Raw genomic sequence first — 124,606 nt, forward strand, 5'->3', positions numbered from 1 at the left:
TGCTAATATAAAATGTGTTCGTAACTCCAACTTCGCCTTTATATCTTCTTGCACGATACATCTGAAGAATCACGATCACTGGCTCATCACCAATTGTATTTAGAAATGACATCATTTCGTCCACGAAATTTCCCCACAAAGTGCATGGCAATTTGTTGTGCCTGAAAATGCATTAATAGACATGGAAGATATTATAATTAAACTTCATAATCTCCACAAAAATAAAATATGAAAATAACAATTTTTTACTCTAAATCTTCAATGGCAAAATCAATTAGCTTTGTAGGACGGCCATTGATTTCTTTAGCTTTCGGGTTATCTCTTGAAATCATTGTCCCAATCACATCTAGAAAAAAAAAGGATAAATTAACAAATTAAAATATAATAAAAAATTCTAAGATAATTAAAATACATTTCAATATTAGGAGACACTTTGCACAATCCCGTTCTATCTTGTTTCTAAGAGTTCTGATCTCTCTTGTTTCTCTTCATAAAAGAGTTTCTTTAAAGCACTTTGTGTTCGAAGTTCTTTGGGTTTGCAGTGCTGCTACTCAAAGTTGTAAAGCGTTCTATCTTAGGAGACACTTTGCACAATCCCGTTAGCACCTAGGCGGGGCAAATTTTGTCTTAAAGAAAAAGAGTTAAACTCTTGGCTCGCTGTTTTGATCGTGTGGTTGCAAGTGGTGAAATTTGTCGCTACAAGTTTAAGACAAAATTTTCGTTTCATGGCTACTGATCCATCTTCCAGTGATACGCCCCCACCACCGCCCCCTGTTACGCCACCACCACATGTTACGCCGCCGCCACCTACGGCTCCTGCTTCTACTGCCCATGCCGAGAAACCTGAGAAGTTCTCCGGTACTGACTTCAAAACATGTCAGCAGAAGATGTTGTTTTACCTCACAACACTTCATCTTGCGAGGTTTCTGAAGGAAGTCGTTGTTGTTCCGGCACCGGATGCTGACACACAAACAAGGTCTGCTTTCGATGCATGGTGTCACAGCGACTTCTTGTGCCGAAACTACATACTGAATGGGTTGGACAATACACTGTATAGTGTATATTCTGCAACCAAGACTGCTAAGGAACTATGGGAATCCTTGGAGAAAAAGTATAAGACCGAGGATGCTGGCACAAAGAAATTTGTAGTCGGAAAGTTTCTTGAGTTCAAAATGGTTGATACCAAGACGGTGATTAGCCAAGTGCAAGAGTTTCAAATCATCATCCATGATATAATGGCCGAAGGGATGATGATCAGTGAGTCTGAAACATCCTAGAACTTCTAGTGAATTTTTTAATGAAACATCCTAGAACTTCTAGTGAATTTTTTTTTTTAGACACTCTAAATATAAAATAATGAATATAAATATATATATCCCCATACATATATATATCGTACTAAAAAAAATACTTTACTTAATTTAAAATACATATACACAATACATACAATAAAAGTACACACATTCAATTAAATACTTAAAAATAACTTTTCTTAATTTAATATATATACACACATTAAACATAAATAATAACAAAAGTACAATGCATGCAAATAAATACCTAACATTAAATACTAAATAATAATTTATAAGAATTCCATAATAAAACTCCTAAATAATATTTCTTTCACAAAAATTCATGAAAACTTAGAAAATAAATACTTAAATCTAAAATCCATGCATATACTAAATATATATAATAATAAAACCTATGCGGAAATAAATATTCTAGTCTCAACATAAAATTCATAATTGAGCGATGGTCACGGGTACTAGCCGCCTGGATACTCATACGCCCTCGCCGCCAGTCGGGAACACATTAACTTCATTAATATTCTGCTCACCTGCACCATTTAAATCTAGTGAGCCTAGAGGCTCAACACGTTCTATCCTTATATAACAAAATAAAATCACACACAAGCACACATCATATAAAATACGTGGATAATAATTATACGTGCATGATCTTAAAATTATATGCATATAGACATGAATAAATAATTATAATGCTAAATCATCATGCTATAACATAATTAATCATACTTTATAAATCTCATAAAATAACTTATCATAATTTCTTAGTTCTCAACAGGTCGTATCCATGCCGGTGGCATCATACTGAGCGATTGATCAATCTTAAACCAACGTACGCGGCGGTGGGATTTCCACCTCTGTGCTGCCACTTCACCAGCCCTCTCAGCTGGATCCATAAGTTCATCATACTTATACATCATTAGGAAGGTCACCGGGCCCAGGTATCCCGGCCTCCAACCACATCACTTTCCACCTTCACTTCAACTTTCATAAAAATATATTTTTCATAACATACATTTAAACTTATCATAAAAATTTTTACATGATGCATGAACTTGAAAATTCTCACATATTTCTTTATTTCATGAAAATTTGCCCGTAAATATATATTTAATTTATTTTCTTAAAAATCACACTTATATATCTAATAAAAATGCATGCATGAATTAAATATATATTTACGGACATTTATTTTTCCAAGGACTTGTTCGAGCTGCTGACCACTAGACTTAAACTCAAAAATTCCTAGACTGGCTCAAAAACCCAAAAGCCTAACCTGACCTGGCCCATTAAGCTTCATGGGCCTCCAGGCCCATGAGAAACTAATGGGCTCACTAACAACATAATTTAGGCCCATTAACTAATTAACTTAAAATTAAATTAATAAAATTATTAACTAACCATTAACTTATAAATTAAACGATAAAATTATTAAACCCGACACAACCTGGCCCAATAATTCTCATGGATCACACGGCCCATGACAAATTAGTGGGCTCACTTCATTAATTATTTAATCCCAATAACCTAGTCCAATTAATTAATTAATCAAGTCCAAACCCATTAATTGTTAATTAATCTCTTATTTAATTAAAATAAAAACACCCGAGCCTAAATAATAAAAATCTAGACCCGGACTAAAATTATTTGACCCATCATTTTAGACCCGAACCGGACCCGGATCCAAGGACCCAAGCCCGGCCCAAGAACACCCCAGCCCGGCCCACCAATGAATTCCCAACAGTACGTACAACCTGCACACACACATCCATCTTCCTTACCTCTCGGCCGTGAGCAGTTCCTTCCTCCTTCCTACTGCCCAGCTCCAGCCACCCATGGCCGGAGAGCCGTCGGCAGGACCTCCCCAGGGTCCTGCCGAACCGACCAGACCAACCCCTGGTCCAGCCAGCTCCCTAACTAAGCCACCCGATCCCCTCCTTCCCTGTTTTGATGCGCAGACTGCGCATCCCACCACCCTTCCCTTTTCTGACCAGCTCCGGCACCACCGGCCGGAACTCCGATATCTGGACCACCCCAGGGTCCAATTGCATCCCCAAGACCAGGCCTGACTCGAGCCAAGCCCATGCATGGCTCGGCCAAGCCCCCTAAACCCAACAGATGCCACTGCTCGCGCGTAGCTGCTGTCATGGCCGACTCCAGGATGGCTCCAGCCCTTCCAGCCATGAACCACCTAGCCAAAACCGACCCTAAGGACCCTAGCTCGAACCTTAAACCGATGGTTAGCTCCTCGAACAGCCCATGGATCAAAATCATGCATAAATAATCCAACATGTAAATAAAACGTGAATGCTTGGCATGAACATGAAGATTTTTATTCTAAAACCACATACACATGCAACATCCAATATTTTATGCATAAATCAGTGTATAATGATTTAAATGGTGTTCAAGAATGGATTCGAAACGTGCCTTGTTGAAGATTTGAACAAAACGTTGATATCGACGCGTATCGGGCTCGCCGGGACGACGGGACGACGAAGAACACCATAACCTTGAAGAGATCGGCTAAGAGCTAGTGTTTTCTGTCAAAAGTCTTGAGAATGGTGATGAGGAAGAAGGGGTGTCGGCTGAGTGGGGAGAGACGTAGGGTAGGGAGAAATTTGGGGTTTAATATTGGGTAGATTAGGTAGAAAATAGGATAATAACTAATATAAATTAATTAGGTAGATAATATAACATAAATATAAGATTTTTAACTTTTAAAAATATCTACTAATCTGATATATAATATTAAATCACGAAATATAAAATTAAAGGATTTTTAAATATCAATAAAAGTCATTAAAATGACTTATTTTGGCTAAAAATAAATCCTTAAATAAATATATTATTAAATACTAAAATTTTCTTGACAAAATACCTTAAAATAATATTTTAAAGCTCCTAAAAATTCATAAAAGAATTTGGGTGAAAATAACATCTCGTCCGTCCACGGCCCCGCCTACGCGATCATAAAATAAACTTTCTCAAATAAATTCATAAATCACATCATACCGATTTAAATGCCGAACCAATATTTAAAACATGCCAATAAATCACATAATTCACATAATAACATATAAAATTAATTTAACACATTTTCACATTATTTTAAAATTATTAAATCCCCTAGTTATGCATGCGGATTTACGTGCCGAATTTCTGGGCGTTACAGAGTCCTTCCAAGTTGCTGCTATAATCGAGAAGCTTCCTCCTTTATGGAAAGACTTCAAGAATTATTTAAAGCATAAACACAAGGAAATGGGGCTCGAGGACTTGATAGTAAGGCTGCGAATTGAGGAAGACAATCGCAAGTCGGAGAACAAAGCTGGTAAGATACCGATGGAAGCGAAGGCAAATTTGGGGGAGCCAAACGCTATGAAGAAAAGAAAGAATTTTGGAAAAGATGTGAAGCAAGGGAAGAACAAGAAATGGAAAGGAACATGTTGGAACTGTGGGAAGACGAACCACAAGGCCAAGGATTGTCGCTTACCGAAGAAGGACAATCAATACCGGGCAAATGTGGTCCAACACAAATCTATGCCTATTGATTTGTCTGAGATAGATCTGTCAGTAGTGATCTTTGAGGCTAACATGGTTGATCATCCCAAAGAATGGTTTATCGACACTGGAGCTACGCGAAATGTCTGTGCTGACAAGGATCTATTCTCGAAGTATACTCCTATAAGTGGACGAGAGCTCTATATGGGTAACAATGCGACTTCTAAGATCGTTGGATTAGGCAAAGTGGTGATCAAGATGACTTCGGGAAAAGAGCTTACTCTCATCGATGTCCTCCATGTTCCGGACATAAGAAAGAATCTTGTATCAGGGTCTAGACTGGTCAAGGCCGGATTTAGAATAGTGTTTGAAGTCGGCAAAGTTGTAATCATGAAAATTGGACAGTTCCTAGGAAAAGGATATATAGAAAAGGGATTGTTCAAAATGAATGTAATTACTGTACTCCGTGATCTTGAAAGTAATAAAGTTAATGCTTTGAATTACTTGGTTGAATGTTCTAATTTATGGCATACTAGATTAGGACATGTTAACTTCAACACTTTGAGAAAACTTGGGAAATTAAATCTTATTCCAAGAACTAAGATTGATTCAAACTACAAATGTGAAATATGTGTTGAAGCTAAATTAACTAAAGTACCTTTTCACACAGTGGAAAGAAGTACAATACCTCTAGAACTAGTTCACACCGATGTTTGTGATTTAAAGTTTGTTCAAACTAGAGGTGGGAAAAAGTACTTTATTACATTCATAGATGATTGCACAAGATTCTGCTATGTGCTTCTTTTAAGAAGCAAAGATGAAGCTCTTGAAGCATTTAAGACCTATAAGAATGAAGTCGAAAATCAATTAGGCAAAAGAATCAAGAAAATTCGTAGTGATAGAGGAGGTGAATATGTTGCTCCATTTGAAAAATTTTGCAATGAATCTGGCATTATTCATCAAACAACTGCTCCTTATTCACCACAATCTAATGGTGTTGCGGAAAGAAAAAACCGTACTCTGAAAGAAATGATGAATGCCATGCTAATAAGTTCTGGACTTCCCCAAAACTTGTGGGGGGAAGCAATACTTTCGGCAAATCATATTCTTAACAAAATTCCACATAAAAAGAAAAATGAAACTCCTTACGAATTGTGGAAAGGACATAAGCCCTCATACAAATACTTGAAAGTGTGGGGGTGTTTGGCGAAAGTAGAAATACCAAAGCCAAAACAAGTGAAGATTGGACCTAAGACTGTAGATTGCATCTTCATTGGATATGCAAACAACAGTAGTGCATATAGATTCCTAGTGAAAAAGTCAGTGATTCCTGATATACATGAAAATACCATTATTGAATCAAGGAATGCTGCATTTTTTGAGAACGTCTTTCCTTGTAACGAAGGAAAAGAAAAGAGATCTTCGAAAAGAGTTCATGAATCCAATAATGAGGAAACTCATGAAAACGAAGAACCAAGGCGTAGTAAGAGAGCTAAAATAGCTAAAACTTTTGGTCCTGATTTTCTTAGTTATGCTATAGAAAATGATCCAAGGACCTTAAGCGAAGCGTTATCTAGTCCTGACGCTCCGCTTTGGAAAGAGGCCATAAAAAGCGAAATAGATTCCATCATGCAAAATCATACTTGGGAGTTAGTAGATCTCCCACCGGGAAGCAAACCTTTAGGATGCAAATGGATCCTAAAAAGAAAATACAAAGCTAATGGATCTGTTGAAAAATACAAAGCAAGGTTAGTGGCCAAAGGATTTAGACAAAAAGAAGGGTTGGATTTCTTCGACACTTATTCACCTGTTACAAGAATAACGTCTATTCGAGTACTTATAGCAATTTCTGCTTTAAATAATCTCAAAATTCATCAAATGGATGTTAAAACGGCCTTTTTAAATGGTGAGTTAGAGGAAGAAATATATATGGCACAACCTGAAGGATTCATTGCTCCCGGCCAAGAAAAGAAAGTGTGTCGACTCATTAAATCATTGTATGGGCTCAAACAAGCTCCTAAACAATGGCACGAAAAGTTTGACAAAACAATGATGTCAAATGGATTCAAAATTAATGAGTGTGATAAATGTGTTTATATAAAAGGCACACATGACTCATATGTAATTGTTTGTCTATATGTAGACGACATGCTCATAATGGGTAGTAATCATGATATCATCATGAAAACTAAGAAAATGTTGACAAAACATTTTGATATGAAAGATATGGGAGAAGCTGACGTTATCTTAGGAATTAAGATTGTAAAAGCGCCTGAAGGAATTATCCTAACACAATCTCATTACATTGAGAAAGTACTTAGGAAATTCAACGCATATGACATCACACCGTTAAAATCACCCGTGGATTTAAGTTTACATTTATCCAAAAATCGAGGTGAACCCGTATCTCAACAGCAATATGCAAGGATAATTGGGAGTCTAATGTATATTACAAATTGTACTCGTCCTGATATTGCATACTCAATAAATAAATTGAGTAGATTTACAAGTAATCCTAGTAATGATCATTGGAAAGCGTTGGAAAGAGTATTTATGTAGCGACCCTACCCGGATCCACTACCTAATTAGAGTTAGGAGCATAATTAAACATGCTTTAAATAAATCGCTACGGAAGACTTAAATAAAAACAGACCGGCAGAATACAACCGGTTAAACAAATTCGATTTATACAACCAAATCGAATAAATAGCCTAAAGGAAAAACCTACAGCTAATCCTGCTGTCTTCACTGGTTGCTGGCTACTCCAAGCTCCTCGTGCTCAAACCTGCACCTACACCTGCCCCGTCGAATGGGGTGTCCAGATACACAGAAAATACTGGACGTGAGCTCTAAGCTCAATACGAAAGCACTGGGTAAAACATACAAATATGATGCATGCAAATGATAGGGTATCCATATCTGGGATAACTGTATACAAATGCTCTGTAATGGCGCCTAGGACATGAGTGGTACAACCAGGGGAGCAAACCCCGTGTACACTGCTCATTCCTACAGGACGTGGACCGTGTCCCCCAGATGCTAATCACCCATGACCCGTCAGTCACTGGGCCCTAGACATCACCCGTCCTAACAGGGCTGAGCAGCCCTACATGACTCATCTCAAAAGATGGATAGGCACAATATGATATGCACATGCTGCATAATAATATGACACACAAATGCAACATATAAGCATGCAAACCCGCTGGCTATCTCAGTCTGTACTTACGTACCTTTCTACAGGCAGTTCCTAGCAGTCCCACTCTAGGCCTACATCAGCTCTACAATGCAAATATCCATGCATCAATAATTAAGCTCTAAAAGCCTTAACTAAGCTATTGCATACTCCTAAATAATTTAAGGAGACCATAGCTATACCTGCGTCCGTCGTCAGCCCGTTGATGGCGACTACCTTGCAACTAGGGGAACACCCCTGCTGCAGCTCCACAGCCTCGAGCACTGCTCCGCTACATGAGCACTGCTCCGCTACTATGTCAGACACTGCCTGACTATACTAAAATATGTTCCTTACTCCAACTCTAAAATAAGAGTACCCAAAGCCCTAAAAATAGAGCCACAAGGCGAAGGAGAGGAATTCGGTGCGCTTTGAAATGAAGCCCTCGTGCCTATATTTATAGACAACGATCGGAAGTTCCGTTTCCGATTCGAAAGCTCCGAACGTGCAGATCGGAAGCTCCATTCCTCCGATCGGAAGCTCCGATTCCACGTGTCAATCTCAACCACATGCAACCACACACCTGTCACCGACAGCCGATCGGAAGCTCCGATTGCTGATCGGAAATTCCGATCTCCATGCTTCCGAAGTGGTTCCGATTAGGTTCCGATGTCACCAAGATCGGAAGCTCCGATCCTGGATCGGTGGTTCCGATCCCACTCGAGTCTTGGGCCTTCTAAGCCATTTTCGAGTGTCCTGGATCCATTTCTGAACTCCGTTAATTCTTTTGAAATTTTCTTAATCATGTTTTACTTAATCCAACATGATTACATGATTAATATACTCATTAATCTCTAATTACGGATACGGGTCACTACATTCTCCCCCCCTTAAAAGATTTCGTCCTCGAAATCTAGGGTAAAACCTCGAGAACGTATTAGAGACCCTTGTCGAATTCTCTGCAAGCTCCATTAATGCTGAACCGCATTAACATTTTCCCAGCTGAAAACCATTGTTTTACTGGTCGACAATCGAACTCCTCTAGTACTAGCATATCACAACACTGATACGCCTTCCTTCCTGACCGCGATCTCCCTGATCACGAAGGATACAAACACTCGTTTGATCGAGATCATCATCCCAAGGAAAAGTCTTAGATTGAAGAAGACCAAGTCATAACCTGACTGGTTTAAGACATTCGTCGAATCACTAATTGCGTCTAAACCACCTAATGGTTTCAAAAGCTCTCGGTGCTCACACCTCTAGTCAGGAAGAACACTGATCCCAACACTGTGTTGACTCTACAAAACCCAAATTTCTTCTTAAGAGGATCTAGTTGATACAAAGCTATACTCCCAACGTAACAGCTCACAACTATCCCTAGACTGGTTACTCCCCCATGCTCCCTGAAGCACAACCGACTTCCCAAGCAATACTGGGAACTTAAACCATCATGTCTAGTACGTTCTACAGTCCATGTTTCCTAGTATGATTCAGCACTATGTCTCGATGAGAACTATCATCGCTTGCCAATAATGACGCTAAGTCATATCCTAGCCATTGGCCTGCGATGCTACGCGTAATCCAATGGAAATCATCATACCTCTGATGATCTACACCATATCGATCATAGGTTATTCACCTCATGAATCCCAATCGTTGGACATCCTCCTGATAGTTATACACACTCGCAACCACTGTACACACATCAAGACTAAGGCAAGTTTCCACCAATATGCTCGATTGGGACATTCCACAGTACACAGACATATGGAAACGCTTCCTTTTCCGTCTCGAAACTCGACAGTTATATGCGTCTGGTATAATTCAACTCGGAGTCTCTGATAATACCATCAGCTCATACCAATTTTCCAAGGTTTGAACATAAAGATCTTGGAACTAAATCCCAACGGATTCTCGATAGTCAAATCGCTTTCTTGCTGAACGCAGCAGCCTCAACACTGAACGAACTAATTCATCGGATAACTGATGTCAATACAAGTGCACATTTCTCGTTGGATCTCAACCCAACGGTATACTAAGACATCATCACAGAAGCACTATCCTGTGAGTTACAAATTCCTTTGCTTGTTTCTCCTGTCAAGTTAATACCTAACTTGACCATACAAGTCCAATTGTAATCGTTCCTGATTACAGAAATCTCCAATTATTCGTCTCTGTCAATCCTAGAGACTTTAAATCAGTACCTGCTCCGAGAATGTACCAAGTACTCATCTCCTAAGCACTTAAGCAACAAATTACTATCCCAAGTATTTCTCAATTGCTATATCCAAGTCATCACCGATTGTCTTAACCAATCAAAATCATCGATCTACTGATGCTCGCACACATCCGATCAGACAACCACTGATCATTTAAGCCTACGTGGCTCAATCAATAACCATGACTCAGCTGCCACGAAGAACTATTTCCAAACACTTGGAATACCCAAAATCGCTCTAGTTCAATATACCCACACTTTAGTAATCAGACACTAGTTATAAGTAGTCTATCGACACAATCCCGTGCCTTACTACTGACGATTGTCTCCTATATTGAACTTAATCAACCTAATCCGACAGAGTTTAGCCAAAAGCCACTGGTAGTCATCAGCACCGATCCCATGCCACCTTAGCACTACCAATCGTTGTCTTGTTCACCCAAGGCAAACACCAAGACAAACTAAACCCAAGAATGCTCGTAACCTATCCACTTAGATCATTTCCATCCCATGGAAAACTTCTACGCTCAACTTCTGAAAATATCAGACATACCTAGCGCAAACACTGGACTCCCTATCATTGCCTCGTTCATTCAGAATGAACACCACGGCTCGTCAAGTCCAAGAATAATAACTAACGAATCCCCAAAGATTTTCACAATCTTCGAACACTCTCCTGATCATATCCCTTGTTAAGATTGTGCAACAATTTAAGACTAAGGTAGCTTACCTCAATAACCACCTGGACAACCACCAAGGTTTCACGGTTATAGGCCACGCTTCCCTCACATCTCAAATAGTCATGTACAATCCCTAACACTTGATATAATCCATCGCAGATGAAGTCATTCATCATGGAGTAGTCCTTGCATTCGAGTCGAAGTCTTAAAACAACATTCCATCCAAGTTCTTGGGTAATTCCTATCACAGGAAAACTCTAACCACAATTCTGATGACAACCCCTAGTCATCGCTGGTAGAAATTTGTCCTCCTACTAGATCCACACATCTAGCAATAATTTAAAGGTTGAAACCTAACTGCTCAAAGTACACACTCATCAAGGAAATCCCTCCCAGACTGGTTCCCACAGCAGAACATAAACAATATCTCTGGCACGCCAGAAGATATCGAACCATCGATATCAAACCTGATATCTAATCCAAGATCATACCTTATCGTGACTGCCACCAAATCCCTAGACTAAGTAGCCTTCCCACCGCCATCTCCTGAAGCACAAAGGCTCCCAGGTAATGCTGGCATAGGGTCGCGCCCCCTCACATCTAGTCATGGTCATAGTCCACAACTCTCGGCATATACTGGACCTGGTATCTCGACGAAACCCGACATCACAAGTCTCAATCTAACGAAGGTCAGACAGCCTACTGTTCTAAGGAAACAACCTAGAACAAAGCCCCAAATGTCCTAAATCGAACAATAATCTTATGCCTCTAGATGAGTCCACTCATCGCTGGCACATCCTTAGTCCACTGACTAACTAGGTCAATCCTAGGAAAACGCCTAGACTAACTACAAGTCAAACTATCGCAGTTGGCTCACTCGAATCCCATGAGTTACCACAGTTGAACATAAATCAACTAAAACAATGCCAATCTTAGCAAAAATCATTCGCAATCATTCACGAATTGCTGGATAACTAAAACATGTATCATTGTTTCCATTTATGTACAATTTTTCAATTACAATCTCATGTAATACATACAGTATTCAAAATACAATGAAATGTACAATTAAACTTGAAATAATACAATCATAGTATGATGATTCCTTACAACTGAAATACTGTTTACAACTACAACGATACAGTATTTCAAATCATCGTACAAATCTTGTTCCTTGAGCATGAAGCTTCTCATCGACACACGCATCTATGCAAGCATACTCCCGTCCAAGTCTCTCTATATGTCCTCCTACGAAGAACTCCGGAGAAATGGCATGTGATAGCTAACCAGCTATGCTCTGCGTCAGTGCATGTCAGTCGAACTCTCCTTCTCGCGATCTAACATCAGCCTTCTTCTTGTAACTACATCATGCTTTTGAACATGAAGTTTCCCGTGCGTGTACCAAAAGCATCGATACAAGCATACCGGCAAAACTATGTTCTACATGAGGTTAAAGACCTCACGCTCGAAACCTGTCATGCTTTAGGCACTCGAGACATTTCTTAGTGAAGGTCTATATGACAATCTCTCCAACTACGAATGGAGAATCTTCAGAGTAGTGTCATCATGGTAATGACTATACAGATGCAAGCATCAAGTAAGTCCCCACCAATCCTCTGCCACTGCCTCTGGTATCCGGTACTCGATCCAAAGCTAGGACCCATATGAGTAGAAGTCTTGAAAACTCCGGCACGATCCATCTCTCATGTGCGCGCTTGCTGGAATCCCATAAGCCATATCTTCAGAAATCTTGCCGATTACGATAGTCTTGGGGTAATCCAACCGCCTCATCAATTTACGCTCTGTAGTCAGCATATTCATGCTACTACTGGTGTTCTTATCACTGTCGCTTTCCTTATAGTAAGAACTTCTGTCGCAGACCTTGGTAATGAAGAATCAAATAATCCTTAGGTCTCACCAATCCTACAAGGATAATCCAAAGTCTCAGTACTATATCCCAAGTCTCTTGCATGCATATGCTTTGATACCAATAAATATAGCGACCCTACCCGGATCCACTAACTAATCAGAGTTAGGAGCATAATTAAACATGCTTTAAATAAATCACTACGGAAGACTTAAATAAAAATAGACCGGCAGAATACAACCGGTTAAACGAATTCGATTTATACAACCAAATCGAATAAATAGCCTAAAGGCAAAACCTACAGCTAATCCTGCTGTCTTCACTGGTTGCTGGCTACTCCAAGCTCCTCGTGCTCAAACCTTCACCTACACCTGCCCCGTCGAATGGGGTGTCCAGATACACAGAAAAGACTGGACGTGAGCTCTAAGCTCAATACGAAAGCACTGGGTAAAACATACAAATATGATGCATGCAAATGATAGGGTATTCATATCTGGGATAACTGTATACAAATGCTCAGTAATGGCGCCTAGGACATGAGTGGTACAACCAGGGGAGCAAACCCCGTGTACACTGCTCATTCCTACAGGACGTGGACCGTGTCCCCCAAATGCTAATCACCCATGACCCGTCAGTCACTGGGCCCTAAACATCACCCGTCCTAACAGGGCTGAGCGGCCCTACATGACTCATCTCAAAAGATGGATAGGCACAATATGATATGCACATGCTGCATAATAATATGACACACAAATGCAACATATAAGCATGCAAACCCGCTGGCTATCTCAGTCTGTACTTACGTACCTTTCTACAGGCAGTTCCTAGCAGTCCCACTCTAGGTTCCAAGCCTACATCAGCTTTACAATGAAAATATCCATGCATCAATAATTAAGCTCTAAAAGCCTTAACTAAGTTATTGCATACTCCTAAATAATTTAAGGAGACCATAGCTATACCTGCGTCCGTCGTCAGCCCGTTGATAGCGACTACCTTGCAACTAGGGGAACACCCCTGCTGCAGCTCCACAGCCTCGAGCACTGCTCCGCTACACGAGCACTGCTCCGCTACTATGTCAGACACTGCCTGACTATACTAAAATATGTTCCTTACTCCAACTCTAAAATAAGAGTACCCAAAGCCCTAAAATAGAGCCACAAGGCAAAGGAGAGGAATTTGGTGCGCTTTGAAATGAAGCCCTCGCGCCTATATTTATAGACAACGATCGGAAGTTCCGTTCCCGGTTCGGAAGCTCCGAACGTGCAGATCGGAAGCTTCGTCCTCCGATCGGAAGCTCCGATGCCACGTGTCAATCTCAACCACATGCAACCACACATCTGTCACCGACAGCCGATCGGAAGCTCCGATTGCTGATCGGAAATTCCGATCTCCATGCTTCCGAAGTGGTTCCGATTAGGTTCCGATGTCACCAAGATCGGAAGCTCCGATCCTGGATCGATGGTTCCGATCCCACTCGAGTCTTGGGCCTTCTAAGCCATTTCCGAGTGTCCTGGATCCATTTCTGAACTCCGTTAATTCTTTTGAAATTTCCTTAATCATGTTTTACTTAATCCAACATGATTACATGATTAATATACTCATTAATCGCTAATTACGGATACGTGTCACTACAATTTAAATACTTAAAGTATTCAATGGACTATGGATTACATTATGCAACATATCCTTCCGTACTAGAAGGATACTGTGATGCAAATTGGATATCCGACACAAAAGACTCTAAATCCACAAGTGGATATGTGTTCACAATCGGTGGAGGAGCTTTGTCGTGGAAATCTTCAAAACAAACGTGTATAGCTCGTTCCACAATGGAATCGAAATTCATAGCTTTAGACAAAGCGGGAGAAGAAGCGGAATGGCTTCGTAATTTTCTAGAACATATTCCGTGTTGGACGAAACCAATGACAGCAATAATGATACATTGCGATAGTCAGTCGGCTATAGGTAGGGCACAAAGTAGTATGTATAATGGTAAGTCAAGACACATACGTCGAAAACATAATACCATTAGGCAGTTGATCTCAAATGGAGTTATCGCAGTTGATTGTGTAAAATCAAAAGATAACTTAGCGGATCCGTTGACAAAAGGATTAGGGAGAGATCAAGTAAACTGCTTATCAAGAGGAATGAGATTAAAACCTACAAAATTAAAGAATATTCATAGCGGAAACCCAACCTTGTAGATTGGAGATCCCAAGATCTTGATTCAATGGGAAAATCAAGTTATGAATGTTCGTGTGCACTTAGAACTTCGTTCTCTTCTCATTCCTAGGATAAAAGTGCAACCTGTGCAAGTAGTGAGGTTAAGTTTTAAAACTTTTAATGATTCCTATATTTCTTTAAGAAATAGGGTATGGCAAGATACTCATATAATAGGAGGTCACCTATTTAAGTGTGAAGACGGGCCGCTTCAACGAAACACTTAAGAATCCAAGATTTTGTTCAGGGCCAAAACGGACAAAACCATGAGAACAAATAAAGTGTGAGAAAAACTATTGTGTGAATACTGTTGTAAATGGCAGAAAACTGCCCATACATAAATGGCAGAAAATGCCCATACATAAATGGTCATACTACTTCAATTTCCACCTAAAATATTTTATTTGCTCAACCATAGAAATTCAATCATAGCATAAAAATTGATTTCATGAATGCATGTACTTAAATAAATTGTGTGTCCTTCATTTATATTTAATTTATTTTCTAATATCATATAAATATTCAAATAACTTTTCATGCATAAAAATAATTAAATATAAACTCAGGACACATGCAATTTCTCATGGTTTGATTCAGCTGCTGGCCCTAGACATGCAAGCCCAATAACTTAAGACGTGGCCCAATAAATCAACCAAAGCCCATTAAGACTAAATTAGGCCCAATAACACTGTCCCTGGCCCAATGGGCCCAAAAGCCCAATAATAATTAAATTAACCCAAATAATTTAATGAAGCCCAAATAAATTAAATGGTACTAATTAAATTTTTGGGAATTTAATTAGCCCATTTAACTCCTAATTAACTTAAAAACTTAAAAATAAAAATACCCGAGCCCAATTAAAATAACCCGGACCCGGACCCACTTAACCCGACCCACTAACCTACTGACCCGACCCGGACCCAAGACCCGACCCGGAATCCTCCAGAAACCCTAACCCGACTCCCCCCTCTCACGTTTTGTCTCGGCCGAGAGCAGCAGGCCTTCTTGGCCTGCTGCCGGCCGGCTCCGGCCGCCCCTGGCCAGAGCGCCACCGCCCGGACGTAGCCCACGTCCGGGCGGACCTAACCTGACCAGGCCCCAGCCCCATGCAGCCAGGAACCAGGAACCCGACGCAGCCTTCCACCAAAACCCTAATCTGTGCAGAAAATCGGCAGTCATGGTTCAATTCAAACCAGGCCGATCCTAGCCCATTCCAGCCCTTGTCCGACCCTGCCACTCGACCCTAGGGACCCCAAGGAACCCTTCTAACCATGGACCAGCAGCCCACCTAGCCATGGACATGAAAAACGTGAGCATGAACACCATGAAGCCAAACCGAGTGCAATAGAGAAAGGATTTGAAAAACTTGCTGTCAAAAACGTTGAATCTCGGCACTACACACCCACACACATACATACACTGATATAGGATTTAAAAGGGAAGAAAATCATGCCTTAATACCGATTTATAGAGTTAGAAACGTGTACGACGGGCTTCGGGACGACGGGACGACGACGGGATGCCTTGGCTTGCTTGGAACCTTCGAAATAATGGCTATGGTGTTCTTGGAGGTTGGTTCAGTGAAAAAGAAGATGGAGGTGACGGCTGATGCTAGGAGAGAAAGAGTGATCGGCTAAGGTAGGGTTTTTAGGTAGAATAGGTTTTATTTTTGGTGTTAATTAAAATATAGGTTAAATAATTAAATATAAAAAGGTTTTAAATAATTAATATACAACTTAAACCCCTAATTAAACTAAAAAAAAATAAGATAACATAAAATAAATCTCGAAATATTAATTTAGGGGAATTTTAAAAATACTAAAAAGTCAGTATTTTGACTAATTTTTGATAAAAATGACCCCTAAAATTAAATAAAATTAAATACTTAAAATTTTGAGATAATAAAACTCAAAATAATATTTTAAGGCTCTAAAAAGGCTCATAAAATAATTTGGGTGGAAAGTCGTCATCTCGTCCGTCCACGGTCCCGTCTACGCGATCAAATAATAAAAATACTAAAAATCATAAAAATTACTAATTATGGGTTAAATGCTTAAAAATAAATTAAATCATGCATAACTAATTCACATAATTATTTAACCCATAAATCATAAATTTAAATAATTAAATATCCTAATTATGCATGCGGATTTACGTATTTAAAAATACCGGGTGTTACAAGGTGCATCTCTTCAGACCGAATCATTGCAACTTTTCGGCCATGCATGCATCGAAGGGGTGCAACCGTCCGAGGCAGCTTTCCAACGTCTATAAATAGATAGCCCCTGCATTCATTCGAACTCACCAATTCACTCATTCTTTTTCCTCTTGTATTGCATAGAGAGTTCTGATCTCTCTTGTTTCTCTTCATAAAAGAGTTTTTTTAAAGCACTTTGTGTTCGAAGTTCTTTGGGTTTGCAGTGCTGCTACTCAAAGTTGTAAAGCGTTCTATCTTGGGAGACACTTTGCACAATCACGTTATTACCTACGCGGGGCAAATTTTGTCTTAAAGAAAAAGAGTTAAACTCTTGGCTCGCTGTTTTGATCGTGTGGTTGCAAGTGGTGAAATTTGTCGCTACACTTCTCTCCATCGTTCCTGTTTTCTTCCATCCAAAAGTATGAAGAAATTCTTTCTCCTTTTAACACTCATCGTCAATCTTGTCTGATTGTTCGTTACTTTTTTTTTTTGAAAAATATTCGTTAATTTTTGTAAATCATTGTTTGTGAATTTTCGTGAAGTTTGCATAAATACAATAGTGCCAAAAAATTTCCCACGAATCTCGAATAAAATAATTTGAGCATTTTTTTTATTTAAAAACTAATCATATGGAAATTTTGGCGACCAATGATTCTCGTATTCTTCATGAGAGGCAATTAACAAGGAAAATACGGGCCATTTGCAATCTGGACCGCATTGGCACGCCTTGCATTCGGATGTGGAGTAGAAGATATTGCATAGTTAGTTAGTTACTCTTGTAAAGTTATGTTTATGAGCTGTTTGTAAATAAAATTAGATGTCACAAAATTAATTAGAGAGGAGCAATGGATCTGATGGTGCAATTTGAAGTAGTTACAAAAAATCAAGAACGATAAATAATATCATAATCGAAAAAATATGTTTTTCCCCTTTAAGCTTGTTGATTTATTATTGAAATTATAACCGAGCCATGGAAGAAGTCCAAATTTCATTGGTTGGTAAATTTATGTGGCAATTTTCGAATTCCATTTCGAAATACATGGTTAATTTGGTGACTGTTGTTGCCGAATCACATTGATTTTAGTCATGTAAAGTCAAGTACATGTATAGATATGATTCATGCATGCATCGTGTGTTTTTTTTCTTGGCAGAAAAAAAGGACTCATTTTAAATTAAAATCTAGAACGTCAAAAAATATTGATCCTGATGTTAGGCAAAAGCTTTCTTGCAACCTTGAAAAGGCTGCTTCTAAGATTGAATCGATTGGTGCTGTAGATGATAATTGTTGGGATGCAATTAAGAAGTCCCAGATTTGGATAATCGCACTCGATTCATAGTACTTGACTTGCTTAATAACAGATCAAAGAAGATGGCTTTCTTGAAAATGACAATTGAAGAGCGTTCGGAGTGGATAAAGTATAAATTGGAGTGATCGAATGCTTTTGGAAGGAGGGAAGAGCATAAGTTAATAATAAACACTACCGAGTTTGAGTTTTTTATGTTTTGGATTGTTTTCTTATTTATTGATTAGTAGATCATATTTTGAGATTTTGACTAGTTTATATAATTTTGGATTTTGGATTGTTTATCGAACAAATTTTATTTGATATGCATGTGGATTTTTTTTCATGAATTCATGGAGTCTTTTTTTTATTTAATCATTTGTTTATGCCAAGAATTTTATTTAAATGTCAAATCTCAATACACATGATGCAAATGAAGAGTTGGAAGAAGACAAATCAGAAGAATAACTACATGAATCCATTCAGTGTTTGTTGATGCACATTTTTGAAATATTTTCTGTGTTAAATGATTATAGAACTAGCATGTGTCACGAACCTATCCAGCAACCATTAACTAGAAGACCAACAAATGTGGATCGACGTTGATCAATGAGCCACTAATGATTAAAGTTTTTTCCATAAAAGACTACTACAATTTAAATATCATAATTTTTCCTTATTCTGATTGATCATTTATCTACAATTTTATACAATTATTTATCTGGTATTTTTTGAGTAATTATTTATCTAGTACTGATTATTGATAAAAATATTATTATATATGCATGAAAAAAATATTACTCATTGACTATATATTTGGAATTGACATGAAAAAAAAAATAATGAATTTAAATAAATGGTTCATTAATTTTTTTGTGAAAAAAAATTAAAAAAATTTATAAACATAAAAATTTACGATATAAATTTTACATGACAACGTTAGGCTCAAAAAATCAAGAAGAATTTACGAATAAAGTTTACAAAACTGTACAGAAAAAAGTCACCAATAGTTTATAAAAGTCATTAAAAGTCCATGAACTCCACAAAAGTCTATGAAAAAATTCTTGAAAAAAAGTCAACAAGAGTCTATAAAAGTCATTAAAAAACCATGAACTCCACGAAAGTCCATAAAAGTCTTTAAAATCTAGTTTGAATACACCCACAATGTAACTTTAAATCTTATCCCAGACGTTTTATCACAATCTTGATAAATCAAAATTTTGTATCATTCTATTAAAAAATTTGAATAATATTTTGTGTATCGTACAAAATATTAAATATAATATGAATAATATTAACTTTTAAGATTAATTTTTTTTATTTTATGATATATTTCATATATATGAATAAAAACAGTCACAAATTTTTAAGATATAAAAAATTTAGTAGTTGACAATATAGAGATTGGATTTAAGTTTTTTTTAAGGTAAATAGATATTTTTATCATATAAGGAAAGTAATTAATTATGGATAATCTTGTCTATAAAAAATTATATTAATGAAGTGGAGTGTTATTAACATTTTTTGAAGTGTAAATAACATTTCCCAAATTTTAAATAATCATGTATATATATAATAAAATATTAAAATAATATTTTAAAATTAAAAAAATAAATTTTTTAAAAAATAAAAAAAATAAATTTTTTAAAAAATAAAAAAAATTAAAAAATCAGTTCGATCGGTTTTTCGATCGATTCTTGGACAGTTCTTGGCCGGTTCTATCGGATGAAATTTGCGTCGTATCAACATTTTGGTATACCGACATTTCGATATATCGAAATATCAATATGATATTTGTATCTATTTTTTCGATGCTGAAGTTTCTGGTAAGGTATGTAATATCATTCGATAAAGTCGGTATAATATACCGAACCAGCCATATGTAATAGTAAAGATATAACGAGGAAGGATACCTATTACATATAATATTACATTATTACTAGTAAAAAGAGATAAACTACTTAATATTTTAAAATAAAGATTTTTTTGAAAAACAATTGTCCAGTACTCATCATTTTCAAAATCACAAAAACTCCAATAAGATGATCTCTCATAACATTTTTTTAGCCGGTTTTTCGATTCGACCCAACTTATTAAAACAATTATTTTTATATTAAAAATATTAGTTTCATTGAAATATGAATCGTGTCTACCCCATCTTATGTGTAAAAAATCATATAACAAGATACCTACCATTTGAAAATTTTGTCTTTCAAATTAGTGAAACTCAATGTTTAATAATAATATGGAGTTCAATACAATTACAAAAAGAACATTACATTAAATTTTAAAAAAAATCAAAATAAAAAAATAAAATAAAATAAAAAAAACAGTTACAGCGTCCACTCTCTAAGGTAAAGTTTTGCATTACTTTTGCAAAAATCCACCATTTAAAATCAATTTAATTTTTTTAAAATATCAATTAAGAAACATCAATTCGGATTTGGCCCATTGGACCAATCCCCCGCCATTAAAAACTGGCGGGTTGAGTCATGCTTTTTCCGACCCGTTTGGGCCGTTGGGCAGGGCGGGCTAGCCTGCGGGATGGCCTTCCAATTTTTATTATTTTTTTACATTTTAAAATTTTATATTATTATTTATATTTTTTAAATATTTTATGTATGTTTATAAGTGTTAAAAAAATTATATTGTTTAAAATATTTTATAAATTATTATAAATTTTAAATGTTTTATATGATTTATGATAATTTTTTTAATTGATTATTTTCTAAAATTTATATTATTTATAATGATTTATTTATTTTAAATAAGTTTTTAAATATTTATATTATTTATAATTATTTTTGTATGATTTTTTATATTTTTGATATTTTTTTGAATTTTTTATTTATGGTGGGTTTACCCGTCCAACCCATAACCCATAACGGGTTGGATTGGGGTAATCCCAACCCGCCATCAATCCAAACTGGCCTATCCCGCCCCACTCGATGGTGGCCAGGGCAGACTTACCCGAATAAACAGGTCTAAAGGGTATTTGGCAGAGCTTAAAAGCTCTTTCAAACAGCTTATAAGCTTTCAAGTTTTGTTTGGAATTTTTTTAAAAAAACAGCTTATAAGCTGTCAAAATAAGCTGTTTGACAGCTTATAAGCTGTTTTTATAAAAAAATAATGGGGGAGTTACTTTTTTCAAAAGGATCTTATTTTAATATTATATCTCTCTAAAATATACTTGAATATTTTCATAAATCTCCATCATATCCTCCACCCATTAAATATTAAATATTATTAAAAAAAATTACAAATCACATAAATTTTTCTAAATTAAAATATTAAAATAATTTTATATTTTAATACTAAAACTATTTTTCGTTTATGTATAATTCGAAATATTATTTTCATATAATTATACCATTTTTTGTAATTTTGACAATAAAAATATCTTACAATACCAAACATATCAACATCTTTAATTTGCTTAAAATAAGTTTACTCAAACACTTTAACAACTTATTTTTAAAATAAGTTCTAACAACTTATAAGCTCGTAAAATAACTTTTAAGCTCTAGGAACTTATAACCTATTTTTAATAAGCTTAGCCAAAAAACAAATATGCCTCAAAAAAGTAAAAATAAATAAAATTTGACATGGCCATGTGTGAAATCAGATGTGCATTGCATTTAACATTATTAATGAAAGAAGCCGTATGTTTCTCTCACATGTCCAAGTCTTCCAAATAAACTTCCACTTTCTAAACAGAATTATTCTATGTTAATTATGTTTGAAATACTTTTTTCTTCTAAAATGTTGTCAAATATTAGTCATTAGATTATCTATATATATTTCAACTTACATAAAAATGTGAGAGACTCATATAATCTAAAAATATAGAGAAAATATTCTTGATGTATCATAAATTAAGGGGTAATTATTTTAAAATCCCTAAACCTAAACATAAATTTCTCCTAACTCCCTACATTCAAATTTTTTAGTTTGCACTCCCTAGTGGTCCCCAATTTTGATTAAACAAGTATTTAACTAATCTTTTGTATTTTGGCATTGTTTTACCTATCGAACCAGTTCATGTCGTGAAGAACTATTGGTTGCGCAAGGTTTCCAGCCTATATACTTTAGATTAGGGTCCAACATGCTTCCGTAAAGTAAATCAAATTTAAATACCTCTTTGACCATAATGTCGTCGGGTCATACCTGCCGAGTTTTACGAAGTGCCCCTCACACTCCAACCACACAGTCGCAACAGATGGTTTCTGCACAAGCTCCTTCAACGACACCCAGCACAGCCTTAATTCGTTTTCTACCTTAAGGCGTATGGTATATAAATTTAATTATAAAATATGAACATGAAAGAACAAGAGACTTTAAAAAAATTATTCAGACATAATATTATTACATAAATCAACTCCTTTGAAGAGGAGAAGACAACTTGTTTAGCTACTCATAGTAGCCTCGTTCTTGAAATACATAAACGAAAACTTATTACAATAGAAAGATAAATATTACAACAATTTTATTCGTAAGAAAACTGAAGGGAATGATCGATGTCTTCAGCTTCCTCAAATGCCTGTATTTATAGATGTAGTTCCACTCGTTTCACCGAAAAACTTCAGGGAATCTTACAGATGTCTTGTATTTTTTTATGCCATTATTGATGACATCTTTTACTAGTGGAGGAGGCAGCTGTCTTGAATTTTTTATGCCATTATTGATGGCATCTTTTACTAGTGGAGGAATCACATGCCTGCCACTTTCTTTTGGCTTTATTCTCCTCACATGCCTGCTTTATTGTTGTCGGGGCATATTTTGCTTTTGAAGTATACCCCTGTGAAAACGCATCTTTGGTGGTCCTTGTCCACCTTTGCTTGTTTCGGAAAAATCCTTTCGATCCGTTCGGGGTCTAAAGGTTTTTCCAAATTCTGGCTCCTTCTGATTTGAGCATTCTGGGCAGATATTCTCTGACCATCGTCCAATATGAGTCATGTTACAAAATTTTCGGCGAGTTTCTTTACTCCCCGACAGCTTGTTGTTCCACAAAAGATTTCTCTTCTTTTCGAAGAGTTCTTCCGCAAATGCTGTAGTTTTTCCTGTCATTGTGTTCAACAGGAACGATCCGTTCACAGAATTCTGATAAAATTTGAATGGAAACTTGACTTTGTCCATCTCAGTAAGACAGACCCAAATACCCCATGCCCTTCTGGTTGAGAACTCATTTTTCCCGAAAGTGGACACCAAGGGTATTTCTTCAGTTTTAGGATCCTTGATAAATTTATGACTGTTTATATCAGGTCTCCTCAGCTTGATAAAATGAAAGGGTTCGTGTGATCCTCTCACTGTTGGTTCTGGAGCTGCACTGAAAAAATATAACTCAAGCACATCTCCTCTGGACAAATGATCATTATTTTCCCATGTTTCTTGGACTGCTTCCTGAATCCATTTTGGTAACTGTGATATCTCCAGAAAGTTTGGTGACGTTGTATAAACTGAGGCCAAAGCCCCAAATTCATACCAGAGTTTTACATCTTTAGGGTTGACATTGTTTTTTAGCCAAACCCTTGGATATATTCCTGCAACATCAACCCTGCAAGTGTTCGGGTTGATTTCATTCCTTGTATTCAATTTCTCCCACTTCTGTTGATAAACCTGGAATGGAGAAATAATAGATGGATTAGTATCAATCTTAGATTTGCCCTTGTCAGTGTTGGGCCTAAGATTGATCTCTTCCTCTTTTACCCCAGAGGCGGAGGGTTGACTTGATGAGTTATTCTCATCAATTGTTGCTTCGTCCAGATCATCAAAGGCTGATGATAGATCAGCTCTTGTTTCTTGAGTTTTAGATTCCTCAACATCTTGTTTCACAACCGGTGGTTGTATTTCTTGTTCTTGTAAAACCAATGGTTTTAGTATATCTTGTTTATGAGAAATCAATGGTTTCTCTATAGCCTTCACAATTGACCCTTGAATAGCAGCTCATAGTTGTGTTTGAGCTTGCATACATCCTGTAATTCGATTAGATACTTTGATCCGATCAGCTTGTTGTAACCTGCCGGCCATTTCAGCATTAATGGCTAACTGGTTGAACTCGTTTTGAAGCAACCCAAGGTGTTTCCTGAGATGCCTCTGCATTTTCAGGATGGAATCCACTTCACTGCCTTCCATCTCTTGTTAAAAAATTTGCAAGAATATTTTCATGAGATTTAATAATAACAATATCAAAAATATAATTTTGACATAATGCTTGCCATCTTAATAACCTAGCTTTCTCAGGTTTAGATTCAATCTTATTCTTTAGGAAAGCTTTTACCTGGGTGTTATCAACCTTCAGAGTGAATTTTTTAGCAAGTAAAAATAATGGCCATTTTTCAAAAGCCCTTTTAACCGCATAAAATTCCTTCTCGTTGATATGCCATCTAATGGCCTCAGATTCTGAAAAAAGACCGCTACAGTATCTGCATGGTATTTCCCCATCTGGAGTGATTTTGGTAAGGACTGCCGCCCACCAATCGTCGCTGGCATCCGTAAATAATACCAGATCATCTTCATCTACGGGTATAGCCACTTTTGGGAGATTCTTACATATCTCTTTTAATTGGTTTACCCCTTTAGTATGGTCATCGGTCCATATAAACCTAGCATCCTTTTTTAACAAAGGACTGAACACCTTTCTGTACATTGCTAGATTCTTAATGAACATCCCTGCAAAATTAACTACTCCAAGAAAACTCTGGAGTTGTTTTACATCTTTGAGTTTATCTGGAAAATTCTTTACCTTTTCCACAATATGGGGTTGTAGAATTATTCCAGTTTCATCAATCTCAATCCCGAGAAATTCAATTTTCCTTGTTGCTATGACTGCTTTCTTTTCAGATAACACCAGTCCTTCTTGTTTACAAATTTTAGAAAAAATCTCTAAGTGTTTAACGTGTTCGTCTATATTTTTTGATGCTATAAGAATATCATCAATATAAACAAACATAAAATTGAAATAATCTTTAAAAAGGTTATCCATCTTTCTTTGAAATATCTGGGGTGCATTAGCCAATCCCATAGACATAACTTCTCAAATATAGTGTCCTTGTGGAGTAGAGAAGGCTGTGAATTTCTTACTGCCTTCTTCCATTCTTATCTGGTAGAATCCAGACTTACAATCAAATTTTGAGAACACTCTAGCATTTCGCACACAGCTAATTAGATGTTCTCTACTAGGTATGAAGTACCCGTCAAACTCCAGAATTTTATTAATACCTTAGTAGTTAATAACTAACCTGAGTTTCCCTCTTTTTATTTCACCATGATTTTTGACCAGAAAACCTGGGCTACTATATGGTGAAACTCCTTCTTTGATTAGACCAAGGTCCAAATGTTCCTTGATAATCATTCTCATATCCCTTTGATCTGTTATGTTCATCGGGATAGGCTTATATCTGACGAATTCATACTCTTTGCCTTCCTTTAGAGTAAGACTGGCTTTGAGTTGATTCTATCCCACCATGCCAAAGGATGCTCATTATAACTTTCTTTGAGCCTCTTTTTGACATCTTCAAGGGATACCTTATTTTCTAACTCTATATCTCTATGATTTAGAGTTACCTTGAGAAGCTCCATAACCTATGTTTGGAGTTCTTGTTCTGTTGTTATTATTCAACATGGTTTCTCCAAACCTTCTTGGATCTTTCATTTTTGGGTGAAAAAGTTGTCCCTTATCACCACGCTGGCTGCGAAATATTATCGGCAATTGTCGATAAAAAGCAACTTTGAGTCTTTGAACGATAATTTTATGATCACAAATTGTAGTGAACATAAGTCTTCTTGACTCTTTGTCTTGTGTGTACTTCTTAAACATTTGTAAGAAGTTATTTCCTAACAGGATATCTGCTCATGTATCATGGAAATAGATTTGTGGTGTCTTTACCTTGTATCAAGGTGTTTGACCTGCTCCTCCTATAAGGATCTCTGCTTGTTTTATTCCTTTGCAAAGAATTAAAATTCTTCGAGAGAAATCTCGTCCAGCAATTTTTGGCAAATCTTCTTCACATTTTTCAGGGAAGACTCCTCTTTTTGCTGTACAAATTTCTGCTCCCGAATCAATATAAGCTGCAGAGTATTCAGCCTTATATTGTTCATACAACATCCCTATCGGAATTTATATGGAGAAAGGACTTGTTGTCATTTTTTAAAGGAATTACTAAATGGCCTGCCATTTTTAACAGACTGTGTTTTAACTCAGTAATCCGATTAAGACTATTCACCTTTAGTCTTCCTAAGGCTTCAGAAGGTAGAGTATGGTTACTCCTTTCTACCTCTTCAATGCGATCTAGTAAATCATGTTCATGACTTACTAATTTCAACAGCTGCTTCTTCCTCTGTTTGTAAACAGAGTTCTCGAATCTGATTAAGGGATTGTCCCTTATCCAATTCTCTTGGTTTTCCATCTCATAGAATTCTTATTGAATCCTCCAAGTCTTTTCTTCTGCCATGAACTCTATTCCTTTTTCAAGGCGTTTCCATGGTTTATGGTCTTCCAAAAACTCTAGGCCAAGAATGAGCTGATCCACTTCTTTTCCTAGAATTCCACATATTTGAACTTCCAATTCTCCAATATTTATCAATCCTTGGTAATTTCCTTTTTCATGTTGTTCCAAATAGTAAATCGAGTTACAAGGGAACTGGTTCCGATGACTTGTAATATCGAATACTATTTTCACTTCTTTCCATCCTTCTAGAGATCTAAGTTTTCCTATTATAGAAAACTCTTTTTCTTCTGGTGGAATTTCTTGAATAGGAGATTTGTCCCATCTCCTACTTGTCATTCGGTTTCCTTGAAAAGATAACCTTCGAGGTTCTATTTTAAGGTCTCTGTATAGAACCGGTCTATCTTGAATTTGAATGTCTGTTTCCTGAATTAAAGGAAACTCGATTCTTTCTGGGTATATTGCATGAGCAACTTTCCCAAAGATCTCTGGAATTTCAATGAACTCATTTCTAATAAATAATTCAGAATGATGAGTATTAGAAAGAGCATATGAAATTTGATATGTAATAGAATATGGTCTATTACCTTCCTTCATTAGTCTCTTTTCCTTGAAGTTTTGATGCAACGTCAAGGCTCGACTAAAGTCCCTGTCAGCTAAATTGTAGGCTATTCTTGGATAGATAACTCCTACAATTTTTCCTGCACAAAGATTTCCTGAGATATTACCCAGGACAACATCTTGAATATTCCTCATTCTTTTATCGCATACTACGATATCTATGGGTGAATCTATTCCTTCTTTAAAAGTTGCATTGATCATTATTTGGATTGCTCCAATATGAATCCAAGACATCGTCCTTGCTACCTCACCTTTCAACTTTTGCAATTCCTCTCTTATTTCTTCAAAAAGAATTAACTGCATCTCTATTTGATTACTTGTTAACTCCATAGGGATTGCCATTTCCCTTCTGGATACTTTGTAAATCAAATTATGTCTTCTTTGTCTAAGCCCTAGGTTGCCTAAGAATCTTTCTACTTGTCCTACCGAAAATCCCTGGTACTTTTGTAACGTTGGATTTTTTCTCATAATCCTTTCGACCATATTATGAGATATCGTGGTTTGGCTAAATAATCCAGCCAAACTTTCATGTGTTTCATGCCGAAACACTTCTTCTTTATTCTGATTCTGATTCCGATCCATCCTCAGAATCTTCTTGACTAAACAATATCTCTTCTTCGTATATGCTTTCATCTGAGGGGATATCCTCAAATTGATATACTTGGACTAGATCTTGAAAGAAGACCGCATCATCCATATCTGGTGTTGCTTCAAAGAGTTTAACTCCTTTTTTCTCATTTTCTGGACAATTTGTAGATATATGTCCTCTTGCTCCACATGTCCAGCAGTTGCAATCCTTGAAACTTTCACTTGCTCTTGTATGAGTTCTTCTGAAAGTTCTTCTTGATGGTGTTCTTCCCCTGCTTTGTGATGAGCTTGTTACTGGGGATGTTCTTGTAGGTCCACTTCTTCTTCCTGACCTATAAGATCTGGCCTTTTGTTTGGACCAAAATGTTCTTGGTTTCCAAGAACTTCTCATTCTTTTATTGTAGGGATTACTTCTGAATTTCTTTCTTTTAAATCCCTGTGATCTATTTCCAATGATCGTTGGAAGATCATTATCTTTACAACATAAAGGTGTACGTTTATTTATACCCCTTATTTTCTTGTAGTTCTTTTGTAATGCTGTCATATGGCACCATTCTGCCAATTTTCCTTTCAAAAAGGACGCGCGTCTTGCCAAAGTGTCAAGATGACCTGGAACGTATTCTTTAATCAGCATTTCTCTCCAGGGACTTGGCATTTTTGCGAAAAATAGCTGAATAGCTACATTTTCCTCGACTCCTGAATTCCATCTGTATTTAGTGAATAACATAATGTATTCATCAACTAAACATATATCATGTAACTCGAGGCTATACAGAGCTTGAGTATATCTTCTCTTTTTCTCTGTATCTTGATTGTTGAAATAGTCTACCCCTATGAATTGTGCTTTAAATAGGGTGGCCATTCTTTCTCCAATTTCGCTGAGGGATTCTCCTGCTAAGATTGATTTTTTCGTATCTGGCATAGTCATCTCCCAAGCAATCTTGACAGATCTCATTAGACTCATTTCTAGAAGTTTAATGAATCCTTCTTTATTGAGATCTAATGTCCCGGCTGCAATTCTCATAGCTGACGTCCAATCATCTATAAGATCTTCTCTGTTTTTGAAGTCCAAAACATCAAGGTTTAACATAACCCCGTAAGGATGTATTGGATCTAAAACAGTTTTTCCGTAAGGAGTTTGATGGAGTGGGATTTTACTTCTTCTTGATCTGGTTCCTGCTGGATGTGAATTTTCCCCAACCTGAAATCACAAATCTAGAACAAACTTCAGGTTCTAGAAAAGTAAATACAGGAGGAAGGTTACCACTCTCGTTTGGTACCGAACCGTTGTTACATCAGAAAGGTAAAACCAAAATGGTTCAAAAACCTTTAACTGATGATGAAAGGATGATTAATCTTATAAAAGCAGTATCAGAGAAAAACACTATCTGATGACTACTTTAGAGAGATTAAATCTCGAGGATCTACAAGATCTCGCGGATTCTTTTGCGAATCTCAAAGTAGTAGATCTAAAAATGAACTCCCCTGAGGGTGAACAACCCATAGGGAATCCCCCAAGATACCATTTTGCGCACATAATTCTTTGTTCCAAAATAAGCATTAAAACATGAGATATAAGCACAGAGATCTTTAGATATAAGTATAAAACCTTCAGATCTAAGCACAAAATAACCCATATTGAGTACAAGAATTAAATATTAAAATAATCAAGTTTTGTGGTCCTTAGGGAGTGCAAAGAAAGAATCTTTAAGGGAGGGAGTTGGGAGAAAGAAAGGTTTGGGTTTGGGGATTTATTCATAATTGACTCATAAATTAACCATTCGAAACCATAAAATAATTAATAGTTCATATCAAAAATCTAAAATTCTAAGAAAAATGGCAGGTCTCTTCTCAACTGCAAGTGCTTTCATGTATGTTTTAACAAACATATATAAACTCAGTGAATTAATTATAAATAGATAAATAATAATGAGATTATTAAACTAATTTCATATAACGTTGAATAATGATAGATAATCAATACTATGTTTTACATTGACTGATTAGTTTTGTTATTAAAATTATAATTAAGTGAGGAGTTATAATTTTACATTTTATTTATTATTTTATAATATAGTTTTTAGTTTGTATTATAAAATTGAGATTGTGATTTTTTATTGAAGAATGTAAAATTTATTATCCACGTGGAAGTTGTTTAAATTCACCAAAATTATTGAGTATAAAAATATTATTTATTTTTGAAAAAAAAAATATTGGTCAAAAAATTTTCCATGAAGATAAAATAGACGGAAATATATTAATCAAATCTCAAATTATTAGATTTTTTAGTCATGTTTTTATAAATTTTTTAAATGAATTTTTCATATATTAATATCGAATGAAATGCCTTGTGCAGACAGAGACTTCTCATGTCCGTCATACATCGCCAATGATTTGAGATTGTCCAGCTCCTCATTCGGAATATCTCCACCTTGAATTGAGAGAAGTGTCAGCAATTCAGGCTTTCGATAATGAGATCTGATTAATATCTCCATCAATGAAGAGCATCTATGAATATCAAGAGAACTTATAATGCTCAAGCGGTTAATTAAAATTAGTCGTTTTGGCACACGCATTACATGTGTAAAATATAAAAATAATGAAAATTAAACATTTAAAAGTATTGATGTTTATAATAATGTATGCATATGAAAAAATATAATTAAATGAATAAGAGATATATTGCTACTTTTATAAAAAAAATGAATATAACAATAGGTTGAAACTTATAACTACACAAAACAAAAATAAAATTAAATCTAAAAAAACATAATGTAAAAAATTATATGAAGTCCGTTGCAGGATCTAAGTAGTTGAGATGAAGTTTGGAGAGAGATGGAGGTTGTTGAAAGGAGTAAGAAGTGGGGATAAAAAATTTGGAGATTGATGTATGTATGAGTATAAAAGGAATAAATAAATAAAAATTCATCATAACACCATAAACGATTTATACAGGGTGCTTAGATTTAATAATATCGTAAAAAATGTATATGAATATGAACTAAAATAAAAAGATAGCAATTGCAATACTAGGTCATTATTTAATTTTATTTTATTTCAAACTTATTTTATTTCAAAAACTTACATGTTTTTTAAATGCCCATTAGAATCCATAGCCAATTTTTATGATATCTTTTATTTTCTAATTATAGTGTTCTAATGGATAATTCATGATTAAGAGGGTATTTCGCTAAGTTTATTAAAAACAATTTATATGCTCTTAGGGTTTAAAAGCTGTTTTAGGAGCTTATAAGCCGTCAGATCTTATTTTAAAAATAAGACGTTAAAGTGTTTGGATGAACTTATTTTTTAACAACTTAAAGATATTGATGTGCTTGATATTATAAGATCTTTTTATTGTCGAAATTATCATAATACGAAAATAATGTAAATAGTTATATATACATATAAAATAATTTTAGACTTATTTTAACTCCCCGAAAATTAAGTGGTCAACATGACCGCATGGATGATATATAAAATGTGATTTTATGTTATTTGAGTTTTTTTAAAAAAAAGTTTAGTGTCATGTGTTTCTAACGGTTAACGTATTTTGAGATTTTTAAAGTTTTAGAGGACGATAGTTGAAGGCTTTCGGGTGAAGGAGTATCCGAAAACAATAAAAGGCAAAAGATTATTATTATTATTATTATTTAAAGTTTAAGGGTCATGAAAGAGCATGTTTTATAAGTGGAAATATTTTTTTTCAAGATTGCAAGGAATTTTAAAGGTTTATTTCTAAAAATATATATAAATTTTAAGTTTTTGAATAAGATAAATGTATGATTGTTATTTTTCAAATTTTAGAAATTTATTATATACAATAAGAAACGAAAAATTTTGATTTCATGTGTGTCGGTCATGTGGTGAAATTGGACGTATATTTGAAGGTTACAACCAAAATAGAAGAAATTAGGATTTCGGCGCACAAACAAGTGAGATCTTAACACGAGACGTTAAGAGAATATTTAGGTTCTAGAATTTGAAGGTTGCTGAAGCAAGTTTTTGAAGTCGTTGTTGCTGTAGTCCCCGTGTTACCGTTGCTTGTGAAAACGGAAAAAACACTTAATGCATAAAGTCTATCGAAGAATTTTTTGAGTTTTCATCTTTAGACATATATAAAAGTTGCATTTGATTTATTTATTACACCGATTGTTTAAAATACAACTTCGATTTTTCAACTTGTTAGAAAATTTAAGATTTAATTTTTCTTAAAATCACTAATATTAGTTTGCAAGACTAATATACATTTTTTTAATGATTATTTAGACTTATATCACCCGCACGATTACTTGCTAATCGTGCATACTTAATCTCTCATGTTATTTACTTTATTATTTATTTTCTGTTTCATGTTCTCTGATGTTGTAACACCATGAACAATACAACTTTAAATAACAAATTGCAAAAAAATTGCTTTTAGTATATTTATCTATGGTAAAATTATTATCCATTAATTAAAAACATTTTGAAAATAAAATATTTTTGTTTCAAAACTCATATTTGTTGGATTAAAACTGATAATGCATATCTTTGCGAATTCATTCAAGATATAATAACAATTTTTACTTTTTTAGGTAATTTTAATCATATATATTATTTAAAAAGTTATATTAGATTTTTAATTTTGTATCTTAACTTATGGTCGAGTCAAAAATTGAAATAACGAAACGAAAGTTTTTAGAGAAAATATTATAAAAATTGATAACGAAAAATAATTGTAAAATAAGGTAAGATTAATTTTGTGTGGAAGCTGATAGGGATGATCACGGTGCGGTTTGGCGGTTTTTCATAAGAAATTCAAACCGAATTGCCAATTGCGGTTCGGTTATATTATTTTTTTTGTTGCGGTTTTATATGTAAAATCGTTTTCGCGGTTTTCGGCGGTTTTAAGCAGTTGCGGTCGGTTCGCGGTTTTTTTAATGATAGATAAAATGAAAAAAAAAAAAAAGTTTTTCAAATTATTAGATTAATGAATGAAAACTATAATAAACAATAAATAAAATAACAATCAAGCGACAAAATAAAGTTAATCAACTATAATATGTTTAGGAAAGTTGATGATTAATATTTGTATAGAGAAGTAGTAAATAGATTATGAAGAGAGAAAGAGGGGAAATTTTTTTGAAGAAGAGTTGGGAGAGAAGAGAGTGGAGGCGGCATATGATCGAATATATTGTGTATAATGTATATACAATGTTCTATAAATATAACCCTAGTTAAATAACACTATACACGGCGGTGCGGTGTGGGACGGTTTGGGCCAAAAATTATAACCGAACCATGACGGCGGAGCGGTTTTTATTTTTTTTTTTTAAACCGCGGTTATTTCAAAAAATGAAATACGACGGTGCGGGGCGGTGCGGGGTGGTCGGTTCGGGCGGTTTTTGAAAAAATGTGATCACCCCTAGAAGCTGATATATAGAGCAGTGGAGGGCACAGTTTCGTGGAAAAAAAGTTGAGTGAGAGTATTTAAGAATTGTACTTCACCAAGTCCACTGCCTTTTCCACTACCCACGACGAACCGGCTCAATGTCTTAAGGGAACTTAATTCCCCAATTTTCGGAGGCATCTCATTCAATGAGTAACATTTTCGCAATAAAAGATGACGCAGATTTCTTAAGAATCTCGTTTGTTCAGGCAACCCAACAAGATCGTAACAACAATCTAGGTTCAAAATTTTCAAATTCCAAAGACTACATATATATGGCATTGGGAAGTGTACGAATCACAGTCCAAGACAAATTCAGATATCGCAAATGTTTCAGATTGCCAAATGTAGAAGGCATATTGTCAATTATTGTATTGCTTGCATCTAGCGTTCTTAAACCGTTCAGGTTCATCAAACAGAAAGATAAATCTATCTCGAGTCGAATGCTACAAGGAAAAGCCACGTGATGGTTTCCCAAATTTACCTGGCGGATTTTGCCTTTCAATGCACTTTTATGATCATTGAATTGTCCTAATTGAACTCCGGGAACTTTATTCTCCATTACTGATTGAGCGAGATCGTGAACAAGATCATGCATAGTGAATCTTGTTCTTCCTCTATCATCTTTTCTCACATCTTGGAACAGAGATCTCAAAACTAGCTCGTTCCATATTTCGTTGCTTATATCCTCCTCTTCAAGTATTCCATTTGATGAAATTTTCCTCACAATCACTGAATCACTCTCCAAGATATGAAGCCATTCCTTTTCTGTCCTCTTAAATCTCACAAGACCTCCAAGGGCCTTCGCAGCAAGGGGCACACCGCCACACTTTTTCGCTATCTTATTCCCAATGGGTTCAAGATTTGGGTGTTCCTCTTTCTCTTGTCCAAAAGCACGATCTTTAAACAACAGCCAACAATTCTCATCAGACAACCCGGATAAGTGATGGGCGGGAAGTGTTCCCATGATGTCTGCCACCTTCTTAAGGCGTGTGGTGACAACAATTGTAGCACCCTTGGAGCCAAATGCTACTGCGTTCTTCAACTTACACCACTTCTCCTGATCATCGTTCCACACATCGTCCAACACTAGCAAGAATCTTTTCTGGTTCAGCAGCTCCCGTAGACGGCATTGTAAGGAATCCAAGTACGTTAAATCTGAAGAAGTACTTCCTTTACCGGTTGCTGACTCTATTATGGCCTTGATCAGTGTTTTCAAATCAAAATCATCAGAGATACAAACCCAGATTTTCATATCGAAATGCTCATTTACTTTTGTATCATTAAAGACAATCCGAGCAAGAGTTGTCTTGCCAAGGCCTCCAACGCCAATTATGGGTAACACAGAGAGTTGTTCGCAAATTTTCACCTTGTTCACCAAGATGTCCACAATCTCCTCTTTCTCTTCCTCCCTTCCAAAACCATGCAAGGTTTGTGGGGGCAATTGCCAAATGCACTTGAAATCAAGAGAACCACTCTTCTCCACCATACAAGGTTTGTGGGGACAATTGCACTTAAAATCAAGACAAGGTGTAATGCTCTAGCGGTTAATTAAAATGTACTATATGAATACACAAAGTATAATTAAAAAATCTAGCATCCAGATTTAATCTTAAATCACACCGAATTTTCCTAATTTATTTTACAGTCTATTTCTAAAACAGTTAAACCTATTAAAATATTGACGGATCAATCTTTCATAATTCAAATCAAATTCAAATGCATTTGGAATTGTGAGAATTCAGTTTCACCTAAAACCGCATACTGAAATCGAATATTATTTCTAGTCGGTTTAACCATATGTCAATTATTGGAGTGATCAAAATCAATTCCTAACATTTCGACTCGGAATTAATTAACAAGCAACTAAATAATTGATCAGGTTATTCACAAGACAGAATTTAAATCCAATAATCAATAATTTGAAGAAAGATCTAAAATTCCAAATCAAAATTCACATGTTCGACATAAAATTGTTCGGCCCAATCTCGCCGTCTTGGTTGAAGAAATAATAATCAATAATTGAAAACAATATTCAACAAAAGTTTAATAATTTAAAGAAGAAAGGAAGAAGAACTCGAATGGAACGTTTTTCAATCTCCAAGCCTCCACCCTAGCCGCTTCACGATCTCTGCGTGCGATTGTCACCCCTTAATCACGTTCTGCACTCTCTTATTTATATGTCTTTGAAAGCCCATAAAATAAAGCCCGAAAAGTTAAGAATTTTAATTTCCGAAATTTTATTTTTCTGATTCTGCGACATGCACGGACCCTCGATAAGGGTCCGTGCCCACCTCCGGGTGCCCTCGGCCTCAAATTATTTTTTTCCTCGCGACATGTCCGGACCCCGTGCCACCTCTGTGCATACATATGTGTCAGCGCGCAGTTTTCTTGAAAAAATAATATTTTGAGTTCTAGCCGTCGGATCGAGCCGATATTTTGACAGCAGCTTTAAAACATCTTGAACTTGATTTTGAACGGTAAAGATCGGATTTGCATCTTTCTAAAATAAAATATGATTTTTATATCATGGCTGCTCCGTAATTCATTCTTCAAAAATCCATTTTCCTACAAAATTAACCCGGAGAGTGAAATGCACACACATGCACTAAAACACATAAAAACAATATGAATGCACACAAAATAGACATAAAAATAGCACGAAATAATTCATATAAAATGCACTTATCAATTACCCTTATAATATCTTTCCTTATATAATAAAATCTTATTATACTTTAAGAGTTTGATCACATGAACAACCACTAAGGGCAACTACGAGAGCAAGAGTTGACGTGACACCTTGTATATCCAATAAATGAATAACACGTCAGCTGTTGCTCACGTAGTTGTCAATGGTGGTTGCTCATGTGATCAAAACTCTATACTTTAAATTAAAAGACATCAAATACAATACTTTTATATGTTAACAATTTACAGTTTAATATTTTTTAAAAAATTTCATAATATTTTATCATATATAAATAAAATAACAAAAATATTTTATTTTGCTCATAAAATATTTATATTTATCTTAAATGTTAGTATGCTTATACAAAATATTAGACAATTTTTTTTCATGAAGATATATGAAATAATTGATGTAAAAAGTTTTGATTTATCAAAATTTTATTAAATGTGATATAATATACAAAGTATCTTAATATATAAGATAAAATTTACATTTCTATGTTATTATATATTTTGTATTTTGTAATATATATTTTTGGTGATTAACAATTTGATTTTATAGTATAAAAATATCATTTAAATTTTATTTATGTTATGTATATAAATACTAAATATTAATTTATATGTTTGTTTTTATTTTTTACTTTGTAAAATTTTAAATACACAAATATATTAACTATGACAGAATTTTAATATATAATAAAAAATTACAAAGATATGTAATAAAAATTAAAAATAAAAACGGAACATCATTTGTTACAAAAATTTGATAAACAAATATAAATTAGCACAAAAATAAAAATAAAAATTAGTTTTTAAAATTTTTTATATTTATTTTTGTGTTTAATGATAACAAATTTAACCATCATTTTTCGAGTAATTAACATATTTTAGGAATTTCTCATTGAAATCATTGTTGAATTTACTAAAATAAAATCAATCATTTAGAGGGCATTATTGTCAATTTTTATATAACTATTAAAGATGGAGTGCAATTAACAAAAAATAAAGTGTAAATAACACTTTTCATTTTTTATTACCTTTTGATTCATGCTAAATTAATTTTTATTTATAAATGGATCTTCATGTATATATTTTAAAAACATTTATTTTCATTCACTAAGTATATATTACCGTCTCATTGTCTTGTAGAAAATAATTTATAGTATGATTTAAGTTTAACCTACACAAAATTAACTTGGCCATTAGTCATTTGAAAATCACGTGCAAAATACGCACTATTTCCTAGCATATATATTTTACAAGTGTGAAAATCCGGTGTAACTTTGTTCTTCCCAAGATAAAGTAATCGGAGCAGGACTATTATTATATTATTACTAGATATCGCGCATACACGTTGTGTGTAACATTATATACAGAGGTAGACCTAGAAAATTTTTTCAGGGGCGCAATTAAGAGCGGAGCCACGTGTTACTCCGTCGAGTGGTATCATAGGTGACCACTTTGTTTTCTATATTTTCTATACATTAAATTTAGTTTATTTTGTCAATATATGTGTTAACAATTTTAAAAATAAAAAGATACAAGCTAAACACATTAAAAAAATACAATTCAGACAAAAATAAAAATCTAACTATGTTAAACGATACAATTCATAAAAAAAATCACGAATGCATAATTTATATCATTAAATGACAAACAGAAAATTTAAAATAGTGTCATCAATACGTAATAATTTATTATATTATTTAATAAGTTCTTAAATAATTTTATTTTTCAATATATAACACAAATATGAATTAAAATTGATATGTATCATATTTTATTTTATTAAATAAATAATAAAAAAAATTATGAAAAATTGAGGGGGAGCCTTTCCCCTGGATCCTATATGGGTCCGCCCCTGATTATATAACATTAAAATGTTGTAAAAATATTTATGAAAAAAAATCAACTAGTGAAAATATAGAGAGAACATGAAGTATTTTGTGTGAAAAGTAGAGTGAGAAGAAGGTTGTTAGGGAAAAAAAGTTGGAAAAATAATATTAAAAAAAATAGAAGCTAATGTGAAAGATGGGTAAAAGTAAAACAAAAGTGAGATAATACAAACAAGTATTAGCACAATAAAACAATCTCAAAGTTAGTATACATTTTTTGTGGACTAGTTGACAAAAAATGCATAATATAAAGATGATGATCTTATCAATATATAGATAAGATAATGATGTATTATATTAATTTTTTTTATAATAAAGTAATATTTTATAGAGTTTATAAAAAATACTTTTTAGTTTTGTTTTTAACGATCATGTATTTTGACGTCATAAAAAAAATAAGCAAACATTTTCCTTTTTCCTTTTTCCACAATTTGCCATAAATGCACCTCTTTTCCCATATAACTGGTTACAAAAGGTCCTTTTTTAAAAAAAAAATTATTTTTTCCAATCATTATTAGCTGGCTTCTTCCGATCTTTGTACCACAACAAAATAATATTATTTTTTTCGCAATAGTTAATCAGCCACGTTTGATTGTTAATACTTTATGGATTATACGGATAATGTAGCAATATAGGATTCACATTTCATAATCACACCAACCAACCGAAAATATTATGCGATGATATACAAATTAAAAAGACCAAATTAATATGTCTATATCACTCTCTCTTTCTTTATTAACTATACTATTAAGTATCATAATTCATACATATAAATAATTACCCATTTAGTATGTACTAAAAAAAGAATCAATTGCTTAATAATTATTATTGTAATGGGTACAAGATATACTAAATTAGGCAGTGTGTGAAATCGTGAATATATCTGTTTAAATTATAAGCATTTTCAAATATCAAAATTCAAGAAAATCACGTAGATTGCCTAATTCAAGCAAACAGCCGCCAAGCTTTATGTCTGTTTCTCTGATTTCAGGGCCAATGCGTTGAAACCACGTGTCAATGTAATATTGGTGTTGGTGCTGAAGAAACAGCCATTAAGTTTGGCCAGCTTGACTTTTGATCCAAAGGTTAAATGTCAACTTTCCACTTAATCTTTAACTAATACGATTTTGCCACACGTCTCTCAAATAAGTTAGAGTTCACTAAACGATTGATTGTACTCGGTTCGATCTTACGATGGAAATTTTTATTTTACACTTATTTAGTCAATGTTCTAACTAGTATAAAAAATTGTTAGAAGTAGCTCGTATGTTTATTATTTAATAATAATGAGAATAGATTAGTAAGTGAACAGAGAAAATAATATTAAATATGAAAATTGAAGTTTTTCTATTAAAAAACAAGAAAGTAATTGGGTTCACTTATTCCACTAAGTCAAACTCAGGATTTGGATAATAGATATCCACCTAGCTAAATACATTTGCGTGTTTCTTTTATTATCTACCATCAATGTGACAAAACTTGTACCTTCATTACAAGTTTGATGATGTTGATTTGATATTGTAAAATTCCAACATCTCGAAAACTCTAATTTTTAAAAAATTATATTGTATAATTTTGATTTGTTAATCATAAAATCTTTTGACTTTTTTCAGTTTTCATTTTTGGTTTAACTGATAAAATTAAATCTCGTTGCATATTTGTGATTCAGCCAAATTTTTAATTATTTATGTGATTGCAAACATGATACACGATTACATACATAATTCAAAAATCAAAATTTGACATCACCCCAACAGTAGAAGTGTAAACGAGTCAAATTACTCGTAAGCAACTCGAGAGCGTCTTAGTCAAAACTTGACTCGAGTCGAGTTCGAGTAGCTCGAATATTATATATGGCCCCGTTTGGTTTCAAAAGCCAGGCCAAAAAAGCACTTTTTTAAGTGCTTTTCATTTAATAAAGTGTTTGGCTGACCAAAAAAGTGCTTAAATAAGCACTTTTTAAAGTCAAAATTAGAGTTTTTTCAAAAGCAAAAAATTATAGCTTAAAAAAGTGATTTTTTTAAAAAATGTCTACCAAATCCAAACGGGGTCTATATGTGTTCGAGTAGCTAGCGAGCTACTTGATTATATATATAAGTTTATTTTTCGAGTTCGAGCAACTTGAAATATACATGAATCGAGTTTAAATTTGAAATTAATTATTCGAGTTCGAGTTCGAGCTTGAATAGACCAAATATTAATCGAGTCGAACTCAAATATTATGATATTTGACTTATTTACACGTCTAAGTAACCCCAATAACATGAAGCTCTACAAACAAAGTTAGATATTATATAATAACGACAAAAACCTCACTATTATATAATAATAAATAATTATTAAAAAAAAACTTTGATTGGGATTTTAATTCGCCCTCGCCCATCCTCGTCCTAAACTTTATTACGGTTGAGATTCCGACATCCAAATCTCACTCTCACTCTGTTACTGCTCTAATTCTTTAAAATTTTATTCATTTATTTTTAATTTTCTAACAAAAAAATTATTAAGTATATACCAATATCTGCGATTGGTGCGGCCGATTATTTGGGAAAGAACAATTTTCAACGAGTTCATGAATTTGTTCTCATAACTCGATCTCATGACTATGTGAATGCAAATTATTATATTATAAATATAATTTACATATAAATTTCGATAAATTAATATGATAATAAATGTTCGGAAGATCCTTGTATAAATATATGATTCCATCAATATTATAAATTAATATTATTTTAAAATTATAAAATATAACTATGACAAGTTAGTAAAATGTGTGATTATATTGTTATTTGTTTTTATAAAATTTAAATATAATTAAAACGTTATTCTAATCGAATTTTATCTTCAAATTTTCTCGTTGCATCCAAAAAATCTGGTTGCATTTTTGATCTGCGATAATAAATTGTAAAGAACTGTTTTCTCTATGAATGTTTCATTTCATTTAATTGATTTCAAAATATACTATTGGAGTATTTGCAACCTCTAAAAATAAGTGATTATAAATTTTTTTAAACAAATTTGTGAAAAAAATCAATAATAACTTAATTTTAATGATTGACAACACTACTTATATCATTTTTTACGTCATCATTAATGAAATTTTCAGTTGTGCTATATATCTATAATTTTTTTAAAATTTGCACTTGTGAGCACATCCATTTTTACCTAGATAATATTGAACATTTTTTAGTAAATAATACAAAAATATATAGTGCTACATCAATTTAAGTACTACATATATGTTTGATCGAAAATGCACTATTTAAAACAATAACTTAATAATTTATTGATTAATAATATATCTATAGATTAAAAAATTATTCCATGGCCCCGACATTATTAATTTATAGAGATTTTATTCTATAGTGTTAACAATCTGTTAATTGTTTTCAAGTGCGAATTTTATTCAACAAAAGAGGTTAATTAACAATATTCATCCAGTTAGGTCAAAAGGGCAACCACCTCACGTATTTGATTTCAAACCATTTTTAATTTATATATATAATCCCAGTTGGCTTTTCAAGTATATGATGACAATTGCTTACAAAGCGTTAAAAGTTGAACTCTTCAACTCAAATTCTACAAACAATTACGAACAATCCCTTGAATAAATGTGGTAAATGTTATTTTATTTTACGGGATTCGATATTAAAGGTCAGATCGGTCACACGCATCGCACCGCCTCAAAAAAAAGCCCGCGTCTTTAATAAATGATAGTCATCTACCAGATTGCATAAAAATAAACGCGTCTCACGATAAGATCATGCACGAAACATACACACATGTATCAAGATCACAAAAAATCATGGAGCTTTATCTTAACCTCGATAGAGATGTGGACTTTCACGCCATTTTTACATGACTTACAATAATAAGGTATAAAGTTACCACACAAGATGAACTGCATTTGGTCAAATTTAAACAATGAACATGGCTTTTATTAATTGCTATGACTACTAATAAAAAAAGAAGGCCTAAAACAATCTTCTCCTTTCCCAATACTTGTGATTCACGTTTCTTTCCACCCCAAAATCACAAGTATTTATGGGCCTTCTTCTTCCCCATAATTCTTTCTAAACCTCTTGGCTTCTATTTTTCACACATAATCACTCTATACATAAAAAAAATAAGGATATCTCGGGGTCGCCTTGATCGCCCTCCATCACGATCCACGCCCGAAATAGTCCCCTGTCTTTTTGGGCCGTGTTATAGTCCACCTTAGGATCTTGCCACATTGAGGTTTTTTTTTATAGAAGATCATGGAATTGCCTCCTGGATTTCGATTCCATCCGACCGACGAAGAGCTGATCACTCATTACTTATCAAAGAAGATCGTTGATTGCGATTTCTCCGCAACAGCTATAGGAGAGGTTGACATGAACAAAGTCGAGCCTTGGGACTTACCATGTAAGTTTTTCAATCTCCTTTTTAAAAATTAGTCCACCAATTCATGTAACATTGGTATTCATTTATATATTCTGGTTGTTGGTGAGTGAAGGGAGGGCAAAAGTAGGGGAAAAGGAATGGTATTTCTTCTGCGTGAAGGACAAAAAGTATCCGACGGGGTCGAGGTCGAACCGGGCCACGGCCGCCGGCTACTGGAAAGCCACTGGCAAAGACAAAGAGATCTTCCGGGGGGAAACACTGGTGGGAAGGAAGAAAACACTGGTTTTCTACAAGGGCAGGGCCCCTAAAGGCGAAAAATCCAATTGGGTTGCGCATGAATACAACATGGCTAATGTTTCAACCCAGGTAAACAATAATCTCCCATGTTTTATATATAATTCTAGCTAGTGTAGCCTTTCTAATTCAAGTATATATGAAAAGATTGTATATTTGTTTTGCAGAACAATTGGGTGCTAAGCAGGGTATTTCACAAGACAAGTGGTGGGAAAAAGGTCCATATCTCTGAACTCATCAGAATGCAACCTCCCACAGCTCCTCCACAAGTGATGGATCCTAATCCTAATCCAACATACCATAACACCAAACCGGAGCCCATGGAATCCGAGTCCTGCGTCGTGCCCTGCTTCTCCAATCCCATTGTTCCTAGTTCATACCCTTGGGGAGCTTTTGGCCAGGTCCTGGATCCATCCGGTGGGACGGGACGCCAAATCCCGGGTTTTGTCACCCTTGATGAATCCTCCATTTTCAGGGATATGGTTGGGCAGGCTGTGAATGATGAGTGCAAAATAGAGGGAGAAATGGGTAGTGTTTCTCAAGAAACAGCATTCAGCACTGACAATTCAAATCTTGAAGTGGAGAATATGCCATTCGATGGACAAAGACTTGCATTAGCTTCTGTTGGATCACTTGATTTGGAAATCCTTTGGGGGTACTAGAAGTTCTACAACAATTGTATAAAATAAAATACATATTATAAATTACGTATATTGTGATAAGTTAAGTTTGTGTCTATTGTTATTATTATTTATTTATTTATCCACAACATATAGAGGGGAAGCATTCGAATACATTCATTTGTAGATAGCCTGATCCGGGGATATTCAATTGATGGAGTGTATATCTTTGGTATAGAACATTTGAATTTTAGTGGTGAAGTGTGTATTGTTGTGAAGATTATGTATTGGAATGGATATTGTTTTATTTATATTATTATTATAATTTTTTTTTGAAACCATATTATTATTATAATTTATAATTGGTTTTTTTGGGTAATTTTATTTATTTACTCCAATTAAAATGTTTTGACAGGAAAATTTGTGGCTGCAGAAGGTACTAACCGGGTCTTTCGACCTTCCACATGGGTAATACCTCCTCTGTGTTTGATGGTCATGATTGACCAATTTGCATGTGGGTCCCACATGAAAATTGTGTGTGGCCAAATCATAGCCATCAATTTTGCCGAGGGGATACATTTCAACCCACCTTAAGGGTATTAATCTATCTAATAGGAGATCTAACAACTCATTTGTCATGTTAACTCTATAATATTAATCATATATATTTTATTATTATTATTATTATTATTATTATTATTATTATTTATTAATTTATTTATACACAACATATAGATGGGAAGCATTGGAATACATTCATTTGTAGATAACGTGATCCAGTGATATTCAATTGATGAAGTGTATATCTTTGGTATAGAACATGGAATGGATATTGTTTTATTTATATTATTTTTTTTTTTTGAAACCATATTATTATTATTATTATTATTATTATTATTATTATTATTATTATTATTATTTATAATTGGTTTTTTTGGGTAATTTTATTTATTTACTCCAATTAAAATGTTTGGACAGGAAAATTTGTGGCTGCAGAAGGTACTAACCGGGTCCTTCGACCTTCCAGAGGGGTAATACCTCCTCTCTGTTTGATGGTCATGATTGACCAATTTCATGTGGGTCCCACATGGAAATTATGTGTGGCCCAATCATGGCCATCAATTTTGTGGAGGGGTATATTTCAACCTACCTTAAGGGTATTAACCTAATAGGATATTTAACAACTCATGATTTGTCATGTTAACTCTATAATATTAATTATGTATATGTGTTGAAATGTGGACCTTTGGATGAATGATTTGATTATTAACCATATGGTAGGATCTCATTAACCCTCGGCCAGATCGAATCATCCATGATGTAATGTAATCATTAACCGTGTGCAAAATAATTAGTATTAATTGCAAAAATCTTTATAAACAGATCCATAATCTATATTAAGATTGCGAAAATTAAAATAGAAGATACGAAATAATCTTAAAGATTATGGCCTAACGTACTGTTTGGTTAAGTGATATGATAAATAATACATAAAAAAGTAATAGAATGTAATAATAAATAAATAAAAAATGATAGTTAATATAATATTGAATTTGATTGATAGATTATAGTTGATTTGATTTGATTGATTAAATTTATATAAAAATATTAAATGAAAATTTTATTTTTTTAACATTAAATAAAATATAAATAATATTATTTATAAGGGGTAATATAATAATTTAAATTCAATGATTTGATTGATGTAAAATTAATAATTAAGAGATGAATAAATAATATAACGAGAAGAACGCGAGATTGAATGAGATGAGTTATATAAGATTACAAGGATTAACATGATGAAATATAGAGAAAATTGCTTTTTTAGTCATGTATATTTGTCACTTTGCGATTTTGGTCATCTATATGTTCAGATATCAGTTTTAGTCTGCTATCTTTATTTTTTTGGTAATTTTAGTCTTTTTTATGATGTGGCGCTGATACAGTGTTGATGTGAGGCTGACGTGTATAATGTCAATAATCATTTTCGAATAAAAAAGATTGAAATTGCCAAAAATCAAAACATGCAAGACTAAAACTGAAATTTGAAAACATAGAGGACCAAAATCGCAAAATAACAAACATAAAATAACAAAATTGCAGTTTTTCCTAAAATATATTATGCCTTTTTCGGTTTTTTGTTTTTGTTTTTATTTACTAAAACAATCATTTTTCATAGAAGAAAACGGGGAAAATCGGGCTTTCGAACACGAGTTTAATATACAAACTTATGAAATCGCAATGTTTACATATTAGATTATATTATATGACTCTTATTGTTGTTGTCTCACTCTCCCCTCATTTCGCTAGTGATCGAAGGTTTCACGCTCATGGAGACTCCAAGCCGGCCATCTCCTCGGAACCAGCAAATCTCATCATCTTCTTCGTTAAAATCCACTGTCAGAGCGTACTCTGTTCCACTTATTCTATTTGTCTTATCTCTTGTCTATCAGTTATTCGTCTTGCCGCGTAGTTTTCCGCCGTCCCATTACGATGGTATGCGTCACGCTTCTATCGATTTTTTTGTTTCCTTTCACTCCATGCATTTTGTTGTCTTGATTTATGTTGAAATGAGATGGGTTTTGTTTAATACTATTTTTGTTGTGATATAATAGTTCTTGGGATCCCCAAGTACAGTTCCGTTGAAGATGTGACTCAAGCCTATGAAAGAATAACCTCCAAATGGTGAGTTTTTAATTGCCCTTTTTTTGGGTTCAGTTTGTAGCTTGTCTTTGTTAGCATGCAAAATGGACTATTATTTGCTTGTTTCATGTTTTTTCTGTTCGTGTCGATGAAAGATGGGTTCTTTTGTTGTTTTACATGTGGAGAGCATGCTTGTAAATTTTTTCCATGACAGACATGCGAGAATTGATGTTTAAAAGTAGTTATAAGGCTTTTTCGTGCTGCACTGCTGATATGTTTGAGAGGAGTTGCACCGCCGAGATATGTGCCTCGTTAATTGTGTGGTTATGTCATACTTGAGGCATTTTAGGATCATATGCGAGTAAACATTCCCACTTTTTAAAAACCATTTTCAGTAGTTGTGTAAGATTTGAATGGAGCATGATCCAAGATATACATTTTCTAAAAGGTAAGACATCCTCTTATTCTTAATACAATCGTAAATGTTTTATGACCCATTTCTTCGTTTTGAGAGATGGCACACACTGATTTTGTATATAAGCCACTACGGGTTCTCATTAAATTAGGAAAGCTTCCAAATGGGGGTTCTTTGAGGTCTTTATTTAGTTGGGATCATACCACGACTCGAGAAGTTTAAATACGACAATTTTATCATATGAAGTTAGTATGATGGAAGATTTTATCTACCTCTGGAGGAATCAAATCTCACGGAAGTGATCTTGTTGTGTCAAGTGCATAACTGCAAGTATGGTCTTGTGTTACTGACTTCCTGTGGAATGCTTATTGTTTGGAGTAGTGGAGCAGAAGAGATCACCCTGGACACTTTTTATGGAACGAAGTACCTTTTAGAAGGTTGTAAACATGTAGTAATAGGTATAGTAGGCTCTATCAAAGATGGATGACATTCTGGATTTTGCTTCCTGTAGAATAGCTATCAAGTATCAACTATCAAGTATATTATCTCGTTACCAGAATCTGCGCCTCTCTGGAAACCAATGGATATGCACTCGGGAGTTTCTTGGTTTGTTTATCCGGATTGGGAAATAAATTGAACATGATTTATGATTCTGTCCTTTGATAGAGAGGAACGATATATATTGAGGATGAAAAGCTGCCTTCATACATTGTAATATTCCCATTTCATTAGTTGTCTGGTCGACATTGTAGGCATCCCAAGTCATTTGGTCCTCTGGCAAATGCCAATTCATTATAATTGCGCTTTTATCATTAGATCCAGGCAATGCCAATGACATTTATTTTTGCTTATCTCATGCTATTTATTTATAAAATTTGCAATCACTTTCAGGAATTCAGCTGTCGAAGTTCCTCAAACAATTGAACGCATCAAGGTATGTTGCAGGTGCTAATTAGTTTTTGGGGGTGAGTTACTTATTTATGCTTTCATAAGGTTAGTTTGTACAAAACTTGTTGGATAGGTAAGGCTATCACCTGAGCATTTTAATTGATATTGGTTGAGATCCACCTACATTAAGGGTCGAAAACATGAAAGAAATAAGCATAAACTTTTTATCATAGATTAGCTCCAGATATCTGTTGCTTTTGATGTCCTTGAGATTTAATTTCTGTTAATCAGCTTGTTTTTGTTTTATGAGTACCCACTGGTTGTCGGCTGTGTTTCCAAGCATAACGTTCACATTCGTCGTGGTATCTTCTGTCGGGCGCTTAGTGTTAGCAAGTTAATTGGCTTGTTTTCACTTTGCTCACATCCGTTACTAGGGGATCTTGCTCTTACCATATTTTCAAGCATCATGATAATGGTATCACATAAGATGCATTTGGATGGAAGGATTTAAAACGATTTGAGTGGATTTGATCTCAAATCCATTGTTTCTATTTGACTCAAAATTAGAATGAAGGATTTGAAATCCCTTGTAACGCTCAAGTATATTTTTTTGCTTCAACTTCATGTCCACTCTCCAATCTTGTTATTTGAAATCCATGTATCCTTCCATCCAAACACAACCTCAAGGACATCAACTCAATTGAGTCAGTATTTCATGTTCCAAAATACTGTCCTCATAAAGTTCTATGAAGCAATGAGAAAACCTTTAGCAACTATGGCATGATTATATTGGTGATAGTTTCATTGCTTCCAACATTCAATGACACAATTGTCCGATAAACCGTCTGTTTGTCTCTAAAATGAGAAGTTGTGTGACATCGGCTTGCTTATTCCATCCATTTGAGAGTGTGTATCACCAAACTGCTTTCATAGTTTGTTAGGAAAATGCTACACAGCCACATACATGATTGTGATGAAGTCAAGTTGCTTAACGGGCTTGAAAACTTCAATTTGTTTTGGCATGTGATTGCATTTGTCCTTGAAAAAGTTATAGAAATGTCAAGTGTCCTTTTAACCTCAGAAGTATGGAAAACAATGCTTGTCATCGAGAAATGTCTCAAATATGAATGGAAATCCTGTTTATATAATTTTCTTTACATGCTTGAGTTTAATCTGATACCATAGTCTAGCTAAATTTACAGAGTTTACTGATGTATTTTCAATACAAATCAAATTCTTATTTCAGCCATATCACAGAAGTGTATGCTGTTTAATATGGTTATTTTGCAGGTTCAATATGCTTTTGAACTGCTGACGAATCAGTTACTGAAGAGAGATTATGACATATACAATATAGATGACACATTTGTATGATTTTTTTGAACTTCTAGTTGTGTATCTTTTTTTCCTAAGTCATTTATATTTTAGCCCCCTGAACTGTACCTTCTTTCCACTTTTTGTTTTTTTCCATGTCTTTTTGTTTTATCAGATGCTAATATATTGTTTGATATGGTTGGATTTTAGAATGTGATTGAAAATCTGAATACGCTGCATAAAGGGGAAAATAGTTCAAACATCGAGTTGCCGATAATAAAGACTTCTTCTTTCGGTTAGTGATTATTTTACATTAAACAATTAACAATGGGTGCTTTTATTTCGGATCACTTTTATGTGCGGACACAAGCAGAGACAGATACAGAGAGAAACTCTTCCATCTTCTATATGGTTATTCATAATGAATGATGCCATCTTTTATCTATATTATTATTATTATCTTAGAACCAGCAGATCATGATTTTGGTGTTGTCACATCTGAGAACTTTTTGTCGGTATTCGAAGATGACAAGGCGTTGTTACTGCAGGTGCACCCTACTTTTTCTTGTTTCAGCAATTATTTGCTATCTGCATGCCACTCTTTCAACTTCCATCACTTACCTCTGTAGCCTATTTGCTCTGTATCCTATGCTGTCAAATTTGGCTAACTATTTACTGCAAAGTTTGTGGAACATAAAGTTTCTAGTATGGTAGGGTTTGATGCGGAACTGGGTTTTGGATCTTCGAAAGAGTTTGTTTCTTGCCTTTTGGAATTTATATTTGGGAATTTGATGTATATTTACTTTGATTTTGATATAAAATATTTTTTTATCATAAAAAAATGATCTCATGTAACAATGTATTGAGTTGGTGATGTCACATCTTAAATTTATAATTTGTCAACAGAATATGGAGTATATTAAAAGATTAATGTTGTTTGCACTTTACTGCTAAAATTGTTTCTTATTTTCTTCATGATATTGAGTTTGAGTAGTTAAAACTGGAGTGCAAATAATATTGGTCATATTAAGAAGTTCAATGATAGGTTAAAACTACCACATTCTAATATATTAATTTTTGGGAGTGACGAAAAATTAAATTAAAAGTAATGACTGTCTAGAAAGATTTTGAACTGGGTAAAAATGAGTTTTGGAGAAAGAAATAAAAATGTGGGTGTTTTGTTGGTTTTCATTTTATGGAATGGAAGCAGGAGTATAGAAAGTGAAACCAAACCCTTTTCCTGCAGTTTTCTGGCACTCTGCAGCCTTCAGATGATTGATATTGATATTTCCAAACGTCGAATACTTGGCAAACATATATTTAGATGCTAATCTAAACATTGACATTTTTTTTGAGCAATGGTCATTCCATTTCTTATATTCCGGTCTCTAGCGATCGCCTCAAACCTCTCTTACTGCTTAATGAAATCCTGATATACCTGCAAGAACCCTATGGAGGTTAAATAAGGAAAGGAAAATAGTTATGGTCCAAGTGCAGGCCCTTATGGGTTTAGAAACCACATTAGGGGCAGGGTTAGAGTTAGGGTTAAGGGAAATTAAAGCTAGGTAGTTTTGGTTTAGTTGTCATGCTATTGTTGCTGTTGTGTTTTAGGGTTCTAGACTTCTAGCTTCTGCACTAGGGATAAGATTGATTTTATCCCTTGTGAAGAGCTGCTACTCTCGAGGTTAATATTATTTAAGGGCTATGTCATGTTAATGTTCTGATTTTGTTGATCATCCAGTTCTGGGAATATCTCATGATCCCACTTCTTACTCTTATTGTCACAGTGCATATTTTTTTATTTCATTTTATTCCTTTTTTCATGGTTAGATCTTATGGTCGTGGAAACATTTACAAGGGGCTATATTTTTATTTTTTTTGGGATTTGATTCTGACAATTGTGTAAAATCCAGTTCTTTTTATGAACAAGAAACAAACTTTACCTCAAGAACATACGAGGGGACCAATGTCTCAAATGCTATCGTTGATGGAATCAAACATTCTGCTCAAATCTGAGATAAAACTTTCCGCTTTTGTTTGCTACTAGTCGACAAAAAAATACACAGAAATCAACTCACGAAACTTTCAGCTTTGGTTGTTACTATTTGAGAAGAAACACACTGAAATCAGCTCAGGATTCATGCACAATGAAGCATTTAAATATAGCGTTGTTCAATTGCTAACGAAAATTTGTCGACTGTTATAATAAACTTAGCAATATGTCTACGTAGATGGTTTCCATTGTTGTTGTCAGAGATTTCCTTCAGTTGTGTGGTTTTTCATTTGAACTTCACCAGCAACAATTGTGAACTCCAGGGATAATCTATGACTGCATCCATCAAGTATGTGCTTCAAGCTAACTATTAGAGTGATAAACAGTGATTACCAAATTAAAGTCAAAATTCATATTTTTCCATGATAGTATTACAGTTTCTGGTTTAATGCAAAAATGGTTTCTGTTGATTGGTCAGTGTTAACAAAACATTGTACTTTTATTAAAGTTGTGTTGTAAGATCTTCTACAATTTTCAGATTTTCATAATTATTTAGCCTGGACAAGTCTTATAACTGCAGCAAAATGCTCATTTTTTTTGCGATTTGTTATGTGCATGCATTTCAGATAATTTCCTTTGGGAGCGACCGTTGTGCACAGTTTTCTCCTGATTGGAAGAGAATTGGTGAGGGGATTTCTAGAAACATGTAGGCTGTCATATCTGACTTCTTGGTTAAGTTTCATGTGTAATGGATTCGTGTTTCTCTATATAGTTAGTTTATTGGATGGGGTTGCAAATACTGGCGTCGTTGAACTTGGTGATGTCAAGCTTGCTGTACATCTAGCTGAGAAGAAATCCAATGGGCAACCATTCTTTCGTCGGGGTGAGTGTTGCATGCTGCTAAACTGCAGCATCTTTTTTTAAATCTAATTTGTTCAAAATTCCTTGTAATAGGCAATGTTTATTTTATACTTGAACAATACTCATGTTTTAAGGGGTCCATCCCTGTGTTTAACTTCCTTTAATAAAGAATTTCTTCATGCTCACTGAATTCATTGTTCCGAGTGTTTCTTTTCCACGCAAATCCCAACTTTCAACTTATTAAGGAACTGAAGTTAAAGAAATTTGTTAGGTCTTTTAGTGGTAATAAACTTCGTGATTTCCAAAGACTACTCGACTAATATAACATTCAGCTGCCGTAAGAACTCCCATTCTTTATTGGTTATTGAGCCATCTATGCAGCAATTTTTTCAACTGGATCACTGCCTTGTGGCTATCTGCGTCAACATATTTTGTGAGGAACTCGGATGGGTAACCACCTAGTAGAATATACTCTGTTTCTCCTTAGTATTGCTAACCCAGATGATGGCCTGTACACCCTGATTTTTCACTAAGGATCTAAGAACTGATTTGGGATTTCTCTTGGTGAAAGCAAAGAAAAATGCTCGTGATGTATATGATCAAGAGCTGCACTAAATTTCTGTCATGATAGTTCCATTGGAACTGCATTTATTGTGCTGTGGTTATTCATATCATATGTTGTTAATTGATATCTTCAGATGCATTTTTAGCTTAAGAATCTCTTCGTAGTAGTCCAAAATAGGTATTTTTTTGGTGTGGTATACATTCCTTGTAACCAGAGAGAACAAATAATAGACCTTAGAACTGAGTCAAATGATCATTTTTTCTTTATGGTGTTGAGAGGTTGAAATTAGTCAAGCAACTATATACATTCAGCCAGCAAGATGGTCTGAAAATAGATTGTTGGCTGTAGATGTTGGTTCATATTTACATGCATAGATATACACATGCATGCTCACGTTTGTATAAATACACAAATTTTGTGGTATCATCACCATTATGTGCTGTGAGATGGTTATTTATTGGTGCTCTGACAAATAAAAAAATCCACGAGCATTTTCTTTTTCCCTTTTCCAAGATAGAGAATTATACCCAAAAAAAAACCCTTGAATTGTTCAATATTTTGGAGAAATTAAGCCGCCTGTTCATTCATATCCCTGATACAGTTCTCTCAGTAGTTCTTATTTTCATCACAATTTGTTTAGCATCTATTAATTACCAAATTATATAAAGATCGGCACTCTGAAGTGCTTGTCTGTGAGGTAAAAGAGTAATTGCTAAACGAGACCGGCAAAATATAGCTGATCCATGGTGGATAGTGGCGTCATTGTGAGTTGTGACAGGTCTGTGTAGGAACCGAATGTGAATAAAATTTTGAAGCTTGAATTTGGCTCGAATTAGTTATATTCGAGCTCAAGTTTGATTCGAAGCTAAATTTTTTAATATTTTTGGCTCGAATTCAGTTCAAATAACGGCTCGAGTCGGCTCGATTCAATTATATTCGCAGAGTTACTGCATCTAAGCAAACATGATAATTCAAGTTTCATAGTCTTTTTCCAAGCTTGGAGCACGACGCAATTTAACTTGAGGGAGAGAGTTAGAAAATCAAATCAATCCCCAATCCCCATTTTCAGTGAACTGAATGTTGATTTTAGGGATCAAAATGATTTCTGTAATTTTTGCCTTGATATAAAGAGTAATGTATTCTGGGGATTAGTTTCCTTCTTTGTGAAGTTCTACTCCTAATTCAAGAAGAAATTATCCTATAAATCATTTATATTTACTTAATTAAAAATCAATGAACAAGATCAGTTCTTCCTTATTTTACAGATATTTGTTGGCTTGTTTGTTTTTACCCATCCTGAAGAGCTGTCAGTAACAGTGCTTCATGAATGTACTTCTCTACTATGAAATTTAGTATAGTGAATAATTAGTAGTTTTATTTGTTTATTTTTGTGCTGCCGTGACATTTTGTTTCTCGCTGAGTTTTAACAGGACTTCCAGCAATCTTGGCTTTCCCACCCGGATGTAAAAGTTTAAATTGTCTTTATAGGTCCGCTCTCTTCTTATATTTTTGAATGCCGCAACAGAAAGTCAGATAATTTTGTATTATTTTCTTTCTTTCAAGTTGTTGGTTGAAATTTATCCCACTTTCTTATGTGCTAATGTTAAGACCCTCTGGAGTTTTGGTTTACGGCGAGGAAATTATATACCTAAATGCTTTTTTTTTTCTTTTACTAGGTATGAGGGTTTTGACTTCTCTGTTGATGCAATCACAGATTGGTTCGCAACAAGCATCCTAAATGCACCCCGAATTCTCTATCACAATATGGACGCAATGGTATTTCACAACATTTATAGTCTATGTATATTTTTTTGTTTCTATCTTGTCCATTTGGATCATGCTTCATTTTCTTCTCTTATTAGATTGTTTCCGTTACATTGTCACTTCAGTTCTCCGCACACATTCACTATGTTGATATATTTCTGCCAGTTTTTGGATATCGAGATTTTCAATTTTATGGAAGACGTCTACCATAAAACATAACTTTTCTCCATTATTCTCAATCAAATTGTTCATAATATCATACACATGTATCGAGTTGTAAAGTTGTAATTTAAAAATGTTATATAGTAGTAACAATTTAGCTACAACAATTAAGAAACTATCCTGTGAAATTGTTTTGTTAATTCCTTGACTGAATTATACTTCATTAATCAATAAGCTGCCTTGTAAAATGTTGCACTTTGTAGTTTCAGGGTAAGTTGTGCCTTGCTTCGTGGTACAATTTTATTTGGTTGTGCAAAGTTCCTTGTTTTTGGACTAGTGGTCACTAGAGATTTATATCCTTGTTGAAGCAACAGCTTCATAATTTGCAGTTTGCTGGTCGAATCATGCAAAAGAACTTCAAGCTTGAGCTTCCTTTTTTGTATTATACAGTTAGAATCTGGATGATGTACTAAATCCAGACGATTCCTTATCAATACAACTTTAAACCTTCTCCGAAATTTAAGGTAGTGGACGGGAAAGAATAATATAAAATTCTAATGCACATCACTGGGCATTACTCAAAACTTAACTCGAGTCTCTAGAAAAATGAGTTCCTTTGGATTAGAAAGAACAAAAATAAAATTCTTATGCACATCACTGTGGGATTACTCTAAGTTAATTAACTTGAATTGCTGAAATATAAGTTTGTTTGAATTCATTTATCATCGCCAAAGCTAATCAGTTTAAGTATTATCTGTTAAACTTGCTATTTACAAGTAAATCCATTTGCATTGCATGTAGCATACTAACTTCCAATTAATTCTTCAGTTCAACGTACTTCTATACATAGCAAACCAATTTGAATCAGTGTAGTAACTATTTGCAGTGTTGTCTTTCTGGTTCAGATGTATGTCCCACTTATCGATGTTTATTTTAAATATTCTTGCCGTAGCCAGATGGCAGTGTTGTCTTTCTGGTTCAGATGTTTAGATTATGCATATGGCTGAACAATTTCGTGATGGCTTATATTTGTAGGTGAACAATTTTCTGGCAAAAAGTAAACCTCATAAGGTATACTATTTTGTATTTACTATTTTTTTGTTTGATGGTTTCTCATTTAAAAGAATATACCACAGTCATTGCATGTCATGTAAGGAAAGAATTGCCTTGATTTCTTTAGTGCCTTCACATGTTTATGTTGCTGTCTCTTCACAAGTTGTGACTGATCAGCTCCAAGTTGTGTACACATCACGGTGTGCTAGTCTGTCTGGGTTAGTGCTGTGCAGTTACCCATCCTTTAACCCTGGCTACTAAGATTGAAGTGGCCAAGTAGAAGATCTCCATTCTCATGTCTTGAGAACTTATCTTCTCAATTTTACTTTTTGGATTGATCATTCCCTTTAAAAATGTAGTTCTTAGGCATCATCTCATGATTGGAAGCAACAACCTGATCAAGATTTTGTCTCTTGTATCCTCAAAAATTCGTTCCCTACAATAAGAAAAGGTGTATTATTCGTGTAATCAACAACCACATCTCCTGCTTAATGTTCAGTTGAACAGTAATCTATTGGTGTTTCTTTAACAAAACACCATGCCTCTGGCTGCCTAATAGTCACTGTCATAAGTTGAATAGCAATAGCTACACAATCGATACTTCCAGCATGAGTGTGAAAACTGCGTGTTATTACTCACTAGCCGGTCTCTGCCTATCTGCCTTGTATCTCTGGTTTCGAATACAATATGGTGAAGTATTTTTATCAATAGATTTTTTGTGATTAAGTTGAACCCGTCAATTTTGGTCTCCACGTTCAACTTAAGGGATTGTAGATACGAAAGAATATATTATGAAATCGAATTCGATGTTATTAATATCATGCGATATTTTTAACTTGATTTAGCTTTAGTACATATTTCATACCATATTTATGTCTTTCTATTGTAAATTATATGGAGGGGTGATAATTGTATTCCAAATTAAGATATCAATAAATTAAGATAATCAATAGAGTTTTGGCCAAATGGATATTGTGTCATGTACACGTGTCAGAAAAATGAAATCTCTTATTTCTTCAACGTATGTACACTGGTTTAAATAATTACAGGGAGAAAGACTAAAAAAGGAAAAAATATAAACTATGGATTCATATCTACACATTCCATAATCTATAGCAATTTAAGATTCACATAATCAATCTAATTATATAGCCGATTTGATTGTGATCTCCAACACTCCCCCTCAAGCTGGTAGATATGGATCTTCCATTCCCAGCTTGGAAATCATGTCTTGAAAGGCTGGATTGTTCAGACCTTTAGTGAGCACATCAGCGAGCTGACCATTGGTAGGGACATATGGTGTACAAATAAGTCCACTATCAATCTTCTCCTTAATAAAGTGTCTATCCACTTCTACATGTTTCGTCCTATCATGCTGCACTGGATTGTGGGCAATATTAATAGCAGATTTATTATCGCATAAAAGTTTCATAGGTCCTTCCCACTTGATTTGAAGATCATCAAGAATTATCTTGATCCACAATAACTCGCATATCCCCAAGGCCATTGCCCGAAATTCTGCTTCAGCACTTGATCGTGCTACCACATTTTGTTTCTTGCTTCTCCATGTCACCAAATTTCCCCCTAGGAAAGTGCAATATCCAGATGTAGATCTCCTGTCCACAGGTGATCCTGCATAATCTGCATCGGTATATGCTTTGATGCTCAATCCAGTATTTCTTTTAAACAAAACACCCTTGCCAGGACTTGTCTTTAGATAATGTAGTATACGATGAACTGCTTGTAGATGTCCTTCTCTTGGATCATGCATAAATTGACTCACAACACTCACTGGATATGCAATATCCGGTCTCGTATGAGAAAGGTATATAAGCTTCCCTACCAGCTTTTGATACACTTCTCTATCGACCACAGGGCCTTTAGTGAATTCTCCAAACTTCTGATTAACATCGATTGGTGTATGGGCTGGTTTGCAATTCAACAGCCCTGTCTCCTTCAATAAGTCTGTGACATATTTCTGCTGTGAAATGAAGATGCCTCTGCTAGAATGTGCCACTTCAATTCCAAGAAAATATTTCAGCCTCCCAAGCTCCTTCACCTCAAATTCTTTTGTCAGACATTTTCTTAGAATCTGTTTTTCGTTTTCATCATTCCCAGTCATGATTATATCGTCAACATACACTAGGAGGATTGTGACTCCCCCTGAGCTTGAGTGTTTGAAGAAGAGCGTGTGATCTCCTTGACTTTGTTTGTACCCAGATGTAAGCATTACTTGGGTAAATCTTCCAAACCAAGCTCTTGGTGATTGTTTGAGTCCATAGAGAGCCTTTTTAAGTCTGCAAACTTTATTATCCCTTTCACCGCCCCTAAATCCTGGTGGTATCTCCATGTAGATCTCTTCATTCAAGGTGCCGTGTAGGAAAGCGTTCTTCCCATCAAATTGATTTAAGTTCCAGTTAAAGTTGGCAGCAAGAGAGAGTAAGATCCTCACTGTATTCATCTTGGCAACTGGGGCAAAAGTCTCATGATAATCCACTCCATACGTCTGTGTGTACCCTTTCGCAACAAGTCTGGCTTTGTACCTTTCTAAGGATCCATCAGAGTTGTATTTCAATGTATACACCCATTTGCAGCCCACAATCTTTTTTCCCGGTGGTAGATCAGTGATCTCCCAAGTGTTATTCTTCTCTAGTGCCTGCATTTCCTGTTTCATAGCAAGTCTCCAATTCTCATTAGATAAAGCCTCAGACAAAGAATTAGGAATATCAATAGTGTTTAGACTCGTTAAGAAACTTCTGTAGGATGAAGAAAATTTTTTAAATGTAACATGATTTGCCATAGGATAAAGAGGCCTCGTGGTACATTCTCTAGTTCCTTTTCGAATGGCAATAGGTAAATCATTTGTTTGGACAGATTGTGAGGCTGGGATTTCAGTTTCAGACCATACCTCAGTGACCGGATGTGGTGAGGCTTCTTGGACTTGTGCGGGATCAGCATCAGGCCTTCTCCTCCTTGAGTATACTTGGTTAAAGCGAGTATGATCAGTTTCATTGGAGGGTGATGATGGATCACTCACTGCTGGAGTAGAATTTGGTGCTGAGGTGGTAGAAGGCAGTTCTAACAAGAATGCATCCCTATCTTCATCACTAAGAGATGACAAGTGTTCTTCAGGTGAATGAGGCTGGCTGAAATATGAACTGTGTTCATCAAATGTGACATCAATAGAGACAAAAAATCTTTTTGTAGGTGGATGATAACACTTGTACCCTTTCTTAGTCGAGGAATATCCAACGAAGATACACTTCACAGCTCTAGGATCTAGTTTCCCTCTATTTTGACTATGGATGTGAACAAAAGCAGTGCACCCAAAGATCCGTGGGGTAAGATTATTCGATGGTTGTAGGTCAGGATAAAATTGAGAAAGAATTTCCAGTGGTGTTCTGAATCCCAAAACTTTAGAAGGGAGACGGTTTATGATATGTGCAGCGGTTAGTACAGCTTCCCCCCAATAGTTTTTAGGAACTTTTTGGTGAAAGAGAAGTGCCCGAGTAGTGGCTAAGAGGTGACCATTCTTGCGTTCAGCTACTCCGTTTTGTTGTGGAGTATTAACGCATGAAGACTCATGAATGATTCTCTCTTTTTCAAGATATGGAGATAAAATTTGGTTGAAATAGTCTCTAGCATTATCTGACCTTAATCGTTTTATCTTCACCCCAAATTGATTTTGGATCATGGTATGAAAATTTCGAAACACATCACTTAGTTCAGTTTTGGATTTGAGAAGAAAAATCCATGAAATTCTAGTGCAATCATCCACAAATAAAACAAACCATCGAGATCCAGAAATATTCAAAACATTAGAAGGTCCCCAAATATCACTATGAATTAGATAGAAAGGGCTGGAACTTCTTTTACTGCTAGCTGGAAAAGAAACACGTTTGTGTTTTGCAAACTCACACACATCACAATGAAGGTGTTTATTTTCTAAACCTTTAAACAAAGATGGAAACATAACTTTTAAAATTCCAAAAGACGGATGTCCTAATCTGAAGTGGTGAAGCCAAATGCTACTGTTATTTGATGAAGATGAAAGAAAGGATGAAGATGTTTTATTGGTGCAGGTTTCCTCAAGGAGATAAAGGCCCTTTGCCTCCTTAGCAAGTCCAATCTTCCTCCCCGAATCCTGGTCCTGAAAAATACAGAATGAAGGATAAAACAAAACATTACACTTCAAATCAAATGTAAGCTTTTGAATGGATATCAAGTTCGTTGATAGTTTGGGCACATGGAGAACATTTCTTAGTGTAATCAATTCACTAATGCATACATCACCAATTCCTGCTACAGTGGTAAGAGAGCCATCAGCCATGGTTATTTTTCGGTTACTGGGACAAGGTGTGTAAGTAGTGAATATAAGAGATGAGTGTGCCATGTGGTCAGTGGCTCCGGAGTCTATCACCCATGAATCTCTAATATCTTTATCTGAGACATTTATTCCTAGAGAAATTGGGTACTTACCTGAAAGCGCCAAGGAACATCCTCCAGATTTTACTCCACTAGACTTTTCAAGGGACAAAATCATTCCCTTGAGCTTTTCAATTTCCTCTTTAAGGTCAGTCTGCATCAGATTTGATTCTTGACCTTGTTGGCCGATGCTGAGGTTGGCCTGTCCAGAATTGCGTGGCTGCTGTGGTTGTGATCCTCCTCGTTGAGTTCCTTCACGTGGTCTGCCATGAAGTTTCCAACAAGTTTCCTTTGTGTGTGAAGACTTTTTACAATAAGTACACCAAAGATTCTTTTTGTTGTCACGTCCGAATGTTTTTGGGAACTGCACTTCCTTCGCATTTTCTTGGATTGGATGAGAATGTTCTGATTTTGCTACCACCATAGCAGATCCTTCCAAATTTTGTGATTCAAGCATCACACCCCTTCTACTTTCTTCAGCTTGTATCATAGATATTGTCTCTTCCAGAGATGGAACTTCATCTTTCCCGAGAATTTGAATTCTAACTTGATCAAATTCAGAGTTTAACCCAGCCAAGAAGTCATATACTCGATCTTTTTCGATGAATCTTCGGAGTGTGGTTGCATCTTCAGGGTCCTTCATTTCAATGACTCTATAATGGTCGAGTTCCTGCCATAAATTCAGCAACATATTTGCATACTCAGTAACAGGTTTGTTCCCCTGTTTCAACGATCCCACTTTCATTTTTATTTCAAAGACGTGGGCTGTGTCTCGAGCCTTTGAGTAGGTTCGACGGATTGACTCCCATATTGCTTTGGCGGTGGTTAAGAACATAACGGTGTCACTGATCTTGGGATCCATTGAGTCCCACAGCCACGACATAACCATAGAATCAGCTTCGTCCCATGAGTCAAAGCCTTTTTCACCAGGTTTTGGTCCCTTGCCCAGAAGGTGACTAAGTTTGCCTTTGCCTTTCAAGTAGGTCTGCACGAATTGCGACCACTTCAAAAAATTTTTCCATCCAGTCTGTAGCCTACCCGAAGATTCTGCAACTCTCCAATTGATTTATTGGGGTTAACTTCTTCAGTTTGAGTCGTAAATTTTGGTTCTTCAACTGCCGACATAATGATTGAATGGGGCTTTGATTAGAAGGACTAATAGGCTGTAAAGTGGATGAGAAAGAAACACAAATCGCAAGGTTAAAAACCCAGCTCTGATACCATGTCAGAAAAATGAAATCTCTTATTTCTTCAACGTATGTACACTAGTTTAAATAATTACAGGGAGAAAGACTAAAAAAGGAAAAAATATAAACTATGGATTCATATCTACACATTCCATAATCTATAGCAATTTAAGATTCACATAATCAATCTAATTATATAGCCGATTTGATTGTGATCTCCAACAACACGTCTTTATGGCCGAGCCACATAAATCATGTGTTTTGATGTGTACTGCCTTTAGTATGTTTCTGAAGTTCTGCAGCTACAAAATTCAACAGATATCAATTGCCAATATCTTCTGCATGTTGAGAAGTTTTTTTTACTTATTATGGTATATGTAAGGGGCCATTTTATATTTCTGGTTTAGACCCCTTTGCAACGTCCCTGACATTTGATGCCCTTTACAACCTCTGGCAGGTTAAAGTCATCTTTTTTTCAAAAACCGGAGAACGTGCTACTCCATTCATTCGTCAGGCTGCTAAACGCTATTGGCCATATGCCAGTTTTGCTTTTACCCTATGGAAAGAAGAGGAGTCTTCATTTTGGTGGAATACGTATGTTGTTTAAATTTTGTTTTTCCTCTTTTTTTCACGTGTCAAATGTGGTGTGTCTCCCATCTGTGCAAAAAAAAAAAGAAAAAAAGAAAAAGTGGTGTGTTTCCCATCTGTGCAAATCTTGACACTGTTTTCCATGTTTTGTTTCATTTTCTTTTCCCAATTTATCCCTAAATTTTTCTTGAACGTTAGTAACAAAGAAAAAAGTATATTGAGATTTTTTTTTCCTAATATGGTCGTCAACTCTCAATTATAATAATTTGTCAGCATTGGTGACCATTCACAAGTGGTAGCCACTACTGAAGAGTCAGCACAGGAAGAAATAACAGAACTCCTTCGTCGGTCTCACAAGATTAGTTAAAGTTTGTGTATTCAAATTTTGTGCTTCTTTTGTGTGTTCCACTCGATTGATACTCAATGATTGACCATTGGTGCACAAAGGTTGGGGTCCCCGTTAAGTCATTCATTGGTGCTTTTGTAAAACAAAGAATGCAAATTGTTTCATCTGAAATAGCAACAGGTTGAAGTCTATATTTGGTTTTTGTTACTGGACTGATTGCTATCATCTATGGTTTTCCATCATAACAGGTTTGGTGTGGAATCTGCCCCTGCTATTGTGTTTCTCAAAGACCCGGGTGTTGAACCAGTTGTATACCATGGAAAGTACCGTCTTCCATCAGTTTTTTGTCTAACTATATGCATCCTTAAACTTTTGTTCTGAGGTATCAAGCTGATAAATCTGTTTCATTTTCAGGATTCATCAACAGTTCATTTTTTATAGATATTATGGAGAAAAACAAGCTTCATGGTACCCTTTGTTCTTGAAAATTATTTAGTTTCACTTTCATGGTTTTTTTTTTCACTGCTGAAATGAGGTTGTCAACAATCAACATAGGACTTTTGGGACGATAGTTTTTTTTCCAAGTTATTCTGATTCACTTACGTAGCAAGGTAAAATACCTAATTTTCTCTTGCATAATTTTCTGGTGTGTTCTTTCAGTGCTTCCCCAATTGAGAAATATTACTGCCACGGAGTTGGGTTGTGATTCTCGTGGCTATTCACGTGCTGGAAATGATACCAAGATTTGGTACTGTGCGATTGTTGCTGGAAGGCTGAGCCAAGAACTCAACAAAATGCGGAAGGTGAGTTTCTTTCATTTGTTGTTGATCGTCACTTTCTTTAATAAAATAAAAATACATTCAAAACATTTACACAATTTAACCGCAAGTGTGAGGTGAGAAGGGGTTGTCGTTTATATTCTGCTACGAAAATGAAATAAACGTTTTAAATTTCCGACAAAACAAAAGGATTGTAAAGGAATATTTAATGGGGAATATTCAGGGTCCTACTCTAATCCCATGTGATTCTTTTGGTTGAATCCATATGTATTCATGAGCTGATAAATTTTTCTATTGTATTGATTTATTATTTTAAGCTATATCAAACCTAATATTGATTGTAATAATCAAATCCCTTTCACTCATTTGATAAAAAATATCGCAGTAACATTTGTTAAACCCTCACGCTTGTGACTCAATGTAATGGCTGTTATGCAAGTCGATCAAAATGTATCATTCGAGATGGCATGCCTCCGAAATTATTAAATTAAAACTATAAAACATGCACTCAGCAATTGCAGGAAATGAACCAGATTAATAATTTAAATCATAAATTTATAAAGCGGAGTCCCTAGCCTTGATAAATTCTAATGTATTTGAATACGGTCGAACATGTTACTCAATCAAATCAATATATTTAGTACAAAAAATGAAAAAAATATTTTTATATTTTTTTGTAAAAATCAAAATCTTCGCATCCATTGTTGTTTATCGTTGCTTGCTTTGTGTTGTTCTTTTTCTCCTGTAAAATAAAGTGGAGCAGATGAGTTTCTTTCTGTGCCCAAGATGTAAATTTTTTTTTTGATAGGACACTAGAACTTTATATATATAGTGAAATAAGTAGATACAAAAAGTGAACCAGCGGTCCACAAAAGCTAACTATGCTCCTTTGCAAACAAAGGCAATTATCATCTAAATCAAAGCCAATTTTCAATCCCTATACAAGTCTAATAAAGCCAAAGACTGGAAGCTAGAACCATTGTGAGCCCACATGGAAACTCTCAGTTTGACTTTGTCCCAAACTTCCTTTACTGTTTCTTCACTTATCATCAAAAATTCTTCTATTCCTCTCCAGCCAAAGCGACCAACACACGCCATGAACCACTATCAACCAAAACACTCTCCCTTTTTGTCCAAGCCGACCTCCTAGATCCATAGCAAAAAGATCTTTTGTTGAGTTCGTGATTACCCAAGATAGTCCCAATTCCTTGAGAGCAAGATTCCACAAGAAACCAGAAAACGGACAATGAATAACCAAATGATCCTGAGTCTCCCCCCTGTTTGCATAGTACGCACCAGTTCGGGCTAAGGGAGATGTTCGGAAGCCTCTTTTGAATCAAATCACAGGTAGGCAACCTCCCCAACGCAGTTGTCCATGAGAAAAACTGAACCTTTGTCGGAATCGGGGCTTTCCAGATTGGATAGAAAAGAGGGAAACTAGGGAATCGCTCGACCGGAAAGAAAGACTCAAAGAAGGACTTAACTGAAAATACACCTGAGCTATCCCACAACCATTTCCTCACATCCTCAGCGCCCTCTATTAGGTTGACCCCCCTCAAAACTTCCAGCAGATTACCTAACTGGCCCAATTCATCATCCCTCAGATCGCGTCTAAAATGCAAGTTCCAAGATAAAGAATTGGAGGAAGGATATGGATCTTGACAAAGGAAAAAAGAAATCTGTCTATTATGCTCCCTGGAAATCTGAAATAGGTTGGGAAATAAAATCTTAAAACTAGAATTCCCCACCCAGCAATCTTCCCAAAATCTAAATCTATCCCCCCTAGAACCACCGCCCTCACAGAGTGATTGAAAGCCAGATACGTCCTCGATATAAATTTCCACGGACTTCTAAAAGTGTTGTGTCTAGCCAATCCCGCATCCCAACCGTTATCTTGAACTCCGTATTTACTCGCTATAATTTTCTTCCAAAAAGTGTCCCCCTCCGTCGAAAATCTCCACCACCACTTACATAGCAAAGCCTTGTTCCGAAGGCAAAGATTACCTATTCCCAAGCCTCCTCTATCTTTAGGTCTAAAAATTTTATCCCAACCAACCAAATGACAATGGGTCTCCCCATCCGATCCATCCCACAAAAAATTCCGCATAGTTTTCTCCATCTCCTTAGCAACGCCACGTGGTATCCTAAACAACGATATATAGTACAGTGGAAGGGCACTCATTACCGCCGAAATTAACGTGAGTCTGCCACCTCTTGAGAGGAATGCTTTCTTCCAACTTGCTAACCTTTTAGACATCTTAAAGATCACTGGTTCCCAAAATGAAACCCTTAATGGTTCCCTCCCAAGGGTACGCCGAGGTATTGAATTGGCCAAGATTCCACCATACAGCCTATCTCCCTAGCCAACCCATCCTCCAGTTCTTTTTCACAGTTACAGCTCAAGAGTGCACTTTTCTCCTTGTTGATCTTCAACCCGGACATATCACAAAAGACGAGCAGGATATCCATTAACATTCTCACATGATTCCCACTATGCGCAAAAAACAGGGTGTCATCGGCAAATTGAATGTGAGAGACTTCAACTCTATCCCGCCCTATCTCCCAACCTCTAAAGATACCTGTAGACTTGGCCTTGTCAATCAATCTTCCCAAAACATCCGCCACCAAGTTGAACAGGAACGGAGATAAGGGGTCTCCTTGTCTTAATCCTTTCTCCCCCTTGAATTTACCGGTTGGTCTTCCGTTAACAATAACTGAATAATTTACGTTGCTGAGGCATCCTTTAATCCAATTCCTCCATCTATTCCCAAAGCCTTTCTTGAGGAGAACAAAATCCAAAAATCGCCAATTTACGTTATCATAGGCTTTCTCAAAGTCCGCCTTGAATACCCAACCTCTCTTCTTCTTCAATCTGAATTCTTCCACCGCCTCATTCGCTAACAAGCAACAGTCCAAAATTTGACGACCTTCAATGAACGCGTTCTGTGAATGTGAAATAGTGATCTCTAGCACCTTCTTGAGACGCGATGCTAGCACCTTAGCGATTATCTTGTAAAGACTAGTGATTATGTTGATGGGTCTAAAGTCCTTAATGCGCCGCGAATCTTTCTTTTTTGGAACCAAACAAATATAAGTCTCATTCGTTACTCCGTTCACAATACCTCCCTTATAAAATTCCTTAAACACCCTCATCAAATCCTCTTTGATTGTATGCCGACACTCCTTATAGACTTCCATTGCGAAACCATCCGGTCCCGGGGCTTTCGATCCTTCACACTCAAACACTGCTTGTTTAATTTCATCATCAGAAAAGGGTAGCTCAAGCTGCTCCATAGAATCTCTGTCAATTGCACTCCATTCCACCCCTTCAACACCCCAACCCCCTCTCTCTGGTTCGCTATAAAGCTTTGTGAAGAAATCTATAATTGCTGATCTGATGACGTCTTTATTAGTGCTTACAGTTCCATCTTCCAGTTCCATACTTTCTATACAATTCCTGCTTCTCCTTTGTCGCAGTGGTGCCTACCATGGTGCCCCACCTGTGAGGATTTACAAGTGTTTCTTTGATTTTCCTTTATGCCTTATGTGTAATATCTTGATCTCGATCCATTAATTCTACCTATACATAACCTTAAACAGCATTTAGGCATCATAAAATAGAATAAAGTGTTGAAAATCACCCTAATCACAACTATCTAAATCTAAATCTAAACTAACAAAATATATAAAAAAAATGTGAATTTGACAGTTATCCTCTATTCCAGGGAGTATTAATTTGTCGTTTGGATCGTGATTTAGAATATTTCTAATGTATATTCTGTGGCATGGGAGAGAGGCTCATGAGGTAAAGCTAAAACATTTGCTAGAAAAACAACAGTTGAGAAGATCCAATGCACTGGAACAAATAGTTGGATTAGGTGTTAGTCTGGAAATCTTTCTGCAAATTTGTAATCAACTGATGAGAAGATCCAATCCACTGAAACAAATAGTTGGATTAGGTGTACTCCGGAAATCTTTATGCAAATTTGTAATCAACGGATGAGAAGATCCAATCCACTGAAGCAAAATATTGGATTAGGTGTACTCTGGAAATCTTTATGCAAATTTGTAATCCCGTCGCATGAATATGATTGTGGTGTGGTAGATTCTGTCTTTGTTTAATGTAAAAATCTGTACATTCACCAAATTGCAATTGTAGACCATGCGCAGAGTTCAGGCAACACTCACTAATGATGGAGAAATGGATGCAGTCGATCAAGATTCAATGTCAACTCCAGCGGCAATAGCGCTGAAACAAAAGCGACTGGCATTTGCGTGGCTAGACGGGGAGTCTCAGCAAGTGAGTTCTATTCCTTTATGTTCCATGGATGTCTTTAATCTGTTCTTTGGCCTGATTACAATGTTTTTGTTTGAGATAATTACTTTTTCATTGTTGTCACCAAAAAGAGAATTGAAATCTCCCACTAAATCAATATATTTGATGTAAGAAGTGGTTATTATAATCTTGTTTGCTCCATCTGTGTAAAAAATATTTGTTTGCTAGCATCATGAGTGATTTGGAATTTTGGAGCTTCAGCTTGACCATAACAATTGTTGCAATAGCTATACATATGTTCACCTAGATTTTATTGCTGGACAATTCACATGCAAATTTGCAGTGCATTAATAAGCTTGGTTTCTGGAAATAATCTTCTTTAAATGAAATATTGTTGATGGGTGTTTCATATGAGATATATGGGCTTGGCATTTATCAAAATGTTTACACTTTCCACGTACTGGTAATAATGTGCAATTTGAAAAACAGCTACAATCAGTCTTTTAATTATTGAAATAAGCATCCATCATTTACTTTCTCTTACCCATGAAATATTAGATATATATGCAACATCCTTATCATTTAAAAGAAATTTAGTACAAGTTTTTGGGACAGCAATTATTTTTTTCTTTTTAACGTTCTCCTCTCTATCAAAAGCATTTCATGAGATCAGTTAGAGTGGAAAAATTTTAAAGGTTAGTTATTAACTTATTATGGCCGAGACTGTCACTTTTGATGCAGAAGTACTGTTTCTTCCACATCCACTCGGAAAGTAGCTATGATACGTGTGGACCAAGGAGGGATATAGTGGATGTGGCACAGTTATTCCTTGTTCGGTACGAGAGGGATGACAGTGAAGAAAAAATAGAAACAGATAAACAGGCAACAAACATGTATCAAGCTTGGCATCAGACAGAAATCGATCCTGTATCTACACTTGTTGCGAAATACAATGGCTCAACTGAAATTTCAGAGGTTCGAACTGTTAAGAGGCCATGACGTCCTTCAATATTTAAGATTCAAATAATTCGATACATCGACTGATTTCTAGGTTCAGCTTATTATGTTTATGGATTTAAAGAATAATCTAGTATCGTTAATTGGTGAACAACTTTATGCTGTTAGGGAGAAAATTTTTTGCTCTTGTCTAGAAACTTGTGTAGTTTTGCAATCTATTGCACGGGTCCTTCCAATATGTTTGCAAGCTTCAAAATAACAAAAATTGATTGATTTGTCAATCTTTCTGGCAGATCATAAAATGGATTTCCGAAACCATAAAGGACGGTGACACCAGGAAGATCCCTCCTTTTGTAAGTTCATTCAAGAAACTCTTTCACCAGTGCAAAAGATATTATTTTTGTTGTTTGCGTTGTTCAAGATTTTTTGTGCCTGCTCTACGTGACTACTCATATATTGATGCTCCCTACATCCACGACCATTGACCTATCTAGAACAGCAGACAATTTGCCCGTTGTTGATGGGGTGATGGTTTCTCAGAGCTTTGTGTCATATGTTTCTTTTTCTTTTACCTTCTTTATTCTAATTTTTTCTGCTAGTCTCATTTTGTATGATTAATGCATAATCTATTTATAGCTTAATGTATCTTTGAGAGGCTATCATTCTCAAACGATAATATTCCTTTTTTTTATTTATTTATTAAGTTACATTCTTGAATCTACAGAAAAGTAGAACTCCCGAGCTGTCTGCAGAGGAAGTTGATAACGCCTGGTCAAAGGGTTCCCAAAAAATTGTTTCCTCTGGAAGAGGCATGAAACAATGGACCACTTCGTTCATATCTCGAGTATACGATTACCTTGCTGATCCGAGAATTGGGCCATCTTTGCTATTGGGTGCATTGATGTCGTTTGGTTTGATTTGGCTCAAAAGAAGCCAACCAGCTCAACCTAACCACCCACATGAATCTAATCAAACAAAGGTACTTGTTATTGCTTGTGTACTTGTCATTTTAGTTGGCATTTTATCCAATATTAAATTGGACTCCTATGCTTCTCCATATTAGCACCTATTTTTCGTACTGAGGCCGAGAAAAAGAAATCACCTGTTATTTCTGGACACTTCATTTGGCTTTTCGACCCTCATTTTTATCCATAAAAAAGACCAGATTGAGGCGTTACGGACAAATTGTACAGCAGGGACCAGATTATTGAAGGGGGTTGGATCCTGAAAAGAGGAGATGCTGGTTATTGTAGAAATAAATCACATAAACACTTCATTTGGAACGTACACTCTAAGCAGGTAAAGGAGCTGTAACACATGGAAATAAAGATTGCAACTGGTGCTAGAATATTTGTTTCTAGCACATCTTCTCTACTCTGTGATCCTTGAAACACGGGCGACTTGTATCTTTGAACCAATAGCATGTTTCTGCTAATTGATAGATCTTATGAAAGTCAAAACATTTATTTCATGGCTGTACCACACTGAAACTGTTAAATGCATATAGGACGAGGATCGATCACTACGAAAGAATCGTGCAAGAAACAGCTCAAATCAGCTTATCCCACCATCCATGACTGATGAAGAGCCAAGTGATGCCCAGCAAATAAAATTGTCGGACTCGGAATCCGAGTAGAAGGCTGGAGTTTCTCATTACACTTGGTATTCTTTAGTCGGATCGAACAAAAGACACACTGGTTGAAACTGAAGAACCAGATGTGGAGCTAAAGGGTCCAAGCTGGTGGGTGGCTGAAAGATATATTTCTCAACTCTCTCTTTGGGATAGCAGGAACTTAATCAGTCACTTAATTAGACTTCAACAATGTCCCTCCCAATGCTCGACTCGGTGCGAACAATTTCGGTTTGATGAGAAGGATGATTATGTTAAAAGAGTTTCGTACTATGTTCAAACTTATATATTACTCCGAGAATTGGCTTCTCTTCAAACATGATTTATTTTAGAATTTATGCATTCTAATATTTTTTAAAAAAGAAAAATTTCTTGTACGTACATTATAATGTCTTAGTGACCTATGTTTTGAATGCAAACTTTGGGCAGATGCGATCATCTGTCACGCCATAATGATTTAAGTAGAAGAAATCAGGCTAAATTCATCAGCGCCAGTAATATAGTAGTTGTGCGTTTGGGTTTTTTTTTTTTTTTTTTTTTTTTTCTTTTTTAATATATAAATCTAACATGGTCAACTAATTTTTTTAATAAAAAATGACTTTTTTTATTATAATTTAAATACTTTGGGATGATCATTTTTGTTTAAAAAAACAAACAAATAATCAACCAGACTCATGAAAAGTCATTAATTTTTATGTTAAAATGTTATTTTTCGTTGCAGATATGAATCGAGTCGTTCTGATTCATGAATATATACCGGTGATATCGTCTCAGAAAAAAAAAACATAATGTTTTTATTATCAAATATAAATATCAATTAAATTTTATTATCAAAAATTAATTAAAACTCCAAATTCTCTGAATTTTATCTAAATTTAAAACATCGTATAATTTCATCGAACAAATGATTATAAAATCAAAATGCCACAAAATTTCATAAAACAAGGGGAAATCTTAATCTAGTTAAATCGGTATTATATGTACAGGTCATTACACGTAGACTACAGAAAGTTGAAGCTAGAACCAAAACCCTGCAAATTGCAATTGCCACTCAGCTCAAGATTCTGCGTACCATATTCTCGTCGATTGCAGAGGTAAGTCTTCTTCATACGCAGTTATTGTAATCGCTATTACGTTCGTCTCGCTTTTGTTTCAATTTATGTGTGCGTGCTTGAGTTTTAATTCGGCTCATTAATGATCATATTCTGTAAGGAAATCCAAGAATTGGTTTGTGCTTTGGCGGCTGTGGTTGATAATTTGCTGAATTAGAGTCTGCAAATTTATTGGTGTGACTCTTGGACTTCTATTACTATGATGGTTGCTAGCTAGATTGAGATTCTTGCGTGAATTCGGATGGTTTTAGGAGATTTGTTTGAAATATGGCATCTTGGCTTCTTCTTTGTTTATTTTTTTTCGGCAGATGCTAAGGATTGTTTTCTATTGTGGATATTTATCCTCTCTTAGTTTGAATTTTGATATGGGCTTGTCGAGTTCTGCTCCAGTATATAGATATGTCGTTTCTGGGTGTGAATTTGGGCATGGGTTTTGTTAAAATATGTTAGATAATTACTTTGATATACTTGTGAGACATTGAGTCCGAACCATGAGCAGATGTGATCACATTTTTGTTCAAAATTCTCTCGGTTTTCATTTTGAAAAGATGTGAGCTTTTTCATCCTTGTGATTTATCAGTTGAAAGGGGATTGTTGTTGACTGTGATGTTTGCTAACAGATTCATCAGAATTTATTTGATATACCGTGGTAAATGAGCCCAAATAAGGAGTCTTAAGCCCAAAGATTAATTTATCAGGAGGAGTGTCTTTGAAATTTATATAGTCTTCCTAAATTGATTGTGTAGCCGTTATGAACCAATTTTTGTAACATTGCCTACCCATAAGAAACCGATGCCCACACCAACCTTTTCTAAGCAACTTCACTACAAGTCAAATAATGGTTGCTCCATCAATATGTGCACGTCATCATCCAATGGGAGAAAGGTTGGAGACTGGATTATGTTTATGGTTGGAAAAACCGGAGACATATCAAACTCCTTACTTTCCTAGTCAAAAAAAATTGTCTTAAATCTATATGTTATTTCATTTTCAACGAGATTATTTCAATGTGCTTTCGTGTAACCCTTAAACAGTGATGGGGAAAGATGCCAAGCCTAAGGATTCATCAGGAAAGAACAAGGGAAAGCAAGCAGCAGGGGGTAGTGATGATGCAGCATCAAAAGGCAAAGGGAAAGCTGGAAAATCAGATGGCTTAGGAACTTGTACTTACGTCAAAGGTCCCTGCCAAGCTCTTCTTGAGGAACCTCTACTTTGAAATGCACTATTTATGGAATTTTCAATCGCTGTCCTCTTATTTCGTGTTGTAAGTTTATGCTTCCACTTTAAACATTTATCAGCCAGGCATGTCCTGTGTGAGAAGCAAGGAAAGATTAATGAAGCCTATAAGAAACTGCAAGATGGCTGGCTTAGTAATGGAGACAAAGTCCCACCGGCTGAGTTTGCTAAGGTATTGGCTTGCAATGTTATTTCTTGTTTTTTGCAGTTAAATTAATCAACCAAACGAAAATTCTTAGAAATCGAAGAATATAGTTTGGAAGCAGCTCTGTTATTATTTAGTGAATCTTTTTTTTTTTTGGAGTGAAAATCTTAGATATATCATTCACCAGATAATAAGTCATGAATTACAGCCAAGTGAATAAAAAGTTGGATTGCATCACAAGATTCATCATTTTTTAGTGAATCTTTGATATGGTTTTATTGTGTTTTAGTTTTAGGAAATGTTTCCTTCCACTATATTTCTTTTGATTTTTAACAAAATCGAGCTCTCGTTTTCTTACATTCAATGTAAATGTGGAAAGTAAGCTGAGTTTGAAATGTTTTCTATTTCTCTTTGTTTCTGTTCATAAGATCGCAGCTGAGTATTCTGAGTGTCCATCGGGGAAGAAAGGTGGGGATCTCGGATGGTTTCCTCGTGGCAAAATGGCTGGCCCGTTTCAGGAGGTTGCTTTTAACACACCTGTTGGAGTGACCAGCGCACCTTTTAAATCAACGTGGGTTAATTTGCGGATAATTGTGGTGCTAAAGTTATTTTTTACAACGCTTGCATCTCTCACATTTGCCACATTGATGATCTGTACTTAGGTGGGTGCTAAACTGCTAATGTTAGTTTTCTTTCTCACAATTTCAGACATGGATACCACATTATCTTGAGTGAAGGACGGAAGAATTGAGAAACTGGATAATTTGCTGGAGGTGATTTGCACTGTGGGATGCTGAAGTCCAACATTTATATCCAGCCACATAATAACTCGTCGTTCAGAATCACCATATGAATGATACAGTATTTTCCTTGTAAAATGAATCTAGATGTACATTGGGCGGTAGGTATTCTGTGTGGGAGATGGTATTTGTGGTAATCGGTTGCTCCATATCTATGTCACCTCCCTGTTGAAGTATATTTAGTTTCCATATCGATTAAACCACTCTGTCCCTTGATTTCTATGTTTTATTGGAATTGTTGTTCTCTCCTAGGAGGAATTTAAGAATTTAATCGACAAGGGTGATTCAATATTTATTAAATAACAATATACTAAATTTAAACTTTTCACGTGTGAGGTAATCTTTTTCCGTTTAATTTGTCCACAAAGTTGCATAAATTGGTAATTGATTTGTAGCATTTGAAATCTTTTTTGTGATCCATATTTCCGAGTATGTTGTAGTAAAAAGGTTTTAGGGGAAAAGGTTCTGTTTTACTGTCAAATGTTTTAGGGTTGATGCAAATTTCATTAGTCATCCTACTACTTGATAGCATACTGTCAAATGGACAATGACAACAACATAATAATATTGATTTATCTTAAATAAATGAACTTTTTTCACTACGGTATGAATTACTCAAGACTAAAATTTACAATTCACTGTCCTGCTCAACCAGCTTGAGGCCCCAGCTCATGTCTTCACAATGCCTTACATGGCGAACAACAGCACCAGTATCCATCCCTCTCTTTGTTTTGCACTCGTGAAACGGAGGAGCGTGGAAGCATGGTTCCATTGACATGGCTCGACCACATGGCGGGTCTGGTGCCATCTCATTTTCAGGCTTGTAAAGAATCCATGGTTTTAAGCCTCCAAGTCCTTGAGCCACGTAACCAAAAGTCGACCAAGAACTCGTGACCAGTTTATCTGTCAAGCTGAGTAGGTAGATTTCAGCCAATGCTTTTCGATTATGTGTTAGCTTATCAGTTTGTTGGTACTCTTCGTGACTTGGCTGGTATACTGCAATCACCTCTCCTTTTACTGTCGGATATTCCCAATATAAGTTTCTTATTTCCTCGAAGTAACCATAGCTTAAAGATGTAATTAATACAGCTACAATCTTCTGCCTACCATCTGGTTGGCGGATCATGGATTTTTTCCGGTTAATCTGCGGTAGAATATCCTCCTCCATTGTACAAGCTAAAATCTGATCTAAGACATGCTTAAAAGGACCAGTTTCTGTATTGAATACCCTTATTTGGATGCCCACCATTTCATCTGCCTGTGATAAATAAGCTTCGTAGTATCTACTTATAAGTCCCCAGACGGCATTCGTGGGGTGGAACAAATACCGACCCAAGAAGTGGAAAACTGTTTCTTTATCGGGGAACAGACTCTGCAAATCTGGTTCAAAAGATGGGATCAAAAAGAGGGAGGGAATGAAATAATTGTTGGTCTTCATTATCAGCCATGGTATCTTCTGCAAGAAAGTTTGATGTTCGTCACAGAAAAATAGTTTATCCCGATCATCATAATCATGAACCAGATGTAGATAAACGTATGGTGGCAATGGTGAACCAGTCAAGTTACCTAAAGAGTTGGTCTTCAACAAATTCCCGTAACTCTGATTTGAGTAACTATTGAATCCCTCAAACTGGTTGATCAAAGGGAAATCCGAGGGAAGTAGCCAAGAAACCTTGGGAAATGGTTCACAAAAGAGGTCTGCCATGTCAACACCGCCGTCGACAAGGAGAACACGATTTGTGAGAAGAGCATAAAGAAAAGCCGAAGCAATTGTCAGCATCCGATTTCCCAAACCACTAAAGGATATCCAAACGATGTAGTTGCAATCTGAGGCGCTCGTATGTTGACCAGATTTAAGGTTTTTCAAGGTCTTGTTGTACAATTCCGTGTATGGTCCACATTTCTCATGTAGAGCTTCATAGCTTCGTAATTTGGATAAGAGGAAACGAGAAGGTCGTCGTGTTTCATTTCGATACCAGAGGAATTGGTACCTGCTAACACAAGATTGTTCTTCAAATCCAGTCGGATCAAAAAGATCGCCAAGTAGTTCATCATTTGGTGCCTGAATGAGGTGAAGAAGATCGTCTTCTTTAAGTATGGCTGCAAGACAAACAAAAAGAAAAGCTGAAGCCAAAACGGTGGAGGGACGGATATACAAACGGGTGACTTTCAAATTTACAAAAAAGAATACCATGTCATTGATTTTTAAGAATGCACCAACACTAATTGTCTAAAAAAATGGTTGAAGAAAATATATTTATAGGAATTGGAGGTTTGTTTAACTAGGAGATTACTTCGAGGAAAGAAACGATATAATATTCTCCAAAATAAATAAACAGAAACAAGTTACGAGCATACTCTTAACTTCTTCCAGTAACACAGATATCACAGCATATAAAGTTTCAATGAAGAAATATATTGGCAAAAAGCAAGAAGCTGTTTTGCATATGATGGGAAAGAGTTCCATCGGTATTAAACTCTCCTAATATTTTTGTATATATGGTAAAGCAACTATGGATAGGCCTTTTTGGGGTTTTAGATTCCATAAAGAACTCATGCCTTCCTTGTACTTTTACCCCATAAGTGATAAGCCAAAGTACATGTGTGCCTGCACAGTGCACACACAAAGAACAAGGCAAAACAAAGACCTTCACAACTCTAAATATGAAACGAGATATTATGAGTCTACGTTAACAATGTATGACATGCACCCTTGGAAAATGCATTTGTTTTCCTTTTCGGTTTTTGATAAGAAAAAATATACGAGTATATATGTAGACTTTTGAATTGAAGATCCAAGCATTCTTTAGAAAATATAGATATATAGAGAAATTAATTTGAATACCTCGTCTCAACTCAAACTGATCACAGTTATCGGCTTAGGCTGACATTAATTAAGTTGACATCTAAGTATTATCAACTAAAGTCTTTTCGAGGTCTTTGCCTAATCATTTTCAACAAAATAACTAACTATATTTCTCTTTTTTTCTTGCTCTATGTAGTCCATGCAGTTCATTTTTATACAGCACATTGAGATTAAACTAAGGTCTTACATTATTCATCTTCATTTTCAAATTTCTATACGAAGTTCTACTTTAGAATGGAAGTTAAAAGAGAGAGTACTGAGTAGACAGTTTTCATTTCATTTTCTTTTTCTTTGTCTGTGTTACTTATAAATTGGTTTACGATTTCTTTCACCAGCAAAGCATCTTCTAGCTAGCTTGTTGATGAAAGACTTTATCAACATGTATAAATGCTTCACTGACAGAGTTTATGGTTAATAACAATATATGTTTCAAATGAAGAGAACCACTGAAAAATGTTGAACAATCAGAATCCCGATCAAATATGCCTTAGCGAGAGAAAAAACATATATAATAATCAGATAATTTTTTGTGATCATGAAGAGTAATATGAATAAGTTCTTTGTCATGCCTTGACATTTGCAGCGATCTGTTTAATAAATCATTTGAACATATATAATACATCCCTTCTCAGTTCTTAATTTCCATCTTTTGATCGGCCTTCTCATCATCACCAAGAAATAAACATCGATTTTGATTCTGAAGCATGCAAGAAAAATGATACAGAACTCAACCAATATAAAATCACACTCTATATATGGATCAATCAATCGACAATTATTTACCAAAGAAAAACTAATAATTAGAAAAGAGTAAAAATCGCATCTTTTTTGCCGACAGGCCGCAACGAAAAGCACAACAAAACAACAGGGTTATATATTCCATAACTGCACAAAACTCTAAACTGAAACACAAGTACAAAACATTTATACGAATAATTAAAGCACCTGCTTTTTGCGCTTGAAATTGAAGATCCCTTGTCTCAACATTCCAAAGTGTATCAGAAGGCAGATCCCTCAACACCACAGACACGGAAAACAACACCGAGGAACCCATCAAGAGAACTAGGAAAATGCCCATCAATTTCACTGGATTTTTGCACTCAAAACTCTGTGAAACGGGGTCGTATCCGTGCTCCAACGACGACTCTAATTCTTCATCGCGGTCACTTGCCGTACTTTTTTTCAACCTTTTCATCATTTTTTCGTTTTGCTGCGAACGAACAAGTTTCCTTAGTTGGCATAGAGTTCATGTGTATGTGTATGTGCGTGCGTTATGGGATTTTAACGCCGACGAAGGTCTTTTTCGTTATAAATATGATATTTCAAAGATTTTTTTGTTTCTTTTTCGAAGTCATTGACTCATTTTTTCACTCGCGCAACGCGGATTTATTTCCCTTGCAAGCCAGTGTTTTGACTGTTTGTTGAGAATTATAATTATTACATATATATGGATATATATTTTAAACTTTTGACTCACATTTAGAAGTTATTATTTGTCCATTTAATTTAATTTGTCATCAATGAATTATATAATATGTCATACATTATTCTTCATCTAATCTTAAGATCAGAAGGACATAAGAAAAAAAAAAACTAATAATATATGAAATTAATTGGATGTATATATATATTAACTAGAAGTGTGTCTATTTTTTGGAAAAAAGTTGCTTGAAAAATTCCAGCAAATAAATTTTCGTATCAAAATAGTCGAAATTCGAAAAGCTATTGACTGCCTTTCTTTTAAAAATTACTAAAATTTGATTAATTCGAGTATATGCTCTAAAATTGTTAATAAATTAGGGACTTTTGATGTAATGTAATAAATTATTATTTTTTTATTTAATGTAATACGATCGACTTAATTTTTTTTTCCAACCCATATAATTCATTTTGATCCAACAACGAATAAATGATCAATATTGGCAATTTTTTTTTAATTCCGACAAATTAAATTTTTATTATTCAAGAATTGTAATTTTTAATCTCTCAATCATTAAAAATCTCACTCTGTATACACGTTCACATGATACAATGATTACGATCTATAAAAGTTAATCTGAAACAAGGAATTTTGTGTGTACATGTACTTGAGAGTTGAGACCAATTTTACTGAGAAATTTTAAAGAAACAATGTAGTACAAGAATTTTAAAACATTATTAATTATTTTGAATATCTACAAAAGAAAAAAAAAAGATTGGGTTAATATATCCCTCCTCGACCGAAACTATGATATGAATGTTTAAATAAAATGAATATTTTTAGATAATTAATTTTAATTAATCGTATATACCATATACTATTATTTAATTTTTCGAAAAAATAATAAATTTGCCCAATAAAAATAATTGGTTTCTCTTTTAGTAAACTTCAATGGCCAGTTTCACGGTTGAAATTTGTTAGATGATATTCGATCAACAGATCAAAAGTATTATTTTAATGTAAAAAAATATTATTTTTATTTATTATGAATATGAGTCGAAAAGATTTGTCTATTTATGATATGATATCCAATAAGCGTAAATTGCTCAAAAATATCTAAATGCAAACATGTTTTGCTCTGCACTCCTTAGCCATTTTTTTGTACCACATTTTTTGTTAATTTGTACCACATCTTGTATGGGTTTGTACCACATCTTCTATTGTTTGTACCACATTTTATGACTAGGGACCCCAAAGCAAAACATGTTTGCATTTCGGGATTTTTGGGCAAATTGCCCGTCCAATAACACTTCCTCTTTTTCTTTCAGATATATAAAATATATATTTGGCTTTTGAAGAAAAAATTACCTTAAAATTTAAGCATGAAAACTGTAATCGGACAAGGATTAAAGTATTAATCACAAAATGAAACATTGGTTGAATCATAATCTATCTGTTCAACTCTTCGCAATCGAGGCTGGCCAACCATTGCAGATAACTGGTAACCCCACCCCATTCTGTAAACATTCAATCTGACACGCGTCGATCATATATCCGCTCACTCATATTTCTCCGCATCAAAGGCACCCCATTTCAAGAAATTCAGATTGATTGCCAAGCTTGGGGGAAAGAAGGAACTTTGATAGACATACATGGCTGCTTCTGTGGGTTCGTCAGCTCTGGTTCAGTCAATCGGTGTGGGTTTTATAGTCCGCAGGCCTTCTGTTTCCAGTCCCAATTCACTCACTTTTATAAGGTACTTGTTGGTGGTTTTGATAGTTTTGATGGGGGTGGGTGGTGGTTCTATCAAGATCATGCCTTTTCTGTTGTTTGGATCTTGAAACTTAGTTCTGATAGCTGTTAAAGCTGTTTCCATTCGTGAAAGGGGTCTTGATTGGACGAATGAATACCATGATGATGAATTATGGTGTTGTCTGGAGCGAGGGCGACCAAACAGAAGACAATCGAATGGGAATAAAAATTTATGCTTGATTTTTCTAAGAATAATTGACTTTCACCCTTCCTCCTACTAAATATTTGCCCTGCTCTGGTTGTTGGTACTTGGTAGGCCTGGAAGATGGTAACTTTCCCTTTTTAAAAGAGTGGTTTTTGGCTTTCGTAGTGCATACTAATGCTACACTAAGAAGATCTTAAATTTGTTTAATCTGAAGAGCATGACTTCTTGATACTCATAGCAAAGAGAGCAATGGTCAATGAAGTTTAAAGGAAATGTAATTTTTTCGGAAAGCCTTTTAGTATATCGATTCCAAGTTCTGTTGGAAGATTGCAAGGAAGAATATAAGATGCTGTTTCGTGGATAGGTGAAAAATGATGTTTCCTCAAAATTGCTGTTTTATGTACCTGGGCCAATCTTCTTAAACATGTGACGGCAGTCTTATCTATATATTCTCTATGCTAGAACAGTAACTGGGATTGAAGAGCTTGCTGCAATATCTGGTTTTGCATTTCCTTCTGCCTTGGAATGTTATTTTTCAAGTATCTTCAATATGGTTTGGAATGTGGATATCCCTATCACAAAGCTTTTTTTTTATTGGTCTTGATCCACAATAAATGTGAATTTCTTTTCTTTATTTTTGAGGATGCTTTTTTATGACGTGGTCATCGTTCAAGTTTTGTATTCATCTACTTGTCCAGAAGAAAATCTCGAGCTGTAGTGAAGGCATCTTCAAGGGTTGATAAGTTCTCGAAAAGTGACATCATTGTCTCTCCATCAATTCTTTCTGCTAATTTCTCCAAATTAGGAGAGCAGGTGGATTTTCCATTTCTCAGCTTTTTTCTTTCACGAACTCTCTTCAGACATCAAAGACAAAATATTCCGTTATTAAAGTTTTGACGCCAAATCATAATCATCTTTAATAGCTCTCTCTGTAAAACTTCTGCTAGTGTTTCAGTGAATTCACCCTTTTTTGTGCTTTATTGACAAGATCAAAGCAGTCGAAGCAGCTGGTTGTGATTGGATTCATGTTGATGTGATGGATGGTCGGTTTGTTCCAAATATTACAATAGGGCCGCTAGTGGTTGATGCATTACGCCCTGTCACGGACCTTCCGTTAGATGTGCATCTGGTATTCTTCATTGTTCACCTTTGTAAATTTAGTTTTCAGGATTATGTTGCACAAAATGTTCTTTTCACTAAACTATAATGAAAGCATGGCAGATGATTGTGGAACCTGAGCAGCGAGTCCCAGACTTTATAAAGGCTGGAGCTGACATAGTTAGCGTCCACTGTGAACAATCTTCTACCATCCATCTGCATCGCACCTTGAATCAAGTAAGATTGCGTATGGAATATCTAATTAACTTGCTATTTATTACTACTAGCGGAAGTAAAATCCTGTGTATATCTTATAAAAATCCGTGAAATTGAGATGGCAAAATCATCAAGGATTGTGTAACTTTTTTTTAAAAAAAATATCATTCCATGGTAATGGGTATGATGCAAAATAAAATTGAATTGATTGAGTTTTAACTGGTGATGTTACTTTCCTATTGATTCTTCAATTCTACTGTCTTTTGGTGTCTAAACATAGGTTAAGAGCCTAGGTGCAAAAGCTGGAGTTGTCTTGAACCCAGGAACCCCATTGAGTTGCATAGAATATGTTATTGACGGTAAGACTATGTATTACTTTAAATACTGTGCTTCTACTCACCCAAAATGTCAAAAGATGGCAGTTCTTTTAAAAAAAATATTATCAGGTGTTCCGAGTGCTGCTTGTGGTGAAGCTGTGTGAGTTTAGACCAACATGGCCTAAGGTTTGTTATATATGGAACATTGATGACGTTGGTCAGATTTTATGCTCTAAATCACGTGAAAGCTAATTGAAATTTTAAACTATTGAATTCAGCGAGAAAAAATGTTAAAAGATTCAGAGCTCACTATACAAACTGCTCCGACATTTAAGCAATATGAAAAACAGTGCAATGGTACCATCGAAATCAGATAAGAGATGGAAATTTCTTGTCGGAGTATATACTACCATTTAAAATTTTTCACCTCGTTACTTTTTCCTTTGTTGCTTATTTTCTCCAAGTGCCTTGGGAAGAAACACCGTCTGAGAATGGTACTAGGTGTTGCTCTATTTGGTCAGCCGGTCCTTGTTGCTCCAAATTTCTTGGAATGGCTGGGACGAGTTCTCGTGTCAATGAAAATGATGAGTTGCCCCAATTTTGTTTTGTCCATGAATTGACATTCTTTGTGGTTTTTTTTGTTCAATAAACAGTGGTCGATCTGGTTTTGATTATGTCTGTAAACCCTGGTTTTGGAGGGCAAAGTTTTATAGAGAGCCAAATTAAGAAAATATCGGACTTGAGAAGACTGTGTGCAGAGAAGGTAGTGAACATGTTAATGTTTATTGAACAACAATTTTCTGAAGCATTCACATTGTTGGTTTCGTTTTTCAGGGCGTGAACCCTTGGATTGAAGTGGATGGTGGAGTTGGTCCTAATAACGCTTACCAGGTCCTAATAACGACATATGCTTGGTTAATATTTTGTCATAAGAAATCATCGACTGAAAAAGCCAATTTTATGCATCTAGTTTATGTAATTATATGAATGGAGGTCTAGGTTTGATTCGATTCCATCAACAGGTAATTGAAGCTGGGGCTAATGCATTAGTTGCCGGTTCTGCTGTTTTTGGAGCTCCTGATTATGCTGCAGGCAAGGATAAAAAAAGAGCTTTGTTTGAATTTCAGAAAGCAGTGAGGCTTGGTCCACATGTTAACTCTTTCCTTTGCTGTGTTTTTGTGTTACAGCCATAAAAGGAATCAAAACTAGCAAAAGACCTGTTGCTGTGGCAGTATAACTTCACAATCACAGAGTTTGTTCAAGATGGCATTTATGTTGTTCAATCCTGTTTCCAAGGTAATCTTAAATCTATCATGTGCATTGTTTAAAAATTGCTTCTTGATCTCGTTATTCTATTTCTTTTGCTGTCTAAACTCACAGCCAGTTATTAAAAAATGAGGTAGGTGGTTTGAGAATATAGACTCAACTATACATTGGATTCAAACCTGCTACTGCTTTTTCCTTTCTTGTTTTGTTTAGTGATTCACTTCTTGTTTCAGATAACACGAGGGATGATCAGGTGCAACGAAAGATGGAATATCGTGTTGTGGTATATACGCAATTCAAATTTTGATTCACTGTTGTAAAAAACAAGAGCAATTTAAAGAATAGGTTTAGAGCTCCTGTAATGGGACGTATTAGTTCATATGCCTAGGAAATGTGTAATAAATATCCTTGAAGACGACATCACTTTTGTGCATGCTTTTACCACAATTTCATGTGCAAAATGTAATTAATTCAGAAATTTCCTCTGTTTGCCTCTTTCTCGCGAGCCATAAAAGACGAATTGAAGAAGCTATTCTGATTTTGTCAAAAAAAAAAAGAAGAAGCTATTCTGATTTCCCTTTTAGTTTTAGCTAAAACTAAATGCTATATCAAGATCCATCACAATTTCTGTGATAAGCAACATGGTTCATTTGTGAATCCATAATTCAATTGAAGAATAAGGAAAACATGAAACTGATATCGTAAATTGAGTATCGAATTCGAATTATGTTCTAGTTTCAAGAGTAGTGGCGTGCAACTTTTGACTGACAAATTCCATACGTAGTCCATCAAGGCTTGGGAGCTAAGGAAATTGTGATTTGTGACGCATTCCATACGAAAGAATAAAACGGGTTTGGAAACACGCTTTCATATGTCGCACGTATTCCTGCCTTCATTCTTCCTTCGTGTCTCCGCTATCTAAACCCTTATCTTCCCGCCAGCTAACTGCTTCGCTCCATAAATATACGATACTGTACGCATAAGCTGTATAATTAGCTGCAAAATAATCGAAGGAACAAACCCTAAAGATGGTGTCGACGAGTGATGAGAAATCCGAAATCGCGTTCTTCGACGTGGAGACGACGGTTCCGACGCGGCCTCGTCAGGGATTCGCGATTCTGGAGTTTGGGGCGATTCTGGTCTGTCCCAGGAAGCTGGAGGAGTTGCATAGTTACTCAACATTAGTCCGACCTGCAGATCTTTCTCACATCTCTTCTCTCTCAGTGCGCTGCAATGGTATCACCAGAGACGCCGTCGTTTCTTCCCCGTCCTTTGCTGATATTGCTGATGCGGTCTATGAAATTTTACACGGTGAGTCACAACATTGGTTGCAGCGCGTTTTGTGTAGGGGGTTTTGCGGGCTTTCAAACAGAGGTTTTGGTGTTTGGACTTTGGGTGAGTTGTATGGAATGACGTCAAACTGAAAGAAATGTGTTAAAAAATCAATTCTTGTTTTAGCAGAAATGTAATCATTATTTCTGAATAATTCGATGACGAGGTTTGGCATGATGACAAATAAAGTATTGAAGGCATACCTGATGATTTTTTTTACTTCATCACTTTACTTGTTTGTTGTCATCTTAGTCATAAATATTTTAGATTGTTAAGCAGGATTAAAAACGAGTGTACAGGTCTTTAAGACTTCAGCAATTTATTTGCTTCACGTAGATCACATGCCCACAGTCAGGAATTAGATTGATTTTCTCCCCTGCCCTCCACAATTCTAAGCCGTTAATAGATGGTGCTGGTTTTAGAAAATTAATGTGGCTCTTTATGGTAGTTGGTGGATTTCTGTTTAAAATTCAACGAGTTGACGTTTCATTGAATTTTGTATTGAATATTTTGTTAGTCTGCTTGGCCAAAGTTTTGTAGGTTTTATAATCCTTAAACACTAATCTAGCTTTCTGCGTGTAGGGAGGATATGGGCTGGTCATAATATACTAAGATTTGATTGTGCTCGCATAAGGGAAGCATTTTCTGAGATTAACAGACCATCTCCAGAGCCAAAGGGGACTATTGATTCATTAGCTCTGTTAACGCAAAAGTTTGGAAGGCGAGCTGGTGACATGAAAGTGAGTCCTCGCACATGAAGACATATTTCCCTTTCCTTTTTTCTTTTGTCAGTATAATTATTACTGTTATCTAATTTTTTCAGTTTCTCTCAGCAGATGCTCTGTTATAGTAATATATTTTATGCCAATTATTTTTAAAGTTAAAATAATTTCATCCCACAACTTCTGTCTTGATCTGACATTTACAACGACGATTTAATCAAGGATGTAATCTTCGTATTTCTAGAATCTGGAAATATGCAAATTTGTAACAGTGGTTTCATGCAAACAGTTTTCATCGGCGGCATCACTTGTTTACTCATGTTTTGATTCATTTTTTTTCCCAGATGGCAACTCTTGCAACATATTTTGGGCTTGGTCAGCAAACACATAGGTGATTGTGTCTTCCTTTTATTCTGACTATGTTCTTTCAAAGAATCTCAATCCATTTTGTTCATCCATCGACGAGTATTAGTGATGTACAATTAGAGGCTTAGATGAGAAAATAGTCTTATCTGCAAGTGTGAGTGCATACTTGGTGAAGATTGGGATTAGTATTTATGGACTTTTATTCCATGTGTCAGTAGTCATCACACAAACAGATGCATGTACGAGATATGCAACAACGCTGATGTCATATCTTGTTTCCTAATGTCCAATCTGATGTGATGTTGAACAAGAACTCTTTGTGCAGCACAAGATACCTTGTTGGTATTAAAACAAGTTAATTATCAGTGCTCCCTTAATGACAGCCTGGTTACAAACAAGCTAACTTTACTCTATTTTACCTAGTCTAGAAGTTTATTTTCTCAAAGACTATCATTTGACTAGCAATACCTTGACATTACCGATTCCTACTGGTTTTTCTTCCTTTAAGTTAACTTGATTAATAAATGGACATGGATCAAATAATGATTTCCTTTCTATTCTGAGTTGGTTTGTTCTGTAAATTGCCATCTCAAGGAATGTATATCTTTGAGTCATGACGTGGAACTTTCACTAATGATCTTTTCTAAAAACTTTCCAGGAGTCTAGATGATGTTCGGATGAATCTTGAAGTACTCAAATACTGTGCCACTGTTTTATTCTTGGTAATTTCGAAAATTCTTGGCCTTTCAATTATTTAAGTTGATGAACAAATGTGACGACTTTGTCTCGTAATTCTCGGCATGGTGATTTATCCGTAATATATCTAGCTAAAGGCAGAACTTTACCCACTTTATGTGGAACTAAGCTTTATTGCACATATGATCATTTTAGATGCAAGACACCATTTTTTCGATGTACATGGAAAACAGATTATTGGTGAATCTAGATTCTAAAACCTCATTACACAGTTTGATATTGGTCTAGCGTTAGAATGCGAACTAGTGATATTTGTATCTTCATAGCATGATTTACCTTTTGTTTTGCTGGCAGGAATCCAGCCTCCCCGACATATTCACAGAGAATAGTTGGGTTTCTCCCAATGCTACCACAAGAAGTCGTCGGAAAGAAAGCTCTTCTGTAGAGCGGACAGAACGAAATGCAAGTATGTCGACCTTGAGTATCAAGGTTGAAAATGATTCGACATCATCTCCACCAATTCATAGAATGGAGGAAATCCATCCCATATTATCACTCGTGACACCTAACACAGGTGACTTAGATCCTCCACTGGTTGAGGCCAACCTTGAAAAAGCTGACCTATTTAATATGGCGGCACTCAGTCATGAAGTGGAAAGGGAAATTGTTTCTGATGATAAGATGGAAGATGAAAACGCTTGTGTTTCATCACATGGATCTTCTGATGTAGTTACTTTCCGCGAGGCTTCCAATAGATGCGCTGTCTTCTTAGACACTGATGATGTTTCAATGCCTTCTCTCTCTGCCTCAGCAGTACCCTTTTTTGGTGGTACTCAAAAGATACAAATATTGCATGGAAGTTTCCCCTTGCAACTCTCATGTAAATGTTTGAAGGTACGGTTTGGAATTAGTTCGAAGTTTGTTGATCATGCTGGTCGTCCGCGTTTAAACATTGTGTTGAATGCATCACCAAGTCTATGCAATATTCTGGAGGCAAGTGACAATCTTGCACATAAGCTATTCATGGATTCAGGCAGCGTCTCTGGTTGGCGGCGTGTGGTGAACATAAAGCCTGGCTACTACAACTCTCCCACTGTCCGATTGCAGTGAGTTTCTCTTTGTATTCTACTATTCTTTGTATTTTTATTGAACCTTGAAGCAAAAGTTGCTTTTTCTGACCGTATGTCCATATATGTAAGTTTTACCTTGAAATGTTTATTAGGTTTATTTGTTTCCCTAATTCATATACTTACAGTATTCTATCCAAATTTAGCTATGGGCTTTTTCTTTTGTTTGCTGTAAAATTCTGATACTTCATAAGAATTGAAGATTATAAGAGTTTATTCTATGTAAATGTCCAGCTTACCAACTGTAGCAGACAGAGATGTCATTCGATGCACGACTGAAATATACCAGAAAGACACTTCATCCACTCAGAGGCTCTTGCTTAGTACATTTGATTTTGAAGAGCTCGATTCCCTTTTAACTCCAGGAATTCTGGTGGATGCGTTCTTTTCCTTGGATTCCTATGATTATCAGCAAAGTGCTGGCCTCCGTTTAGTAGCAAGAAAGCTGATCGTTCACTCTGCCTAATTGGATAAGCTGATCTGTTTACACAAATTGGATTGAGTTCGGTACCACTTTATTTAATGTTAACTTCATTCAGAGAAGCTTTGTGATTCTTGCATATTAGGATTAAACATGATACTATAAATGATTCTTCTGGTATTCAATAATCAATATCCGTAGCAAATTGTTGGCTTCAGTTATCTTCTTTAATTACCATTGCTTTTAAGTTTCGATTAGGAACTTAATTTACTTGAAAATTAGGGGAAGTTATTGTTGGGAAAGTTGGTTTTTCGGTTATCCGATCTTACTCAAGTATTTAAGTGAAGTTTTTTTCTTTGTTTTTCAGTTTTAAAAAAAAATTAAAAAATTGAATCATATTCATGGAATAAAGAAGAAACTATGCTCTTGAATAATGTGTTGTGATTTGAGAAATATTTATATCTGTATGATTGTATAGAAACTGAAACTTGCCAGAGCTGGAGTGTTATTATGATTTGATGTCTTTAGCAATGCACAAAAATGACAAGTGAATTTTTGCATCAAATTCCCTTGCATTCCATGTATATGTATTTGACAATGTACAAAAATAATGACATACCACTATACCAGGGAAATAAGTGATAAATACATTAAATTAATACAAAAAAAAAAAACTATTAATGAATATATCATATGCCTTTACAACTTGTAAGTAGAAATATCTTGATATACACCTTTTAACAAATTATTTTTGATCTTTTCTAGTCAACTCTAAAACAAATATTGAATCAAATTGCAATTCACATTTTTTTTATATTGTGCAGTTAATGAGTCATGAATGTATTGATTGTTCATCGCCTAAAATATTATAACAATGCTGTGGATATGGATGTTTAAAGAAGAGACAATTTTTTTTGTTTATTTTTTTTTTGTGACGTGGGAACCCGCAGCCGCTACCTTTCGGTGCGCTCTGGGTAAACCCTCGGACTAACGCAATAGCCTGCAAATTACGCCAGTCAGGTAAACCACACTAGGCAAGCCCTGTGTGACAGGTACCAAAAAAGATGGAAATATATAATTTGGAATGTACAAAATAGAATATGTAAAAAATAAAATAATAGAAATATATTAAATTAAAATCCACGCACTTCTTCTCATGTTCCTGTTCTGTGATCCATCCAGGGAGAGATAATTGCTCTTTATCTCTATTTATCTGAATCGAAGTTAATTTTTCCAGCATGATTTTTTTTTGGTCAACTAAATGTATTTTTTAATATATATATATACATATTTAAATTAATCATACAATAGCTATTTTCTTTTGAGGTAAATCATACAATAGCTATTACTCACCCCAAAAAAGAAAAACCAAAGGATAGAGAATATTTGACATTGCCGTGAAATAATATTGTAAACACTGAATTTCCGGCATTAAATGGGGCGGGGCGAACACAAGTCAGCTCTTATCCCCTCTCTTAAATTCGTTCATTCCTAAATCCTAATCATGTGTCTCTGTGTATACGTACTAGTTTGGATACAATATTATTAATTCTTGTATAACTTATCTCATCCAATCTTGTGTTCTTCTCATCATATTATTTATCCATCTTTTAATTATTAATTTTACATCAATCGAATCATTAATAATATCTTAAATCAATCAAATTATTGAAGTTAAATTACTATATTACACCTTATAAATAATATTATTTATATTTTATTTAATGTTAAAATGATAAAATAGTCATTTAACATTTTTATATAAAATTTAATCAATCAAATCAAATAAATTATAATTTATCAATCAAATCCAATACTATATTAACTATCATTTCTTATTTATTTTTTATTACATTATATTACTTGTCTATGTATCATATATTCAAACTTTAATGGATATATCAAAAGTATATATATGAACTTCCAAATTTTTTACTAGATTATTTTCTCTCCTTCTATATGAATATAAATCACCAAAGTTTATCCAAGAATCTTAAATATTTGTGAAGTGTAACGGTGTTTCTTCCTCTGCAACAGATATGAAATATCACCCCAAAAGTACTTTATCCAAGAATTTTAAATTCACCTCTTTTCAGGTACCTGAAAAATTCCAACTGTAAGAATAATCAATCTTCATGAAACGAACTAATTCCCAGCTGGACACGCGGTTTGAATGTCCAATGGCGCCGGTGAATAACATTATTGTTCAAGAAGTCTACTCTTTCATTTGGACAATATATTAGGCACGTTCTCTCCACCCATACATGCTTCCAACAACTTCAATATACTCATCTTTTTCATTTATCTTCGTTTTTTGGGTCAATTCTTTGCCTACAAACAATCCTTCTTTCCCTTCAAAAACACTAGTACTATTTCATGCACTTTGATCCATAATGATACTCTTTGCCTTCTGTGGCATATATGAACCTTAAACTCGGCCCTGTACGTCTAGTATGAAAGAGTCGAGTGATCTGTGACATGCATTCCGTTAGAATGGTAGGAGCATCTAATTATGTTATCGTTGTTGTCTCCATCGTTCTTCTTTTGACGAGTTTTGCTGTGTTTGGGGACGTGCCTTTTTCTTCATTTAATCCTACAGATGTACATCTGATTGATTGTGGATCGCCTGGCGACACCGTGCTTGATGATGGTAGAACCTTCAAATCTGACCCTCAATCTGCTTCTTACCTATCCACAGATGAAGACATTGTTACTTCCATTGCTTCTTTTCCCAACAATTCTCTTACTTCTTCACCGGTCGTGTCTCTCCCTTTGTATCTCACTGCAAGAATTTTCACCCACGAGTCGATATACCTGTTTCCCATCTTAAAGCCTGGTCGGCATTGGATACGTTTGCATTTTTACCCTCTCCCTCACCAGAGCTATAATCTCACTTCAGCTACATTCACAGTCACCACTGATGATATTGTGCTCCTGCATGGATTTTCGGTCAAGAATCCTGATAAAACGGTCTTCAAAGAGTATCTTGTTAATGTTACTTCTGATAAGATCGCCCTCAAGTTTTCACCTATGAAGAATTCTTTCGCTTTTGTAAATGCGATTGAGGTTATTTCTTCGCCTAAAGAGCTCATTTCGGATTCAGCCTCAGCTGTTTCTCCGGTTGGTGACTTCAATGGATTGGATGGCTATGCGTTGGAAGTGTCGTATCGACTAAATGTTGGAGGGTCGATTGTCACTCCTAAAAATGACACTTTGTGGAGAACATGGCTTCAAGATGGCCAGTTTATGAAGTTCCTACAGGGAGCTAGAAATGTGTCAGTTCCTACCAATTTGATCAAATATCCTAACGGTGGCGCAACCCCTTTAATCGCCCCTGCTTCGGTATATGCAACAGCCGATCAGATGGGAGATTCTGGTGTAAACGACCCGAATTTCAACCTCACTTGGGAAATGAACGTTGATCCAAGCTTTTCTTACCTGATCAGGCTTCATTTTTGTGATATTGCGAGCATGGGACTCAACGAGCTTTACTTCAATGTATATATCAATGGGATAACAGGCGTCTCGAATCTTGATCTTTCGACGCTTACGTCCGGCCTTGCCATCCCTTATTACAAAGATTTTGTGCTCAACGCCTCTGGCATTTCAAATGGTTCAATCAGAATTCAAGTTGGTCCAAGTTCAAACCTTCAGGCGAGTGTTCCAAACGCTATCTTGAATGGTTTGGAGGTGATGAAAATGAGCAATTCAGCTGGAAGTTTGGATGGATTGTTCTCTGCTGATGGGACTTACAGAGGCATAAAATCAGGCCTTAATCAAATGATGAAAGCTGCTGCTGGTATCGGATTAGCACTGGGAGGAATTTCCTTAGTTTTGCTCGTCTTGATGATAATCCGGTGGAAGAGAACACCCAAAGGCTACGTGAAACAGAAGACCTTCTCATCTTGGTTTCTCCCTATTAATCCAAAACAATGCAGCTTCTTGTCTAGCAAGAGCAAGAGCACCACCTTTTCGAGTACCATCTCCATTGGTCAAAATCTTGGGAGATTCTTCACACTCGCTGAGCTACGCGATGCAACAAAGAATTTTGATGAGAAGGCAGTTCTTGGTGTTGGAGGCTTCGGGAAAGTATTTCTTGGGGAGCTGGAAGACGGGACAAAAGTCGCTATAAAACGAGGCAATCCATCATCATCACAAGGGATCAATGAGTTCCAAACTGAAATTCAGTTGCTGTCAAAACTGAGGCATAGGCACCTTGTATCACTCATAGGATACTGTGATGAACAATCAGAAATGATTCTTGTTTATGAGTACATGGCATATGGTCCTCTCCGGGATCACCTCTACGGTTCCAACTCGGCTCCTTTATCATGGAGGCAAAGGCTAGAGATCTGCATTGGTTCAGCCCGAGGTCTCCATTATCTTCACACTGGTTCAACACAAGGGATCATTCACCGAGACGTGAAAACCACGAACATTCTACTTGATGAGAATTTTGTAGCCAAAGTCTCTGATTTTGGTTTGTCTAAAGCTGGACCATCTTCATTGGATCAAACTCATGTCAGCACAGCAGTAAAGGGAAGTTTCGGATATCTTGATCCTGAATACTTCAGAAGACAGCAATTGACAGAAAAATCCGATGTTTACTCTTTCGGGGTCGTTCTTTTTGAGGTGTTATGTGCAAGGCCAGCTCTAGATCCTGCTTTGCCTAGAGAACAAGTGAATCTTGCAGAATGGGCTAAGCAAGAAAATGCAAAAGGCGCTATAGAGAAGATCATTGATCCGACTATTGCTGGAACTATGAATAAAGATTCATTGCTGAAATTTGTTGAAGCTGCGGAGAAATGCTTGGCCGAACATGGAGTGGATAGGCCTTCAATGGGGGACGTTTTGTGGCATTTGGAGTATGCATTGCAGCTTCAAGGAGCAAATTCAGAAACTTCTGATCAAGGAAATGAAACTAAGATTGGTGAGAATGTCGAAAAGGTTGAAAAAAATGGGACAAAAGAAGAGATGGTTGTTGATATAAGCGATGATTCTGGGTTGGTTGTGGGATCTCCCATGTTTCTTGAAAGTTTTCATGGAAGATGAGAGGACTTTAATTTGCTTCTTAATAAACTGGAATTTTTATATTTTGATTTTGTATTTCATTCAAGTTTTATATAATCTCAAATTCTTCAAGAGATTGTTGGGATCAGATGGCAGAAGTGAGTTCTTGCTTTGTCGGGAAATGTTCCTTCAGTTGTGTAATGTATCGAAGCATTGCAATTTGCAAGGCATAGGTTAATGGTTATGTGACAATATTTAGTACTACGACTCTGTTTAAATTTATAAATTGGTTATTTCACTGTTTTTTTTTAAAAAAAATAAAGGTTATTTCACTTTTACTGCTATAATTCTATAAATCTCAATTCTCTATTAACGGGTAGGGGAAGACCGGTAAACCGTAAATGTAATAGCACTCCCTTTTTCTTCCCCCACTTTTATCATTTCTTTTTCTTTTTCCTTTTTATTAGGGGTGGCCGTCGGATTCGGGTAGTTTGGATGAAGATTTGGCTACACGAATACGATCTGAAATTTTTGGGTACCCGAGCCCTACTATCAACCATTTTAGTTTTTTTTTTATTGATCTTTTACAAAATCATTGTGAACTTATTTTAAATGAAAAAAAATAGCTCACAATGATTTCTTATAATACTGATTTATTTTATCTCACACTTTGCATAGAACAAATGAAAACAGTTGTGAATTGTGATATGATATAAATTTGAATTTTAGAGAATAATTAACTTCATGCTTTATATCTCTTTATAAAATTTTCAAAATAACAATACGAAAGAAATAATATTCCTACTAATCATCGGCCCCTTTAACATGTCGTGGTATTAATTAAAATTTTTAAACCCTAAAAGTTTGATATCAAATAATTGATGGATTTCAAATACATCTAAATTCATTTATCAATTTTTTCTTAAAAAAATATATTTCTCCAAATTAAATACATCGATTCAAGCTCAACCTAAAATAATTTATATCAGACATAGTAAAGAACCACATTTAAGTTACAAAAAAAAGCCTTCAAATTATGTTTCCTTTTGTCATTGCTGTAAAATCAACGTTCGATGGTTCTTATTTTTGTTTCCTGTTAACGAGAAATCTTGTACATGTATCTCATTTGTGTAAAAATAAAATGGAACAACTCATCTCATACGTGGACAATAATTGGGAGTCACGTCAAAAACACCACCTATTAAACAGTCTCAACTGGAAAAAACACAAAATGGACAAGATACAAAAAGATATATCACATTCACATATCATACATACAAAACAAGAACTAAAAGCAACATTTACATGAGTAAAGTCATATATACAATTAATTATTCAACAATAACCGTATTTTTTTTACTGAAATACTAGAACAAGTATTAAGAAACATGAAGCCTCATCATGAAAAAAGCACAGAAATCCAGGAACAGAAACACTGAACCACTTAGCCTCTGTAAATCCAGCAAATACTCTACATCGCCTTTTTTATATAGCTGCCAAAATTCAAATTCGTTATCATTAACTGAAAATCGTAACGTTTCTAAAGCATATGAGTTCTAGACATCATAATACATCAGATTACCCATCTGGCTTAAATTTATGGATCCACTGTATCATTATTATATAGCAGGATGAGAAGCATTAAGTTTGACAGATTCGGATGAAGAGGGAAGAGGGTGTTTGGCAAGACTTAGATATAATGTTGGAGGTTAAGTTTCAACCTTTTGTGCATATATTTTTTAATATTCTACACGGTAGAGTCTACCTCAACAGTGCTCGCTAATCTTAGTTTCAGAAAATGACATTGTCATTTGGTAGTTGGTATATCAAAACAAATGACAAGGGCATGGTAAGATCATAAAGGTAAGTTCAAAGTGCACTAAAAGCACGTATGAGCAGTTGAGCACCTAAAGGCTAAAATCTTACTTTTTGAGCATATAATACCTAGGTATGGGTAATTGTAAAGGAAACAACGGAACGAGATATCATCATACCTGGATTTCAAACTTCACAACACTCTGAGGCTGTGAAACATTTGCATTAACATTGTTGATGTAATGGTTGTTTACGTGATTACTGGTGGCCGTGTTATTGGAGTCTTGAAAAGTATGAACCAGAATGCATTTCATGTTATAGAGCCCAACCTTTTTCCACCTGACATTTAGTCCTTGCAAAGCTCCAAGAATTTGGGTCATAATCTCCCGTGGATGAGCTGGAGACTGGCAAAGTAGTCAACGAGATAAATTAGTGAAAATCACACCAAGTATCTTGCATAGATCATACAGTAAATGCAATTATTTTCTTCCGCGCAACTTGTACATTGGAAAATTGGCGCATTTCTTACTAGTAGCTCAAGGAAGAAAGTTACAGTTTGTTTACTTTAGCTGAAAACAAAACAATAAGTTTACAATTCAAACCTGTAGTCCAACCAGCCATTGCTTCTTTCTGGATAACTGAGGTGACATTATCCCTTGATGAGGAAAACCGTGCTTACCAGCTTCTGGATAAGATACAGCGGAAGAAGCCTCCTGAAGAGAGACACAACAATTATGATGTTCATTATAAATTTTTCAGAAATTACGAAGACTGATGGTTAAAAAGCTAGAATTTGTGTCAGGCAGCAAAAGCTTTCATGGTGGCAGGCCCAACAAACAATGACACGGCAAATAATGGATGCGTCAAATCATCTGCTTATGCAAATCAGACTCTAGTTGGTCTAACTTGTGTACTTTAATCAGGACGTGGCAAATGAAGTTTAATTTTCGGAGAATGGTAAAATTAAGATAAAATGATTACATGCAGAAACATGCTGTAACAAAGAAGAAATGTTCCAACTTCTGGCAATTGATATAGTTATAAATTGAACTTTCCACCAGTTAAGTTTCCATTTCACTTCATTTCAAATAGAGCACTGAATAATGGTCAGATGACGTAGATCACCAATTCTTTTCACACAAGATGCAATTGCATCACACAATATGCTAAACGCCTTTCCATGCTAAATAAAATAAGTCAAGGCGTTCTCTTTAAATGCATTAGGTTAGTATCGGTTATGAATAGAGACGATATCATATTAATGGTGTTAAAATTTGGACTTAAACCTAACTCAACCCCAAAAGCTAGCTCGAGGGTGGAGAATTGTCTTTGTCTATATATTAAACTCTCGGGATATTTACCCAACCGATGTGGGACACAAAGAACACACCAACAAATGGATACCAAAAGTTTCAGTTATATTGATGACCTGGCATTACACGAGTCATTACAATGGTGAGAACTGAGAAGCAAGACCCATCTTATTCTTTCCCCTTCAAGTGAACCATTTCCAAATGGCCATTAACGTAATGCATGTACATGGGAATTAAAAGCAATGATAGCTTCACTTTTCAATTGGAGTTGCGCATAAAATACATTGGTAATTATTTGGTGGACAACTGACGAATTTGATCGCCACACTGCATGATAAGCAATATTCTTCATTTTTCTATTCAGTTATTCGTTGTTTAAGCATCTATCATGAAGAGAAAATTACTCAATAAGTAGCTCATTTGACTTTCACTCCGGTTATATTGGTGAAAATTCAGAGCAGTCGATCTTAAGAATATGTGCAGGTGAATCTACACTCAGAGATATCAGGAATGCCGGGTTCAGCTAAAACGAAGTAGTCCCAAATTCAATAAGGATCAATCATAAGGTTTTGAGAATATGTTGATCTTTTATAGATGAAAGCTACAGGGAGCAATGCCAAGATATAAAGCATAAGCATGAGTAACGTAGCATACTGCATATGAAGATCAAATACAATATACTTTCTACAAATTAATAGTATTGAGACAATATAAATTCTGTTAAATAACAAGGCACCGATTAATTGATAAATTAATAATTTAATCTATTACAGAGTAAAATTCACCATTCAATTAAATAAGTAGATAGTTAATTATTTACTTTACTAACTAAATCAAGTAAATATGAGTTGGGTAAAAGTATCTCGTGAAAAGATAAATGTGTTGGATGCAATCAATCTTGTAGGCTCAGTGCATTCACACAGAGACAAGAGGAAGTCGTTTTTGCAATTACGAAATCCGTTCTGTTGAAGAAATGACATCATATAACTTAAATGAGTCTCTGAATAGGAAGTTATTCATGAACTTGGGACAATACTTAAAAGAGTTAGGTTACCGTGCTAAAATGGATATGAGGTATATTTTAAATTATCCTGATGAAAATGATCCTAGCTCAGATATTTTAAATTTAAAATAAATCCTTGCCAACAGTACATGATGATTAAGTAGGAGTGACACTGTATTTTTGGAGCCCGTGACGCACAAGGAACAAATCGGAGCATCAAAACTATTTTATAATGTTTATAAAGTTTAAATTCTTTGCGCTCCTAGTCCAAATAGACACTTTTCCACAAGATGGCCAAGGGAAACGATGTATATTATTTCAATGCCGAGCAGAATAACTCATTACACGTAAAAAACAGACAAACCCAGGTTGCTGGTCCAGTTCATATGTTAAAACATGTTTCATAAATTTGCAGGAATGCAAAGCTTAAATCAGATCCATCAAAACAAAGTAAAAAATTCAATACAAACATACCACAGACTCCTGAAATTCATCCCCAAGATATCCAGTTGATATGGGGGCGTGGTTGTCAAATAATAGATAGTATGCAACAGTAGCCTGCAGGATAATGTGATTGTGTTAACTCCACTTAAAGTGGTAGGACCAATGAGAAATAATTAATTTATAATATTGTGTACATTATTTTGTATCTTTTTTTGCAATGACTCAATCAGCTGGCCCCTGTCAAATTCCATCCGAACAACTTCTTGAATTATCTCTTCATCCAGCTGCAAAAGCAAATTGGTTCAGGTTATACAAGCACAATAAAATATAGCCTGAAGGTTATGCAGCCAAATTACCATATCATAAAACCAGTCGTATCATATAACCAGTAAAAAAAATCGATCCTCCTTTTGTCAATAAGAAGGTGATATTGACGAAATAAGGCAATAATGCAAGACAATTTTTTTACACAATATGCAGAGTCCACTGACAAAAAGGACCCATAAATGCTCTACTCGGACAGACGCCAGATCCGCTACTCATCAGTAGATGGCATGATTTAAACCAACAGTTGGAAAATTTAATGTTTTCCATATCTATACCAGAAGACAAAAACGAAAGAAAAAGGACGAAAGGACAAAAAAAGGCACCTCAATAAACAAGATAAGGATTTATAACAAATGAATACATTCTAGAAGTCTTCCAACTTGAATTCCTAAATATTTGAAGGAAAATATATTACCTTTTTTAGGTGCTCCACTGCATTAAGTGGAGTAACAGCTAGATAGCGAGGAAGATGAAACTTAAACCAAGGGTGCTGACGAATCTCATTGATTGTTATCCTCTTCATAGGGTCCACTACCAGCAGTCTTGGGATTAAATCACGAGCTCCATGAGACAAATGGCTTGGAAGAGTATACATACCACTCTAAAGTTTTTCAGAAAAATTAATTAGGATAATATAATCATCTCCATACCGACAAGCTGGGATATCAAACAAAATACTGTGCTCAAAACTCATTTAGTGGACCTTGATTTTCTTGAAGAGGTTGGGAATGTTTTCATCATCAAAAGGAAGAGAACCGCAAAGAAGAGCATACAAAATCACGCCACAACTCCAAATATCAACCTCCGGGCCAGCATAGAGCTTACCAGACACAACCTGCAATTAACATCCGCGTAGGTAATTTACTTTTCAAAGCATTTTCACAGAAAAGATTGCTATTGATCATATTTCCAATAACAACTCCCAATGACAAGTATTTTGAACTTAAAACCTCAGGAGCAGCATAGTTTGGGCTTCCACAACTTGTTCTCAAAAAATGTCCATCCCGCATAATGTTGCTCAAGCCAAAATCAGCTAGCTTCACATTTCTATTGGAATCTAGAAGCAAGTTCTCAGGCTTGAGGTCACGATGGACCACCATGTTTCTGTGACAGTACTCCACGCCCGCGATAATCTGTTCTCAGAAAGAAAATCATAAACGTGACTAAGGAAACAACAAAAAAAAAATTCAACAATTTCTTCCCTTATCTCAAGGGCTATAGATTATGAAAAGAAAAATGACAAAGAACGTCACCTGCTGAAAAAAGTGCCGAGCTTCATCCTCTGCTAACCTGCCCTTTTCAACAATATAATCAAAGAGCTCCCCATGTTTCACATACTCCATCACAACATAAATATCTGACTGTGTCTCTATCACCTCATAAAGACGTATCACGTGTGGATGCACAAACAATCGGCAAATTTTGATTTCTCTTCTAACTGCAAAAGTGTTTTAGTTCTTAGAAAACACAACGCAAGTGCTAATATCACAGAGAATTGACTTCAAGCAAACACTATAATGTAAAGAAAATAGCTTCAACGATATTAAAATAAAAATTGCTAATTTCACACCATAGACAAAAAGCCTTCCAGAAAACGTTGGGAATGAATTAAAGATTCTTACATGGTGACATACTACTTACAAGCAGAAATTCACACCTTTTTCCTCCATGTCAGGGCTTTTCATTTTACGACGGTTCAGGATTTTAATAGCCACTTTATATCCAGTTAGAACATGCTCAGCAATTTTAACCTTCCCAAAGGAACCATGCCCAAGAGTTTTTCCAAGCCTGTAGTTCCTCATAAGTGAATCGGCACTATTACCACTTGTATCCATATCTCGGTTGAACAAAGAAACCAGGAGCAGTTCAAAACCTGCATGATCACAAAAAAGCGTTTCAATATATAACAAAACCATGGCAGATTACATTGATGTAGTCAAAAGCCACAAAGACTTAGTTTGATATATATTGCACCCAAATCAAATCCATAACAAACACAAAACTATTACATTCAAGCAGCATTCTCTAAAATTTGCCGCTTGAAATTTCTGTATACATTTAAAAAATCATCCGAAATTCTATCCCTAAAATTCATCAGAAAATTCATGAATTGATTAGACTTTCTCCTTCAGCGGGATAGATCTCCAATTATGCTATTTAAAGGTAAAGATCACTGCACAAGTCGATGTAGTTGCTCTCATGAAAAGATAAATGCACAAGTCGAAGTAGTTGCCTCTCACAGTGGAAGGTGGGTTTATCATTTAATTAATTGTTAGTAACGTATTTCTATTCTTCACGTAAGATGACATGAATTTACAGTGTTTAATGCGTAGAGTTTCTCCAATTTCAAATCATAAAGCAAAAAAATAAGATATTTCTTTCCAATAATGGAAAAACGGTTTTCCACAGGAACCTAGTTAACTTTCTGTTACACAGATATTCCGATTTGACCTGACATCGCATTTCAAGGGTGGTCTAACATACCAGGCCCATCATTCCATGACATACGGCAACCATAAAAAAACGTTCCAGAATAACCCAGGGAAAACGTGTTAAAAGTATCAAATGTTTTCTTCAGTTCGATCAATATTTACTCATCTCCAATTGTTGTGAGAAATAGAACAGCTAACTAACACGTAGCTTCTCTACTTTTTCAAAATTAAAAAATTAGTACTGCTGGTGTTAACATATATACAATATACATACAATTAAACTTTGTATACATACAATTAAACTAAGTAACAAAATGATCCTAATTCCTTGACTGAAGGAATAGAATAAAATTGTTTCCCTACACTAACAACATCCCTATTTCTTTTTCACCAATAGACCATTTTTAAGTTGGCAAGGAGTTATAATTCAAGTTTTGAGATAAATTTAACACCAAAATTTTAAGCTACTTGAGCACAATCAATTGATAATGATAAGCCAGAAAGGGCATACATCATACCGCGACGAAATTGATTTGCACGTCTAAAAAAAAAATCGAACATCTTTTCAGTCTAAACAGGAAAAAATACCACATATAAATAGATAAGTTTAGACATATGGGAAAAAATGTAAGTTAATCACAGGGCCCCTTGCTGGTCTATTAGTGAAGTTCAGGCAATGGATGTCAAACCTGTGTTATTGTTCTGGCTATTACAAAATTCATTAAATGCGCAGTGGTTCCACTGAATATGTTATAATATTCCAAAAAAATTTACACTTTGCATAAAAGGGATAACAAAGTATTAGGATTTAAGACACTGCTGCCAAAAACACATTCCTACAGATCAAAAATCGTTCTGAAATAACAATTAGATGAAACATTTGTGCAACTGTTCCAATAAATTTCGGTCAAAAAAAAAGGAAAAAAAGGGATCATATCAAGGTGATTTCGGGATTCCGCTGTAGTTTCCTAGCTTGTACCAAAAGGGGATGAAGTCTTCATTCTTACATGAATAACCAATAAAGCCCGCAGCAAGTCAAACCTCGCTAAGACCAGAACTTCACACGCCAAGATTCACACAAAATTACAAGCGGAGGTATTTCACACATGCTCACTCCTAGGTTCACCAGCACAAATCGATCACTCACCTTAAGAAATCACTCAAAGTCCAAACGATAAAATTCAACCCATTTACAGCCAGTCAGTGTTACCTTCCAACGTGCTATGGATTAGAAAAATCGAACATAAAATCCATGATCAATCCCAACAAACAATCACTCGTCCTAATTGTGAACTGTAATCTCGACAGGATCACTAAAAAATTCCGTTTCCAGCAAATAAAACAGTTGATCAAATCGTAATAAAAAACTAAAAAAATATTAATTTTCCAGAGAAAAGTACCTCACATCCAAGCACTGCAACGCCAATCCTCCGAGCAAATCTGGGGGGAAGAAAGGTTTTAGAGAGAGAGGAAGGAAGCGGGGGCTTAGCCCGGCTGGGGACAGTGAGAAGTGAGAAATCGAACGACAAGGAAGTTTGATTGGAGAAGAAACTCACCAATATGAGCTAAAACCTTTTGAACAAATTTGTAGGCAGTCAGTCCCACGTGTAATTATTATCTCTCACGTTCATCGTTATCGTCCATGTTCATACATAATTTATTTTCGATATACGAACTATTGGTATATAAATTATTAAAAATAATATAATTGATATATAATTAACTTATAAAATTAAATTTATTATTTACCTATATTATTTTAAAGTCTGATATTTTTGTTAAATTAAAATAAATATAAATTTTATTTTTTAATATTATTTTATTAATATAATTATAAGCATAAATTTATATTATAAACAAGGGATCGTACTTATTGTACGAAACATTGTAAATATTAATTAATATAAACATGTACATACACACGTATATATAACAATTGATAAATTATATATTCAAAAATAATATATATTAGAAATAAATGATAAAAGATATTTTTTTCTTTATCTATGTTATAATATTATTATTTATATTAATCAAAATGAAAAATGATATATATCTGTGTGTAATTTTATTTATGATCTACAAATTTTACGTTGAATACTTTTTTCATATACATGATATATAATCTTTTTTTTATAGTATAGTAATAGTAATTACTAAATATGAACTTATATTTAAAATTATAATTGATATAATAATTTAAAAGACAAAAATATGTATGTAGTTCAATTAATCAATTTAATAACAATATTCAACTTAAAATCAATTCAAGTAAAGGGTAAAACTGACTTTTGAGTTTGATCATATATCAATTAAACTATTTTCAATAGTTCATTTATCAATTTGATATTTTATCAATAATTCATGTATCAAGAAAATAGTTTATTTATCAATTTGATATTTTATCAATAATTCATGTATCAAAATAATTTTTACTCGTAAAATTTATATATTTTTTTTATAGTTTAGATTAGATGGAGTGAAACTAATAGTAAATTTATGTTAGTGTTTGAGAGCATTTTCTACAAACCACTCATCAGAAACTCTAAAAAATATTAAATTATCTTAAAGTTCGATATGAGGGAGACAGGGAGGACGACCAAAAAAATCTATAAAATATATAGATTTATTTATATAGGAACAATATAATCATTTATAGTTACAATTAGAATAAACATATGAAACAAAGTTATATAATAATCAATTCACGTCGTATCTTGGGTATAACAATTTATTTATTTAGCAGTTTGGCTATCCATTTAATTCAACAAAATAACGTCCCCGTAATAGTAGAATGAAATATTCTTATAATATTCTAATGTTTTCGATGAATTTTTGTATTTCATCAAACCAATTTATCATTTTAATGAAACAGTGATATAATATATTAAATTTATATGCACAAAATTGTTGTGTATATTTATTAATTTATAAATAAATAATATAGAAGAGTTTCAAAAAAAATAAATAAATAATATAGAATGAAAAGCTGCCGTGCACGACCAAAATTCCAAAAGTAACACGACGGCAAGTAATATAATATTTCTCATAATTTTACTTTAATTTAATGCATTCTTAAGAGTCATGATATTGGCTTTAAAAAAACAAAAAAAGAGTCATGATATGTTTTGATTATTTTATTTTATCTTCACAATCTTAACAAATTTTTTATATCACGTCTGTCAATGATCGTTTTTTTTTTCCCTTTTCTTTTAAAAAAATTCAATGCAGATTTTATTTTGGCTTCAACTTAAGAAGACTATAGAAAACGGGTTCATTATTATTATTATTATTATTATTATTATTATTATTATTAAGCCCAAAACTACAAGTCACTGGGCTTGGGTCGGACAACAAATTAGTGGGCTACTGGGTTGTAAGTTGTCACATAAAGCCCCATTTGTGAATTGCAAGATCCATTCAACCAATACATTAGTCGTTAACTATTGGCACCCATTTAACGTCGAAATCCGAAAGCGTCACCACTCATCAATAATAATTAATAAACAAGAAAACAAACGAGGGAAAAAAAAAATTATGAAAATTTTGTTAAAAACTAACTAAAGGGTCTTATAAAATAATTATTTAATATCATTTTTGTTATTTTTAACTGTAAAACATATTTTTATAAAATAGTTTTCCAAATACATTTGTAACTATAAAAACATTTTTTTTTATAAAATAGTTATTCAAACATATATGTATTCTTAAAATAATTTATAGAACGTTTTAGATTTAAAAATATTTTATAAATATTTGTACAAACAAAACTTTAAGGTATTATCCCCGTATCCTCGTGCAGAGTCGCTTGAAAATAAGATTGAGAAACCGGGTTTTTGTGTATTTTTGTGAACAAATATATAGGGGGAAGCCGGTTAAGTAAATTCTTATTATTTTTTTCATCCTATGATGTAAGCAACCAAACTACATTAATATGATACAGGTCAACATACTGCCCACCAAACTAAATTATGAAGATTGCTCTAATTCCAGCAAGACTACAAAAAATGTGACATATTTTAAACATATCTCAGTGTTCTTTGTTTGATACCTAAAACCATTATTAGATTTGTCAAATATTTATTAATGGATAGTTCTATGCTCACAATCTTCTAGCAATCATTTTTGTGAAACAATATTGTTATAATTATAAGACATTTTGTTACAACCATGGAGTCTATAAAATAAGACACTCGATAATATTGTTTGGTCGCGCAAATCACATCCAAATACAAATCATTTCTTTAATCCTCGTGATTTTTGTTGCATTTGTTTATTCATCCTGCAAATTTGTTGGGTGTTTGTGTTTTTTTTTAATTTTATATTATGTGAATATATTTTCAACTTACAGGGTGGGTAGATTCGAAGCTATCTAATAAAGACACTTTATTATTTCAAATGCAAGCAATCTCAAAGAACCCCCAAAACCAACTTTATTTTTTTTAAAAAAAACTCAATAACATTTATTTTTTCAATATTTTTTAACTATACAAAAATTTCTATAAAACTGTTTCACGATCAATTTTGTGAGTAATGACTATCTCACAAGAGACTTAAATGATGAGAAAATATGAGTTGGCATGTTGCAACCATGGAAAAAACAAAAAAGTCAAAACATCAATTGAAGAAATCCTAAAAAAGAAATTGTGTGTACGGTGTAAAGATTGATAAAAGGGAAAAAAAAATGTATGGTAGAATGTGATTCTTTATTGTTATAATCTTGTAAAGATTTTGTTATTACAATTGCATGTATATTTCCACTAATTGTCATAATATTGAATACAGAAGGATACTTGGCTGATACATGAGATGTCTTTGAATTCATAATTTATGTCATCATGGAAAAGGTGCTTTTTCCTTGCCTTGTAACTAACACTAGGCTTTAGGACACCACAAAGAAACACTTGAGAGAATAATTCCAAACAAAGTCATTGATGAAACCGAAGCAGAATACAACTCCACCTTTGCTATTCTTGTTTGCATTTTGGTTGTTGAACAATCAATTCAATCAAACCACCGAGAATCCAAATCCAGCACAGATTTTAAAAGAAAAGGAAACGCCTTCATCTCTTCCATTTCAAGCGGCGCGACACGAGGATACGGAGAAATGGGAAGAACAAATGAGATCATGAGAAGATCAATCTTCACTTTCTTGAAAGATTTTCAGTATTTCACTTCGTTTCCTTCGTTTATGGCGTTCCCTTACGCTGTCTCGATTCTCATGTCACAGTCACTCGTCTCTTCGTCCCATGTTTTCGCGTTAATACATGGCCGAATGAGGTCTCTTTTTCTTGCTGCAGGATTCCCTCCATCATCAGACCTCTTTGCAGTTCTCAACCTTAAACTCTCTGAAACCATTTTCACATTCCTTCTAGTCCTACCCTTCTCCATCTCTTTCCTCCTACTTGCCAAGGCATCTGTAATTCGAGCTCTCGACTATGGTAAATTCGAAAAACCATCTCCATCTTCTTCTTGGATTTCGGTTTTCAACGCCCTTTGCGTCACGCAAATTTGGAACTCATTAGTCATGCTATCTGCAAATGCAACCAGCTTCTGTATTCTTTTTATATCTTTCAATCTTTTCCATGTATTAGGCCTTTCTTCCAGGGGATCCCTGTTTCTTCTGTCAGCAACAGGAGCCATCATTTACTCCATCATTCTTGCTAACTCCTACATCACATGTAACCTGGCATTAGTGTTATCAGGAATGGAAAAACAAGGAGGAGTTGCCTCGATTGTAAAAGCGTTTTTCCTGATAAGGGGCAGGACCGTAACCGCGTTGTCGTTAGCCGTGTCTCTCAATTTGGCGTTGGCTGCCATTGAAGCATTGTTTCAGTACCGTGTAACAAAGGCTTATCATAATTCTACGGCACTCAGTTCATCCATGGTTCTCGAGGGAATGCTCGTTGCGTATTTGTACAGTCTATTTCTTGTTATAGATACGATCAATGGTTGTGTTTTCGCGGAAAGCTGTAGAAATGATCCACCAAAAAGATTGCCAGTCGCTTGCATGCCTAAAGACGTTTCAAGTGCTTCTTTGAACTTCTTGGCTGGTGACCAAGATCAGGGTGCGGATCCAACGGGAAGGAGGAAGGACAATCGACAACATCACATGGAAATGTATTCAAATTTATTTAGTAATTGAAAAATAAAACTCATTTTATCAGTTCTTTGTAAATTACTGCATAGTTGCAAACCATTACTTGCATCGCGCTTTGTCTATCATTTCTATCTCTGATCATCATGGGTCCACAAACTCGTAGGCGATTTTTTTTTTTTTAATGCAAGAATTCTTCTCAGAAAAAGATTCATTCTCAGTAAGCTGGTAAAGGAGATGTGAGACAGTTTTTGCTTTTTTTATATATATACATTTGGGGTGGAGAGACGTTACAAGAAAATCACAGCAGAGACAAGTTTATGAAATTTCATCTTTCAACAATTTTTTTAAGCCAAAAAAAAAAAAAGAAAAAAAAAAGAGCAACAAACATAGCGAAAGATTCTATATAATCTCTGCTCATGGGTTCTTCCTACAAATCTGTCCCAGATGGTTTTTGCATTCAAGTCACACTCGAAACATGGGCAATTAAAAAGAATCACATGACCAAAGACCCTTTTACCTACTTGAATCACACGATCCGTATTCAATTAGGCATTTTGATTTTTGCCATCCAATTTGCACCATGCCGAGTAATTTTATTTCCACGAAGAGTTAGGCATGAAGAGCCTATTTTCCATATACAGTATCATATCTTGATTTCATTCAACAAACACCGACAAGCAACAATAAGGTGGAAACATGTAGGATTTTACTTCTTTTAGAAAAACTTTGAATTTTTTTATTTGTGGTTGAGAGACGTTACAGCAATCAGCATTAGTGTTAACAGAAGGTTAGTGCCCTAGACATGTGTAAGCAGACACATTTGGGTGATATGCAAGACAATTCAAGATGTATCTCACATGGTGATGAGATAAGTTGGAGCACAAAAATTAGCGGACTTTCCAGAACCCATCCAACCCGTTCCAGAAAGTAGTCTAAAGGTAGACTGAAGGGCAAGGTAAATTACTCCTGTTGACAGAAGTCCAAGCTCCAATAATAGTAAAACGAAGCCCCAAAACAAAGGGTATAGGAGCTGCCAGTGGAATGAAAATACATGCACACGAAAAGGGCTACTTCTCAGACGTCTTGACGAATGAAGTTCACGCATGGCCAGACAGCACTTGTCTTACTCCACTTTTTCATCTCATAATGCCAAAATATTTCGGGACATGGCTGCTCAATGCAGCACAACATGAGGGCAAACAGCCTTTATACAAATCACGCCATAAGTAGGCAAATGGGAGAGAAACCCCCATCACAAATATCAAAATAACCAACTCTTTAACACTTCCTTTCGAGCTCTTTATCAAATGGCCATCTTACATAGATACTGCATCTCGAGACCAATCCAATTTTGGATCACTTTATGAGATTATGAAACTGTAGAATTTGGGAGGGAGATTTCAATAGAAACTGAAGACAATTGAATCACCTTACTTACCATGCTAAACTATGGATAGTGGAAGAGAATATACAGGAATTAGAACATATCCAATCCCACAAAAGTAAGAATAATTAAACTAAGGGAAGAACAGGAAAAGAGAAATCATAAAGATTTTTGCTAACACTACCAACTACTGCTACAAAAAATATGAAAATAGATTGAGACCATTATTTAATCAAATATTTCAGTAGAAACCAATCCAATTTAGGCTTTGCATTATGATATTGAATATGTGTTTTTTTCAATATAGCCATTTTCAATGGAACAAATGAAAAAAGATTCGACCATTAACCAAATGCTTATCATTGAAGGAGAGATTTGAATTATCATAAGAATACTGAGACAACCATTTACAAATTCCTCGACATCAAGTCACGCAACATATGCTAGTTTATGTCATGCCAAATGCAATAAGAATATTGAGCTACAAAACAATAAGCTCACAATCTTTCAGGACACTGAAAGTGTGCTGACGTCATCATTTCTTGAATATCAGTTTATCGTTTGGCTTTCTTTTATAAATACCAAAACTAAATTTCCCAACAGAGATGGTCTATCAAGAACTAATTTCTATGAAACCAATGTCCAGGAAACTAAATCCAAATACATGCTCAACTATTATGAAAGAATTCGGATTGGAAGATATTGAGCCCATTATTCTTGTTCATTCTCACAAGAATTTTAGGTTTTACTGGTGCAAGGAGCCTTCACCATACGGCAATTTGCAGGCAGCCAATCGATCTTTGGACTTGTATGTGCCAAGAACTTCTGCAACAGTTCGGCAACGACATTGATTTCCTGGCCGAATAACATCTCCATAGACTGCCATTTCGATAATGTCAAGCTCCTTATCTGCAATAGCACAAGACTAAAAAAGTTCTCATATTCAATTCTGACAAACCCACAAGTTATGACGTTTTTTCTGCTTTATATATGACAATTAGCATTTTAGCATTTGAACGAGGGTTCAGGGCATGCTTAAACACAAAACCAACCTTCTGTCACATCAAGTAAATATGATAAAGAGTGAATTGGTCTTGTGCAGGCCTCAAGAACTTGAAACTTATTATTAAGAGAGAGCAAACTGGACCAAAAACATGACAAAATTAAATTAAAAAACGAAAGCAATAGCAAGCAAAGATGTGCATACCTTTAAACTTGACGTCACAAGAGTAGCCTTTCAATTGGGCATTATCAACCTCTTCCTTATCTGATTTGAATCTGTTCACCCTTGTTTGAAGAATCTGGCAATTCTCTGCCACTGACTCACCACCTGCACACCACAACACCACCACATTTAAGCTCCCATTTCAACGTGCCAAAATCGAGCACAGATTTTGATTCAGTCCGGACCATAAATTTAGATGGGGAGTCCCAAAATTAGTTAGTGGATGGGAAGGGTGATTTCATGATGTATTTTGGAGATAAAGCTTACATTCTAGAAACAGTGCATGCTATATTTGAATTTTTTTTCGATCATGGGCTATCACTGATAGTCGGAACCACCATTGTACCAATGGATCCGAGGGAAAGACTAAAATTTAGTAAAGGACTTGATGGAGCAACTTACATTTATATAAGAATAATAATAATCATAAAATCTGAAAATTTTTCATTGCAAATATTTCTTGCTGGCCTCTTCTGGCGCCACCCCTAAAATATCCTCGAGGAAACAGCAGAAACACGAAGGCAGCAAATAATGGATAAAACCCCTTAAGTTCCACTAGAAATCTCAATGTCTTTCAAGTACATCTCTGGACCGATCCGAGCTCTCTTATTGAATTGGAACAAGCTCAAAAAAACCATCATATATCCCACAACATGAATTTCCCCGGGGAGGGGGACACACACACACACAAAGATAAAACTATTTCACCTCAACATCCAAAGCAGGCATATCAGACTACTGATCTGAATGAAGTGCGGTTGCCCAGCCAGCGTGGAAAAATTCAGACTTTTAAAAGCTAAATACTCAAAACATGCTTGACCCTCCAACTTCCAAACACACAAAACTATCAGACACAAGCATGGACGCCCAGCAACGATGGACAAATTTCAGACTTTAAAAAGGCAAATACACTAAATACCACTAGTCCGCCCTCGTAGAAAAATAAGAATAAAACAGAAGGAACCTTTGGAATAGGGAATGATGTGGTCATACTCAAAGCAGAGGCAGCCGTGACAATTGCAGAAGCGCTTGCAGACTATATTTCCGGCGGCATCTTTTCGCCACCGCTCAGGGTGGCGCCCCGGCACCGTTTCAGCTTTCGCCCAGCACCTATTCTTCGCTATCGAGTCGAAAAATCTTGGCCTCTCCTCCTCCTTGCGTGGTGATGCAGACCTGGAGCTCATATTCTTCAGTCCTCCGGTTGGCCCAAGAATGAAGGAATATAATATACCGATTTTTTTAATGAAATAGTCCCTATAAATAATTTTGTTGTTTAAAAAAAATAATTTGAGAAGCCAAAAACCAAAAAAAATATAAAGGAGTAGTTGGTCATAGATTTTTAATGACTTTTGTGCATTTTAAAAATGTAGAAGTATTCAATCTAAATTTTTATATACTCTATAAAAGTTTAATGATATTCAAGATGAGATTTAAAAAGTCATGTGATATTCAAATTTGATATTCAAAAACTTTATAAAAGTTTTGATTTATTCAAAATGTCATTAGACTTTTAAAGACTTTATGAAATTATATTAAATACAATAATTAAAGCATAAGATACAACAATAAAATGTCAATAATTGTCTTTGATTCAACCTAAAGATTTGGATTGACATTTCAAACTCACACACTTTTTTTCATTTCTATTAAAATAGTCTCTATAATAAAATAACACTAGTCTCATACACACTATTTATATTAAAAATAATATATATGCAAACGTATTTTTTATTTCTAAAATAAAATAAAATTTTTTATCATTCATAATTTTTCGAATTTTAATTAGAAAACCTCACGATATTTACAATCATATTTATTAAAAATTTTAAATAAATATTATAATACAAAACAAAAAATTATAATATTTTATTGATCATAAATTGGAAATAAAAATAATTATTTTCGATGATTAATTAATTATTTATTCTATAAAATTTGATATTTTAATTATTTTCTATAAAAAAATTTCCTGTATCTTAATTTTTATTATAGCTTAAAATTTTCGATAATGATTTCATTCACTTTAATATATATATATATATATATATATATATATATACATATATATTTATAACAATAATAATAATAATAATAATAATAATAATAATAATAATAATAATAATAATATGTATATGATTGATATATATTGACTTAAAATATTGACGTAGTTTTAAAAATTTATTAACACAAATGTGTGTGTATATATTATAAGTAAGGATACTATATAAAATTAAATATTTTCAAATTTTATAGAGTTATATTAATTTATTAATAAAATAAATTTAATACTAGTTAGCGATTTTTGTAAATCAAATTGATAAGTAAAAATTATTTACATTGATATATAAAAATATTTTAAAGAAATAGAATTATTTTAAAAATATATAAATAGGAGTTATTGACACATGTTTAATAATTCTCAAAAATAAATAAAAATCAAAATCATGAATTACAAAATTCATAGGGTTTTAGAAAAATTTTACAGATATAAATAAAAGTCATGAACAACAAATCTGCAAGATTATGTGAAAATATTTAAAAGTCTGTGAAATTCTATTAAAGTCTATAAAAATTCATCAACTCTACAAAAGTCTGTTATTTAAAAAAAATCACTAAATCATTAAAAAAAGTACGTAATAATAGATAAATCTATTTATTATCAAGAAAAACAAGAAGGAATTTCAGGTTTTTGATTTAGAAGTAATATAAAAATTCAAATTCAAATTCAAATTCAAATTCAAATAGAGGGAAAAAAAATATAAGAGCAGGATTAGTTGGCCATTTCCCGGGAGAGAGAAATTGAGATGCGCAAATGTAGAAGATGGATCGAATTTGATTTTCATATACAATTTGAGGTATTTGGGACTTTTTAAGTTTTGGAGACTGACAACTAAAAGTTAAGAATTAGAGAGCCCTTAAAACCACTGACATAATTGAAAGTAAGATATAGATTTATTTGAAGTTTTCCTTTATTGTAATAATATAATATAAATAATTAAAAATATAAATAATAATAAACGATACACACTAATCATGTTCTATTAATCATGCAAGAGGAATGTGGGGCAATAGGTTGAAAACATGAAATGCAATGTGTGACTATCAAAATCTTAGTTCTTTGTTATATATAGAGGATGCAATGACACTCATTACAATCGAATCACATAAAAATTTATAAACTTATTTCAATTGAATAGCATTCAGTGTTAAATGGAATACGAGACAACGAGGCGTTGAAATTATTTTCATAATTGAACCTTTTCATCGCCACAGAACCAGAAGATTGTATGACCCCTGCATAGACAAGCAGAGGCTCCGTCACCAATAATCTTGTCCCGATTGAATCCATTGGTGACTGTTTTTATCTCATAGAAAACATCTTCGGAACCATTCTACCGCGCATGAAACCTATGCATATTTCATTCGATGTGTGCTCGCCTAAGTCGCCTCCTCCTCAGATAACACACAAAGAAAATCTCAACAGTTGCTGCCACAATGATGGTCACCACGACCAAACTACCGAAAACAAAGTGCAAAATTTAGACCAATCTGTGTTGTAACACGCATTCTCTGATCACACGGATGTGATACCCGGAGCAGCGGAAGTTTAAAAATTTTATTTTTCGATATGGAACGATTCCATATCGTGGGTATCAAATCCAAACGATTAAAATCTTGCAAGTAAAAATATAAATTCACAATTAAAATATTTTTACCTCTTCAAGCTAAGGCTTGATTATGGACTCCAACAGATTTAATCTGCTCTTGTTGTAAATCCCGGGAACCGATGACTCGCTCGATCAATCTCCGGAATTAGGTCCACGAATAGAAAACATAAACCTCTGATTGATTGCACTAGAAATCAATCAGATGTTTATCGTAGAGAATAAACAGATTTGATCTATCAATTCAGAATGTAATTTTTCAGAAAAATCACAGACTGAATTTTCTCAAAAGGGACAAGAGGAATTCGAAATTCCCCTAAGAAAATATAGAGTGTGATTTTCGAAAATTTCTTGATTAAAAAGTTATTATTTTCGAAACCTACACACACACATATATATATATATATATATAATTTTTAGACTGGATTAAGTTATAATTGTATTAGGACACCAACTCCTTAGGGCTCACAATCCATAACTTAAGCCCAACAAGACAAGCCCGTTATTGTAAAAATTAATATAAAATTCATCATGACTCCGATTGATAAAACGATTTCACCAATGTGCACAAAAACCATTTCTGCACCTTTTAAAGTCAAGATAATTTTTCTGAATCCGAATTCAGTGATTTCCAAAAATGTCCATCCCTATGTCATTTTAGGAAATTCCACTCTCTTTAGTTAAGAAGTCCAACTTCTCTTTCATCAAATTTAACTCTTTAAATTTAACTATCTCAACGGGGTTTAGTAATCCATTACTTGTGTGACCCTCAATGGTTCAGGGATACAGCTAGCCATGAACTCACAACTCCTTGTGACTCGGAACAACGATTTCCGACTTGCCCAACGAATCATGGTAAGAGCGTCTAGCAACATCGCCCCATGATTTCCTAGGTATCACTGATAGTGCCTGCAAGAACCAGTAAGTTTTGGTTAGCGTACAGTACAGTCCCTTCATCCATATATCTCGATCGAATCAACAACCATTGGTACATCGAGAGTCGTTCGAGATTCGATAACTATGCAACGCATCTTAAAGATCAAATAGTGACATCGCATGTGATACTAGGAAACCAAGTAACCTAAATCACATCGAGTACTCTGGCCAGAGATTTGTCACACTAATATCTCCTCAGATCGCATAGGATATCCACACTCGCAAGCATGTGGTGAATCCTTGACAACAAAGCATCGACTCCTATATGTGTCGTTACTGTACCCAATCCTGACACCTGATGACCCCATAGAGTCGGTAAACGAGTCAAAGTATAGTACTAGCATATAGAGTCTCAATGATGTTTCAAGTAGTAAGGACTAATGGTGTACAACCAAAACCGCGGACTTATCCACTCAAATAATAATAACCACTTCGAAAGTCCGAATAGGGTAGTTCAATCATTCATCATATGAATATCCATTTGCATGCTTTGAACATCTCCATGTCCATTACCAATGAAACATGGTACTTGGCATCACAAATGCTGGTCTCAATCTCGAGCGATCCTTATCCTTATTAGCGGACGACTCAATTGACTAGGAACTGTTTAGAATATACAGTGACTATAAGATGTGTTTCATAATAGTGATCTCTCTTTATTCACTATCTCATCTTACTTACACTATAGTATATTCAAGGTCTTTATCAAAACAACAATAGTATATCAAAATATAACAATATGAAGAAAGATAAATAAAATGTCATTAATAAATGTAAATCATATTAAACAAAGATTGTTTATACATAGAGTCATAAAAGCCCTTAGCCACAAGTTGGCTAACCGGGCAACCACTCTTTCAATCTCCCACTTGCCCTAAAGCCAACTAGTCATACTACGTAATCCCATTGCTTCGAGATGTTTGTCAAACAATGGTCCTGGCAAGGGCTTAGTAAGTGGATCAGCGATATTGTCTGTAGAGGTCACTCTCTCGACAGTGATGTCTCCTCTTTCCACAATCTCCCGGATTATGTGGTATTTCCTCAGTACGTGTTTGGATCTTTGATGAGACCTTGGTTTCTTTGCCTGAGCAACAGCACCAGTGTTGTCGCAGTACACCGGAACTGGACCAATAGCTTCAGGAATTATGTCCAACTCTTGGACGAAATTTCTCATCCAAACGGCCTCTTTAGCAGCAGCTGATGCTGCAATGTATTCTGCCTTAGTGGTGGAATCCGCTGTGGTGTCCTGCTTGGAACTCTTCCAAGAGACATCACCGCCATTGAACATGAATACAAATCCAGAGGTTGACTTCGAGTCATCCACGTCGCTTTGGAAGCTAGAGTCGGTATAGCCTTCCAATTTCAATTCTCTTCCTCCATAAACCATGAATATATTCTTAGTCCTTCTCAAGTACTTAAGAATATCCTTCACGGCTTTCCAATGCATTTGACCGGGGTTGGCCTGATATCTGCTCGTGACACTCAGAGCAAAGGCTACATCCGGTCTGGTAGATATCATCCCATACATAATACTACCTATGGCTGACACATATGGTATGTGTGTCATTTTCTTTATCTCTTCGTCAGTCTTGGGACACATAAACTTGGATAGAGAAACTCCATGACACATAGGTAGATGTCCTCTCTTGGACTCATCCATAGAAAACCTTTTCAATATGGTGTCGATGTAGGTTGCTTGAGTGAGTCCTATCATTCTCTTAGATCTATCTCTATAGATCTGTATCCCTAGAATATAAGAGGCCTCACCCAAATCTTTCATCGAAAATCTACCTGATAACCATATCTTTGTTGACTGCAACATCCCTACGTCATTCCCAATGAGTAGGATGTCATCAACATAAAGCACTAAGAACGTCACCGCATCCTTAACTACTTTCTTGTACACGCACGGTTCCTCCGGGTTTTTGATGAAACCAAAGTCCTTTATTGTTTCATCAAATTTCTGGTTCCAACTTCTTGATGCTTGTTTGAGACCATAAATTGATCTCTGAAGCTTGCATACCTTATGCTCGCTTCCCATGGATGTGAATCCCTCGGGCTGCATCATATAGATTTTTTCCTTAATGTTTTCATTAAAAAATGCAGTCTTCACATCCATTTGTCATATCTCATAGTCATACCATGCTGCTATGGAAATAAGGATTCTTATGAACTTGAACATTGCGACTGGTGAAAAGGTTTCATCATAGTCAACTCCTTGTCTTTGAGTATAACCTTTTGCTATCAATCGTGCCTTATAGGTTAGTACCTTGCCATCAGGCCCAAGTTTTCTCTTATAGATCCATTTACACCCTATTGGAACAATTCCATCGGGAGGATCTACTAAAGACCAAACTTGGTTTGTATGCATCGAGTCTATTTCCGACTGCATAGCATCAAGCCATAAATTCGAATCCGCATCAGAAATTGCTTTCTTGAAGTTTCTTGGATCACATCCAATGTTGGGTTCACTTTGATCTCCTTCAAGAAGAAGACCATATCGAATAGGAGGTCTAGAAGTCCTCTCGGATCTCCTAGATATAGGCGTGTCCACTGAAAGTTCTTGAGGTGTGAGATCGTTATTTTGTATCTCAGGTTCTTCTCGAATTTCTTCGAGTTCCATCATCTTGTCTTTCTTATCTAATAAAAACTCCTTCTCCATGAAGGTGGCATTCCTCGAAACAAACACTTTTGTTTTAGTAGGATGATAGAAATAATATCCGATTGAATTCTTCGGATATCCTACAAAATAACATAAGGTGGATCGACTATCCAACTTATCTCCCACTGTCTGCTTCACGTAAGTAGAACATCCCCAAATCCTCAAGTACGAATACTTAGGAGCTTTGCCATTCCATAACTCGTATGTAGTTTTATTCACTGCTTTGGTGTGAACATTGTTCAACAACAACACCGCCGTTTCAAGTGCATAGCCCCAAAACGAAGGAGGAAGCTCAGTGAAGCTCATCATAGATCGAACCATGTCTAACAAAGTTCGATTGCGACGCTCCGAGACACCATTCAGCTGAGGTGTCATAGGATGAGTCCACTGAGAGAGAATCCCATTCTCTTTTAGATAGCTCAAAAACTCGGTACTTAAGTATTCTCCACCTCGATCCGATCGAAGTGCTTTAATACTTCTACCTTGTTTGTTTTCTACTTCAGCCTTGAATTCTTTGAATTTTTCAAATGATTCAGACTTATATTTCATTAAATATAAATACCCATACCTAGAATAATCATCAGTAAAGGTAATGAAGTAGGAGTGACCAAATTTAGTACCGATACTAAATGGTCCGCAAACATCTGTATGGATCAAATCCAACAGATTTTGACTACGCTCAGGCTTCCCTTTGAAAGGAGATTTAGTCATTTTTCCTTTTAGGCAGGACTCACAAGTAGGTAGAGAGTTAATATCAGACATATCAAACATGCCCTCTCCCACTAGCTTGTTCATCCTCCTTGAGGAAATATGACCTATCCTAGCATGCCAAAGGTTTGCCGGGTTTTGACTATCGTTTTTCCTTTTATTTGTTGTTACCGGTTTATCAACATAATTAATTGGAACGTCTTTTAATTTTAAGTTATATAGATTGTTTTCAAGTTGTCCATTTCCAATCAAATATTCATTCTTGTAAATATTGCAAATCCCATTTACAAAATTACAAGAAAAATCATCTCTATCAAGCATAGAAACAGAAATAATGTTTTTAACTAAATCTGGCACAAATAAAATATCTCTCAAAAATAACTTAAAATTGTTCTGCAAAACTAAATAAACGTCTCCCACTGCTTTGGCTTTAACTCTGGAACCATTTTCGAGCCTCAGCTGGGTCTCACCCATCCTAAGCTTACGACTTCTTGTCATCACCTGCAAATCATTGCAAATGTGAGATCCACATCCGGTATCCAATACCCAAGAAGTAGTATTAAGTGAAACATTTATTTCAATGTAAAACATACCCTTTGCAGTTCGCAACTGCTCGAGGTATTCCTTGCAGTTACGTTTCCAATGACCGGGTTTCTTGCAGTGATGGCAAACATCTCCAGATATGTTCACGTTTGAAGCTTTTGTCTTGACCTTCTTCTGTGGTACAATTTTATTGGGTGAGGCAGAACATTTCTTACCCTTTCCACTTGGCCCCTTCTTGGAGTAAGAAGAGGAGCCAACCAAGAGTACCGGTTTTTCCTTCTTTAATGTGGCCTCATAAGACATAAGCATATTGACCATCTCTTCAAGGGTGGCCTCTATCTTGTTCATATTGAAGTTCACCACAAATCCGTAAAACGACGAAGGAAGAGAAAGAAGTAACAAGTCCGCATTTAGTTCATGCTCCAATGTCAAATCGAATGTTACCAACTTTTCAATGAGCCCAATCATGTGTATCTCATGCTCACGGACCAAAGTCCTATCTCGCATGCGGCATGTCATGAGCTCTTTGACGGTGGCATACCTCTCCGACCTTGACTGAGCTCCAAAAAGTTCCTTGAGGTGCATGTGTATGTCAGCAGCATTCACGGCATCCTCAAATCGCCTCTGGAGTTCATCAGACATTGAAGCTTGCATATAGCATTTAGCCTTGATATCATGGTCCCACCATTGATCAAGTTTTGCCAATTTTTCCGGACTTATATTAGCCTGTGCTTCCTTTGGAGGATTCTTTTCTAACACGTAGAAAATTTTCTCTGAGTTTAGAACAATCTTTAATTTACGGAACCACTCCGTATAGTTTGCACCAGTCAATTTGTTTTGTTCGAGAATTGAGTATAGTGGATTTCGCGAATTCATTGTAATGAAATACTGAAAAGAAACAGACAATAATCAGTGATTGTTTTATTAATTTACTAAGACATAAAATATGGCGAGATTTAATTTTATGAATTTCACTCCCACTATTTTAACGATTTCACTACCCTCTAGTGAAAACGGGAAACTTGTTTCCTTAGTGGGAACTTGGAGTCCAATTGACAAACTATAGTCCCGAATAATATCAGTCAACCATAATTTTCAAAAGGTAGAGCCCAATTGCTTCCAAAGAAATCCCCATGTTTTTACCTCATGTCCAATAAGGGCCCAATAATATGAAGCCGTTTATTGTGGCATGTCAAGATAACCCATCAATATTAAGTTTTGATGGATAGTCTCCATGTGGATCCCCAATAATATGAGCCAATCCCATGGGAGTTCTACCCAACTTACAACTTGTGTCGATCCAATGTACAGCTTTCCGACGAACGGGCCCCCCAATAATATGAGCCGGACCGTGCCCGCGGCGGGTAGCATCTCATACATTGATCGTTGATGGAAGGTAGGAACATTTAAACAATATTTAAATTCCTTTTATTTATCTTGATATCAATTTTAAATCATATTTAAAATGAGGGATTTTTAATTTTTGAAAAATGTCTCATCATTTAATATTTGTATGCTTGCGGGATTCATACAATTTAGTCTAAACATGCATACAACAATAATATCATATATTATTTAAAGGATAATCGATCCCAATCACTAATCGACCCGTGGTTGCCAATCACGAGTCTAAGTCCAATCCTATGTGAAATGCAAGTATGCAATGCAATCCTATTACATTGAGCTTCCAATTTACATTTCTTCGGTCTTTATTGTCTGCTGTGAAACAACCCTAACCTCTAAGCTTAAATTAAATAATAAAGAAAATACTGATTTTAAAAAAAAAATTGCCATGACTCGTTTGAAAAGTAAACAAGCCACCTTGACCCAGTCAGCATTTCAAATAAAGGAAAGAAACGATGACTGAAAGTCTCAAATGCAATAATCATAAACGTTCAAAGACTAAGTAACCACTTTCGGGTTACAACATAAAGTAAACTAAGAAATAACCTTCAACATAATCTCAAGTGTGCTAATCATAAACATGCAAAGACAAGTAGCCATCTCCCGGTTACAAAATAAAGTGCGCTAATAAAAAACATGCAAAGGAAAGTAACCACCTCCCGGTTACAAAATAAAGAGCGCTAAGCATAAACATGCAAGGACAAGTAACCACCTCCCGGTTACAAAATAAGGTGCGCTAATCGTAAACATGCAAAGACAAGTAACCATCTCCCGATTACAAAATAAGGTGCGCTAAGAAATAAACTTCAACAAGCACAGGGAAAACACATCCTGGCTAAAAACTACAATTCTCATAATCATTACTACACATCAGAGTTAATACGCGGAAAACTTAAACATTCAACAACGACGGTCATTGGGCTTCGCACTACCAGTGGCCTCAACCCAGTGGATCCTACCCCTCAATCACCTCAACATATAACTCATCACCTGCAATCAAACAAGCGTAGTGAGTCTAAAGACTCAACAAACATAAACAGTTGATAACAAGGTTTAAAATACATGATGATGTACTCAAACTATGATACATAGTATACTTTGAACTTTAACTGTAAATATGCATGAAACTAGAAAGTATAGTAACATGCATTGATGAACTCACGCTATGGGAGACCTTCAACTTTCATAACATTCAACTTTCATAACTTAAACTGAACCTCATGCATTTCTGATAGACTGACATAAAAGTGAGACGAGTCAACTGAAACTTTGAAACTTTAACTTTTCTTTTCTTTTCCTTTTCCTTTTTCCTCTAGAAATCAGATCCTTGGATTGTGACCCTCTGTTTCGATCATGATCATGGCTGCAGTGCACTATGCCGGCAAGACGACGAGATTTCTCCCGACGAACTTAACCCCTCTGTGGCAAGGAGACCGAGATAACTCCCGATCCCACATTGCCCCTCTGTGGCAAGGAGACCGAGATTACTCCCGATCCCACATTGCCCTATGTGGCAAGGATAAACAAGATGTCTCTTGCTCCCTACCTAAACCTCTATAACCTCTTGGTGAGTAGACCGAGGCATCCCCCGGCCTAGCAACACCCCTCTTTGTCACAAACAAATCACTTCATTCAAAAACATTTACTTTCTTTTTCTTTTCATTCATTAAGACTCGACTCACCCCTCTTTATAGCATGCAAAACAAGAAAACTTCCTTTCACTTTATGAAACTCAAGAACATGTCATATGCACACGAATAGGCAACCTTTAAGACATGAGACTCAACTCAAAAATGTGGGTGTAAGGTGGATGAGTGGCTGCCCCTAAGATAAAAGAAACACTTCACTCAACAATTTCCCTCAAACTTGACGTAGCCCGAGCAAGAGAACCGTAAGACCCTAAACTTTGTCATGCCTTAACCAAAACCCGTCCCGCTTGAACCGACACTTAACAAACACTTCAAATTACCCCTAGGAATAGGTGGTAACATCAAATGATCAAACGAGCTAATTGACAAGACAAGAAAATTGGACAGCCCCTTTTTACAAAGAAAAATCTGCACCTACACCTCCAACTTAAAAGACTCATAACTTGGTCCAAACTTATCCGAAATAAGCCCATTTTATACCGACATGACCACAACATCATGAACTTTACTATGGTACAGCCCTAACCCTGCCCAGACCTCAGCCAAGACCTGCCCTGCCCGTGAACAGTACTGCCCTGCACACTCAACAATACCCAACTTACCTCTAACTCAAAAATTCAACCCCATAACCCTCTTTCCTCAACTTTTCTCCATACCAAACAACAATACACCTCAAATAACATCTCTTAGGACTTATCCCAAGCACTAGGGCAACACTCAACCACACTCCCGCTCCACAATTTCGAAATCATCAAGATCAAGCACCAAACGTGTCTTGATCCTTGTTCAATCAATGTAACCAATTGCCAAACAACATAATGCATTAATCATACATTCAAAACAGCCCTAATATCATGAAAATTTCGAAATATATATATGGCATACTTCTGAAAATTTCAAAAATCATATATGCAATCAAAACACTCCATTCTTTCCATCATAATTCAAAATGCAACTCCTTAAAACATATAGCACTTCCGAATTTCAAAAATCCCCCAAGAACCCTACTGAAAATTGTCAAAATTTCGAACCCTATATGCATACATTAACAAGCATTTCGAAAATATTTAAGGGAATAAGAACAAGAGCATAAATAGCTTGAATGAGAGCCAAGAAATGCTTATACTTGCCTTCACCAAAACAACCAAGAAAATCAATGGAGAAGGGAGGGGAGCTCAAAGCTTCGAACCAAAGCTAGACCAAGCTCCTCCGGTGACCTCCTAGCTCCGGCAGTGGTGGTGGCTGGCCAGCGGCGGCCGGAGAACTAAGAAGAAGAGGGAGCCGAAATGTTGAAGAGAATGGAGAGGGGGGGGGGGGGGGGGGCCCAAGAGAGGAAAAGATGAGCTAGGGTTTTAACTTTTCTTTTGCTTTGGAGTCAAGAAAGAATGTGTACCAAGTGTACTAGTGTAAGCATGTGTATGTATAAAGTAGTGTGAATGTGTGTGAGTCAATGTGTAACTTTGACTAGAAAAGGTCATACTCCAAAAGCACTTTTAACTTTTCTTTTAAAACAAATGCTAGCATTTTTCCCCTTAGTTTGAAAGTCTCTAATAAAATAATTAAAGTTGGAAATTTAGTATTCCAGGTCTCAAATATTGCTTTTCAGAGGAATTTGAAAATAAACTCAAGAATGCGATAAAAGCGATTCTTGTTACCCGGAAATTCTAAAAATCCAAACTTCAACATTTTTCCTCCGAAACTCACACATAATAACATTAGAAGTACAGTCTGGGAATAACCGCCATAATCCACCACTGCCGAGGTCGGAGCCGGAGAACCCTGAACTTAAAAACTTTAACATAAATATACTTGAAATATTTGAACAGTCAGAACTTTAAAGGAAAATTAAACAGTCGCCTCAAACAATTAAAATCAACACTTTAAATATTTTGATGTCACAACAATCAGTGAAATATTTACCTAAAAGACAGAGCGAATAAAATGATTTAAACAACTAGACAAACAATTAAAAGTCATTTAAATAAATACACTAACGGCATAGAAACCTTTAAAATGATTTAGACAGATAACAACTTAAAAATAATTAAGCTAAACATTTAAAATCATTTAAACGAATAGACTAAGCAATTAAAGTAATTTAAATATGAAAGCTTAAACCTTTAAAATACTTAAAACAAATAAGCTGCACGATAAAAAAAATCATTTGAATAAATAAGCTAGACATTTAAAATTATTTAAATAAACAAATATTGAACCTTTTAAATATTTAAAACGATTAAATTTCAGAATAGAATCATTTTAAAAATACATAAACTTAAACAATTAAACATAATTCACATATAGAATTTAAATCAATTAAACTAAAAATAATAATCATAATATTTATTAAATTAATGCATGCGATTTAGTAGATTGGATTTCAGGTACTACATGCTGGGCCCACCTTTGTCTTCAAATCTTTATCTCCCACTAAGTCTAATAAATTTACAATAAATTTCGATGACAAGTAGGGGATACATATTTAAGGGTGGGAACGAGCCATAAACCAGACCCACTTTTTATTACAAATGACAATTCAAATTGGGCCATAAACCAAGCCCAATAATAAAACACAACAACAATAAAACCAAATGTAAACAACCTAACATACACCTACAATATTGGTCATGACAATCGATCATCCTTTTATCCAATAATTAATTCAATAATTAAATAATTGGATAACATGCAATGACATCATAATTAAAAAGATAAAATCAAATTTTATCTTATCCTTTCATAAGATCATATCTTATCATCAATTGTACCAAAATAATTAATTTTATAAAATCTAATTTAACGGATAAAATTTATAAATTTTTCAAAAATTCAAATTTATCCAAAAATCAATTTTAAAAATTTCGAACTCAAACAATTTGATCTGATGCCTCGTGGACCAATCAAAAACAATTTTCGATTGGACCAAAAACTAAAATTGCAAAAAATCCAAAAAATCAAATTTTAATTTTTTCGGGCTGCCCGGGACGTTTCCGGGCAGCCCCGCCCCCACGTGGGGGCAGGGCAGCCCCACGTGGGGCTTGGGCAGCCCTTCGCAGCCCAGGCCTAGGCAGCGCTGCCCTGGGCAGCGTCCAGCGTTGCCCTGGGCAGCGATCTAATCGCTGCCTGTGTTGCCCATAAATTTTCGTTTAAAATTTTCGTTTTGTTTTCCAAAAACCGAGGCTAAAACTTTTGTACAATCGATTAATTTTAATCGTTTGATCAAAGATTACGACCTGTCTCTGATACCACTGTTGTAACACGCGTTCTCTGATCACGCGTATGTGATACCCGGAGTAGCGGAAGTTTAAAAATTTTATTTTTCGATATGGAACGATTTCATATCGTGGGTATCAAATCCAAACGATTAAAATCTTGCAAGTAAAAATATAAATTCACAATTAAAATATTTTTACCTCTTCAAGCTAAGGCTTGATTATGGACTCCAACAGATTTAATCTGCTCTTGTTGTAAATCCCGGGAACCGATGACTCGCTCGATCAATCTCCGGAATTAGGTCCACGAATAGAAAACAGAAACCCTCTGATTGATTGCACTAGAAATCAATCAGATGTTTATCGTAGAGAATAAACAAATTTGATCTGTCAATTCAGAATGTAATTTTTCAGAAAAATCACAGATTGAATTTTCTCAAAAGGGACAAGAGGAATTCGAAATTCCCCTAAGAAAATATAGAGTGTGATTTTCGAAAATTGCTTGATTAAAAAGTTATCATTTTTGAAACCTACACAAATATGTATATATATAATTTCTAGATTGGATTAAGTTATAATTGTATTAGGACACTAACTCCTTAGGGCCCACAATCCATAACTTAAGCCCAACAAGCCAAGCCCGTTATTGTAGAAATTAATATAAAATTCATCATGACTTCGATTGATAAACCGATTTCACCAATGTGCACAAAAACCATTTCTGCACCTTTTAAAGTCAAGATAATTTTTCTGAATCTGAATTCAGTGATTTCCAAAAATGTCCATCCCTATGTCATTTTAGGAAATTTCACTCTCTTTAGTTAAGAAGTCCAACTTTTCTTTCATCAAATTTAACTCTTTAAATTTAACTATCTCAACGGGGTTTAGTAATCCATTACTTGTGTGACCCTCAATGGTTCAGGGATACAGCTAGTCGTGGGCTCACAACTCCTTGTGACTCGGAACAATGATTTCCGACTTGCCCAACGAATCATGGTAAGAGCGTCTAGCAACATCGCCCCATGATTCCCTAGGTATCACTGATAGTGCCTGCAAGAACCAGTAAGTTTTGGTTAGCGTACAGTACAGTCCCTTTATCCATATATCCCGATCGAATCAACAACCATTGGTACATCGAGAGTCGTTCGAGATTCGATAACTATGCAACGCATCTTGAAAATCAAATAGTGACATCGCATGTGATACTAGGAAACCAAGTAACCTAAATCACATCGAGTACTCTGGCCAGAGATTTGCCACACTAATATCTCCTCAGATCGCATAGGATATCCACACTCGCAAGCGTGTGGTAAATCCTTGACAACAAAGCATCGACTCCTATATGTGTCGTTACTGTACCCAATCCCGACACCTGATGACCCCATAGAGTCGGTAAACGAGTCAAAGTACAGTACTAGCATATAGAGTCTCAATGATGTTTCAAGTAGTAAGGACTAATGGTGTATAACCAAAACCGCGGACTTATCCACTCAAATAATAATAACCACTTGGAAAGTCCGAATAGGGTAGTTCGATCATTCATCATATGAATATCCATTTGCATGCTTTGAACATCTCCATGTCCATTACCAATGAAACATGGTACTTGGCATCACAAATGCTAGTCTCAATCTCGAGAGATCCTTATCCTTATTAGCAGACGACTCAATTGACTAGGAACTGTTTAGAATATACAATGACTATAAGATGTGTTTCATAATTGGTATCTCTCTTTATTCACTATCTCATCTTACTTACACTATAGTATATTCAAGGTCTTTATCAAAACAACAATAGTATATCACAATATAACAATATGAAGAAAGATAAAGAAAATGCCATTAATAAATGTAAATCATATTAAACAAATATTTTTTATACATAGAGTCATAAAAGCCCTTAGCCACAAGTTGGCTAACCGGGCACCCACTCTTTCAATCTGTATATCCGAATCCACCCGAGAACACATGATGCAGTCCCCATCTTCGACTATATCCATAGGCATTGTCGAAGGGAGGAACCCGCCAAACGTTCTGAATCTCCAATGATCGACTACCTGAGTAGATGAACCTCTTCCATTCGAGGAAGAGAATCCATCAAACATGAACTCTTTGAATTGCTTGGATAAATAGATATACATCACAAGAACAGGTTCCGGAGGCTTAACTTGGCTCAAATACCCGAGCCACACTCTGATCACCTTTTCCGAATCCTTGTACTCGATCCAAGACGTAATTTCTTTCTCATTCTTGAGATCGATTCCTTTTGCAAACACAATCACAGAAGCCAATAACATAATATTACTCACATCAATGTCGATATGATTCCTGTTAATGTCCTCAATATTTGGTTCGAAACTCGTGTCGAATTCCACCACAAAGTAAGAATCTTGAGC

At 35.1% G+C, this 124,606-nt stretch overlaps 11 protein-coding genes and 1 pseudogene across 15 annotated transcripts in view; 7 read left to right on the top strand and 5 right to left on the bottom strand.

The window, feature by feature from the left end:
* Window positions 1-332, bottom strand: part of LOC140878448 (uncharacterized) — a 1,645-nt gene extending 1,313 nt beyond the window's left edge. Inside the window, exons 1-2 of the mRNA XM_073282050.1 lie at window positions 250-332; window positions 1-161 (exon numbers count right to left, since the gene is read on the bottom strand). The exon at window positions 1-161 is cut by the window's left edge and continues 49 nt beyond it. Coding sequence (XP_073138151.1) covers window positions 1-161; window positions 250-332 — 244 coding nt within the window. The remainder of the gene's footprint in view (window positions 162-249) is intronic.
* Window positions 333-33,517: 33,185 nt separating this feature from the next.
* Window positions 33,518-35,030, bottom strand: LOC140878449 (putative disease resistance protein RGA4; annotated as a pseudogene).
* A 7,032-nt stretch (window positions 35,031-42,062) lies between these two features.
* Window positions 42,063-43,728, top strand: LOC140882313 (NAC domain-containing protein 79-like). Its single transcript, XM_073288248.1, has 3 exons — window positions 42,063-42,543; window positions 42,635-42,888; window positions 42,984-43,728. The coding sequence occupies exons 1-3, from the start codon at window positions 42,396-42,398 to the stop codon at window positions 43,476-43,478; spliced, it is 897 nt and encodes a 298-aa protein (XP_073144349.1). The 5' UTR covers window positions 42,063-42,395; the 3' UTR covers window positions 43,479-43,728.
* Window positions 43,729-45,723: 1,995 nt separating this feature from the next.
* Window positions 45,724-69,618, top strand: LOC140878592 (uncharacterized). 3 transcript variants are annotated; one of them, XM_073282209.1, is made up of 20 exons: window positions 45,724-45,932; window positions 46,052-46,121; window positions 47,386-47,428; window positions 48,673-48,750; window positions 48,907-48,991; window positions 49,162-49,244; window positions 51,316-51,373; window positions 51,462-51,572; window positions 53,546-53,603; window positions 53,792-53,891; window positions 55,077-55,112; window positions 61,164-61,300; window positions 61,889-61,958; window positions 62,054-62,108; window positions 62,301-62,443; window positions 66,579-66,719; window positions 67,437-67,670; window positions 67,946-68,005; window positions 68,377-68,631; window positions 69,160-69,618. In XM_073282209.1, exons 1-20 carry the CDS (start codon window positions 45,767-45,769, stop codon window positions 69,286-69,288), a joined length of 2,112 nt encoding a protein of 703 aa, XP_073138310.1. In that variant the 5' UTR covers window positions 45,724-45,766; the 3' UTR covers window positions 69,289-69,618. The 3 variants fall into 3 exon arrangements, with proteins under 3 accessions (XP_073138310.1, XP_073138308.1, XP_073138309.1); XM_073282207.1 differs by lacking the exon at window positions 69,160-69,618 and adding an exon at window positions 68,716-69,151; XM_073282208.1 differs by lacking the exon at window positions 69,160-69,618 and adding an exon at window positions 68,716-69,151 and having other exon boundaries at window positions 49,171-49,244.
* Window positions 69,619-70,240: 622 nt separating this feature from the next.
* Window positions 70,241-72,866, top strand: LOC140883842 (uncharacterized). Of its 2 annotated transcripts, XM_073290439.1 has the most exons (6): window positions 70,313-70,376; window positions 70,495-70,568; window positions 71,429-71,572; window positions 71,693-71,802; window positions 72,204-72,346; window positions 72,484-72,866. In XM_073290439.1, exons 3-6 carry the CDS (start codon window positions 71,431-71,433, stop codon window positions 72,524-72,526), a joined length of 438 nt encoding a protein of 145 aa, XP_073146540.1. In that variant the 5' UTR covers window positions 70,313-70,376; window positions 70,495-70,568; window positions 71,429-71,430; the 3' UTR covers window positions 72,527-72,866. The 2 variants fall into 2 exon arrangements, with proteins under 2 accessions (XP_073146539.1, XP_073146540.1); XM_073290438.1 differs by lacking the exon at window positions 70,495-70,568 and having other exon boundaries at window positions 70,241-70,376.
* Window positions 72,867-73,172: 306 nt separating this feature from the next.
* On the bottom strand, window positions 73,173-76,700 carry LOC140883094 (galactoside 2-alpha-L-fucosyltransferase-like). The gene is made up of 2 exons (XM_073289405.1): window positions 76,387-76,700; window positions 73,173-74,675 (listed from the first exon to the last, which is right to left on the bottom strand). Exons 1-2 carry the CDS (start codon window positions 76,637-76,639, stop codon window positions 73,204-73,206), a joined length of 1,725 nt encoding a protein of 574 aa, XP_073145506.1. The 5' UTR covers window positions 76,640-76,700; the 3' UTR covers window positions 73,173-73,203.
* A 1,624-nt stretch (window positions 76,701-78,324) lies between these two features.
* Window positions 78,325-82,131, top strand: LOC140879663 (ribulose-phosphate 3-epimerase, chloroplastic). The gene is made up of 10 exons (XM_073283481.1): window positions 78,325-78,617; window positions 79,517-79,631; window positions 79,807-79,947; window positions 80,040-80,153; window positions 80,413-80,491; window positions 81,103-81,212; window positions 81,284-81,340; window positions 81,472-81,541; window positions 81,637-81,745; window positions 81,949-82,131. Exons 1-9 carry the CDS (start codon window positions 78,514-78,516, stop codon window positions 81,684-81,686), a joined length of 840 nt encoding a protein of 279 aa, XP_073139582.1. The 5' UTR covers window positions 78,325-78,513; the 3' UTR covers window positions 81,687-81,745; window positions 81,949-82,131.
* A 472-nt stretch (window positions 82,132-82,603) lies between these two features.
* LOC140879662 (protein NEN1-like) lies at window positions 82,604-86,610 on the top strand. The gene is made up of 6 exons (XM_073283480.1): window positions 82,604-83,026; window positions 83,630-83,787; window positions 84,114-84,160; window positions 84,794-84,857; window positions 85,186-85,937; window positions 86,193-86,610. Exons 1-6 carry the CDS (start codon window positions 82,744-82,746, stop codon window positions 86,422-86,424), a joined length of 1,536 nt encoding a protein of 511 aa, XP_073139581.1. The 5' UTR covers window positions 82,604-82,743; the 3' UTR covers window positions 86,425-86,610.
* Window positions 86,611-88,655: 2,045 nt separating this feature from the next.
* On the top strand, window positions 88,656-91,640 carry LOC140880581 (probable receptor-like protein kinase At5g61350). Its single transcript, XM_073285150.1, has one exon. The coding sequence runs from the start codon at window positions 88,858-88,860 to the stop codon at window positions 91,429-91,431; it is 2,574 nt and encodes an 857-aa protein (XP_073141251.1). The 5' UTR covers window positions 88,656-88,857; the 3' UTR covers window positions 91,432-91,640.
* A 1,002-nt stretch (window positions 91,641-92,642) lies between these two features.
* LOC140879633 (SNF1-related protein kinase catalytic subunit alpha KIN10-like) lies at window positions 92,643-100,291 on the bottom strand. 2 transcript variants are annotated; one of them, XM_073283433.1, is made up of 11 exons: window positions 100,124-100,291; window positions 97,949-98,164; window positions 97,545-97,729; window positions 97,242-97,424; window positions 96,995-97,126; window positions 96,707-96,892; window positions 96,159-96,248; window positions 95,995-96,078; window positions 93,807-93,917; window positions 93,384-93,608; window positions 92,643-92,882 (listed from the first exon to the last, which is right to left on the bottom strand). In XM_073283433.1, the coding sequence occupies exons 2-11, from the start codon at window positions 98,124-98,126 to the stop codon at window positions 92,769-92,771; spliced, it is 1,488 nt and encodes a 495-aa protein (XP_073139534.1). In that variant the 5' UTR covers window positions 98,127-98,164; window positions 100,124-100,291; the 3' UTR covers window positions 92,643-92,768. The 2 variants fall into 2 exon arrangements, with proteins under 2 accessions (XP_073139534.1, XP_073139535.1); XM_073283434.1 differs by lacking the exon at window positions 100,124-100,291 and having other exon boundaries at window positions 97,933-98,068.
* A 3,539-nt stretch (window positions 100,292-103,830) lies between these two features.
* LOC140878450 (uncharacterized) lies at window positions 103,831-104,868 on the top strand. The gene has a single exon (XM_073282053.1). It carries the CDS (start codon window positions 103,831-103,833, stop codon window positions 104,866-104,868), a length of 1,038 nt encoding a protein of 345 aa, XP_073138154.1.
* Window positions 104,869-106,567: 1,699 nt separating this feature from the next.
* On the bottom strand, window positions 106,568-108,652 carry LOC140879634 (uncharacterized). Its single transcript, XM_073283435.1, has 3 exons — window positions 108,397-108,652; window positions 107,415-107,537; window positions 106,568-107,116 (listed from the first exon to the last, which is right to left on the bottom strand). Exons 1-3 carry the CDS (start codon window positions 108,614-108,616, stop codon window positions 106,953-106,955), a joined length of 507 nt encoding a protein of 168 aa, XP_073139536.1. The 5' UTR covers window positions 108,617-108,652; the 3' UTR covers window positions 106,568-106,952.
* Window positions 108,653-124,606: the final 15,954 nt, after the last annotated feature.

The sequence above is a fragment of the Henckelia pumila genome, chromosome 2 (assembly GCF_033568475.1).
Source record: "Henckelia pumila isolate YLH828 chromosome 2, ASM3356847v2, whole genome shotgun sequence".
In the NCBI taxonomy this organism is placed as follows: Eukaryota; Viridiplantae; Streptophyta; class Magnoliopsida; order Lamiales; family Gesneriaceae; genus Henckelia; species Henckelia pumila.

Excerpts from the sequence above, each read along its gene's own strand:
- LOC140882313 (XM_073288248.1), top strand. The coding sequence starts at position 42,396 with ATGGAATTGCCTCCTGGATTTCGATTCCATCCGACCGACGAAGAGCTG. Across the intron at positions 42,544-42,634 it reads CGAGCCTTGGGACTTACCAT|GGAGGGCAAAAGTAGGGGAA; the intron begins GTAAGTTTTTCA and ends TGGTGAGTGAAG. Across the intron at positions 42,889-42,983 it reads TGGCTAATGTTTCAACCCAG|AACAATTGGGTGCTAAGCAG; the intron begins GTAAACAATAAT and ends TTTGTTTTGCAG.
- LOC140878592 (XM_073282207.1), top strand. The coding sequence starts at position 45,767 with ATGGAGACTCCAAGCCGGCCATCTCCTCGGAACCAGCAAATCTCATCA. Across the intron at positions 62,109-62,300 it reads GGAGAAAAACAAGCTTCATG|TGCTTCCCCAATTGAGAAAT; the intron begins GTACCCTTTGTT and ends GTGTTCTTTCAG. Across the intron at positions 67,671-67,945 it reads GCTCAACTGAAATTTCAGAG|ATCATAAAATGGATTTCCGA; the intron begins GTTCGAACTGTT and ends TCTTTCTGGCAG.
- LOC140883842 (XM_073290438.1), top strand. The coding sequence starts at position 71,431 with ATGGGGAAAGATGCCAAGCCTAAGGATTCATCAGGAAAGAACAAGGGA. Across the intron at positions 71,573-71,692 it reads AACTTGTACTTACGTCAAAG|CCAGGCATGTCCTGTGTGAG; the intron begins GTCCCTGCCAAG and ends AACATTTATCAG. Across the intron at positions 71,803-72,203 it reads CACCGGCTGAGTTTGCTAAG|ATCGCAGCTGAGTATTCTGA; the intron begins GTATTGGCTTGC and ends TCTGTTCATAAG.
- LOC140883094 (XM_073289405.1), bottom strand. The coding sequence starts at position 76,639 with ATGATGAAAAGGTTGAAAAAAAGTACGGCAAGTGACCGCGATGAAGAA. Across the intron at positions 74,676-76,386 it reads ATTTCAAGCGCAAAAAGCAG|CCATACTTAAAGAAGACGAT; the intron begins GTGCTTTAATTA and ends TTTGTCTTGCAG.
- LOC140879663 (XM_073283481.1), top strand. The coding sequence starts at position 78,514 with ATGGCTGCTTCTGTGGGTTCGTCAGCTCTGGTTCAGTCAATCGGTGTG. Across the intron at positions 81,213-81,283 it reads GAAGACTGTGTGCAGAGAAG|GGCGTGAACCCTTGGATTGA; the intron begins GTAGTGAACATG and ends TTCGTTTTTCAG. Across the intron at positions 81,542-81,636 it reads AGCTCCTGATTATGCTGCAG|CCATAAAAGGAATCAAAACT; the intron begins GCAAGGATAAAA and ends TTTGTGTTACAG.
- LOC140879662 (XM_073283480.1), top strand. The coding sequence starts at position 82,744 with ATGGTGTCGACGAGTGATGAGAAATCCGAAATCGCGTTCTTCGACGTG. Across the intron at positions 83,027-83,629 it reads GGTCTATGAAATTTTACACG|GGAGGATATGGGCTGGTCAT; the intron begins GTGAGTCACAAC and ends TTCTGCGTGTAG. Across the intron at positions 84,858-85,185 it reads GTGCCACTGTTTTATTCTTG|GAATCCAGCCTCCCCGACAT; the intron begins GTAATTTCGAAA and ends TTTTGCTGGCAG.
- LOC140880581 (XM_073285150.1), top strand. The coding sequence starts at position 88,858 with ATGCATTCCGTTAGAATGGTAGGAGCATCTAATTATGTTATCGTTGTT.
- LOC140879633 (XM_073283433.1), bottom strand. The coding sequence starts at position 98,126 with ATGGATACAAGTGGTAATAGTGCCGATTCACTTATGAGGAACTACAGG. Across the intron at positions 97,425-97,544 it reads CTCGGCACTTTTTTCAGCAG|ATTATCGCGGGCGTGGAGTA; the intron begins GTGACGTTCTTT and ends TTCTGAGAACAG. Across the intron at positions 92,883-93,383 it reads TTGTGAAGTTTGAAATCCAG|CTATATAAAAAAGGCGATGT; the intron begins GTATGATGATAT and ends GAATTTTGGCAG.
- LOC140878450 (XM_073282053.1), top strand. The coding sequence starts at position 103,831 with ATGGGAAGAACAAATGAGATCATGAGAAGATCAATCTTCACTTTCTTG.
- LOC140879634 (XM_073283435.1), bottom strand. The coding sequence starts at position 108,616 with ATGAGCTCCAGGTCTGCATCACCACGCAAGGAGGAGGAGAGGCCAAGA. Across the intron at positions 107,538-108,396 it reads CATCATTCCCTATTCCAAAG|GTGGTGAGTCAGTGGCAGAG; the intron begins GTTCCTTCTGTT and ends TGTGGTGTGCAG. Across the intron at positions 107,117-107,414 it reads TTGTGACGTCAAGTTTAAAG|ATAAGGAGCTTGACATTATC; the intron begins GTATGCACATCT and ends GTGCTATTGCAG.